The sequence below is a fragment of the Leptopilina boulardi genome, unplaced genomic scaffold (assembly GCF_019393585.1).
Source record: "Leptopilina boulardi isolate dan_hultmark-lab unplaced genomic scaffold, ZJU_Lbou_2.1 LbouV2_216, whole genome shotgun sequence".
NCBI lineage: Eukaryota > Metazoa > Arthropoda > Insecta > Hymenoptera > Figitidae > Leptopilina > Leptopilina boulardi.
In genome coordinates, this window is record NW_026137770.1 from 436,066 (window position 1) to 580,244 (window position 144,179).

The 144,179-nt window shown below is 27.8% G+C and overlaps 8 protein-coding genes, 1 long non-coding RNA gene and 4 other non-coding genes across 16 annotated transcripts in view; 5 read left to right on the plus strand and 8 right to left on the minus strand.

Moving 5' to 3' along the window:
• Positions 1–5,958: 5,958 nt before the first annotated feature.
• LOC127279559 (DNA-directed RNA polymerase II subunit RPB1-like) lies at positions 5,959–11,097 on the minus strand. The gene is made up of 2 exons (XM_051301991.1): positions 11,017–11,097; positions 5,959–8,358 (listed from the first exon to the last, which is right to left on the minus strand). Exons 1-2 carry the CDS (start codon positions 11,026–11,028, stop codon positions 6,670–6,672), a joined length of 1,701 nt encoding a protein of 566 aa, XP_051157948.1. The 5' UTR covers positions 11,029–11,097; the 3' UTR covers positions 5,959–6,669.
• Positions 11,098–21,971: 10,874 nt separating this feature from the next.
• On the minus strand, positions 21,972–24,315 carry LOC127279491 (uncharacterized). The gene is made up of 2 exons (XM_051301884.1): positions 24,148–24,315; positions 21,972–23,905 (listed from the first exon to the last, which is right to left on the minus strand). The coding sequence occupies exons 1-2, from the start codon at positions 24,160–24,162 to the stop codon at positions 22,118–22,120; spliced, it is 1,803 nt and encodes a 600-aa protein (XP_051157841.1). The 5' UTR covers positions 24,163–24,315; the 3' UTR covers positions 21,972–22,117.
• Positions 24,316–38,482: 14,167 nt separating this feature from the next.
• On the plus strand, positions 38,483–39,384 carry LOC127279500 (uncharacterized). The gene is made up of 2 exons (XR_007842645.1): positions 38,483–38,720; positions 38,964–39,384. It is a non-coding gene; the product is annotated as an uncharacterized LOC127279500 (long non-coding RNA).
• A 334-nt stretch (positions 39,385–39,718) lies between these two features.
• Positions 39,719–44,354, minus strand: LOC127279497 (tRNA N(3)-methylcytidine methyltransferase METTL6). The gene is made up of 9 exons (XM_051301892.1): positions 43,772–44,354; positions 42,724–42,869; positions 42,479–42,622; positions 42,042–42,207; positions 41,520–41,599; positions 40,847–40,932; positions 40,353–40,524; positions 40,059–40,099; positions 39,719–39,820 (listed from the first exon to the last, which is right to left on the minus strand). The coding sequence occupies exons 1-4, from the start codon at positions 44,129–44,131 to the stop codon at positions 42,051–42,053; spliced, it is 807 nt and encodes a 268-aa protein (XP_051157849.1). The 5' UTR covers positions 44,132–44,354; the 3' UTR covers positions 39,719–39,820; positions 40,059–40,099; positions 40,353–40,524; positions 40,847–40,932; positions 41,520–41,599; positions 42,042–42,050.
• On the minus strand, positions 40,596–40,683 carry LOC127279563 (small nucleolar RNA snR60/Z15/Z230/Z193/J17). The gene has a single exon (XR_007842654.1). It is a non-coding gene; the product is annotated as a small nucleolar RNA snR60/Z15/Z230/Z193/J17 (small nucleolar RNA).
• Positions 40,995–41,080, minus strand: LOC127279562 (small nucleolar RNA snR60/Z15/Z230/Z193/J17). Its single transcript, XR_007842653.1, has one exon. It is a non-coding gene; the product is annotated as a small nucleolar RNA snR60/Z15/Z230/Z193/J17 (small nucleolar RNA).
• On the minus strand, positions 41,664–41,750 carry LOC127279561 (small nucleolar RNA snR60/Z15/Z230/Z193/J17). The gene has a single exon (XR_007842652.1). It is a non-coding gene; the product is annotated as a small nucleolar RNA snR60/Z15/Z230/Z193/J17 (small nucleolar RNA).
• On the minus strand, positions 42,282–42,365 carry LOC127279564 (small nucleolar RNA snR60/Z15/Z230/Z193/J17). The gene has a single exon (XR_007842655.1). It is a non-coding gene; the product is annotated as a small nucleolar RNA snR60/Z15/Z230/Z193/J17 (small nucleolar RNA).
• Positions 44,355–50,044: 5,690 nt separating the features above from the next.
• Positions 50,045–80,675, plus strand: LOC127279495 (D-beta-hydroxybutyrate dehydrogenase, mitochondrial). 4 transcript variants are annotated; one of them, XM_051301889.1, is made up of 7 exons: positions 50,046–50,229; positions 50,687–50,852; positions 70,968–71,195; positions 75,989–76,220; positions 79,213–79,365; positions 79,647–79,842; positions 80,075–80,675. In XM_051301889.1, the coding sequence occupies exons 3-7, from the start codon at positions 70,989–70,991 to the stop codon at positions 80,229–80,231; spliced, it is 945 nt and encodes a 314-aa protein (XP_051157846.1). In that variant the 5' UTR covers positions 50,046–50,229; positions 50,687–50,852; positions 70,968–70,988; the 3' UTR covers positions 80,232–80,675. The 4 variants fall into 4 exon arrangements, with proteins under 4 accessions (XP_051157848.1, XP_051157846.1, XP_051157845.1 ...); XM_051301888.1 differs by having other exon boundaries at positions 50,796–50,852; XM_051301890.1 differs by lacking the exon at positions 50,046–50,229 and adding an exon at positions 50,266–50,345 and having other exon boundaries at positions 50,796–50,852.
• Positions 80,676–86,262: 5,587 nt separating this feature from the next.
• Positions 86,263–88,350, plus strand: LOC127279508 (cuticle protein 7-like). Its single transcript, XM_051301905.1, has 4 exons — positions 86,263–86,277; positions 87,132–87,189; positions 87,387–87,563; positions 88,217–88,350. The coding sequence occupies exons 1-4, from the start codon at positions 86,263–86,265 to the stop codon at positions 88,348–88,350; spliced, it is 384 nt and encodes a 127-aa protein (XP_051157862.1).
• A 9,560-nt stretch (positions 88,351–97,910) lies between these two features.
• On the plus strand, positions 97,911–100,062 carry LOC127279499 (histidine-rich glycoprotein-like). The gene is made up of 4 exons (XM_051301894.1): positions 97,911–98,028; positions 98,539–98,735; positions 99,274–99,511; positions 99,752–100,062. The coding sequence occupies exons 2-4, from the start codon at positions 98,697–98,699 to the stop codon at positions 99,928–99,930; spliced, it is 456 nt and encodes a 151-aa protein (XP_051157851.1). The 5' UTR covers positions 97,911–98,028; positions 98,539–98,696; the 3' UTR covers positions 99,931–100,062.
• Positions 100,063–108,543: 8,481 nt separating this feature from the next.
• LOC127279509 (uncharacterized) lies at positions 108,544–113,285 on the plus strand. Its single transcript, XM_051301906.1, has 3 exons — positions 108,544–108,607; positions 110,757–111,928; positions 113,247–113,285. The coding sequence occupies exons 1-3, from the start codon at positions 108,544–108,546 to the stop codon at positions 113,283–113,285; spliced, it is 1,275 nt and encodes a 424-aa protein (XP_051157863.1).
• Positions 113,286–141,602: 28,317 nt separating this feature from the next.
• LOC127279498 (histidine-rich glycoprotein-like) overlaps positions 141,603–144,179 on the minus strand; it is a 2,981-nt gene continuing 404 nt past the window's right edge. Inside the window, exons 2-3 of the mRNA XM_051301893.1 lie at positions 142,876–143,206; positions 141,603–142,107 (exon numbers count right to left, since the gene is read on the minus strand). Of these exons, the coding sequence (XP_051157850.1) occupies positions 141,863–142,107; positions 142,876–143,206 (576 nt within the window). The 3' untranslated portion in view covers positions 141,603–141,862. The remainder of the gene's footprint in view (positions 142,108–142,875; positions 143,207–144,179) is intronic.

The window sequence follows — 144,179 nt, forward strand, 5'->3', positions numbered from 1 at the left end:
AATAATTTCCGTACAAAAAGTTGCAGACTGTTTGTATCTAGAACTATATTCATTGTTATATTATACTCATCGAATTTGGGTTTGAGCAATAAATAGAGAATTGTATTTTTGAATCTGCCTCTTCGTGTACAAACGGTTGCAGACCGCTGTGACAGACAGTGCCCTTCGCCCTTTTTATGATCAGTTGCATTTATTTATTTATTTTATTATATTTCATTTTTTAACAAAAAGATTTAACGACATTCAATAAAATTTAGATTAATAATTTGACCGCGTGCTAAAGCTAACCTCAAAATTACACTTACTTCTTTGTCGTAATCTATTCTCCATTTTTTCTTTGAACCAACGCATTTTTCTCCTTATCCACTCGTCGTCACTATTTTCCGATGAACTTGAACTATTTCTTCTTTTATTTGTCATTTTTTAAAAAGGTTTTAAAACGAACTTTGTATTTTGTGTGTTGACGCTGTGACACACCAAAAAAGAATGAGCAAGATCGAGAGTGGAGGAGAGTCGATAATGTAGGTATCCAGTTAGTAGTTCAATTATTCTATTATCTTTAAAAAGTGTGGCGTTAGTGAGACACCGAAGGGGTACTACAATATATAATCTCTTCAGAAGAGGCGTGAAATACAATTAAAAATGTAATTTTATAATTGTGAGACGAGGCTTCATCGTCGTCTTCAAAATTGCGGTAAATCCCCAAATTAATATTATGAGTTGTTCCTTCTGAATCGATCTCATTATTTAAAAATTTAATAAATAAATCTGAATCTTAGTTATTCGGCCTTCTGCCACTTTCTTAATATTTCAAAATTTGAAGTGATTATTAATAAATAGTATTATTGTTAAATTCTGTTTAATTAATGGTGTTTCTCCTCATCCCCCCCTCTCCGCGGTTTGTTAGAATGTTTTTCCTAATAAAATTCTGAGCCGGCTGGCGTAACTTGAATCATTAATTATATGTAGAATGATTTAGTTATTTTCCCATAAAAATAACTTGGCGTCTTAGTAAATTATTAATTAAAAGAGTAGATAACGTAAATTGAATTAAAGTGACAATAATAAAATAAATAAAATTAAAATAAAAACGATAATAAAATAATAATTACGTTATAATATATATAATAGAAGAAATTTCTCCCTTAATTCTGGACTCTGTCCAGTGTTCTTGAAATTGGGAGCAAGTTTTACTTGACAAGATAATCTAGTTAGTTAGTGCTAAGTAACTAAACGGTATAACTAGACATATTTTCTGATAAGTATTTTCTGTCCAGTTACTGTTCAAAAAATCTCGTCAAAATTGGAATGAGAATTTTATTCCCTGAAGTGGTAGAAAAGATAAATTATTATTAAGTTATGTAGCGTCTGCAAATTGTGGTCTTGTACAAGAAACTATACATGTTCAGCAGCTGAACTTGTACCATTTCTGGTGAGAACATGTACAAGAAAATGTACAATTTTGGCATCAGAATTTAGAACAAGTTCTTGTATCAGAACTTGTGTAAAATCTTCCCAGTAAAAAAAAAAACTAATTCAGATGAATTGAAATGAATGAACATTTTTGGTAAAGTCCAATTCGTATTTGTCGCTAAACATGGTTCAGTGCATCCTTTTGTATATTCAATTCAATTCGTACCAATAAGTCTATTGAATATGTGCTGACGAGAATTGAAAAAAATTAAACCTCAAAAGTTTGTTCATTTTGAATTAGTACGAATAGAGAGTTTGAAAGTTGAATACAGCTTTGTCGAATTCAGGAGAATTCCAACATAGCACCAATTCGAATTTGTCACTAAGCGGGATTCACTGAAGCCCAGGATGTATTCATTTCAATTCAACTGAATTAGTTACTGAATTTTGTTACTTTTTCCTCCTCTGTCTCCCTATATCTAGAAAAACTGTATGCTGGCTAGTACAGAGTTAAAATTTCTAACTGAGAGTAAGAATGATTTCAAAATTCAATCGATCATCGCGTAGTTGTTAAAAACGTACAAAATTTGGATACAAAAAATTAGGGAAAAGTGAAAGGATTTCTTTTGATTTCCACTTTATGTAGGATTGATGTTCACATGAGAGAGTGAAACAAGTGTTGGAAAAAGTAGAGAAAAGTGCTTTCCATAAGAGGGCATCAAAAGGCGCGAATAGCGGCTAAAAAAATCATTGCATTAGGTCCCGGACTGGATTGTGCGCGTGACCAGTTATATACTCTCACGAAGTTGAATGCATTTATGCACATATACTCGTGCGTAAATAAGAGTACCCATGCGTGTAAATATGTTTTAAAACTGGGTCAGGTGCATAAGGGGAGTAGGCCTCACAGCACACGCGCATATACTTTACATATTATGATAAGCGCGTGGGTTGACACTGACAATTCCATGCGAAATGTCCACTAAAATAAATGGGTAAGAAAACTAAAACATTATTTGTGACATTCTTTTCTCAATAACTTTTTTTTTATATCTTTTTGCGATTGCATTGTCATTTTCACATACTTGTAAAAAAGTTATACGATTGCAAAAAAAAAAAAAAAATCCAAAATAAATGTAAATAGCTATGGAATATATATTCCCAAAGGATTTTCACAAAAACTGGTATTGTAGAATCTCAAATTTTATTTTATGTATAAAACTATATATGTAATAAACACACGTGATTTTAAAATAGTTTCTGTTTTATATTAAATATTTTTTTCTACCTTTTTTACACACGATTTTTTTTATTTATATATTTTTGTAATCTATTCTTTATTTATTCTTTAATTAAATTGATTTTATTAGGTGAAAATCGCATTTTAGGAAAAAGAAAGCAAAAAAGGGGAAATGATTTTCGTCAAAGTTTTCCAGTTTTCACCATTACTTTGAAATATTAGCAAAAGATTGCAAACATTGCTTATAAGCGTTTCAAAAACTTTATATTAATATTATATAACATTGTAAACCCTTGACAAAGTATTGCAAAAGTACAAGAGCAAAAAAAAACATTTCTTTCAATTTTTTAATTTGAAAAATTTCTTTATCAAAGTTATAATATAAGTGAACGAAAACAATTTTTTTTCCTCTCATACTTTAGCATTACTTTTGCAATTCTTTGAAAAGTAAATTTTTCAAATGAAAAAACTAAAAAAAAAATTTTTTTTGCTCTCATACTTCTGCAATACTTTTGCAAAAAGAAAAAAAAAATTTCTGCTGCCATACTTTTATCATACCTTTGTAATTCTTTAAAAAAGTGAAAAAAAAATTTTTTTTCGATCCCATACTTTTGCAATACTTTTGCAAAAGGCGAAAAAATTTTTTTTGTGTTCCCATACTTTTGCAATACCTTTACAATCTTTTGAAAAAAAAATTTTTCAAATTAAAAAAGTGAATTTTTTTTTTTTTGCTCCTATACTTTTGCAATCTTTTGAAAGAGAGATTATTCAATGTGAAAAAAAAATTTTTGCTTCCATACCTTGACGAAAATATTTCCCTATCTTTGCTAGCTTTTTCCCAAAGTGCAATTTTTACGTATAGAAGAAATTTGATGTAGAAGCCAACTATTTGCTGGCATATAAAATTACGTTTGCGAATATAAGCACAGTAAAACAAATTTGCTGTGGGGTTATAAAAGTCTGCTGTAAGAGTTAATTTTAAAAAATTTTGATTGATATTATTTATCACAGCAAATTTTTTCGTTGTCATAAGCAAAAAATTTGTTTGTGATTACTAATTTTAATAAATTCGACAGGAAATATCACTTAGCAGCTGTAAGCAATTCCATTATTTCAGTGTTCCAAAACTGTTTTTTACAATACAATTAGTATAATAAAATTTGTTAAATTTTCAGTTTATTGTAAAAATCAACAGGATTATAGAATTGTTTTCCACTTAGAGGGTTTCTCTAATTGCTTCAAAAGGAAGCAATTGACAAATTTTTCTATAAATTTGAAATGAATCACTCTGTATTATCTAACTATTAGTGATTGTACAATTTCCGATAATTTATACATTACTAATATAACAATTTTATATGAAATATTGTTTGTACATTAACCGAGTGAGGTCAGCACTTCACTAATATTACACATGAAAGCATATTCGATAATCTCCCTTTTACTTTCAGTAAAAATTAATAAAGAGAAAAATAATAATATCATTAATTACATGACAATTTTAATTTCATCACTATTTTTTATTCAAAATTTAAAAAAAATAGTTTTGCCGACAAGGATAGAAAAAATTAAATAAAAAAGGGAACATTATATGAAATTATTGAATTTTCCGAACAATTGAAGATTAATGTCTAATTATTTTCTATAAATTTGTGAATATTTCAATGTTACAAAAATCGGATAATTAAAAGGGATATTAATCAAAAAATGTTCTTTTAAACTATACATGAATTATAATTATCACGAGAAAGCGTAACTCTAATTCACAGCAGTCATGGAAATAAACTTTTGCTGTAGTTTTAACTGTGTTATAAATTAACTCCTCATTTCATCCATCATCCGTTTTGCTCAACAATCTTTATATACATATTTTGTATGCATTTTAATTTCTCTAACATAAATGCACAAAATAGCAGTATAAATCACTCTCGTTGATTAGAGACTCATCGATAGTAACCCAGGAAATGGTCATCTATTTTAAATCAACTACATAAAGAAGTATTGCTCAAGTTCTGCTTGAGTAATTTTGCATTTTTTTTTTGTTTTTAAACATAATATCTATTTACACTTTCAAATACATAATTTGAATTTTAAAAAGCTTGAATACTATATTACATAATTTACATTTTACTATTGTTAAGTAAAGTGTCAGGATACTTAAAGTTCGATTTTTTTTTTTAATTATCTACTGTTATATATCGAGAAAAAAATATGTTCCAAATATTAGGGGATTTCATCCATTTTTATGATTAAAAAAATAAATAATAGTACATTCCTCTCCAATTGAAAGGATATTTCATATTAAAAGGATATTGAGAGGAAATCATTTTGAAAAAAAAAAATGAAATACGACTAATTTAAAAATATTCTTTCTTTGGTTTACATATATGCTGCAAAATCCATGATAAAAAAGGTTTTAATCATTTCAATCAAAGAATGTTTTCACACAAGAGTTTGCGATAAATCTCATGATTTCGCGATGAAGACGAAAGCTTACTTACAATTTGATATATATGTCTATCATAGCAAAAATGGGAAATACTGATGTGAAAAAGCAGAGTGTTCAGTCATCTTATACAGGAATCAATTTACGAATGACTTTCCCAAATAAAATAATCTTTTTAGAAAGGGGTTTTGCTATCTGGTTTGTCGGGTTGCCTGACCTTGAAGTAAAAGTGATCTCTTTCTTTTGCATCTATTTTTGCTGCCGCTAATGACTATTTTTCATTAAAACCGGTATTTGAATCAAGACTTTCACATATATACATCTTTGAGAAACTTTTCGCAACTTAAGTTCTTTGTGCGGTAGGTATAATATTTGCGTACTAATAGATTTTTTTTATGAAACCTATGACAAAATGTTTATTTGGAAATAACTTTCAAAAGTCAAATATTTTTCATGTCTAAATGCTGAGATTATCACAATTTTGCATGAAAATTTTGTAATTAGATATGCAAGACTTAATTTAATGCAGTCGCTAGTTTAATGTTGACTTTAATCAGATAATGAGCTCTTTTGCCGTTGCGCGTGGCATAAGATTTCTTATCTGTATTTACAATAAATGCTACAAAACTTTTACAAACTTATCACAGTGAAAAAATTAATGTTAATTTTTATATCTTGATCCACATGAATTTATTAAAATTTCTTTATCAAGTATTTATTAAAATAATGATATAATAATTAAAAAGAAATTTTATTTTTCAAATTCTAGAAATTTCTGAGAAAGTATTTCTAGAAATTTTTTTTTTTAGAAATAAAAAGCATTTATTTGTAAAAGGAAACAAGGTGAAAAAAAGAGAAATATAAGAAACAAGTTTTTATTAAAAAAAAAAAAAGATTTTAACACTAAAAAAACACACATCACAGTTTAGTGCTGTAAAACTTATAACAAATTCAACAATAGTCAAAAAGTCATAAATAAATACAAACTATTCTTATACAATAATTATTTTTAATTAAAAAAAAAATTTCGGAGCCTCGATTGTCTACGTTCCAGTTGAATACGAGAAATATTCTTAATCAATGAGAATAGTTGAAACTTTTCTTTGAAATAAGAAAATTATAAAAAATTGATATCCTAGAACACGTCAATTAAGAAATATAGTTTAGATAAAAGAAAATTGGTGTATTTGAAGTACAAACATTTGAGTCTAAAATATTGCATAAATACAAATATTTTAATGTTTAAATATTTTTAGTAAAGAAAAACCTATTTGAAAATTCTGATCATAATCGTTTTAAAGATTTTTCCAATTTTCCATTCTAAACATTTTTAAGAAATTATTCAAACTTTGAAGCTTGATAATTATAATTTCTATAATTTTTTATCGACAGTATTCAAAAGAATGTAAATTAAAAATTTTTATCCTTAATTTTGTCAATCAGAATCAATTGAAAGTGAAAAATTTTTAATTATAATAACGTTTTTGATATTGCATCAACTGGAGTTGCGTCAGTGTTCCAGTTTCCAAAATAACTGGAATTTTTTTTTTTTGATAATATATTTATAAAACTATGACAATCCAGTGGGACCTGAATATGAAATTGTATCGTATTCCGACAAGTCGGATTGTTTCTTTTCAGCAACTTTAGTCGTTGGATATCTAAGATATTTGGTGGTTAAGCCAGCATAAGCTCCGGATAAATCTCCTTGCGAGCTGTGAGATGATGTAGGATTAGAATAACTTGTAGTATAACCACTTGATCCAGAATGACCAGAATCAGCACTAACATATGAAACAGATGGATTCGAGTAGCTAGCACTTTGTGTCAAGTGATTCAAATTACCACCAGAGTAGCTGACACTTGGTGAACCATAATTGGTTCCCGCAAAATTATGTCCACTTACTGATTGACTGGAACTGGGATGAGAATAGCTAGAACTAGGGCTAGAATAGCTGACACTTGGACTAGCATAACTAGCACCAGAATTAGCATAGCTGATACCAGTTCCTCCTTTGGTACTTCCGGAATAATTGGGAGAATGATAATTGCCAGTTGCATAACTTGGACTTGCTTGATTTTGACTACTTGAAGAACTGTAACTTGCCACTGGAGAAACATAATTGGAACTTGGAGAACTGTAACTGGAACTTATTGGACTGTAAGCATTAGGGGAACTATAACTTGAACTAGAAGAAGCATAATTAGGGCTAGAAGAACTATAACTAGAGCTAGGGGAACTATAACTGGAGCTAGGAGAACTGTAAGCAGAATTTGGAATTCTGTAATTACTGTTTGAAATACTATTGGAAGATTCGCTAGCTGCGTACGCACTTCCCTCAGAGGAAGCTGGTACATATTTTGTAAGAGAACTGGTTCCGGTATTAGAACCACCGTATGATGGAATTGGTTGAACATAATTTGTACTACTTGAACCACCATCTATTTCGTTGGATGATCCATAAGCCGAAGAAATAGGAGCATAAATAATAGCACCCTGAGATGATGTTGACGATGGAAGGCTGTATTTGGAAGAAGACATAGGCGATGTGGCAATAAGAATACCGCCAGTAACTGGTTGTTGTGAACCAGAAACTGAATGACTGTAACTCTGTGATCCACCAGAGCCCAGATTAGCTAGAGACAATCCATGTGCTCCAGACATTGCTGATGATGCCGGAAAGGCGTAGTTTGAAGCAGGTGATGCTGCCAGTATTAGTGGTATGTTATAACTTCCGGATTGACCACCAATTGTCGCCATTCCTTGTATTCCACCGTAAAGTGCTGATGAAGGATAACTATTTGAGGCTCCAGCTGTGCCTGCTAATTGACCATTAAAAGTAACTGGTCCCGTTTTTGTTTGCGTTGGCATAATTAAATTCCCCTGATCACCTAATGATAGTGTTCCCAGATTGTAACCGTGACCAAGATTCAGGCCGTAGCCAAGATTTGCACCATGACTCGCTGCAGCTGGTGAGGAATCAGTAAATTGAAGTCCATGACCTAAGGAGCTACCAAAACCACCTAAACCAGCAAAACTTTGAATTCCTGGACTCAGAGCATAATTGGCTTGCGACGACGATGAGGAAGTTGATTGTGATTGAGTTGGTGTAGCTTGAGCGTAACTACTCGTGGAATAATCGGATGCTGCACCTCGTTTGTCCTTATTCAATCGATATCTCCTGTAGAGTCTCACGTCAGCTTTCGTTTCCTTGATTGAAAGGTCAGAGAGGATTACTGCGGTTAACACCACGAGGATCTGGAAATAATAAAACTAAATAAAATAAATATATTTTGGCATCGCTGAATCAGAATGGAAATTGAAAATTTTTTAATTCTATCAAAATGTTTATGAAGTAAATTAAATAGCTTTAATTTTAGAAAAGCTAAATAAAATGAAACTAGAAATAAATGTAGATTTTAAAAATTTGTACATCAAACGTGATTGGTTATTTCTATACACATGGGTGTAACTTTACATTGCAATTAATATGTAATCTATAGATTGATATAGAAATTATTGCAATTCTCAAATGGAAAAATTATTATTGATACATGTATGTTCAATAATTTGATATTATAAAAATTATTCTCTTGTCTTCTATATTATATGTGTAATTCTAGATGATTATAAATATAAATGAATGAGCAAGTGGAATTTGGAATTAAAATTTATTCGCGCACTATTAAACAAAACATACTGTGAAAATTGATATATGAGTAATTGTGGAATTATAACTGACATACATAAATGATACACATTTTAATAGAGACATAAGAGTCATGCTCAGTCAATTTAAAGAAATGTAAAATCAATTCCAACGTGTAATAATAGTGAAGTGAATTTAATAATAATATTGCTTTGATTAAATCGTTGATTTGAACGTAAGCCTATCCATTGCAATTAATTTTTGCGTAACAGTAAAATAAAATAAATACAGATTTTCAAAATTATTCTTTTCACATTTCTAATTCTAAATTAAATTATCTAAAGTTATTAAAATTTAAATTGAAAATTAATTTTTAATTATCAAAGCAACAAACAATAACAATAATTTTTATTTTATATAAACAATTTAAATTAATAATACTTTAATCAATTTACATACCCTGAAAAAAATGTATTTGATTTAAATAATCGATTACTTGACTATCATCAAATAAATATTTACTTGAACCAAATAATTTTTATTTGAATTAAATAAATTGTATTTCAACCAATAGTTTCTGGATTTGAAACAAATATCATTTAATTGACTCAAATAATAATTATTTGATAATAGTCAAGTAATCGAGTATTTGAATCAAATCATTTTTTTCAGTGTAAAGTGGAAAATAAATAAATAAATTATTAAAAAGAATATGAACGGATTTCCAAAAACTAAATTACATTTCCATTTTGAAAATTAATGGAAATTTTATTTATCTAATTGAATATTACAATTATTATATAGAATAATGAATATCTGAATATATGCTTCAAAAAACAAATTTTTTCCCCCAATTGTCCTGTCGTGTGAAAATTACCTTCTGTATGCAAATTAATTCGAAACAAAAACATGAAATGTTTTTGGAGATTAAATTAAATTACCAGTGAGTATTGTTTCGACTAATTCCAAGTTTCTGTTAATTAAATACCAGCAATGATTAAATTAGTACAAAAAAAAGAAAATAGATATAACTAAAAACGACATTAGACAAAAAAATAATAATTTTCTAAGTGTCGATATTTAGTTATCTTCTCGATTGACAAAATTTCCAAGACGTTTCACTCATTTCTTTAGAAAAAAATGTAATCGATTGATTAAAATGTATATTATAAAATAATTGATGACAATAAATAGAGTCAATTAAATTTCAAGAAAAGCTATGCTAAAATAATTAAATATTAGGCAAACTTAAAATAACTGCACTGAAAAAAAAATTTATTTTACTTTAATAATCTGTTACTTGACTATTATCAAATAATTATTTATACTTGAAACAAATAATTTTTATGTGAACTAAATAAACTATATTTGAACCAATAATTTTTGTATTTGAAGCAAATACATATTAATTGACTAATATATAATAATATTTGATACAAATAAATATTTATTTGATAATAGTCATGTAACAGATTATTTATAATCTATAATATATAATTATAGATATAATATATTAATTATATTAACAAAAATTGTACGATCATTTATGTACTAATATTTTTAAAAAAGATTAATTTAAGTATTTAATTAAATTAATATTAAAAAAAATCCAAATATTTAATTATTTAATAAAAATATTAAATCTGAATGTAATTAAAATCTACAGAGAATTTTTTTTTATTTGAATTAAAAATAATTTATTTGTAACTACTAAAAAAATATTTATTTTATAACTATTTATATGTTAGAAATAAAAAAAAATTTTTGATACAAATACAATTTAATTTCATCCAATTAAAATTTTTGGTTAAATTAAATAAAATTTAGTGTTACATCTGTTTTTCGATATAATTATGTGATTTAATTAATTAATACATCCTGTACGGAAGAGCATTTTATTTTGTAAATCCGTTTATTACTGTAAATAAAATTTAATTGTAATAAATATAACCCTCACAACAAAAGGATATTCAGGATATCCTTGGGACGTCCTGGGGATATCGATTTTTTTCGGCGGTTTGGATATCCCTGGGATATCTTAGAGATGTCCATGGATATCCAGAGGATATCTTAGGGATATCCGAATCGCCAAAAGCAAATGGATAACCCCAGGACGTCCCAGGGATATCCTGAATATCCTTGTGTTGTGAGGGAAATGAATAATAAAAATTATTGTCCTTTGAATTTACCATAAGAAAAAAATACGATTTTCATGAATATTTTATTGTTTTTATAAATAAATCCAATTGAAAATAAACAACACTTACGAATGACCGCATGTTGAAATTCACGGGGGAAAAAAAAGGGTTGTTCTCGAAACTAGATTGCTGAGTAAGTAAAATATAGTATCTGATGGCATTGCAAACATCATGAGACCTTTTATATCGAGAGTCCCCTCTCTCTCTCTCGATGAGAATAAGAAAGGTCTAGGTGAAGGTAAAGTTTATACACTTGTCGAACACCTTTGCACATGCATTTACAAATACATATATGTTTGTGTATTTTGGTGCGATAAAAATATATATATCGGATCCACAATAATATAAGAGGGCTTATGTATACAAACATAAGACAAAATGATCTCACAGAAAAGTGAGAGTATATTTCAAAACACCTGAGGTGTATGTCAATTAGCGGATTTCTAATGTGGAATCGTGCAAAAACATTTAACTATCTTTTTTCAACGCATCTACCCTTTTTTAAAAATTAATATCGACATTCACAAAACTCCATATGTCTCAAGATCATTCGCATGGAAATCATCAAAATCACATACACTCTTTGAAGATATTTTTCCTTAAGAATATAAACAGAAGTGATATTTGTTTTTGCATTTACTTTTAAATTTTATTTATAAATCAGAACCAGCAAAAAAAAAAATTCACTGATTTAAGCTAAATTCCAATTATTTGAATCAGTGAATTTTTCCTGTTTTTTTTGTATATTTAGATTCTTCTAAATAATTTTTAATTACAGTATTGTCAAAAATATTAAAACGTTTGATAAAATATTCATAGGAAATTTATAATTTCCGTGATTGCATATATTTAGTATTTTTTTTTTTCAAATAAACCAGGGAAAATTGTTTGCTTTTGAATGTTATGATTCCTTTACTGCTTGACTAAAAAGTAACTTCCTTTATTGACCTCATCAAAGGAAATCATTCACTCAACTTCGAAGAGGTAATAGATCTGTAATTTAACTCCTATAAAATTCACTTTCGTTTCAACTTCCTCTATTAGTTTCTTTATTGTAATATGTCTACATTTTGTAAACATACACTTTTATTAGAAGTGAACATTGATGCACACAAAGTGATGTAGAGAAACTGTTTTAGTTTATGATCATTATACTAAAACAGATTCAATCAATTGGCTGTGTAGGCCAATTTACTGCGCAACGATTTTATAAGAAAAGGCCACAACTCAACTATGCGGATGTACACCAACTTTTAATTATATGATAATCCACATCGATGATTAAGAGGAGAGAAATAAAAGAGGACATAAATATTCTATTTTAATTTTCAAATTATGAATTTTATTAATAACAATAAATTTTATTTTAACATACACAATGTAACAAAAATTACTAATATATTATGTTATTATAGAATAATATTTAGTTCAAATATTTCAAAAAAGAATTTATCAAATATATTTAATTTAAAATAATTTTTGATTGATTTCTAAGATTTGTATTGTTATGAAAATTAATTAAATGTTTTAGAAATTGAATCATTTTTTCTAATTATTATTATTTTTATCCGGAGATTAGGATATCCGTAGAATATCATTTGGACATCCACGAACGTCTCTGGGACGTCCTATGGATATCCTAATTTTCCCGGATCAAATAATATACCAAGAACATTCGTTAAATATCCTGAATATCTCGATACTGTGAGGGAAAATCGTAGAATAGTTATCTTAATAGTTGGCTAACAACATTGTGACTTCCAAAAGATGCGACGAAGTAATTTGTCAGATAAATTATTAGAGAAATATAGTCATGAGTGGACCTCGTTTTGTTCTTCATATGTATAACTTTTCTTTGAAGTAAATAATTAGTTTTTTTTTCAAATTGGGCCTAGAACCTAATATAAGACTTCTCGGCCCAATATTTTTAGTCAAGTACTTCTCACGTCTAAACGCAGAATTTCATGCGGCCTAATATTGGGCCGAGAAATCTTACACTGACCTACAAGACGCAATTTTTTGGGTTCAAAAATGTAGATCTTTTTGTTGGAGACAATTTTTGTTTTGAACATTTTTTACAAACCAATAACCTGTTTTGTGCATTTTCCTAGTTGACAATTGAGGAAAAATCGATCAGCTTGCACTTCCTCATGGCGGAAAAGTGCATATTTTTGTACGATTTCATAAAAACTTTCTCCAAAAACAAATTTACGTGATATATTTGTCTTAGTTTTCTGAATCGTAATCTCATAAGAAGAATTTTTATCGATCTTGCATTGTTAAATTACATAATCCTTCTCTTCGGCAGGCCCCTTGAACTCCAATGATAACTACTGCCTGTGAAGAAATTGTAAACAAATTGCATCCTGTACTGAAAAAATTAAAGGAACACTGCTGTCTTTGTAGAGAGAGTTGTTGTCTTTTACGCGAGAGGGCAGTAGTGCAATTACGAATTGCGCTAGTCGCTATATGTAGCGCTTTTCACTATTTAGGGTTAAAAACTTAAATGATGTCCAAAATAAAACAGCGTTGACAGTTTTTTCAAAACTTAAACTGCAAGATTGTAATTCCGAAGAGAATATAAACATAACCCTACTGGATAAGACCTTTGACATAGAATTCATATCAATTTCCTAAAAGGTTTTATCTACGTAGCAAACAAATACTACACGAAGGTGGAAACTATTCTCTAACTTCATGATTGCCAACTGTTACTTTACAATGAAATAATTTACAAAAAAATTATTTGAATTTTAATTATTCGAGTAAATTTAACCTGAATCCATAATTTTTAACTTCATACTTTCCTCTTCAAAAAGTACTCATAATATAATTTCTATCTTTGAATTTTACCAGCGAAACAATTGTGCTAACCTTAATCTGTGAAACTAATACAATTTTTTTGAGTCACCCAGTAACAAGAATTTTTTTTTAAGTGAATGTAGCTTCAAATCGCTACGTAGCGAAATCTTCGTAGCGCTGTTGCTATTCGTAATCCCACTCCAGTTCGCTCTTATTCGAGTAACAGTAATTAGTTTATTATTAGTTTTATTTAATTGTAAATAATTGTATTTTTTACCTTTATTGTTAAGTATTGTTGATCTGGAGCTTCTTTTAAAATTCGACAAGACTTTGAAAAGGTCAATTAAATTTGTATAATTGCTTATATCAATATCATGATACTGTCGAACAGTTTTTTTCAGGATTGAATATATCAACCACAAAATCGAAGGTGATTTATTATTTGATTGATCTTCGAAATAAGCCCAGAATGTTTATTCTTTCATCGATGTTATTTTTTTCGTTTCTATTCAGGTTAGAAAATGCTTATAAGAATTTTTTTTTTTCTTGAAGTTTCCAGAATTAATTTGTCTTTAGCAGAATTTACTAAATCATTAATGAAAGAAATGTCCTCCTCATTGTTATTACACTCATTATTATCACTAATCATTTCATTGTACATGTTTAAGATTTCGCGTTTTTTGTATAATGTCGAGAAATATTGAGATTAGCTTGTTTCTGCGACGCGTCAACACACGGAGAATGAGGCATATGAGCAGACGTATTTTTTTTTTTATTAATTTGCTAGTGTCATAGTAACAAACATTTATGTTTGGTTGGTAATCGTGATTCAGGAGCATGGAATGTGGGTTTTTGACGCAAGGTGTTATAGAAATAAATAAAACAAATTACTTTCAATTTAGTTAAAATTAGTTAAACGTTTAAATTATATTTAAAAATTTTGGCGATTGCTACAGCAAGGATCTAATGCGGTGTTTATTTTGACAATATATCTTCTATGCTTTCAGAGGTTATATATGTAATGGCGGTACGTCGAGTTACCTAGTAACGAGTCGACTCGGTTAGCGTCGTATCACCTTCGTTTGTTTCCGTACAAACTGTACGACAAAGTAGTGCGACGAAGTAACTCTGTATTCTAATTGGAGGAAAACAGTGCGTTAATGTAACTCTGTATTTGCATTGGTGGATTATAGAAACTTTCATCAATTGATTGGAAATGTAACACTTTCTGATTAGTGTATATCAATTCATACTGTTTATAAAATATGAAACTCATTTCGGTTTCTTGTATTTCGATTTGTTTTAATAATATACTATAAGATACTCATAAAAAAAATTCTTTTTCAATTTTGATATTTATATCTCTAAGGTTTAAAGTAACCAAATAATGTAGAATTTTTTTTTTAAATAGTGCTTCAATTACACAGCAAATGTTTGTCAATTATAACACTAAATCGATTCTTGAATTTGTTTAAAGAAAAATTCTATATTCTGCTTCTCCCCTTTTCTTAAAAGTGAATTGTTACATTAAAATAGTAAAAGTTTTATTGAGATAATATTTAGGTATACTGAAATCAATGCGTGTATACATATATTATGATGAGAAAAAAGTGTATCAAAAAGTTTCTAAATTAAATTTGTTTCTCTCTCGATGAGAATATATTATATTTATACAACGAGAAAAGTATATGATTGAAAGGAGAGTATTTCATAAAAGGTTCACAGGTCTATTGAGTGAATTTGAAAAGGCTATTTTCTTCTTTTTACTTTCTCTTATATACTATATACATGTGAGATAACGGAAGTCGCCATTATTTTCGAATCACTTCCGAATTAACTGGTGGGTGAGTGGTTTTTTGTTAATGTCTATATATAATAGGGGGGTCATTCACATGATCTTATTTCACGCTAATGTCCAAAAAAAAAGAAAGAAAGAATAGTAAAAAAAAAAAAGAAATTGAGTAAAATTGACTAATTTATTGATATAAGAATTTCTATGTACACTCATCGAATATACAATTAGAAATAGATTCTTATACGAGACAACTTTCTTTTCTCTTTAACAAATAATAACACTTTTATTGCATTCAATAACAATGGGGAATGTAGATCACAATGTAACAGATTTGTGAAACAATAGCTGAAATTGAATTGTAACTGAATGATTAATAACAATAGTAGGAACTGTCAATGAACAAAAAAATTCTATATATATATATATATATATATATATATAATATGAAAGTCATTCACAAAAAAATACAATTCAAATGCTTCAATTAAAAGTCGCTATTTATTTTTTAACATTATTTTTAAGAAGTGAATGAAATTTTTTAGAATGACTATGAATATAATATTGAAATTGTTTAATTGTGTTCAATAGAAACAGAATAATTTGAAAAAATTCTTCAGGAAATATTTAAATAATATTTTAGTAGAATGTTCATAAATAGTTGTACAATCAAAACTAATTGACTAAAAAAAAAAATAAATTACTTTTATTAAAAAAGTTGCCTAATTTAAAACCACTTTCTTTAAAATAGAAAAGTTCAAAAATATAATATGGAGCGAGTAATTAATCTCCTTCTCATATAAACACCTTTCCTTGTTACATGAAAAATATTGCATAATTTTAACCCACTTGCAGAAACTAAACGAACTTCGATAATATCGTGTATGCTGTGAATAAATCTGGTAACACTGCTTTATGCGACCGCGGTTTAAATGATCAACGCAACTTTCGAGGTCAGGATCAAGACAGACCAGCATACTTGATATATATATATATATAAATTGATACCTAGCGCGACTTCCTTTAAAGTGAGAGTATATACTTCTCAAGTTGTCGGAAGCCCTAGTTATTTATATATTTTCTTAAACATCTACTTTCCATGCATATGTATTTAAACAATAAACGCAAGAAAAAATTATGCAATACTGAACTTATGTCACTTTTTTTCTCTTTAAATTCCTTGTGTATAACACAGGCCAACAAAATTTGATTCAATTTACTTTCCAAGAATCAGACAACACTTTTCCGAAGGTTTTCGACGTGCTGAATCCAAATCCGACCTCAAAATTGACAATGCACGTCAGGTTTTTTGAGTTATTCTAACCTTAAAGTGCAAAAAACTCGTTTTTAACTATATTTAAGGACATGCAACATCAAGAGACAATTTTTTTTCCAAAAGATCAATATTGCATCTAAAAGTGCTATTCTTTGCCTATAAAACCTATTTTGAAAATTTAAAAAATCTTCATTTGTCTCTGAGTAATCGTTCATTCAATTTTCTGAGTGTATGGCGAATTCTTCGATATTTAAAAAAATCGTCCGCCATATTAAATCCATTATGTACTTTGAAAATTTGTCATCGAATTCGTGTTCAGCGACCCCAAAAACCCTCGAATAACAAATTACAAGCAAATACAATCGATTTTTAAAAAATCGTCATATTGGATCCGCCATTTTGAATTTTGAAAATCTGACATCGAATTCGTGTTCAGTTATACCGAAAATCTGCAGAACTATTTAAAATTTAGATGTTTGTAGTTATATTCTTCTGAATTATCGAAGTTTTATCTGTTCCTATTCAATTTTGGAATATCGAAGAATTCGCAAAAACTCAGAAAATTGAATGAACGATTACTCAGAGACAAATGAAAATTTTTTAAATTTTCAAAATGTGTTTTAAAGGGGAAAAATAGCACTTTCAGATGCAATATTGATCTTTCGGGAAAAAAATTATCCCTTGATGTTGCATGATCTTAAATGCAGTTAAAAAACGGGTTTTTTGAACATTAAGGTTAGAATATCTTAAAAACCTGACGTGCAGGGTGAATTCTGAGGCCGGATTCGGATTCTGCACGTTGAATACCTTCGGAAAAGTATTGTCTGATTCTTGGAAAGTAAATCTTGTCGGCCTGTGTAATCTATACGCAAAAAAGCGGTAAATTACTAAATTTTAACGTATATTATATCCATAAACGAATTAATAATATTTTATAAACAAAGTGGCGTTAATTATAGTGCTAATCAAATTACTATATTATAATATTCTACAAAGTAATAGAATTTTATCGGTTTAAAGAGAAAAGTCAGAAAAGATGATAAGGAACAATTAGTATAAATCTTCAAATGTAGATAAATATACTGTTTTAATAATAAAATTAGTAATAAAATTGGCAGTGATTTAAATTTTTTTTAATGAATTATGATAAATTGATTTGCTATAGTCAATAATGTACCTATTAATAATACATTATTAATATAGGGGAGACTGGGGCAAACCGGCCATGTTAACAGTTGTAAGGCTCTACCCAAGAAGCACGTAATATATCCTCAATATCAAGGTAATATTACACGTGAGATTCGTAATATAACGCTGTAATATTACAGTAATCTTACAGTGATCTTAAAATGTCCGCCTCAAGGTATTATTACCGGGAATATTACTGTAATATTAACGGTAATATTACAGTAATATTACAGTAATATTACAGACTGATTTGAGTTATTCATAAAGCATAAAAAACGTAAATATATTATAAGTCAATTTGGCTTGTTGGTAAAACTCTGGACTCGTGTGCTTTGAGTTCGAGTTTCGATTCCCTGGATGGGTAGATTTTTTTCGTAAAGAAATGTTCCCATAATATTACTGTAATATTCTCTTGTAATATTACCTTAATATTACGGTATAATATTACTGCAATATTACTGTAATATTACCTTAATATTAGCGCCTAATATTACAGTAACATTACCGGTAATAATACCTTGAGGCGGACATTTTAAGATCACTGTAAGATTACTGTAATATTACAACGTTATATTACGAATCTTACATGTAATATTACCTTGATATTGAGGTTATATTACGTGCTTCTTGGGTAGTAACTAAAGAAACTAATGAAAAACCTTTTATAATAGCTTGTTGGAAAGGTCATCTAATTGCGCAACTTTTTCCTACAGACACATGTACCTTAAAATGTATTGTTTAGCTGCTGCATCAATTTTAAAAAAATTTGCAAACTGGCCGGTTTGCCCCACCCCTGAGGTAAACCGGCCAGTTTATTATTTTTTTTTTTTGTTTGTTTAGAGAATTATTTGTAAGGAAAACGTCACTAAATATAAAAAATCAATAAACAATCTTCCTAATAAGGAAAATAATAAGCTGGATTAAATTTCAATTAAAGAAATATCTTATTTATTTTAAAACAAATATTTTCAACTAATTGTTGTCGTTCACGAAGAAACGTCTGTCAGTGAACTTTGTAAAACTTCGTAAATCTCCGTAAAGTGGACAAAGATTCACGAAAGCGTGCACGAAGTTTTCTAGCCGATAGGTAATCTTCGTGAATTTATGTTGCAAGGGAAACAGACATAGGCCGGTTTGCCCCACAGGCCCATTTTGACAATTAACTGTATTAAAAAAATGCTTAGTAAAATTATTAAATAATATACCGATAAATTTAACTGAGGCATGCACCTTTTAAACCTAAAAAACAATTTTAATAAATATTACACGATTTTCTCACAAATTGCTTATTATCAGATCCGTAAAAATTTCTAGCGGAAGCGAACAAACAAACTTTTGTTTATAAAATTGCATAAACACAATTAAAAAATGTCAAACTGAAGAAATGAGTTATTCTTAATATAGTCTTTTCAAATTTATATTTGACATATTTTAAAGTTTGACCAATTCTGAGAAATTAACACCTGGCTGGTTTACCCACATGGCCGGTTTGCCCCAGTCTCCCCTATTAATAATATTAAAGTAAGTTTTATAATATTGATAAATTTTTTAACAAAATTTTCAAAATAACTTTTAACCTTTTCACGAAGTCTGTACTTACCCACCGTGAAAACTCGCAAATCGAAAATTTCGGGACAATTTATTAAAGTTTACAATTTTTCTTTGTCCGACATATTGGATCCGACATTTTGACTTTCACAAATTTTTTTAAATCTGGCAATCAAATTCGTAATCATTAACTCCAAGAACCCTAGAGTAACAAATTTCAAGTAAATATTGTGATTCTGTAAAATAAAATTTATTTTACAAGTCACAAATATATTTTACAACAATGTTATTTATTTTGAAATTTTAAAAGTTATAATCTATTTATTATCCAGATAATTTATTTTTTTGAAATAACCAAAACAAGGTAAAAATATATATAAAATAATACCATTAGGGTCATCAGTTGGGGTAAATTGGGACAGGGGGTAAATGGGGACAAGAGGTTTTGGAGCTTAATTTACAGTTTTAAAATTAAGTTCAACATCAATATTTTAACCTCAGATCACCTGCAAGAGGTTTTGAGTATTGCCAAGCTTTTATCTTGACAATTGGCAGCAAGATAAAAAAAGTTATCGCTCAATGCGATACCAATCATACCAAATTTTTTTCTTATTCCTTATGACTCCTATAACAGAAATTCACTTGAGTTTTTGATTTTTGTCATTATTAACCAAATTAACAAAAATCAAAAACTCAAGTGAATTTCTGTTATGGGAGTCATAAAGAATAAGAAAAAAATTTGGTATGATTTTTAAGTCTGTTTTTTTTCAAATGCGAGACAAAATACTGAAATAAAAAAAAAATAAAAAAAATTTAATTGGTTCAACTATTATATATCTACTACAAATTTTTTTTCAAGTTTTTTCATCCCTTAATACAGTAATATACTTCAGGAAACTTTTTTCTTAAAACTTTCTTGGAAACTATGCTGTCCCCATTTACCCCGAATTTTATGAAATTTTCTAAATTTTGGGGTCAATGGGGACAGTCAGTTTCATGCGTTTAAAGCTTATCTAAATTTTTTTCTGCTGCATAAAATTAATCCTGGGAACGTAAATAACAACTTAAAAAAAATAAACTCTCAAATATTAGCTTTTAAAGGAAGAAAAATAACGAAAAATAGCGATTTTGTCCCCATTTACCCCAACTGACCCTATATAATTTAAATTATTACAAATAATAGTTGATTCTTAATTTCTTTACAGACTACATCGATCTTAAATATTCATATATCCTTAAATAACTCTACGAAACACAAAATTTTAAACACTTTTTATATCATTTTAATCTGGTATGTTAATATTTTTAACTTTTAATTATTATTAATGTTAATATTAACAAATTTATTCTCTTCTATAAAAATCGATCTCGTTTAATCCATTTTTACAGACTTATATCTGATGAGGACACGAAAATGTGTCGAAACGCGTAATTTTTATACAGACTTAAAATTATTAAAAAGCCCGTAGGCCAAACAGAAATAAACATCTTTTATTTATAAATTATGGCTTCTCAAAACAATTTACTTAGTAAATTTATCTTGATGTTATTTTATGTCCATCTTTATTTTGTATTTTGATTTCCTTTACTAAATTTTTCTATATTATCTAATTCTTTTGAAAATTGTAAATTTTAACATGTTTTAATTATTATTTGTGAATTTTTTCCAATTGTGTTTTTTGACCCTTACTAAATTTGATATTAATAATTGTTTCGATCTTGGAATTCCGTACGACAAATTAATGTGTTAGTTATTGTTTTGTGACAAATAAATGTATTAATTATTGTTTTGTTTTATAACAAATTTTCATTTGTCATTTATAATTTATGTAACTATTTAATGTTTGTGATTAAAATTGTCATTGTTTTTATTTAAATCTTATGATTTAATTCCATTTTTTTTGATTCGATTACTAGTTTTTCGGTCTTTATTAACCTCTTCTCTCTACCGTTTAGTTATTGAGTAGCCGAGTAAAGATAAAAGTCATTTCATAATTTTCTTTTATTTTGATGTAATTAAAAATTTAATTTTTTGTAATTTGACTTAGTCTGGGCGCCCAACAATAAATTATAATTGAATTTTGATTTTTTTATCGCAATGCTAGTGTAACTTTAAATTTGTTTTATTTTAATAAAAATTTCAAAATAGGGTTACAATATATATGATTTTAAATTTTTTTCATCCGCCATATTGTATCCGCCATTTTGAATTTCGAAATTTTGCAAATCTGACTTTAGATTCGTGTTTAGCTAACCCAAAAACTCCAGAGTATCAATTTACAATTAAATATTTATTATCAAATATTAAATTGAATATGCTATATCAAAAGGTGGTTAATATACTGACCATAATGGTAAATAATTATTGAAATATTTCATCTTATTTTAGATAAAAGAATCCACAAGAAAAATCACAAATAGAAAAAAGTAGTGTTTTTTTATTAAAAAATAATAAATATTACATGTATTTACAATCCCTTCTGCATAGAGGACAAAGTGCAAACGTCATATCAACCACACTTGGTAATATATCTCGTTTAAAATTAATATAATTTATATTGTAATTATCGTTTCCAATTAGGTTTCGCTTGTTGAAGCGTCGTAGCATAATTCCAAGGATTTGTCGTTAGTGAAGGTTTTGGAATTTGAAGGTTCACGTTTGGATAATAGTATAATGGAATCACAGGTTTCACAGGCTTTATTAATAAAGAATTTAGAATACTTGATTGAACTCCATAAGTTGGAGGTACTGCTGGTGTTACTTCTGGATAAGCTGTAACTGGTCGAATTGTTTGTATTGGTTTTGCAGCTGGTTGAATTGGATTGACAACTGAATGAACTGGATTTGAAATCGGATAAATTGGTTGCGCTGGAATTGCAACTGTATTAATTGGATAAACAGAATGACTTGGAGAGGAAAATTGTACTCCTGGCTTATTTGACGGTATTGATAGAGTAGGTGTTCCAGAAACTGGTTTTTGATCTGGAATTGTTGGAATCGGAATTCCAAAGTGAGTTGGAGAAGAGCTACTTGGATTATTTGGAACAGGAATAAAATTGTTGCCCAATAAACCAGATGGTATATTAGCGATGAAATTTGTTCCAGGAATCAGACTTGGAATATAGGTTCCATAGTGAGGAAAATTGGGAATGAATGCTGATCCAGGTTTAAGTGATCCAGGTGCAAGTGTGGGAGTAACTGCTCCTGATCCAGCCGATTCTGATGGACTGCTAGACCCTGATAGTGGTACCTGCGGTCGAATTGGAGTTGCTACTGATGAGATTGGTACTTGGCTGGATGATGGTAGACCGTAAGTGATTCTCAACCCTGGAGAGCTGATGGCAGATCCAGATAAGAAAGATGAGTGACCAAAAGCAGTACGTTCACCACCGAATACACTAGGACTCACCAATTGTTGATCTTCTAGATTTGCATCTCCATTTCCAGTTTGATGATGAACATTTTCAACAGCAGGAGAATGTCTTCCTAAAGGTAGTGAATTTTGAATCTGAGCTTGATTTTCCAGAGCCAAACGTAACTGAGCGATCAATCTGTCTTTTTCCAAGGACTGAATATTTGCAAGTGTCTCCTGTGGATTTAGTATTCCAGACGCGTATGACGGTAGTGGTCCTGGAAATTTTGAATTTTCTACAACATTTTGCGAGTGTAAATTATTTTGCTGTTGATTTGACAATTGATTAAGATATTCATTATTTGGAGCATAATCCTGATTGAGAGCAGGTGCTCCATAAAGTTGTGACAACGATTGTGCATTTTGTTGGAGAAAAAGTGCTGCATCAGATATTCGATTATCTTGCATATTTTCATTAAAATTTTGTTGTTCGGAAAATGCACTCATTGCGGAATGTGATGGTAGCTTTTGATTTTTAGGTGGTAAATAATTGGCAGTACCAGTGAGAAATGGATAATCATTTTGTTCTGGTATTGGATCAGGTTCAGAAAATTCGTGATTTTTCATTGATTGAGAAATGCCTTGATGTAAATTTTCTGAGGGTTGATTTGGCTCACGATGTTGATTATTGGGTCGTTGTTGATTTTGATTTGGTTCATGAATTTTAGGTGGACCATAAAGATTAAATGGACGATTCAATTGATTACGATGTTTATTTAATCGTCCTCTATTTCTCGATCGAAAATTAAGTCTATTGTAGCGAATCGGTTTCTCGTAATTATATCCGGAATCTCTTTTTCTTGGAAATTCTTGTAATTCACTGTCAGATTCCATTTCACCGAAATCGACATTTTTCAGTGTTTCAATTTCAGTTTCGTTTGCATTCTCCACATCAATTGACAAGGTCACTGAAGAGCCAATTAAAATGTAAAGAGTTACCTGTAAAATTTTAAAAACGTTATTTTATTGACAATATTGTAGAAAACTGATGACAAGAGTTTAAAATTAATTATAGTTTAGAAAATCAAGAAAAATTTAATCAAAAGAATAATTGAGAAAAAGAAAAAAAATTTGGTCACAAAAATGAAAATCAATTAATTTATTTGTTGTTAATTTATAATGAGAAGTTTATTTAAATTAATTAATTTTTTTTTTTTTAATTTGAATTTGGTGATTCTTACCAAAAGAAGTTTCATGTTTGAAATAATCCTTATGGGTCACTTTTACACAGCACTTAAAAAAAAATCCACCTATTTCTTGCTATTTCCATTAAAATTTGACATTTAGTTTTATATTGTTAGAAAATTAGTTTTCAAGCTTTGACATGTCGTGATCGACTAAAAAGACATCCATACCTGCACATATATAAATACAGTTGGGTCGCGACCATCCTCGAATTACAATAGACTTTCTTGTCGGCTTTCATCGATTGAATTTAAGCAACACTGTTACGGATACTCTTGTTACACATATATCATGACACTATATTTATATATAATGATTATTTTATATATTGTCATGCGTGTGTCCGATTTTTTTTTTTTTTAATGATGAAAGTTCCAATTACAATATTTTTCCAATTAAATTTCAAAACATCAATATCAAATCTTCCATTAATTAATTTATTCTCACATTAATTACTAAATTAGTTATTTTCAAACGAAAATTAGATATTTAATTTTTTTTTTGTTCCAGTTTGACTGAAAAATTAATTAGGTTAGTTTAGACAAGAATTAATTAAATAAAATTGGACTTGGTTTAATTTGACAAATTTGAAAATAAAATAATATGTGGATAAAGTTATGGAAGTAGGGTAATTAGATGGAAATTGGAATTAAATTAATTTGATAATACGAATTCATTTCGTACGAGTTATAATGACTTTCAGAAACAATTGTGATTTCAGAACACATAACTTTTGAGAAAAGTTTTGAAAGAAAAAAATTGTTTTCTTCTTTTATTTTGACTTCAAAAATTGTAATTTAAACTTTCTAATCAATGATATTAAATTAAATTATACTTTATTAAATTATTATTTTAATTAATAGTGAACAATTTTTTAAAATTATTTTTTAAAAATACTATCTACTGTTAAATTTATTCCTCTATTCAATTCGACTAATTTTACAGCTATCATTTGCAGATTATTTGATAAGTTTTATTTATTACTAAATATATATATGTATATATAGTTGAACCGAATAAATTAAAAGTTATAAAAAAAAGTGTTGTAAGATTGATAATAAATATTGTAAAGCCTATATAGAGTTTAGATGCCAGTGCACTGGTTAATGACTTTATATCATTCATGGCACGTGCAACTTGTGTGGATCTCCAGTGAAAGTCTTCGAAGTCTCCCGGACTTAAGGAATACAGAATAAGATATATCTCATCTATAAAGAAATATTCCTATTGTGTAACTTCTGCGTATATTATTCTTTGATAATGCGAATGAATGAAGTGTTCTGAATGTCTATATAAATTCACATGCATTATTCTTTAAAACAATTCAAGATATCCTGTCAATCATTAGAATTTGTAATATTTTATTCATACATCCAGAGAATTAATATATTTATCTCATGAACTAAATAAATATTTATTTGGTTCAAATGAAAATTTTATATTTACCAAATAAAATTTTCATTTTAAACATCAGATAAATAAATTTTTAATTAATTTGAATAAATTATACATGATTCAAACTGAAAATCAAATTATTTTAATTATTATAATTTAATTTCTTCTTTTATACTAAAAATTAATTTATATTTTATTATTTCCTATATTCAATGTTATAGATTCTAATAAATTATTATTATAAATAAATCATTAATAAATTGGATCAATTTGTTGCGAAAATAAATTTCAATCGTATATTACTTACATAAACCTTCTTTTTTAGAACGTTTTACATGTATACTGAAACTTCAGGAGGTAAATAAGATTATATTCTAGATTCTTAAAAATTTCAGAAATATCTACGATTGTAATATGTCTTCTGTAATTAGGAAAGTTCAACATTTCTTTTTTGCAACTTTTTCTTAAAAGATTTATATTTTAAATTTTACTCGAGATTTTAAAATAAAAATAAAATATAGTTCAGGAAGTGTCATTCAAACTTTCACAGAAAACGTAAATTTCAAGATATATTTTATATGTTTATCGATAAAAAAGCCTTTCGCTTTCAGGAGCATCGTTATACTCAGTCCTGTAGAACTAATGATATACATTTAAAGTACTATTCTTTAAATACATATAAATTATTTAATTTCCTGATTAAGAATTTAAATTTTTGATTTAGAAAATTAATTTTTAAAGTTTAATTTCTAATACTCTTTTATGAACTTTGTTAGCATAATTAATTCACAATTAAATTATAGGTATAATAATTATTTGTATATTTTTATATAGTAAGAGCACTAAAAAATGTTTAAATATTCTTATTAGGTAAAATTTCTATTGTTAATGTGAGAAATAATTAGTTATATCGGATTTGAATTCTAAATTTGAAACTGGTAATTTTAATATTTAATAATAGAGATAAATTATTTTACAACTTTGACCTACGTATACGACATAAAACGTTCAGTGTCTTTTTAGAATAAATATAAGTATGCAATAATTTATTTATATTATATAATACACAATGCTTACTTCTAAAGTATACAAAATATTAACATATACATTAAGTGTTATTTTTATAAAAATCGTGTCACATAGGTCGATAGATATTGCGAATGAAAAATAATAATAATAATAATAATAATAATAATAATAATATACATTTTTTTTGTCCCTACTCTACTCTCTACAATGAATCAATTATTTTAAATAAAGATAATAAAATTTTAATTATCTTTAGTTTTATATATCAAACATCGGGATATCGATTTTCTTTTTCATACAAATTTGAGTCTTTTGAAAGGAATGAACCAAAATATGTACAGGTGGACTTTCAAACCCTTGAGTGGTACAAATCCTCATTGAAAACGTCAACTTAGCATTTTGGCAAGGTCATCAGAAATGACTGACAAGAATAGATTGAGCATAATTTTTTCACATTAGTAAATGTAACTTAACTAGCACTTGTTTCTTAAAACCTACATTTAAAATTTGTAAAAACCATTTTGTTTAAATATGGCGCAAAAAAACTGTCGAATATGAATAAAAATTAAATTTTAAAAATTTTATGACACCACTTAAATTATTTATTTTTGTCAAGAATTGTTGTCGAAAATTTAAGCTTTAATTTGAGCTCAAAAGTAGAAGGTTCCATTAACTCATCCGTTTTTCTTAAAAACCTTTGCTGATAAAAACGTTTCAGTTACGGATTGATAATAATCATCATGAAAAACAAACCAAAAACAGCTTTCAGATATATTTTTAAATTCAGTTGACAAAAAAAACTACCGAAAGAAGGATAGAAGTATAGAAAAGATAAATTGAGTTTGTAATTAATTTTATTTCTTAAAGTTATTAATTATTAAACTTATTAATATTATATACTAATTAAAAGTAGTGATGCATATTATACATAAACAAACAAATTGTAATAAACCGTGTCAAATAACAAATAAGATTTGCAAATCAGTGGAGAGAGTCAATTCTTGGATTCCCAAAAAACAATTAATCAATAAAGTATAAAAATGACAATGATAAATGCCTAAATTATAAAAATTAATTTTACACTACACTGTACAAATAAAAAGGGAAATTATTATAAGCACTATAAATCACATTATTATCATTCAATTATACTTATAGAAGCTTGGTTGTCCAACGAATATCATATATTTGAGCACAAAATGGGTTGTCCGAAGTTTAGTTTGAAGATTTAGATCAAAAGCAACTAGAGTTCAATGTTTAGGATTTGAAAACAGATAGATATAAAAGTTTTATAAATAACGATGGCTAATACACATAAATAAAAAAACTAGTACATTGTGGTGATATGGTATTACCTGAAAAAGGGTTCACTTCTGCATCTACATAGCAATTCTAAAACTCGTGCAAAAAGCATACATTCTTCTTTTAAAGTATGTTATACATAATTCAAGTAGAAAAATACTAACAGAAAGAGAGTATCCAATAGCTGATACATAAAGCATTATAAGCAAAACTATTTCCTTTTGAATTGATGAAACTGATGGTGAAGTACTTTGAGGTTTGTTAGATACATAATAGTCTTTCAGTAATCCAAATTCTGAGGCTCTTAGAATTATTTCATTAAAACGATCGTTGAAAGGTGAATTTTCTCTAGAAAACCAAGCAGTAATTGCCAATTCAACAGTTTGTGGAAGTATTTTAACATTTAATTCTTTTTTTTCTTCTCTATATTTATTGACAAAATATTCTGCATCATGCATAAGACAAAATACGGTTAGATTATTAGCCATGTATTCTAAGCATTGTTGTTCGAATCTGATAGGAACCATCTTTTTTATAAGTTTAGCAATATGAAGTGAATAAGAGGTTTTGTTTCTATTAAATTCACCCTTTAAAGTCATGAATACAAAAAAACTTGCTAGCGGTTGCAAGGATGAATTAGCCAGCTCTTCAAGAGTTGAAAGGGTATAGGGGGTTAAGGATACAAAAATTGCCGTTGCAGGTATTCTGTTCATATATTGCTACCCCTATGAATATAAAATTCTGCAAGTATGAACCCATAATTCGAATTTTTGGGGGAGTTATGGTGGGGGAAAGGAAAATAAAGAAATCCATTTTTCTCGAAAACTACTGAACCGATTTTAATGAGCATTGAATATGTTATACATGTCGCTAAGACAATTCTAAAAAAAAATCTCAAAATTTTTTTTTGAAAAAAAGTCAAAAAAAATTAATTTTGAAATTTTCAAAAATTTTTTTTGGGGTGATTTTTTGAAGTGACCACTTTAATTTTTTTTAAAAAGTTACCTTATAATATCCCCTTTAACATATATTTTTTTCAGATTTTTAAAAAATGTAGTTTTTGAATAATTTAACGAAAACCATCGTCGCGCTACATGACGCAGCGCGCACAGTGTGCTGATGCAGTATACAGGGTATTCCAAAAGTATGGAAACTTTCAAATATCTCGAAAAGTACGAATTTTTGTAAAAAATGTTCAAGACAAAAGTTGTTCCAAATAAAAAGATGTACATCTTTGAAACCAAAAAATTGGGCCCGGAGCCCAAAGTTGGGCCCTACAATGAAAAAAGTGGTTTTCTTAAATGAGACCACTAATTTTCAGTATCAAATTCGTAATCCCCATGAAATTCTGCGTTCAAACATGTGGTATAAGTGCCCAAAATATTGAGCCCAATCCAAGATATTGGGTCCAAAATTTATCAACAGATAAATAAATTTTAGAAAATCGCATCTTGGAGGGATTTTGAGATCACAGGATTAGAAATTGAGCATAGAGCCCGATGTAAGATTCTGCAGTCCAATGTGAGGGCCCAATATTTTTGGAATTTGTACCACAAGTCTAAGCCCAGAATTTCATAACGATTACGAAATAGAAGAAAACTAATTTTTTTACTGCCTCACATTGGGCTGCGAAATCTTACATTGGGCTCTGTGCCCAATTTGAAAAGTAGCTTTGAATTTTTAATCCTGTGACCCCAAAAACTACAAAAGATGCGATTTTATAAATTTATTTATTTAACGAAAAATGTTGGGCCTAATCCCAGACATTGGGCCCAATATTTTTTGGCTTTTGTACTACAAGTTTAAACCCAGAATTTCATAACGATTCTGAAATGGATACTGAAAATTAGTGGGTTTTATTTAACCAACTAATTTTTTTAATGTGGGCCTCACATTGGGCCGCGGTATCTTACATTGGGCTTTGTGTACAATTTGAAAATTAGCTTCGAATTTCTAATCCTGTGATCTCAAAATCCCTCCAAGATGCGATTTTTTAAATTTATTTATTTAACGAAAAATGTTGGGCCTAATCCCAGACATTGGGCCCAATATTTTTGTCATTTTTACTACAAGTCTAACCCAAGAAATTCATGGGGATTACGAATTGGATACTAAAAATTAATGGGTTTTATTCAAGACAACTAATTTTTTTTACCGTGGGCCTCACATTGGGCGGCAGAATCTTACATTGGGCTCTATGCCCAATTTGAAAATTAGCTTCCAATTTCTAATCCTGTGATCTCAAAATCCCTCCAAGATGCGATTTTCTAAAATTTATTTATCTGTTGATAAATTTTGGACCCAATATCTTGGATTGGGCCCAATATTTTGGGCACTTATACCACATGTTTGAACGCAGAATTTCATGGGGATTACGAATTTGATACTGAAAATTAGTGGTCTCATTTAAGAAAACCACTTTTTTCATTGTAGGGCCCAACATTGGGCTCCGGGCCCAATTTTTTGGTTTCAAAGATGTACATCTTTTTATTTGGAACAACTTTTGTCTTGAACATTTTTTACAAAAATTCGTACTTTTCGAGATATTTGAAAGTTTCCATACTTTTGGAATACCCTGTATACTGCATCAGCACACTGTGCGCGCTGCGTCATGTAGCGCGACGATGGTTTTCGTTAAATTATTCAAAAACTACATTTTTTAAAAATCTGAAAAAAATATATGTTAAAGGGGATATTATAAGGTAACTTTTTAAAAAAAATTAAAGTGGTCACTTCAAAAAATCACCCCAAAAAAAATTTTTGAAAATTTCAAAATTAATTTTTTTTGACTTTTTTTCAAAAAAAAATTTTGAGATTTTTTTTTAGAATTGTCTTAGCGACATGTATAACATATTCAAAGCTCATTAAAATCGGTTCAGTAGTTTTCGAGAAAAATGGATTTCTTTATTTTCCTTTCCCCCACCATAACTCCCCCAAAAATTCGAATTATGGGTTCATACTTGCAGAATTTTATATTCACAGGGGTAGCAATATGTGGTGTCAATTTGAACAGAATACCTGCAACGGCAATTTTTGTATCCTTAACCCCCTATACCCTTTCAATGACTTCAGATCGCAGACTAATGTCCAAGATTACTGTAAAAATATATCCTGTATAAACAATACACGACACCAGGAGAAAACCAAAAATCATTCTCTCAGACAAATTATCCGGTTCTTGATCAGTAGACATTCCCATTATAATTTGACTGATGTGTAACGTTTGCCATCGACACTTATTGAATCTCAGTAAAAAAGTTGTAAATCGAATGATGATAATCATTGTAATTGTTGCCAGAAGCATATGTCCAAATTCTGACGAAACGTTTATTTCTTTATTGTGCTTTACCATTTTCGGAACAACAGCTGTAACATTACTGAATTTAAAAATTCGTAGTGAATGCTTAAGATGAAATGGAGAATTGTATTTGTTATTAAATACTTGTTCCTTTAGAATTAATTTTTCTTTTTTTTCGTTTATTTTATATTTATATTTGAAATTCAACGCTTTTAGAAAAATCTCTGTCAATTTATCTCGTTCCAAATCGTTACCACGTGCAGTGACGCTAAAATTAATTTCGTATCCATTAAGATTTTGCAATTTATTTGGAAACCATTGACTTTTAAATGATGTCACCTCAGTAGAAAATTTATCACTTTTAGTAAAGGGATTCATGTGATTCAAAACAGGTACTTTATTTGAACTTTTAATAAGTTTCACTCGATGTTGTTGTGGTTCGTATGTTGCTATTGTAACATCCAAGTAATTCTTTTGCCATTTTTCTTGCAAAAATTTATTGATTTTAATTTGATTTATTAGAAAAGAATTTACAAGTAAACATCTTGGTACTGATGACCGATCCGATAACACTTTTAGTTTTTTAAAAACAATTTTAACTTGTTTCTCAAAATTTTTATTTGACCATTGGAGAACAAACAGTGTAGTTCTCCTGGGGTTTTCAAGTGACTTTAGATAATTTTTGTCAAGTTTGGAAGTAATGTTACTGTAGCTGATGCTTAAAGAAGGAAACTGTTCATTAACTACTTTCATTAAGAAATTCATTATTGGGTCCATATTGTTGAGTTCATCATTAAGAATAGATAGTACCTGATGCAGTTTAGAATCTTCTTTTAGATACTTTATCAGTCCATCATAATGATTATTTATCAAAAAACACGCCTAAACTTTGTTTCCAGAAAAAGAAGGCAACAAACCATACACTCACAAACTTCATTGTACACTACCGCCTAAATTCACTGACAAAAGTTTTCTAATAATATTTTATATTTTTTTGAATTTACCGAGAAAAAATATTGTACTATAAACACTTATGGTTCGTGAATAAATTATATCTATTTTAATGAAATTTTATCTATTCTTAACGATTGGTCTTTATTATTTTATTCTAGATTAATTTTCCTTTTATGAATATTTACAAAATAAGCTTTTTCTAGATCAAGTCGTTTACGGTTTTTAGAAATAAAAACAACCCTTAAGGGAAAGTCCCCATTGCGTAGGCCAAAATCAACACAAACTTTGACAATGTTTTGAGTGGAACGGTTATGACTTAGTGATATAGGTTTTTTTTAAAAATAAAGGTACAACCTTAAACTTTTAAAACATATATTTCACTTTCAAAAAATTTCAAAATGGCGACCAATATGGCGTACCTAGTAAACAATGTTTTTTTAAATAGGGAAAACGGTAGGTATTCTACACTGCGCAATTTTGAGTCTAAAACAAAAACTAAAATTTTTTCAGAAAAGTGACATCCTAAAGAATAGGTTATACCCATAAAACAGTTAAAAAGTTAAACAAATGACAAAATGTCGGACACTTTCTTAAAACCTTCTTAAAAAATTATTATTGTTAACAATTGTATCATATTAAAGGTATAACCCCGGCAGAATTTAGTTACCTTTAATTATCAGCAAATCCGAAGTTGATTGGTCAAATAGTTTAAACACTACGATGCCCACCAGTTTGAAAAATCTTGTTTCGAGAAAAACGCGTTTAAAGTTTTGGGAACATTTTTACGTGTAATATTTGTCTACTCTAAAAAATATAAAAATATTATATTAAATTAATAATAAATAAACAAACAGCTCTTTACTTTGACAATTTTGAGAGGAAATAATATGATTGGAAAAGTGATATAGGTTGATAAAAATTTATGTACAACATATGCAATGGTATAAAATAAAAAATAAAAGTAAAAAACTGATTTTTAACAATGCATTTATTTATTGAAAAATATATATGGCAGATAGATAATAGATAATAATATTATTATTGAGCAAATTCCATCGAAGAAGAATGAATTATCCAAAGACATAGGCTGCAGCATAAGGGCTTCCTAAATATGAGGGATAAGTTCGAAGAGTGTACGGATTGTATGCATTTATATATGGACTATATGTTTGTACATATGGACTGTATGCAGTGTAGGCAATTGGAGCAGTTGCTGCATAAGTTGACAAAATTGCACTTCTCTTATCACGGGGAGCATCTTTTTCCAAATCCTTTTTTACTGATTCCACCGGTTCCAATTTTGACGTTGGATTAGCGTTTGCACAAAGTATGGACAAAGCCACCAATGCAAAAATCTGAAATCAGAAATTAAGTTATTATAGTGAGCTTTTTGAATAATTTTTAGTTTTTGTTTTTCATAGTGTATATTATGAAATTGTCTCGTAGAATATTAATTTTGAAGAATAGTAATTTAAAAGAATCTTAATTTTGTAGATTTTTCATTTTATTTATTTCCTTTAAAAATATAATTAAATAAAAAAGAGCAAGGTTCAAGGGGTTTTCAGCAAAGATAAAAAGATGGACAATAATTAAAAATTAAAGTACATCATTATGATTTTAAAATATAAATAAATATATATATATATATAATTAGTTAATAAGATATTAATTTTTATTACAATATATATTTGAAAAAAATTAATGAAAACACTTTTTTAAGATCAAGTTTACAAAAAATATTTTAAATAACAAAAATATAAAATATTATTCAGCAATAAAATTTAGAATTAGGTAATAAAAAAAATTAATTAAACTAATTTACCCTAAAACTTTTGAATAAATTTGGAATTTATTATTAAATTAAAGAGTGTTAAATATAACTCAAAAAAAAGTATAACAAATTTATAATAAAAACAAATTCTTTATTTATTCTTTATTTAATATTCTTCAATTTGAAAAAATCGAACAAAAATTCTTCCAACGAAAATTTTTAATACAAGAAATTAAAAAATTGTTTATTTTAAAGAAACTATTGTAATTTAAAATTTTTGTTATACTCGTCAAATATCTCACTAAGGATTTTGATTAATTATTATTTAAATTATTCAACTAATTTATGTAATTTTAATATGTATATTTTTCAATTCTTTTACGTAAGCTTGAAAAATAAATAAAAAAAAAAAAATTATTTAATTAAATTAATTGAAAAATTATTCACTAATTTATTATCAATTATAAATTTCATAAAATCGTAGCATAATAATACTCACAATAAAGCACTTCATTTTGATTGTAGTTTTATATTGTTTACAAGAAAAAAAAAGAGTATTTCAAGTCAAGCACTATTGATGCACAAAGACTGAATGATGCTCCTGGATTTTCAGTGTGTCCTTTATATAGCTGGCGATCTAACAATCTTAAATATTCACGCGTCATATATAGCACCTTAGGATTGATCAATCAGTGTCTCGAGTAACAAGCTCCTCGTGGGGTTGAACTTGTCAAACGTTACCTATTGTTTACTCACAGGTCGTAATACGCAATATGTAATGCCTAACGAGTATATATCATTCCACTATATATGTAACAGTGTTAAACACCACATGGGTTTGGATTATAAAACAAATTAAAAGACCTTGGCAATCGTCCAAATCTGGACGAAAGTATTGTTTAATAATGTATCGCCTTCGGACCTCGTACTCGAGGTCTTAATTAAATTTTATTTGATATTCTGCGCGAACTTATTGGTAGATGGTCAATGTAATTGTTAGTTTGATAATAGATGCAATAAAATAATAAATATTCATTCAATTTCTACTGTAGTGCATTGCTTTCTATAGGTAACTATTTGTATACACTGGGATATTCATCAAAGTAAATCTAATATAGGTCCATTTAGGTACAATGTAGTGTTACGTCACAAAAATGTGAAAATAACTTAGAAAATAATATTTTATTTATGTCCGCTTCGGTGATTCAGTGATTATTCCTGTTTCATTTACAGAGTAGATGGTTCTGAGCTAAGGGTACAGTTAAGAAAGAGAAATATAGAAATTTAAATCACAAGGTTACAAGTTTATTAAGATACAAATATTTTTGAAGTTATAAAAATTGTTCTTTTTGATAGAGAGAATTTTGAAGCAACCAATCTTGGAAAAGGAATGTCCACACTCCACTGAAACAAGGAATGCAAAAGGTTACTATACTGAGCTTACAACAGGTTATAAAGGATTTAGGAAATAAAGTAATAATGACTTAACTTTAAAATTTAGTAGTAAAAATGAAGAAAAGACAACTGATGTATCTTTAAATATTGGACAGGAACGAACTGGTACCAGATGTCGATTTATAAGCGCTCAGGAATAGGTTGACAGGCCCAAGTGATGATCACAGGTCAGGAGTTCAATAAATCGTGATGAAAGCCCACACAGAAAAAAAGGTGGGTAAAAAGTTGTAAAGATAGAGGATAAAAGTCGTTAGGATACAGAGTAAAGGATAAATTTGTGATGGATAAAAATGTTACTAAAATATTACTATAGAAAAATGGATGTCATATTTGAGTAAACTGTCTAATTTTAATAAAAATATTAGTAATTTTACACTTAACCTTTTAAATCCACAAATTTTATATAAATAAGTAATTGCACGTGGAAATATTTTTCCTATAATTATTGTCTATTAATAAAAATATCTTTGACTAATACAACTGACAGCTGACGACAGTACGTAAGTAATCAGAACTGGGAAATTACAACTCAACGTCTGTATTGTTGCACGAAAGCAGAGTTGGGTAGTAACTGAATTTTTTGTGCGTATTAGGCTGTGTCAGTTCATCGAGATATTTCGAGTTCAAGATATGACGTCAGAGGTCTGGAGGGACAACAAACAGACGACACAATGTTTTTCTTACGGGGAAGAAAATTTGTTTTCACTTTCATCAATTTTATTCATACTTTAAACACGGAAAACGCTTGTTGACATATAATAAAATTAAAATGTGTGTTGATAATTAATTTTGTTATATATTTGATTCATTTGCATTGATAGATTCTCTGAATTCGTGATAAAATATAAATATTGAGGTTAGGGGTGTTTGTTTACTACATAACTTGAAATCTTTTACTGCTGCATTGAATCTATCAATGCAAATGAATCAAATATATAACAAAATTAATTATCAACACACATTTTAATTTTATTATATGGCAACAAGCGTTTTCCGTGTTTAAAGTATGAATAAAATTGATGAAAGTGAAAACAAATTTTCTTCCCCGCAAGAAAAACATTGTGTCGTCTGTTTGTTGTCCCTCCAGACCCCTGACGTCATATCTTGAACTCGAAATATCTCGATGAACTGACACAGCCTAATACGCACAAAAAATTCAGTTACTACCCAACTCTGCTTTCGTGCAACAATACAGACGTTGAGTTGTAATTTCCCAGTTCTGATTACTTACGTACTGTCGTCAGCTGTCAGTTGTATTAGTCAAAGATATTTTTATTAATAGACAATAATTATAGGAAAAATATTTCCACGTGCAATTACTTATTTATATAAAATTTGTGGATTTAAAAGGTTATGTGTAAAATTACTAATATTTTTATTAAAATTAGACAGTTTACTCAAATATGACATCGATTTTTCTAGTAATATTTTAGTATAACATTTTTATCCATCACAAATTTATCCTTTACCCTGTATCCTAACGACTTTTATCCTCTATCTTTACAACTTTTTATCCGCACCTTTTTTTCTGTGCAAATAATGAGATTCTTCCGCAAAAGAAAAGAAAAGATGATTTTACAAATATTGTGACAGGATAATCATTGAATACTTGGAAGAGTTCTTGTAAATGTAGAAACTTTTAACACTTGACTTGAAAATTCTTCTAAGTCGAATTTGAAATCGAGCAGAGTAACCATACTTGTATAAGATTTTGAATGAGAAGATGACGTGCTGGTAGCAAAATCAGAACTTATTTCTCTTGGCAAATGTAGACCTTTTATACAGGATTTTCACAAAGAGGGTTGACGAATTCCCGGCAGTAGGTTGCATTTTCCACCCTTTTCATTAAAAGGGTTTTGACCATCTAATCGTTGCGGATTAGGGTGACTTCCCCTTTGGCTTTCCAATAAATTATGATAATAAAAGAAATCATTGACATACTCTCTCAATAGAACAATGTATGAACAGGCAATCTTTCGATGTTTATTTTTTCGAGTTCGGAGGAAAACTCTTGTTAGATATAAATAGAACAATGCAATCTTATTACAGAAAGGATTTTTATTACTCACAATCAGATTCGATACAATTTTAGGGTTAGCGAAAGAGCATTATTTATTACAATTGTGTAAAATCAAATAAGGGTTAATTTATGAGATCATAAATAATATTCTTCCGGTACTACCGAACAAATTAATAAGTCAGACTATTAATTTCATACAGGACAAAATGAAGAAAGAAAAAGACTTTGTTACAGAAAATGCAGCTGCAAGGTTTAACAACGTTACAGTGACATGACAGTAGGTTAAAAAAATAGTAGGTAGGTCAAATAAGATTTAAAGTATGACAAAAATAATTTTAATATTATTAATCCAATATAGGTTCAAAAAATGTCAAATGTATGGTTTAATGTAGCTTCAATAAAAATTCAATAAAAGTCCAACTGTTGGTTCAATTCAGGTTAAGGTCCAATGTTGGTTTAAGTTAGATTCAATTAATGTTTCAATGTAGATCTAATATAGGTAAAGTAATAAAAAGGTAAACCTAATAAAGGTCCAATGTAGGTCTAATTTAGGTCAGAGTAAGTTTAAATTATAGGTTCAAAGTTGGTTAAATAAAGATTTAATGTACGTCCGCAATAAAGATTGAATTTAACTCCAAATAAGTTTTAATATATATGTAAGTCAAAGTAGGTTCAATATTGGTTTAAAATATGTCCAATGTAGAGGTTGAATATAAATTAAATGCTGATTCAATTTCTTAAAACGCATTACTTTTCACAGAAAGATCGTGGAAGATTACATAAATAATAAATAAGATCCAGTGATTTCTTTGTGCGACATATAAAATTTGGTTTGGTTAGAATTTAAATAAAAATTTAAAAAATAAATCTTAAAAAAAAAGTTTTTTAATTTTTATAAGTCAATATCGTTCCAATATTAGGTAAATTAGGTTATAAAATGTTTTGTTTAAAATTTACGAAATTTGAAATATTAATAAATTTCTTATTTTAATATTTTTCTTATACTTTTTTTTTTTTTTAAAGAAAAAGATCGTATATTCATAACAAAAATAATGTAGCGAACATTCGCGCTTTTTAAGAAAAGCATGCGCAGTAAGATAATTGTGAGTCACATTAGTGAACCAACCTCTCAGCGAGAATAATGTTTTGATGACTTCTATGTGTGTATGTTTATATTTCACGTTATCAATCATATAAATAATCAATGAAAATTATTTATTTTAAAAGGAAAATAATTTCAAAAATTTGCAATGTCTAAAAATTTTTTTTCTCGCATTTATAAACATCAGTATCCTTTAATTTTTGGTTCTTTTCTTGTGATTGGAACTATGATTTCTTTCAAAAGGTATATATAAATATAATTATTATAATATATAGGTTTATAATAATTTACACAATTCAAATTTATTTCAATTATGTTAAATAAATATAATTATTAGTTTAATGTTAAGTTTTTTTTTTTTGAATAGATAAATTTATTTTGCAATGTATAAGAGATAATTTATTCCCTATTGTGTAATCTTTTATTTTTTTTATAATTATTACAAAAAATAGAAGTAAATAAACAATTTTTCTTTATTGTTTTTAGAAGAGAAATTTTATCAACAATTGAAGTAAATACCAAAAAATTTGAGACTGATCCAGAAAATGTGAGCATTTGGGAAAATTTTCAAGAAAAAATGAAAAACAAACCAACATCCAGTACTTAAACTTTTGAATCTAATATACATAATTTTGTACATTCTGTAGGATATGAAAATTTGTTTTTGTTATTAAATTTTTTCATACTTAATGAAATGTTTTTTTTTTTTTACTACAATTGTAAATTAAATACAAAAAATAATATGACATTGAGAAAAGGATGTGGAACCTAATTAACAACGTTACGTCGTTTTCTTGTCGTATTGTCCCATTAATTTTATTTTGAAACCGGATATTTATTTAATTCCATGAAAAATCTAAACTTTTACGTTGAATTTGGATAAAGTAAATATATTTCTCTTAGTTTATTGTTGTTGACGTTATTAAAACTGATGATCCGGTTCAAAATCTATGTTCCTATAGTGAAATATCTCTTTTAAAAAAAAGGTTTCACTAGAGTATGAATAACCAGGTTATTTATAACTATTTTTTAATGAAAAGAATACTTTAATATTATTGAAATATATATATATAATTATATTGAATAAAGAAAGAGCGGTAACAAAATATATTTAAAATAGATTTAGAAAAAAAAAATCTTAAAAATGACTTTGTTTTTTTTACCTATTGAATACGAATACCATCTTAAAAATTAAATACTTTCTTTGAAAATAGTGGAAACTTATAGAAATAAAGCAAAGATTTAAAGACTTAACAATTTATTTTAATAACTTATTTATTACAAAATTTTATTGTGATACTTTCATTTTCTTGATGAAAAAAAATTGTAGCCCCTTAACAAACCTGTAAAGAAAATATACATATTTAATGTAGTAATATTCATTTTTGTTTTTCAACAATTAAAGAGAAAATTGGAACTTTTTCAGATAGAGCTAATAATGTAACATTCATGAAAGATTCAGTGTCTCAAAAAGACAAAAAAAAATCATCATTATAAGTTCACAAAATATTTCAATTTAATGTTAAATCTTTAAAGTGTATCATATTAAATTATTTCAGTTTCAAAAAAATATATACATACCAGTTAATTAAATTTGCGTCTTACATCAGTCCTCTGCATTTCTGTAATATTTTTAAAAAAACTATATAAGTCTTTTCTGTTTTTTTATTAAATTAAAAATCTCTTATTTTTAATTTTAAAGAAAAATCAGTGGTAGTGACGAATAAAGTGTGACATCATAAAAAATGATTTCAAACACAAGCCTCATCATATTTCAATTTTTATAATTAATTTCCAAAATATTTAATTTACAAATATTTTAAGTTAATAATATGGGTATTAAACAGATAATAAAAAAAAAATTAAATATCTTACAGCTTTAAGTTTCACGCTGTGACTTTTCTTTATAGAGAACTCCATAAAAATGAAAGTGGATTCTTTTATTGGATCAAAGTGAATTCCATGGTTAGAATGTTGAAATCAATTTTAGTCTTGGTTGATTAAAATTCTCAGTTAACTTTCCAAGTTTCAAGACAAGATTGAGTTTCTGCAAGAGAAAATTGTTTCATTAAATAATATAGGATTTTTCAAAAAAAGCAAACATTTGCAATTTTATTTTAAATACAATCAGATAGGAGCGAAAGACATTTTTAAGTACATTCCTCAATATAATTCGGTTGAACTATGAAATCATCATGCGAATGAAAAAAAAAGATAAATCTTTTACTAACTTTTTCATTTACACTGAAACCTCCGAACTTTAGACTGTGTTGATTTTAAACTTTAGATAACAATGTACGAGCAATCTAAAGTTAGGAGATTCCAGTATATTTAATAATAATAATAATAATACAAAATTAATATAATACCTTATTTTAAGTCTTCCCGACAATCTCAGAAGACTCCAATTTCAATTTTCCAAAGAATCTTTTCAAAGTGTAACACTCAATGTACACTAAAAAAAAAGAAAAATCATTGTATTTTTGCACAAGCATAAAAAAAATAGTTTTATTTAAATAAAAATATCAGATAGGAGCGAAAGACATTTATAGTACATTCCACAATATAATTCGGTTGAACTATGAAATCATCATGTAAATTTAGGATTTAATTATATCCCACACAGCACATTATATTTCCTAAACATTTCATGAATATTTCATTGAAAGATTTGAAATATTTCAATGCAAGGTTCATGAAATGTTGAGGAAAACAGGAAAATGTCCGCCTATAAGAAATATTGCCGTGCAATTTTGCTGAAATATTACACATGAAGACTCTGCAATATTCAGGAAACATTTCAAAGAAAGTTAGAAACTTTTTTAAAATATGAAATCAATCGTTATTTTCTAACATGTTCAACACCTTAAGATCCTGGAAAATTAAAAACTACTGCGCAGCTGTACAGACCATAGAAACTGAGATCGACCAGTGCGCATCATTTAAGTTGGAAATTTTCTATAATATTTTAATGAAATATTTCAGAAATATTTAGGAAATATCATGTGCTGTGTGGGATATTTTTAATCATTTAGTAAATACCTGCTCAACTTGCTTGATTGTGGGAAATTTTGAAGACAGTCATTTTTTGAAATGAATTTTCACATCATTCATATAGAATACTGAAACAAAATAATAATATTTATTTCGGTACTAATAAGAGAAACTCTAAATTTATAAATTACAATGAAATGTCAGATAGGAGCGAAAGACATAAATCTAATTGTCTTCAAATCTAATTCAGTTGAACTATGAAATCATCATTTGTTAAAAAATTATCATTTCTTTTTGGGAAGACTTTTTAATATGCATAAAAATCGTTTCAACAATTGATGGTCTCGAATTAATCTTTGTGCTAAATTGAATCATTCCATCAATATAAGCTTTGATAACTATATTTTTTCTTTCATTTATTTTCCCAATTTAATAATAGATAAAAATAAATTGTTAGAAATGACAAACTTTCATATTAAATATTTAAGAATTTTATGATATTTTCTAATCAATTTTTTTTAATTCAAGACCTCAATTTTAAAATCTAAATAAATTTGTTTTTAAATTTACCTCATTTTTTCAAGGTTTTTTAAATTTTGCTTGAACAAAAATTCTCGGCACATCGATGTTTTCTTTTAAATTAATTGTTCGTCTGTGAATATACGAACAGGACACAGTTTCAAAGCCACTTGATTCGAAAAGATTTTTAATCTCTTCAATTGAAAAATAGTAGCTTCTGAAAAAAAAAAAAAAAATTTCACATTAATTATAAATAATAATTTTTGAAATAGAAAAATTCTACTACTAAAAAAACAAAGTCAGATAGGAGCGAAAGACATTAAATAGTATGTCTTCAATAGAATTCAGGTGAACTATGAAATCATCATATTAAAAAAATTAATACAATTTAGTATAATATGCAAAATAAAATCTATAAGAATTTTTACATATTTACATAATGGATCAAAAAGTTTAGCATTCAAAATTTCATGTATATACTCACACACCTTGTGCCATCTTGTCGCATATAAAAATTTTCTGCAATTTTATGTCCCGCCTTAAATCTCAGTTGAGCCATGTCATATAATCCGTAATCTCGAAATAATATCATGCCACCGTTGTTCAATTTATCGAATAGATTTTCTGCTACTCTGCAATGAAAAAAAAAAATTCCAGTAATTATTCCAATTCTACATGTTCATTCAGCGGGAGTTTTTTTTTTTTTCAAGTGCCCATTGAATCATTAATTTACCGTTTAAATTTATCTGGATGTACTGCTGACAAGACGAATATGAGAGTTGCAATATCTATTGGAATATCGATATTTGAAAAACACTTTTCCAATGTAACGTCAGCTTGAAAAGCTTCTATCTTTTGTGGGTCATAGAGATTGTGCATCTAAAAGTAAAATGATATACTCAATATTGCATTATTAACATCACATTCGATATGAAATATTGTTTTTTATGATCAATTTCATATTCATTTTATAATATAACGTTCAACAAATTCAATATTCAGATCATTCAATTGAAATTTAATAAAGAAAAAAAGATGTTTCAATATTACAAACTTAAAAGTGCATTATATAATATTAATGGAGAATAAAAATTAAAACTCTCAACTATTACAATTTTCATATTGTATAATCTTAAATTTAGATTTTTTTTTTTTTTTTTGTAAATATAAATATCATAAAAAAATGCTTTAATTTCAACTGTAATAATTTGAATTATGTAGTCATAATTTTCGAAAATTTTATTAATAATCAAAACAGCCTGGACGTATTTTACGTTCATTTTAAAACTCAGATTTCTATGTGAATTTTACTACTACTTTAAAATTTAATGTCATACTTCCATTTTTCATTATATAATAAAATTAACTAAAATTATGACTACGTAATTTAATTTTACAACATAAATTGAAATATATTAAAGTGATATTTTTTGTGACTCTATTATTCATTTGAAATTTTTCTCCATACAGTATATCTAAATTTTTTAACAAATATTATTTCTCAATAATATTCTAATATTACTGCAATTTAAGGTACTGTATGGGTCTTTTGTATATTAAAAAATTATTTTCAAAAAATTACGAATGTGCTACTTTAAAAGTATAAAGTTTAAATCAGTTATTGTATATTTACTGCTTTGAAATAAGTTCAGTTACAGATTTTGGAAAAATTACAAGTTCAATCCGTAAAATAAGACAAAATTTTTTTTTACAGTGTGTGAAAAAAATTTTGTTACTTTTCTAAAAAATCACAAAAAAAAAAAAAAATTTCTAAAACTTACCTTAACAAATTCAATTGCCCTTGGCGATAAATCACAGGCAAATATTTTTTTAACATTAATTCCATCTTCAATTAATGGATAAATAAAATTTCCAACTCCACAACCAACTTCCATAAGAATTTGTTCTTTAGAGTCGTCAATATCTAATAATTCTTGAAATTCTCTTGTCGTCCAATGACGATCTTTAAAGAATCTTGTTTCATTTCTTTTATAAAATAAATCCCAATATTTTTTAGCATCTTTTTCTAATTGTTTTGCACGAAATTGAGAAATTATTCGTGAATTTTGAGCGTCAAGTTTCTCAATTTCTTGTGATGTTAAACGCTTCACCACGTGGTCGGATTGAGGGAAATCCGCCATTTTTTACTCGCGCAATACATATATCACGATATAACTTTAAACTAATTTTAACATAAATAAATTTTATTATGATACTAAATTTTAAATTAATTATTTATAAAAATTATTAAATTGACGACAATAAATTACGTATTCTTTGGTGAACAAAAAAAAAAAAAAATTTAATCACATACAAAAATTATACACTGCTGCTGACGAAGTTCAAGAGAAAGTGAACGAGAAAAATGTCGTCGTCGTGCTCTGGATCGTTACGAAAAAGACCACAAAATTAAGGACTGGCGCTGTTGTCACGCTGTTGCCACATTTATATTATTTTGAGCGGGATAATTTAAAAAATGTTTTGTATATATACTTTTGTATTTTATTTGTTATATTAAAATTTTTTATTGATTAATGTTTTGATTTATTATTGTATTATTTTTGCAGCCTCATGGAGGAAGCATTGTAATACTGAAATTTTTCGAACTTGATTTTTTGATGTATCTTTATGTTTTTCGACCTCAGGAATCCAAAAATCACATTTTTATAAAATGTCGTTCCGTGTATATTTATATATATATATATATATATATACATTTTCTTAAATATCTCGAATGCTATAAGAGCTAAAGGGATAATTTTTTTTTAAATTTGTAGTTCTCACTGATGGACAAATAATGAGTACTTTGAGCAATATTAATACCCCCACAGCACCGAAACTTTCCTAAAAATATATTTGAAATATTCGGAATATTTAATTGCAATGTTTAGTGAAAATTGTGTAAAGATTTAAATGTCCCAATTAAATAAATGTTTAGTGTGAAACTTTGTGAAACCTTCCTGAACATTTATTCAAGTGGGACATTTAAATCTTTACATAATTTTCACTAAACATTGCAATTAAATATTCCGAATATTTCAAATAAATTTTTAGGAAATCTTTAGGAAAGTTTCGGTGCAGTAGGTGTAAAGATTAACTCTTATTTTTTTTTTCATTTAAAAATTTTTCAAAAATCGTTTTTTTCCCATAACTTTAAAAAAATGTTAAAACACCTATGAATATTTTTTTCTTTAATTTTGTAGAGTTTTTTGAGACGCATCTTTTAAGATGTTATATAGCGAACATTCTACTGATATTCTAACCAAAGTTATTGAATTTTTAAAAATTAAAGAAAAACGTTTTTTGCCCATAATTTAAAAAAATGTATTGACACCAATATATATTTATCTTTATTATTGTAGAGTTTTTCAAGACGCATCTTTTGACCTATTAGCGAATATATCCTATACTGTTATTTTATCCAGAGTTATTAACATTTTGAAATTGAAAAATTTTGAAAAACCTGCCTTATTTATTTAAAAAATATTTATGTATCTTTAAAAGTTATATAAACAACTTGGAGAATATTTAAAAACGAATCAATTGATCTATTATTGAACCTTTTATTGTGAAATATTACGAAGTAATTGATGTTAAAAATCTATCTCTGCAAATACCCAAGAAATACAACTTAATAACATCTTCTTAAAATTATTATAATGCCAAATAAGTTACCATAAATTGATTAGAAAAAATCTCCATGGGGAAGCAATAAGCGTTCATTTTATGAACAAAAAAAGTTCATACTTCAATTTTTATTTTATTTTTTTTATTTCTTGCCTTACACTTTATATGTTAATTAATATGTTGTTACATTTAATGTGTTATATGTTGTTTCGGCAATTATTATTAATGTTTTGTTTTATTCTCAATATATGTGTTATACAACTTATTATGTTTTTTTGAGTAGTACTAGGTACATTTTAATTTATTTTATTTTTTTATTTTTATTTAAATTATTTTAATTTATATTTATTTATTAATTTCATGACTATCAGATTATCCAAGGGAGGGTAAGATTTTGAAAACAAAACCATTTGCTTAAAACTATTATTGTAAACTTTTTTGGAGGAGGGTTGATTTTGAAATAAGATTTTTAAAATTAAAAATGTCGAATTCAATATGGTGGGCTAATATTTAATAAATTCGCTTAAAACTTGTTACTGGGGAGTTTTTGAGGACAATAATTGTAAATCTGAAGTCAGATTTTTTTGTAATAACTTCATCAACAATTAAGTTTACAATAATCCTGTCCTATTAGGCATATCTTTTTTGAAAATTAACTAAAGGTATTAAAGTGTCCTTAACCTGGAACAAAAGAGTCAAAGAATATATTCCATATCTACCTATATTTGTTAAACATAAACAATTGATTGATAAATACATTAACTGACTCATGCATTTTGATAAGCAAGAAAAATTATTTTTCATGTTAAACACGTTCAATAAAATGATATTTCAATACAATGTGCACATATATTATAAATATGTGTGTGTTCAATGAAGACGACGCACAATGACATAGAGTCCTAAAAGAGGTTGGACGTGATCAAAATTTTACGAACCAACCACATATATAGTACAATATATATATCTACAATATCAGATATACGACGACTTTGTGACACACTATAACACATAATGTATATACACAAACCCTACATTTTCATTTATGTGACTGAAATTTGATTCAAAATTTTCTTCCAAATGGGTTTCAATTCCATTATTGTGTATTTATATATACAAACAAATAGCATACATAATAGGTCTTTCATTGTTGAAAATTTTGAATAATAATAAAGTAATATATGTATGTAAATTTATATATATATGTAAATAATATATATTGAATATCCATACCTTTTTTGTATATTAGTTTAAAAAAACGGCACTGTTCTTTAAACTAAATAAAACACACTTAAACAATCTATATAATATACAATGTTTAGAAAATTAATATATAAAAATTAAGAAGAAACGACCATTTATTATATTTAATTTGCATTTTTATATGGTTATATCATAATATTTTAATAGAGCTGCATATAATAATGCTTGTGTTCTACTTATCTGAAATTTCATGCTTATTGAATTGACAAAATTGCGTGCTTTAATATTATTTTAATAGCACTGGTTTTAATGACTTTTCTTCTCTTATTATAAAAGGTACAATGCATAATTTACAATAACCGTACAATTTTGTAACTATAAATTGTAATTTATATACTACACTTATGTAAATTATTTCTAATTTATCTGTATATATATATATTTCTATAATATACGTATACATATACAACGGTTAAAGTTTTTCTTTCTTATTTTTCTTTTTTTTTTTTTTTGAGAAATGATAAAGATCTGAAATTTGTACATGAATTATTTATTACAATCGCATTTCATATTTTACAGTTTTCATTTTGCTTTAATCACAAACTTTCATGCTTTTAGAAAATTTCTTTTCGACGTCAAATAATCAACATTTACATTTGAAATGAGTAATTTACAAAATTAAGACTCAATTTAGTTACTCGTGTTAATTTATTTCCAAGTATATAAACTTTTGCATTATTGAAAAAAATATCTTTTTAATTGTTTATGATTATATTTAAATATTAATAGTTATATTTTGTTGTATAGATTGTTTTGTATACCTATATATATTTTATTTCTTTACCGGTATTAGTCTCGTTAAAAAATGTTCCTATTATTTGCTAAAAACATTATGTTGTAAGGAAAAAAATTAACTTTGAAGTATGCGTATACATAATAATTTTAGTTTATGAATGTTTTTGCTTCGACACATATACAATATATATTTTAAATAACTGCTGTAAATAACAAAACAGAATGTGCGGTGAATAATTTCACAGTAATACGCGGTGCGAACAATATATGAATAAGCATTTACTTCAAGCGCAATATATATATATATATATATATTTATTTATTTATATCAGTTTCCGCAGTTTCTTCTTCATTGTAAAAGCAGCAATAATAATAATAATGAAAATGAGAATTTCTAGAAGAGAGAAGAGAGAAAAACAGTTTTTGATTACACAGTGCTCGAATCGAGAACTTATTTTTTTAAACAAACTTTTGGCACTTATCATAGATAAACCTAATTCAAGTTACCCTAAATGGCGTTAGTTTTGTATTTCAAAATATTCGCTACTTTACATTTTTTTTGGCAATTACAACACACTTTGTTTTTAATCAAAGAGCATCAGATTCACTCCGTCAGTTTGGAGAAATTCATTAATTACACGTTTAATGTTTTTTAAATACTGACTTTAAAATCGTAATCGGTGACCCCAAAAACCCCCGAATAATATGTATTTCAAGTGAATCCAATGAATTTTTAAAAATTCCTCCACCATATTGGATCACCCATTTTCAATTTCTCTAAGCTGATATATTAAATTTGTAATCAGCGGCTCCAAAAACCCATAAATATCAGGTTTCAAGTGAATTCAATCTGCTTTTTTATTAGGAACAAAATTTTTATTTTGTAATTGACCAAAAAAAAAATGTAAAAGAGAAAATTAGTAGTTTAAGACAAAAAAATTAATTTTCATTTTTTTTTGGCGTTTTTGATAGAAAGAAGTACGCTAATTGAGAATTCGATGTCAATTTTTTCAAATTCAACATGGCGGATCGGCCATATTTCTACCGACATTTTGATTTTTGAAAAACTGTTACCAAATTTGTAATCAGAGTTTCTAAAAACCCTTAAGTAAAAAGATTCAATTAAATTTGATCAATTTTACAAAATTCTCCCACGTATTATATTGGATCCATCTTTTTAAATTTTGAAAATCTGATATAAATTTCGTTATCAGCGACCTCAAAAACCGTTAAATAACGAGGTTTAATAACTAAATCCAGTAAATTTCTTAAAATTCTTCACCATATTTTATGTGTCTTTATTGAAACTTTTTAAATCTGATGCTAATTTTAAAAATTTTAAATGGCAGAATCAATGTGGCGAAAGATTTTTTAAAAATTGCGGTTAGATTCACTTGTAACTGTCACTGATTACGAATCCATATCAGTTTTTCAAAATTCAAAATGGGGAATCCAATAAGGCGAAAGATTTATTTTAAATTGATCGGATTTCCTTACAACTTTATACTATCAAGGGATTCTAAAAATTATAAGTTTTTGAAATTTTTTAAAAAGTGATTAAATTTCCTTGAAACTTGTCACTCTCAAGTGTTTTTGGGGTCGTTAAATCTAAATCTGAGCTCATTTTAAAAATCCAAAATGGCGGATTCAATATGGCAGGCAATTTTTTTCAAAAATTGATCAAATTTCCTTGAAACGTGTCACTTGAGGGTTTTTTTGGAATCGCTGAATCTTTGATTTGATTTTTTTAAATCTGAGCTTATTTCTAATATTTGAAGAAACATCTTCAATACATTATATTTAATTTTTATTTAAAAATCCGCAAGTGTCTTGAAATTTTATCAATTTATAGCGCATACCAAATTTGCCTCTTTTTATATTGTAAAAACTCTACAGCACTTAATTTGTCAAGTCTTTCATGACTTTATTTCCAACTAATGAAACCTCAATGATTATATACATTTCAGATTCTAACGAACTTGAAAAACATTTAGAAAAAGCATAAAAAAAAAACTAAAACCACAATATCTAGGTACTAATAGAAAAAAGTAAAACAAAAAAAGAAATAAAAATAAATGATTTCCAGTGATTCGTATTTTCTCTATATAAGATTAGTCTTCACCGCTCAAGCCTTGTGGTTAAGTAATAATGAAAATTTTTTTTTTCTTTTCTTTTTACCTGACAATTGAATCATAGAGATAGAAAATGAGAATATAAAAATGCATATAATAAGTTTTTCTCCATCGCACTTTTAAATTGGAGTGTGGCTATGGAATTCTATGATCGTCTCATGGCAGGTTCAGCTTCTCTCGAATGGCATTTGCTTATGGATTGGATATGCACAAACACGTTTGTGAGAGCCGCACGTCTCTGACAAACCAAACGTGAATGTGGTTGATACTCTTGAAGGCGAAGATGCCTTCGCCATTCGTATATATCGAGAGGTAGGCACGGCGGCTGAAAACCGTTCCTCGTGGGCATTCCAAGCGGGAATTCTCTAAAGCCAGTTTTGTATGGACATAGCCAGTGGACGCGCGCACTTTCAAGTTATAAAAGCATCTCTTTCGCGTGCGCGCTCTTTCTCATATAAATACTATATGGTGTATTCATATGTGTTAGTAAAATTTGCATTTTGTAAATATTTCCCCTTCAATTTGGCAAAAATTTCATCACAAAATTCCTTACATGCAAAATTGCATTCAATACTTTGGAAATTGTAGAAGCAGCAATGTAAATATATATATATAAACACATTGCTTTTTTTACATTCTCGCGTTCTTAAATAATATCTGTATGAAAACCTAAATTTAATAAAATGTATATAAATAATAATCATTACTATCAATAAAAAAAACTTTATTAATAATATTATTAATTTATATTATATTTTTTATATCAATATTATTTTTTTTAAATAATTCATTATTTGTCTACTTATTAATTAGTTAACAATTTACTATTGTTATAATAATAATAAAAAAAAAATTTGTACTATTAAAATTTTTGTCATTAATAATTACAACAATGTTGAGATAGAAATTTTTTAAAAAATTTAATTACTTTTTTAATAGAATGTACAGTAGGAGTGTTTATTAATGTTACCAAGGTGCGGTAGTGAAAAAATTATTAAGTGTTGAAATTTTCAATCAATTTAATATAGTGATATTTTTTTTCCTAAAGCTCACGGATTATAATCCAATTTCAAAATAGGAATATTTGCTCCTCTTTAATAATTTTGTAAGTAAAATGATTTCGATTAATAACTACCAATCTATAAAAATTACTTTATATCTATACTAGTGTACAGTACAGTAAATTAATATTTACATTTATTAATTAATTTAATAATTAATTATATTAATAGTAAATACATTTATTAAAAAGTTCTTTTCTATTCTTTACATTTAAAATTATGCTCTTCATTTTTTTTTTTTTTTGGTTTAGAATATTATAATTTTTATAACTATAATTTAATGAAATAAAAATAACGTAAAATAATTTTTAATTAATTAATGAAACTAAATGCAATAATTTACATTGAAATAATTAAAAGCATAATACAATTAATTAAAGCATTAATAAGAATTCAAATTTGATAATTATTTGATAATAATGTGACTTTCTTTAAATAAACTTTCTGCCAATCTTGCAATAAGAATGGAAAAAAGTACGTGGTCATCATTCATATATGAAAAACTTTGTATACACTATCATTTTATTATGATTTCGTGAATCTTCAATATATTATGCAATCATATTGGAATGTACATTTTTTTCACGGGAAATTAAACATTATAATTATTATTTATTGCAATTGTTTGAAAAGTTTTTTTTTCAATATATTATTGCCACAAAAATTCCGCATGATATATATATATATATATATATATATATATATTGCCCTGACACATAATTATTTCAAAATCGCAAAATTAGATATTTTTTATATATATTCTTGAAAAATAAACACATAAATATATTCGCATTTTAAATAGGAAAAAGTAACGATTTCATTTCTGTAAACAAATAAAATTTATAAATAAAACATGAAACATAATATTTTGTCGAGAAAAAGAAGTATATAGATATACAATATTGGCATTTCAGCAGTGGAATAAACATTCGAAATGTTTCCATTTTTATTGTGAAAGTATTTCAAGTAGTGGAAAAAGTTCGTAATGGTCAGACCTGGGCGAAAAAGAGGAATAAATTCCCTACTATATCACTAATTTCATTTAAAATGAAAGTTTGTCTTCGCTAAATGCTTGTCTGATGCTTTCCAATATTTATTTATTTATATATATATATATTTATATAATTTTCATTCACCGGTATTATCCTATTCATTTGTACGTCTATTATACATATTTATCATAACAAATCTCTCCTCACAATTAAATACAGACTAAAGGGAATGCCATATAGATATATAAACCTATAGAGTACAATTTCAGAACAATAATGTTCATAACATTATTCGACAATAAACATTTGTTTCGCGTGGTTATTTAATATATAGACAATTAATATTAATAATATAAAGAGGATAATCAATATTTATAGTATAACCAATAATTCGTAATACAATACAAATAATCACTTCGAATATAACAATAGATAATTATGTATAACACACAAATTCGAGATAATAATAATTATAAATTTATTATTATGAATAATTATTTACTTAATATTTTTTGCATAAGTAACATTATTTTATACTAAAATATTCATATGTAAATTAATATAGAATTTAAATTAAATTAATTATAAATTATATAATTTTTAATAATTATTATTGAAATAATATTATTATAATAATATAATAATTATACATATAATGTACAAAAATATAAATAAATACTGTTAAAAACAATAAAAGTAAGTAATAAATTAGACTTTAACATTGTAAAAGTTAATTGTAGACATTTAGAAACAATGTTATTAAGATACGTTCGTGGTTAAGTGGCCTAGGTTGCTGACATGCGAGCGGTTAGGGTCGTGCCTTCGATTCCTGCTACTTGAAATTTTTTTTCTATGCTAAGTTTGGCCAAAACAATATTTATATTATATACTATTTTATATAAAGCATATAAAATAAAAGAAGAATAATTAAATAAAAATATTAATAATCTTTACAAAATGAAAAAATCAAGTTTTATTAAAAAAAATATTTAAACAAAAAAATCTTTTTTCTATTTTATAGAAAATAAATTTTCTATAAAAAAAATTGTACATATATATACGAAGGAATAAATAACAAAATTGCATTTTCCAATTAAGATTTACAATATTAAAGTGAAATAATATCCCTTGTTTCTTTTCGTGACAATAGAATTTCTACATGAGGAATTTCAGTATAAGGAAATGAATAATTCCCCGTAACAAAATAAATGCATATTTCCATGACACACCCGTGGACCGAATTCCTTTCTCAAGACCCATTTATATATATATATACAAATTATATGTGCGCGTAAGATTTTTTTTCCCTCACAAAACAATTATTATTATTATTCTTATTTTTATAGAAAATTTTAATATCTTTTATTAAAATCACTTTAAGATTCCATTATATATATATTATTATGGTGTGTGCCCAGTTAAAGTTTATCAGCTATTCTTCCCTTGTGGTGAATCTCTGGCTGGGAATATTGTGAGAGTCTGTCCAAAGCACCTGCTCAAGTGACAGGTGATGCTGCGGGTTATTATTGGATGGATCTCAAACCTGTAATTATAGACCTCGCATATTCTCAGTGTAAATTGCACTTATGCTCATCTCCGTTAATCAAAAGCAGGTTAATAAGATTTTCTATGTATATATAAAGGGAAAAATCATCATTTATTAATTAAATCATTTTTATTATTTTGTATTTGAAAATTACATTTTAGATTTAAAATATTTGTTTTCTTTTTTCAAAAGAAGAATTTGTATTTTCTATTATAGATTAGTAAATATATATATATATATATATATATATATATATATATATATATATTAAAAGAATATTAATTAATAGAAAACATTTTTTTAAAAAAAGAATATAAATTTCTATAAAATAAGACACGAATTTTTTTGATTTGAGAGTATACTTATTTTTCCAAAGGATCTCTATCAGTGTTCTTCAAAAGTATAGTCGAATTTCTTCACAAAGATTCAAGTCCTTTGGAAAAGAACTCGAAAAGAATTAAAACTTTAGAAAAAGAGGAATTTCTAAAAAAGTTTTGTTTTCTTCAAAAATGTGTTCTAAAAAATTTTCAAAAATATGAATATAACAATTATTATTATTATTATTATTATTATTATTATTATTATTATTATTATTATATTGTAAATATTATGCTATTATTTTTATTATTATTTTAATTAACGAGAAATAAAAATCTCAAACACGAGAAAGAAAAAGTCGAATGTAATTTCCGGCGAAACTTGATCCAAATCAATCGGGAGTGTCCATATTAATTAGCATTGCGTTCGAGGAATATTAAAGAGAAACGCCTCTAGTTTGAAAATTCAAAGTTGCTGTATACTATATATATATATATTGCGTGTTATTTAATAGTTTCAACGAAGGTAAGCGATTTCAAAGCAAATGCGCTACGGACTATTTTACATTGCGGAAAATATATTCGCTTGAACGGATTCTAACACTTTCTAATCCTCCTTTTCAGGAAGATCACCTCCGTTTCAATTTTCAACATTCATGTAATTTGTTTCATAGTCAATACGATGAAGGCGTCGAGTTGTATATACAAACTTTCCATTCAAGTGAATTCGTGAGCTTGGAAACATTGCATTCGTATCCTTGTGTTTTATTGCGCATATTTGTTTTTATTTCCTTTAAATTATATATATAGATAAATATCGTTACACATGTGTAATTCACGATATACTAATTACTTTTTAATTATATATATATATATATATATATATATATATATATATATATATATATATATATATATATATATATATATATATATATATATATATATATATATACTTATTGCCGCATCTGTCAAAAAAAAGTTTCATATACATATGTAATTAGAAATTTTAGGTTAAACATACGCTAAATTGACGAGAGTCCAAGTACCAACCTTTTAATACAAAACATATAGATAATGGCGCGAAATTTAAAAATTATTTCAGTTTTTATTCGATTTAATGTGCTTTTTTTATTCTTATATACTACATATATATAGTTTATAGTATATATATATAAATGTTACATTAGATAATCCTTTTGAAAAAAAGTATTTCAACAGAAAAAGAAACTCATGGCTAATATGCGTAATCGATAGTAAATCCCGGAAACTGGCAATCGATCCTTGTTTTCCATTGTTATACGGTTCGCTACTGACAATAATCAAAAGGTTCTATTGCGATGCATTTACAATGCAATAATGCAAAGAATTCTCATTCGCGCGAAATTCCTAAGTCGTAATACTTCAAACGATATATATACCTATTCTCTTATTTTCATATTATATATTGAAAGAAGATATTTAAGGCATTGAAAAGCTCATATTGTGAATATATCTTTTGAATGATTTATCACACGATGCAAGTTTCTTTTATATTTTATTTAATATCTTATGTGTTTTTTTATATTTAATTTAATCAATAATTTCCTTGAAAAATTTCAATTAATAATATAAAAAATTAACTATTAATTCACATTATAGTATAAGAATTTTCACTAATTTTTAGTTTGTTTTTCACTAATACTTTGAGTATATAATATACACTGTTAGAAAAAAACTGAAAATTAAACAACTTTTCAATAACTCACGTAATTGAGTTTTAATACAATTCAAGATAAATTGAAAATTCAAGAACTTGATATAAAATTTCATGAACCTGTAATTAAAAATACAGATATAGTTATTGAAAATTCGAAAAATTCAAATCTGTTATTGAAAATTCAAATCTGTTATTGAAATTTCAAATTTTTTTATTGAAAATTCAAATATGTTATTGAAAATTCAAATCTGTTATTGAAAATCCAAGTTCAGTTACTTGAAATTGTCAAGTAATGGCTAAAGGATACCCTTACAAATTAGTTATCCTAGTAATAGATGATACCTGGATCCATCAACTACCTAAACTCATTTGTGTTTGGTGAGTCTCATTAGTTTAGTGTGAGTTCTTTTTGCGTAAGCATCTTCTCAGGATAAAACTGTTCGGGAGTGAAGTTTATTTTTAAACCTAATATTTGAAGCCCTTAAATAAGTAAAAATTCTTATACTAGTGAATTATAGTGTTCCAGTTTTCACTAATTCTGCGATTGTACTTTAATTTATTTTTTTATCATTATTGTCAAATAAGGCATCAAAATTTTGGCCTATTTCGAAACCAAGAACCAAAATTTCCGAAGTATTTTGACGTGCTTTCAGATGCTGTAACAATCTTTTTGAAAAAAATTATCCCTCGATGTTACATGCCCTAAAATGTGTACAAAAAACTTCTTTTTGCACTTCTAGGTTAGAATACCTTAAATACCTAACGTACTATGTCAATTCTGAGGTCAGATTCGGATTCAACACACCAAAATGCTTTCGAAAAGTATAGTCTGTTTCTTACAATTAGTTCCAAAGTAGGCCAAAATTTTGTCGGCCTCTTTTGTTATTATTATTAAAATCCATATTCTGCATTGAGATTTGCTGGAAAATTTTCCTTTTATTTTATTCATTTGTTGAACTTTTATATAATACATTGAAAATTAAACTTCTGTCAGAAAATTAGTCCGCGTAAAATATGTTTAATAGAAAGAAAATATATAGTCATTTAAAAGAAAAATATCAATATTTTCTAGAGCAGGAGAATCGCACAGTTAAGTGAATTGGTGCGTAACAAATTGACGATTTCTATATATTTATATAGTATAGAGGAGATGATAAGATTTTATAGTGCCAAAGTCATAAAATTTTTTGCAATAATGAAAATCATCTTTGTTAAGGAATGTTAGGTGTATGCATGTATGTCATTGGTATACGCCTTTAAATAGGTTGTGGTATTGTAAGAACAATGCAAGAAATTATTATGCGAAAATAACCATGAGAATATCCCTCAGCAACCTTGGAAAGTCCTTGAAATGTATACAAGAGTGGATAATTCGCGTGACAATTGACTTATTAGTCGTCAAAGACAAGTCTAGTATAGTTTCTCTCCTCATATAATGTTCTGGGGAAAAAGGTCTCACTTTTTCTCTAAGTTTATTACTTCCTGTATATATGTAGTGCATTGCATAATATTCAAATGAATTTTGTTTTCAGTCATTGTTTTTAATTTTAATTGCAACTTCATTTTATATAAATACCTATATATGTGTATATATATATATCGTTTCATGGAATTCAATTGTATGTACATATAAATGTTTTATAACATTCTTTAAAATTTTTAGGTATTAACTCTGTAAAATTTGAGGACAATGACACATCACAAGGTTACAATAAATCCCAATGCTCGAATCATTAAACATTAATTCTTGTAATTTTTCTTTTGTTTTGATTTTTCTTATTGTAATTAATTCAATTGTACCAGATAATTTTTTATAACATGTGTCGTGGTCTAGTTAAAATAAAGAATACAATAGATTGTAAATAATATACAAATAATTAGTAGAAATAACAGAGTAAATAATAAATTCGTTTTTTATAATCAATACTGACATTTAAATTTGTGAAAAGTTTCTCATAATTTTTTATTATTTAAATATTTTTTTGAGTCGATGATTTCAAATCTAACGTTAAATTTCAAGAATTCAAAATGGCGGATCCAATATGGCGGGCGATTTTTTAAAAAAATTCTTACATTCTTTAACCGGTGGTTCTCCAAATTGCTAATTACAAATTTAACATTAAATTCGTAAACAGTGACCCCAATAAACCTTAATTTAAAAAGATTCAAGCGAAAGTGATCAATTTTTGAAAATTTTCCACAATATTGGATCCGCTTTTTCGAATTTAAAAAAAAAAAACATTGTATTAGTAATCAGCGACCAGAAATCCCATGATTAACAGATTTTAAGCGAAGCCAATCAATTTTTAAAAAATGTTCTGCCATATTAGATCCGCCATTATGAATATTGTATAAAATTGATCTTAGATTCGTAATCAGCAACCGTAAAAATCCCAGGTAACAAAGTTTTAGGGAATCTAGTCAAAATATTGACGGATTTCCTTTAATTTTGATAATTAGAGGTTTTTGGGGTCTCTGATAAAGAATTTGAAGTCAGTTATTCAAAATCCAAAATGGCGGATCCAAAATGGCGGTCAATTTTTTTAAAAAATTATCAAATCTTTATAAAATTTGGTATCTAGGGGTTTTTGTAATTACTGATTACAAATTTCAAGTCAGATTTTTAAAATCAAAAATGGCGAATCCAATATGACGGTCGAATTTAAGAAAAAAATTATTGTATTTCTATAAAACTTCGTTTCAACGAGTTGTTGAGGTCGCTAATTACGAATTTCAAGTCAGATTTTCAAAATCCAAAATGGCGGATCTAATATGATGGAAAATTGTTTAAATAATTGTTGGATTTTAATTTGAGAAATTTGGTTTTATAATCGTTATCGCAGAAATCTTAAAAACCTCTATAAATACTAAATTTTAAAAGAATTTAACAATTTTTTAAAAATTCGACCGCCATATTCAATCTGCCATTTTGGATTTTGAAAATCTGACTTCAAATTCGTAATCAGCGACCTCAAAAACCTGTAGTTGCCAAGATTAAAGTAAATCCGTTAATATTTATAACATTTGGTTTGTTACATAAATTTTTTTTTGAGGTTATGAAAAAATTTTGACGTGATGAAGCAAAACAGACTTATTTAAAACTTGTTACTCTGGGGTTTTTGGGGTTGCTGATTACGGATTTGATGTTAGTTTTTCAAAATTCAAAATGTCGGTTCCAACATAGTGGATTTTTTTCAACTTCATCAGATTCCCTTAAAAATTTTAACTTAGAGGTTTTAGGTTTAGGTTCGCTATTTATGTAAATATATAAATATCAATGAAGTGGTAATGCTGCCAAAAATTGTGGAAAAATGAGAAATTTTTGTTTCTTTAAATAAAATTTGTTTATAATGTTTTAATAAAATTATCAAAATATTATTTAAATTATTAGTATTTATTTATGTTATTGGGAATTTATTTTAAATTATTTATAAATAGATAAAAAATTTAAAGTTAATTTTAATGTTTGTGAAACAATTTTATTGATTTAGGTATTGCATTTTATTAGTAATTAATTTTCTATTCTGTATAGTAAAAATAGCGTGTTCTCAGGTGCTCAAGACCCATGTAAAACTCTTTAACTGGAAAAGTTTTTTCCTTATTGAAACTTTTCGATTTTTTTACGGTTGTATTAAGAAATATTATATGGCATCAAACTGACAGTAGAACAATTACTCAAATCTTGTGGATAATTCAATTCAAATGAACTTCTTTTTCAAAGTTATTATTTTTTATCAAATTATTTTTCTTACATAAGATTCTTTATTATAAAATAAAATAAGCTCTCGCTTTTAAAAACTATATTTTATACAGGTTACTAAATCCTTGATTTTATTAGTTCTTTCTTTTCTATATATACTTTTTTCTCGTTCTCATTCCTTTTGTTCTTTATTTATTTTGCTGTTTTTTTTCTTCAGTTAATTGTAATTGTTTCTTTAGATGCTTTTTGTTATTTCAGTTATTTTTATATTTTCTTCAGCTCTTATTTCTTGAAAGTAATAATAAGTTGAAAAATTTCGTGGAAAAAGCTGTAGTAATTCGATATTATTTAAATTTATATTGTTTTGCATGAAAATAATTTTTGTTCATTTTGCATAGACAATTATTCATAAATTTTATGCAGTAGTTCATATGTCAGATGTAGTAGTATAGTATTAGTACGTTTCGAAAGAAAACTTGAAATTCCTCTAGTTTCTCCTTTAACTTATAAGCTCTATCCAATCTCTGTCTCTTGAAAGTCTTGAAAACTTCACGGGAAACTTTTTGCACGACCCGCAAGCTCCAAACAAACTTTTGCGCGCGAGTGAAGCATCGAAAAGGTATATTAGAAAATTTCAGTTTCCATTTTCTTACATTTTCTCCTCATGACAATATATATATATATATATATACATCTCTCTTCACCATTCTCTTCAAATTCTTAACAAACTCCTCACGTTTTCATTTATATTGTGTCTTTTCAAAAATTCTTTTTGATTATCTTAAAACTGTTAACAGAATTATACTATTATTACGAAAGTAAAAGTCTCAGTAGAATACAAAATATATCGATTCTGTTTTTTCTTCAATGAATTATATAGACGATAATATAAATTCAAAGGAAAAAGTAAAAAAAAAGGATTTTTACAGGGAAAAATTTATTCAACAACAAATTGCATTCCACTTACTGCAAATATTCATATAATATTTTGTGGTCGTTTATGTCTTGGTTGAAGTATCGACTGAAACATCCAATTTCAACAAAAAAAAAAAGCGCTCGTTCGAGAAAAATACATTTGCGGTTTATAGTCGAACATTTATTCACTTCCTTCGAAGAAAAAACATTCTAAGCATAGGTATGAATTGCGCAGTCAGAAAGTTAAATATTTAAATACGAAAAGAAGAACTATTTTTATAAATATAAAACAGACAGACAAAAATAGATAGATAAAAAAAAACTCACATAAAATGTCAATGGTACATGCACATTTTTAAGAGAAATCGGTAAAAATAATATGAAAATTTCGTTTCGAAATGAATATCTCTTATACTTATAATTAACTTTGAAAACCGGTTATGTGCATCTAGTTTTACTTTATGTATATAAGTGGGCTTCATTGAGTTGGATGAAAAAAAACGTTCATATAGAACCTGTGCGCATTTCTGCATCAGTTCATGTAATCGTTATGTAAATGCCGCTTGACGCACCTGGATTAGTACTATTTACCTTTTGCACACGCGGTCATTCGCGGTCAACTTAGAGAGAGAAAAAGAGAGAGAGAGAGAGAAAAAGAACCGTTGCATTCTTCCTACGAGTTGGTTCTTTAAAAGAATTTCATGTAGTACACTGGCCTCTTTGTATGTAGGTACTCGTTACTACATGTACATACAAATATATATATATATATATATATATATATATACGAACACAATATATATATAATCAAGAAAACGAGACATCCAAATTTCCATTTAGCTGTTGCGGTTAAGCAGACATGTTACGCTTATCAAGTAAATACGCTTCGCTGATCAACAAAATCCGTTAAATATACGAGTTTGTCGCATTCTTGCCAGCGTTTGGTTCTTCTACTCGCATTGCACTTCCGAGTTGGATATGCACTGACCATTTGAGATTTATATTCGTGTTTACACAAAAGTATCGAGTCGGAAATGCTTTTAATTTATAAGAAATATTTTTTTTTGCCATCAATTTATTTTTTTTTAAAAAGTATTTTCAATGAAAGTACGTTAATTTTTATTGTATATTAAGGGGTTAAGTACTACTCTAGAATTTTGATAGCCCTTAAAGAGCCCCAAATTTTCCTTGCAGTTAGTAGTAGAAAACTACTAATACGGACATTAAAGTTTTCTAATAATGGAAAATTAGTAAAATCACAGAAAATTAAAAGACATTAAAACAAGCTGCAACGCTTATTATTTTAATCCAATTTTGCTTATTTTAATTCATTTTGGTATTAAAATAAGCAAAATTAGATTAAAATAATAAGCGTTGCAGCTTATTTTAATACCTTATAATTTTCTGTGATTGGGTCCGCTATGTTATAATTTTAAAAGTACAAAATGTTTGTGCGTAAATTTGTCTGACAATATAATGTTTTGTTCTCAACTTTTTACAGGGTCAAAATGTCACATTTGAAAGTATATAAATCTTGTTTACGGATTTTCAACAATGTGAACCTTTTTTTAAGAAAACAAAAATGTTTTAATTAGGTTATGGAATATTTTGATAGCCCATAATGAGTTCTAAATTCCCGCGTCAGTTAGTATAATAGAAATATTGATATTGAATTTATAAATGTTTCCAGCCAGCTGCCCGTTGAAGCTAGCTTAAACTCGTTCAAAAAAAGAAATAATAAACTCTTACAATTTGGTTATGGATTATTTTGATAGCCCTTAATGAGCCCCAAATTTACCTTGTAGTTAGAGTTTAGTAAGAGTAGTCTTAAAGAAGTCATGTGTGATTTAAGTACAATAATTAAATTATAATTAAATTAAAAGAACTTTCACAATAACGAACAAAACGGAGAAATAAAAGATAAATTTTGAAAAAAGATAAAATTGTTTTTGTAAAAAAAAAAAAATAGAACAAAGTTTATATATATTTAAATGCAATGTCCAAGTATAGAAATGACTATATATGCGTGTCATTGAGTATGAAAAATCTTTATAGGTAAAGGTGGATATATGGAATCATCTTCTGTTTGTTTGTCATGATTGGTAACTGTACAACACGCCTACATTCCTTAAGTTCTACGTAAGAGGTACTTGCTAAGATTTCTCGTACATCGCGTCTGTTAAACAACTCCTTTAGAACTGCATGTAATAATGACAACCCAATTCTGCTAATTTACAGTTTCTTTTTATTGCGCAAATAAATATTGTCAATATTTCTTTTAAATAATACTAATTGTTTTTGTTTTGTCTTTTTTTTGTATTGTTTATTCCTCTGCACAGACAGTAATTATCATCTGTTAAATTAGGCATTAAGTTTTTATTTGAATATAATAGTATGATAATTATATTATTATTATTGTCGAATATCTTTACAACTTTTTATTTTCAACTCCATCAAATCATAAAGACAATAAAATATTTACATCAGTAACAGTATTTATAATTAATTAATATATTTCTGATGTGTATTCAATTATAGTTAATATCATAGAGTCAATAATTTAAATAAACTTGGGTGAACAATTAAATTTTAAATAAATATAAAAACGAATTCTTCTTCATTTGAAGTAAGTTTCTAAAATAAAAAAAACTTTAAAATATTTTTCAGGTTGATTTTATTATCTTATATACTCATAGGACCAAGGCAATCATTATCAGCATATAATTTTTACTTCTATTAACAGAAACCAAAACTGCTATTAAAATACCATAAACTCTGAAATATTGAATTAGAAATAAAGATGTTTTTTCATTGTTTTGTATTTATATATAATAATTGTCATTATAACTATAAATTATTATTATTACCGTTATTTAGTGAAAGTCAAGTTATTAAATATATTATATAGCAAATAGTTGAATTTGACACCACCAAGAAACTTTCGATTTCTTATTTTATACTCATGAAATAGCGATGTTACTTTCTTCTATGTGATAATATTATAAATTTCCTGTTTGCAGTTTTGTAAATGTCTTTATTAAGATAGCAGAGTAAAAGTTTTCTTGTCATCAAAATACAACTTTTATTCATTAATAAATTCTTATATATTGTAACGCGGCATTTTTCGCGTACAAATGACTTAAAAATAATAAATTATAATAAAATTTTGTAAATAAATGACACCAGGAGTGAGATTAGGAATAGCATCAGTGCTACGAAGATTTCGCTACGTAGCGATTTGAAGCTACATTCACTTAAAAAAATTTTTTGTTACTGGGTAACTTAAAAAAATTATAACAGTTTCACAGATTTACGTTAGCACAATTCATTCGCTGGTAAAATTTACAGATAGAAATTATATTATGAGTACTTTTTAAAGCGAAAAGTATGAAATTAAAAATTATGGAATCAGGTTAAAATTATTCGACTAATCAAAATGTTTAATCAAATGATTTTTTGTAAATTATTTTATTGTAAAGTAACAGTTGGCAAACATGAAGTTAGAGAATTGTTTCCAGCTTCGTGGGGGTTATGTTTATATTCTCTTTGGAATTACGATCTTGCAGTTTAAGTTTTGAAGAAACTGTTAACGTTGTTTCATTTTAGATATCATTTATAAAAAATTTCACTAAAAATAAGTAAGTTTTTAACCCTCAATAACGAAAAGCACTACATAGCGACTAGCGCTGTTCGTAATCCCACTACAGGGTAGGAATCCAGCCATAATGGCTGTAAAATGTTATGAATTATAAAAATTGTTTTCTTATGATACTCACTTCATTTTCTTTAAATAATCAAATTCACTTATTAACAAACCAACTTGCCGAAGTCGTCAGATTAATAGTCGACCTATAATAAATAAATTCGATTCTGATTTGTCCTTTCGTTCTGTTATGAAAACTCTCGCGAAGCGTTGAGAATTCTCGCCGAGTCATAAAGACTCTGAGGACATCATTATCTATCATTGAAATTAGAAGTTATCAAGGGATGAGCTTCCTGGTGTATATCTTTGGATGAGAGTCCCGAATATTCAAGAACACCAGAAAGAAGAATTTGCTGTTTTGTTGTCGATCTGTCAAACTATTATTGGCAGCGAATTTCCTGTGGACATTTAGCATCAATCAATTTAACATCGGATAGTGCAAGGATCTGCGTTACCAACGACTGCGTATCGATTATCGATTGCGGGTATTATATTATTGAATATTAATTGATCTCAATGGCACCGAGAAAAGAGGCCGCTGTTTAGCGACGCTTTCGACTTTGACTCGTCAGCCATTTTACTCTCATTCTGGTGTATACGTATAGTGTAAACTTGGTTTTTTTGCTTTTTTGTGAAATTAAATTTAAAATGTGATAAGTTTATAAATTTGGGGACTGGGCGTCATCGTCAAATGGACGGTGAGTCCCCAGTTATATATTTCGAGTCGTTTTCCTTCTAAATCGATCTCGTTAATATTTAAAAATAATTTTAATTAAATTTGAATCTTGTTACTCGGACTTCTGCCACTTTCTTAAATTTAATAAATTTGAAGTGATTATTAATAAATAGTGTAATTGTTATAAATTTTGTTTAATTAATGGTGTTTATCCTTATCCCCCTCACCGCGGTCTATTGTTGCTGCAAAGTAACAATGGAATTCCTGAGCTGGTTTTAGTTTTTCCTAATTAGAATTATAAAATTTACTGGTCGGGTTATTTAACTATTTTTTTTTGGTTTAGTTATTTTCCATAAAATAATTTAACATATTGGCAAAAATTAATAATTAAAAAGTGTAGATAACGTTTATTGCCTTGAGAATATAATATAATAAATAATTAAAATTTAAAATAAAAAACAATACTAAATTGAAGTCTACGTAATAATATATGTATGTGTGTACAAATGTATATGTCAATAGTATGCATATAAATGTTAATTTTAGATATAATTAAGTTATATATGTTTGAAATATTAAAATTTTCAAAGACTTACAAATATAAACGCTGTCAGACATTCATAAGCAATATATATATATTATATACCTTACATAATGATATAAATAAAAATATCGACATTTGAAATATTTTTCTCACGATACTTTAAATATCATATGTATAAAGGAGTATTTCAAAATAAAAACATTTAGTCCTTGAAATTATCATATAAATACGTAGTGATAAGTTTCGATAAATAGAGTTCATGGATTTTTCAAAATTAGAATTTTGAAGGTCGCGTCCAAAAAGTATGTACATATTTCAATACTATTTTTCTAGTAAAATATTAACTGATTTGTAATGAAATATCACAAATTTTTAATAAGAATCTATTACTTAAAGGACTTCACATAAATTCCAATTCTTTTCAAATATAAGAAAAAAATTCAAAAATAAATCTAATAAATTCATTTATATAAAGAATTCAAGCACTGGTAATTTAAGAACAAAAGTATGTAATAAATATAAATTATACTCTTCATTAACTTACAATACCATTGACTGTCACATATAAGTACTATTCCTCATTGACATGCACTACTAGTCTATCTGTCAATGATTTATTTTGCAATGTAAAATCGTTGAATTAGTCTGAATTCAATGACTGACATAATTTGTCACACACACACACACACACACACTCATATATATATATATATATATGCGTTTATAAGCCATTTATATTATTAATATTTTATGATATTGAATTTGTAAAATTAACTCTTTTTCTGAAACTTTTTGCTATATGATATTTTTTCCATATAAAATTTAATATATCCTGATATAAAACTGTTTAATTTTGAAACTAAATGTGTTATTAATTAAAAAAAAATTTGCTTTTATCACAACTTTTTAAATTACAAACTAGGTCAGTAAAGTGATTTAGCACCTACATTCTTTCAAGCATAAATTAATTTCAGTCACACTATTAAACACAGTTTCTATTAGATCTAATATATTTTTTTCTTCTTCACTTTCTATTGATGGTAAAACACTATATAAAATATAAATACAAAATATTAAACCAAAAATTAAATTATTCTTTTGAAATTAATTTATTTCGATAAATGAATTTGATTTCTTTTGATTCGAATTAATTTAATATTTCATATTTACTTACTGTAAATAATTTAATTAATTATATTTTTATATGTAAATTTGTATATTATGTTTTAAAATTTTTTACATAATTGTAATTAACATTTATTTCCCTTATTTGAATATTGCGAATTTCACTTAAATATGCGCACAATAATTTATATTAAAATAGAAATAAAAAAAAATTTGTAGGTATATGTATGTAATATCAATTTTGTAAATTAACAAAAGTAGCCCACGGCCATATTTTCAGAAGAATTAAATATTCACTTTGAGCATCATTGAAAACTATTTTATAAATTAAATTATTTTTCATCAAATATTTACTCTATGTTGATGAAATATTTGTTGAAATCAAATTAATTAAAGTTTGTCTCTTTGTGATATTGTGTCCATTATTTTTACTTTATTTTATCCAAATAACTCAAAATTTTAATAACTGCATATTTGAGTAATACAATTTTTTATGTTATAAAACAAATTTAATTTAATTCATTAAAATTTGTACCTGTAAAAAACTTTTTTTTATTAAATGTAATTAAGAGCATTTGAACCTTCGTGACGTCACAAATCATGGCGCTTGACACGCAAACTTCTCAGGTATGTGAAAAGCACAATTTTGAATATTTTTTAAAAAAACCTTTTGGAAAATGTTCAGAATAACATAGACTCTGTCTGTTATGTGCGGAAAATTCAAAATTTTGCGTTTAAAACGTTTTTTAAACAATGTTAAGGTCACAAATCATGGCGCATGACACGCAAACTTCTCAGGTATGTGAAAAACACAATTTTGAATATTTTTTAAAAAAACTTTTTGGAAAATGTTCAGAGAAACATAGACTATGTCTGTTATGTGCGAAAAATTCAAAATTTTGCGTATAAAACGTTTTTTAAACAATGTTTAAGTTGGTTGTCACAAGTAAGGAAAAATACACGAATTGCTTATATGTAGGCATTGTTTAAAAAACGTTTTAAACGCAAAATTTTGAATTTTTCGCACATAACAGACAGAGTCTGTGTTATTCTGAATATTTTCCAAAAGGTTTTTTTAAAAAATATTCAAAATTGTGTTTTTCACATACCTGAGAAGTTTGCGTGTCATGCGCCATGATTTGTGACCTTAACATTGTTTAAAAAACGTTTTAAACGCAAAATTTTGAATTTTCCGCACATAACAGACAGAGTCTATGTTATTCTGAACATTTTCCAAAAGGTTTTTTTAAAAAATATTCAAAATTGTGCTTTTCACATACCTGAGAAGTTTGCGTGTCATGCGCCATGATTTGTGACGTCACGAAGGTTCAAATGCTCTTAAATGAATTAATTTTTATAGTTATATGAATATTTAATATATAATAAATTTTTGTGCGGGATAAATAATCTATTTTTTTGTTTAGAAAAAAAATTTCTTTTTTGTCTATAGAAAATTCGAATTACACTGTGAAATTTGTGAGAGTTGAAAATTGAAATGTATATATCCAAGAAGTCTGGAAATTATTCTTGTGGAAAATGGAGCCCATTATCGAGATTTGTACCTCTTGCTGTCGTCGGCAGCGCGTTTCTCGTTCTCTTTCGAAAAAGATGAAATTCTTCGACACAGTGAACTCAAAGGTTTGCTGGGTACACTTGAGTATAGCCTCCTGCTGAGCCACTGGAAACTCGAGGATTTTTGGCCAATGTGATATTCTCCAAAGTTTTCTACAGACAACATACGTATATACATATATATATATATATATATATATATACCTATATATGTGTATATATACTAACCACTATTTCGTTCATCAGAAAAACGCCCCAAAAAAAAAGAGAGAAAGCAACAAACTTTTCTCGATTTCCTCGGTGAAAATAATATATGAAAGGCGTATATATATATATATATATATACCAGAACGATTATTTATTGACGTTTCCTGAACTTTAGCAAACTTTTATATTGCTCTATAAATTTAATTAATCTCCCGCGAAATGTTGTATATCGTCAACAGATTTGTAAAGCATGTGCAATCTGGTGAATTTTTTGTTAATTTTTCTCCTTTTCTCGCAATATTAACTTTCGACGGTTTTTTTTTCCAACTTCGAAATATTAGGTATGACTGAAAATTGTTTTTTTTTTTCTCTGAAATTTGATTTAAAATTAAAGTTTTGATTTTATTTTGATGTTTGTTAATAAAATTCCCCCGTCGATAATAAAAATTTACTTTCTTTTTGGTAATTATTTCGCCTTCCGAAATTTAGGTGACTATAATATACATTATTCTTATAAATATAATAATTGTTTAGAAATTTTTATCGAGATATTTGTTATTTATTATTTCCTTGAATTCTTAATTAATAATTATATAATGATTAATTATCATCATATTATCTTATTATAAATCAATATTATGTATTACGAAGACAGGAAATTAAAAGAGAATAATAGTTTTTTCTTGGGATCAATTATTATTTAACCCTGCGAAAGTTTAGTTTTCCCTCATATTGTGAACTCGCGCGGCTTTCTCTGATTTTGCTTTCAATCACTGTAGTTTTCTATATCTACTATATATAATGAGAAACAATTCGGTAAAATACTTATTATATTCTCTAATTGAATTTGATATTTATTTAAATTCAAATAAGAATTTGTGTGTCTTTGACATTATAATAATATAGTGAGAAAAAAAAATGTATCTAATTGAGGAAATCAGGGGCGACCATTAGTGAGCCAAGATTTTTTAGAAAGGCAAGTGATTTCTTTGGCATCGAAGAAAAAAATAAAAAATATAAATATATATACGGGGCCGTTCACTTTTGAACGCATTCTTCCCGCACCTTTCTATATACACACGCAGAGAGAGAGAGAGAGAGAGAGAGAGAGAGAGAGAGAGAGAGATGCAATAATCGCACTCGCGCGTCAATGAGGGTCCATATGCGATTTTCTGTTTAAAAAGTGTAACAAAGCCTCATTGTTCTGCGTTTCATGACAATTAAATATTTTCATCTCTCACGTCATATTCCGTATATAATGACGATATCTTTCAAATAAAATTATAGAAAAAAAAATATTATAAAGAATTTTTTTTAATAAAATTTAATCTCTGAATAATAAAAAATGGAGAAAAAATGTTTTACACAAAAAATACGTATAAATATTATGTAGAGATTTTTCTTTTAAAATATTCAGATGCAAACTAGACCCAGTTAGATAAGATCAGATTTATGCAAATGAACATTTTTTTTTTAAAGACAAGTCTATCATATACAGAGGGAATTTTTCGTAAAAATATGTAAAAAATTCCTTTTTCTAGAAATTCTAATTTTCATCTACCTATTTAAAAATTGTGTGAAAAAAAGAAAGTTCCTATTTTGAATTAATCGCTTAATTTTATTTCGTTTATCTATACTCTCTAAATTTTTAGTTATTTGCCACTACTAATTGGAATTAACAAACAAAATTTTTATTTAATTTAAAGAAATTTTTTTTTTAATATTTTTGTGTCTTTTTCTCTTATCCTTTTTTTGTATTTTCAATTTTAAAACCATCTTTATTTTTGAAATTAAAATATACACTAATATTTAAAAATATGTTAATTGAAAGAAAACAATTAAAAATTAAATATTTATTCATATGATAATATATGCTGAAATATTTTGCTCGCATCCTCGTTTTGTTGAATAATATTACGTATACACTTTTCTAAAACTTTTCCCTGTATATGAGCTTCTGTGATTACATGCCAGTAATAAAACGTACTTGTCAGTAATAAAGAAAACATTAAATGAAAAATTTTTTTTTGCAAGAAACAATAAATAATTTATGTGAAGGTAATTTATTTTTAATTCAATTTATTATAAATTTCAAAGGAAAATCAATAATTTTATCGAAGAAAAATGAAAAATTCTCATTTACTTTCTAAATAGTAATTTTATAATAATTTTTATATTTAAAAATTTGTATTTTTAATTCTAAATTAAAATTAAGAATTTAATTTTTAGTGACACAAAAATAACAATCGACTATCTACTTCAATAAATTGATATAGATTATTTTTCAACTGCCTTAAAGATTCTTTATCCGAATCGCAAACTTTCAAGCAATTCGGAAAGTAGTTTGGCAGGAGCTCACTGTAACTTTTTTCAACTAAATTTCTCTCGTTCTCACTATGATAGTCTTTTTTCAATTCTTTCTCAAATGAATGGTCTTAATTTTTTTTTAACATTTTATTTACAAAACTTTAGATAACGATCGATCAATAAGGAATATATTTTTTTTTAATATCAATAATGTTCTATATTGAGAATTTTATGAGAAATTTATAATAAAGTTATAGTTTATATGATATATAGGTAGTTAATAAAAACAAATTTTTTGTTTTATTTTTTTTTTATGAATATGAAAAAATTGATTCCATTATTTATGGAAAATTTTATTCTATGGTTTCATATGCATGTGAAAACGAAGAAGTTCAATTACCTGAGACTACATTTAGGGAAAATCGGCAAATTTGTATGTCTGACTAAAACCTACTTTTTCCACTGGAAAACTTTATAACCCATGTTATATAAAGTTATTTCTCTCCATTTTGGAATATCGGTTCATGTATAAATGGTAACTTTAAGTGAAAAATAAAATTTTATTCCAGCAAAAGTTGTAAATTCTATTTTTCTTACCAGAAAAAATACTAAAAATATAACAATTAAAAAAAATGTTTTTTTTATGTAGATAGAATATTTATAAAACAAGATATAAAATATAATTTTAACAATTGATTTATTTTGATTTTATTGCTATTAAATATAAATAATTATATTTTAATCGAAAATGTTATTTTATATTTATATATAAATTTGAATATATTTTAAATTTATACATTAAAAACTCTATTCAAGTGGAAATTTCAAAACATTCTTTTTTTCTATGCATTTTCAGATAAAATTTCAACTTGTCAAAATGGATGTCGAAACTGGAGCCGTTGTGGCTCTGCAAATTCTAGCAATTTGCTCGATCGTTGCGGCACTATTGGCCTATTTGATGCGACAATCGCGAAACACAGATGAAGAATTCGAGATGAGGTGCAAACGACATGTTCTAGTGACCAGTTGTGACACCTGTATCGGGTTGCAAATTGCTCTTTCACTGTCAGAAGCAGGTTACAAGGTATAATAAAAATCAAACTATGTTTTATCTTTCAATGCATATATATGTATTTTGTTTTATATTCATCAATTTTTAACACCAAACGAAATAGTTAGCTATAATATTTTATTTTCATAAAAAAATTAACACTAATGTTTACTATAAATAAATATAATAATATAACTGTTAAAATACAAGATAAGATTTATAAAAAATTTTGTTCAGGGGTGCGATTATGTAATTTCATTTTGATCTCTACTTACACATCGAGGTACATTTTCTATCACCTCCTCTTTTATTTTAATGTTATATATGTTATGTACCAAGCCCGAAATTGTATAGACCGCGATTGTTACAAGTTATTTTGTACAATGCTGAAATTCCTGGGCTTCAAAGCGTTTTGTACAATGTTGTCAAAAATGAAGATAAGATTAAAATAGAGAATACCCAATGGAAAACTGCCACGAGTAACCATTGGTAATTAAACGAATTAACGAATTATTAAGTATGACATTATGTTCTTAATAATTATTTATGACATTAATTATCTATTAAGTTAATTATTTGTCATATTTAAAATAAAATAAAATATCTAATAAAATCAAATTTTTCAAATGTTCCCGCGCTGGGCTGATGGCTCAGCTCTGGACTTTAGTTCGCTCAACGCCACAGGGAGGGCGAACATCATAACTGTTCCTCGCAGTTGAGGTGCCATTAGATTGCGGTATATCAGCAGTGATCGAAAATTTTTTTCTTGTCGAAATTTTTTTCTGTCCGATGTCTCTCCTATTTATTGGATTTGAGACAAACTCTTTTTTGGAAGAAATGGTTTCACTAATACTTTGATAACCATTTTTTTATTTTAATTTAATTATTAAAAATAAAATAATAATAATAACTTAAAAAAAATAATAAAAATAAAATTTTTTTTAAATTATTGATTTTTTAAATTATTATTAAAATTTTTAATATTGAATAATTATTGGTTGCCAATAATTTGCCAATGATGGTTGCCAATCATTGACATCGGCGTGGACAGCCCATGACTTTACCAATAATGGTCCATTATTGGGTGCCATTATTGAAATTATATTGGCATCCCTGGCTCCCATTATTGGTCCATTAATACGCCAATGGTATTTTTCCCATTGGGTAATAGTTCACTGTTTTTAATATGTGACCTGGACAGTTAAAAGGGACCTCTGGTCCGAAAAAATCGATTTTCACTTTTTGGTTGTTTCTTATAGTAAAAGAGGTGCTCTTTTCAATGCAACAAACCGCGCATCTCTAGCTTCATTAGTTTTTTTGCAAATGCGCTTCAAAGATGGACCCGATTGGTTAAAAAAATTGTTAAAAATTTCGGGAGAGAATAGGTATAGAAAAATTGATCAAATTAGCTTGAAACTCGTTACTCGGGGGTTTTGAGGGTCGCTGATTACGATTCCGGTGTTAGTTTTTCAAAATGGTGGATCCAATATGGCGGATGGAAAAATTTAAAAAATGATCAAATTAGCTTGAAACTCGTTACTCGGGGGTTTTGGGAGTCGCTTATTACGATTCCGGTGTTAGTTATTCAAAATTCAAAATGGCGGATCCAATATGGCGGATGGAAAATTTAAAAATTGATCAAATTAGCTTGAAACTCGTTACTCGGGGGTTTTGGGGGTCGCTGATTACGAATCAGACATCCAATTTGGAAAATTCCTAATGGCGGATCAATGTAGCGCATTAGAATTTCAATAAATGTACGCTTTTTATTAATTAGACAAACAAATTTTTCTAATTTTATTATTTGTTTTCTATACTAAAACATTTAAGTAATCAAATAAATAATTTAATACAACAATATTTAAAATGATATTGACACTTAAAAGAACAATCTGATGGCAGATTCGTAATCAGCGACCCCAAAAACCCCCGAGTAACAAGTTTCAGGCAAATCCAACTAATTTTTAATTTTTCTTCCGCCATATTGGATCCGCCATTTTGAATTTTGAAAATCTGATTGCAGATTCGTAATCAGCAACCCCAAAAATCCCCGAGTAACAAGTTTCAGGCAAATCCAAGTAATTTTTAATTTTTCGTCCGCCATATTGGATCCGCCATTTTGAATTTTGAAAATCTGATGGCAGATTCGGAATCAGCGACCCCAAAAACCCCCGAGTAACAAGTTTCAAGCCATTTCAATGGGCAGGAGCATCATTTTTGACTTGTTAACTTTGAAGTCGTTTTTCTCGAAAAGTTGATTTCGGACGAGAGGTCCCTTTTAACTGTCCAGGTCACAATTATTATAAATTTTATATTATACTATTTATTTGTACAACTCAATAAATTGTGGCATTTAAGTTAGAATTTCTGTTTATTATTGAATCTTGATTGACGATTATGACAAAGAGAATGAGGATATAATTTATTTTTGAATTAAAAATTAATTTAGTACTATTGAAGTCTAACTCGAAAGCGTACATTATTGTCGATTTATAAAATAATCATGATCTTTTCGAAAATGAAGTTAATAATAAAGAAAATTTGGAATCCAATACTGAAAGCGCACCAAATGTCGAGCTAAATAAATTACATGAAAATATAAACAAAAACCAACAATTGGCTGCTGAAGGACTTGAACAACAATCAAAACGTATCAAGATGGCAAGTGATGCTCAGTATTTACCTTTAAAGAGTATTTACCCGTAGATGCAGTTACTTTTCAACCTAAAGCACTTTAGAAAGTGGCCCGCATGACGGAAACCCCATATTTGCACTTAAAGAAGTATTTAATATTTTTTTTTTGTTCAAACTTTCCCGAAGATGCCGTTGTTTTCATACCTAGAGCACTATAGGGAGTCGTTCGGATAATCCTGGATTAGTATATTGCACTATTTATTCTTCCGGTTATGTTTTCTAACTCCTAAACGACCAGGGCGTATTATAATGGTGGCGAATAATGTCTGGATAAATAATTATTGAAATTGTAATCGTTGGGAAAAATTGAGACGAAAGGTTTCAAAACTTGGATGGGCCATGGAAAATTTCTACTTGAGTAAATTAAAAATAAAAAATAAATTTTTTGATTTATTATTTTTAATATAGATTTGAAAATTATGTTAAAACTGATATATATGCTATTTATAGGTGTTATTATTAATGTAATCCATGATAATCATTATCAAGTTTAAACGACGGATGGAGTTATTGCTTAACTATTTAGCAGAAATCAGTTAACACCAACTAATAATAATTTTTTTAAAAATTGAGGACGTATCAAATGTTATCATTTCTGTACGATCTACAAATAATAAGGCTTTGATAAGTGGAGGACAAGGTTTTATCAAGTGTTCCTATCTTACAGAATGTAACACAAAACAATGTGCATGTAAAAAGAAGAATGTTTATGCAATTCTAGATGCTACAATTCATTGAGTTGTACAAATAAATAGTATAATATAAAATTTGTAATTCAAATCAGTGAACTATTATCAATTAATAAATTTGTCACTTATATTTGGTAAATTATTGTTTGTCTCTTATTTTATTCTTATCTTTATTTTTGACAACATTGTACAAAACGCGTTATACCAAGCTCGCTCAGTACATAAATATCTATATCAAGCCCGGGAATTTCAGCTTTGTACAAAATGCCTTGTACCAACCGCGGTCTGTACAAAAATCGTTGTACCTCTGATGATTCAAGCGATTCTTAATTTGTAATATTAAATAATGAATCACTATAATCTGGATAGAACCAACTTGAACAAAATTTTAGAAAGCAGAAGCTTGCTTTTGCAACTCTGCATTTTTTTTTTCTCTCGTTTTTTCTGTAGTAAGACCCAGAATGCTTTTTATTTTCTGACAACTTATTACGAAACAGTTCTCTTAAGGGGTTACACCACAGTAGGAAGCTAAAATTTAACGTTTTTTTGCTATTTTTTTCGTAGTAGGAGAAATAGAAAGATAATAATTAAATTGGAGGATATTGTTAGGCATATTTTTGTATTTGTAAACATATTTTTTTTATTTAAAAAAGTTACAAAATGGCGGAGTTACGGCCGTTCTTTGAAGATGGTTTTTATTGGTGGGGCTCCACTGCACGCAGTACAAAGTTTGCAAAAGTTAATCTGGAACAAAATAAAATTTTTTTTCTTAATTTAAATTAGAATAGCTACAGAAATACGTAGCTGATTTTAAGAATATTCATTTTTGTTAAATTGGCGAGCTCTTGAAATTACAAGTCGATTTTTCGTCCAAAGAATCTGTACTTTTTAGTCCCTAAAAAATAGAAATTTTATCATTTCGAAAATCTGCCACGTATTTCTGTGAGGAATGTTGTTTTAAAGATATGATAAAAATTTGTTTTGAAATAAATGAAAATTGATTAAGTTATACTGCGTGCAGATTTGAGAGATCGTGTTTCGAAAAAAACGCGTTTAAAGTTTTGAAATGTGTTTAATGCATGAAAAAATAAATGTAAGTACTAATAATTTTTTACCATTAGTCTGTTATTCCAGGACCATATAGTTGACCTTCTAATGATATCTTTTAGTGAATTAGAAAAGTTCGAATTTGAATTCCAAAGGTATTATGTGAACCCGACGAGCAGGTAACTACTTAGCACACTGGCGAAATAGAAACATTTCTTTATTTTCAATCGTTAAAAGCACAATGATAAATCTTGTTTTATTATTGGCAGTGTTAGACAATTTTTCTAAAACTCGACCACTAAATTGCATATTATTTTGAAAAAATGAAAAATCTTATAATGCAGTGTTGAAAAAGATTTTTTTTTTAAATAAGGTTTTTTTTAATTTTTTTGACAGGTCTTTGCTGGTTTACTGCAACCGGAAGGAAATTCTCACGCAATAAAAATCTTGAGAGCTGTGCAGTCGCAGAGAGAAAAAGATCAAGACCCTTCACGCTTGGAGGGTGCCGTGGGATTAGATGTACGTGCTCCGGGACAAATCGTTCCACTGGAACTGGATCCGACACGAGAGGACAGTTTACGCGCCTGTTTGGACGCAGTTAGATCGAAACTGCCAGCTGGAGAAGACGGTAAAAATCTTGTGTTATATGTTACATAAAAATTTTGTTTCATAAGTAAAATATTTTTAAATTATTAAATTACTGAATTCATAAATTTTCAAAATATATTCTCCTAGAGATTATTATTATACATCCACACACGTTGATTGTTGATTCAAGGATCAACAATGATAAATGGATTATAACACTGATAAATGAATTTACCAAATCTGAAATAAAATTTTATCGTTGCAACAATAACAAAATAGATTATTTATTTTTCGTTAAGAGCATTTGAACCTTCGTGACGTCACAAATCATGGCGCATGACACGCAAACTTCTCAGGTATGTGAAAAGCACAATTTTGAATATTTTTTAAAAAAACCTTTTGGAAAATGTTCAGAATAACATAGACTCTGTCTGTTATGTGCGGAAAATTCAAAATTTTGCGTTTAAAACGTTTTTTAAACAATGTTAAGGTCACAAATCATGGCGCATGACACGCAAACTTCTCAGGTATGTGAAAAACACAATTTTGAATATTTTTTAAAAAAACTTTTTGGAAAATGTTCAGAGAAACATAGACTATGTCTGTTATGTGCGAAAAATTCAAAATTTTGCGTATAAAACGTTTTTTAAACAATGTTTAAGTTGGTTGTCACAAGTAAGGAAAAATACACGAATTGCTTATATGTAGGCATTGTTTAAAAAACGTTTTAAACGCAAAATTTTGAATTTTTCGCACATAACAGACAGAGTCTGTGTTATTCTGAACATTTTCCAAAAGGTTTTTTTAAAAAATATTCAAAATTGTGTTTTTCACATACCTGAGAAGTTTGCGTGTCATGCGCCATGATTTGTGACCTTAACATTGTTTAAAAAACGTTTTAAACGCACAATTTTGAATTTTCCGCACATAACAGACAGAGTCTATGTTATTCTGAACATTTTCCAAAAGGTTTTTTTAAAAAATATTCAAAATTGTGCTTTTCACATACCTGAGAAGTTTGCGTGTCATGCGCCATGATTGGTGACGTCACGAAGGTTCAAATGCTCTTAATTGTTTATTGAAAAAAATTGGGAATTTTACAATAACTTTGTTTTTTCATTTGAATTTCAAATCAGTCTTTATCAATGAAATGACATAAATACAAACAAAATGAAAAATAAATATATATAGAATAATTTTTATTTATCTAAAAAATATTTCTATTGTTATATATGTGTATGTATAATTGATACTCGACGACGATTATGTTTTCGAAAAGCGTAAATCACGCGAAAGGCAAAGCCCATAAATTATTAAGTAAGATTTCAGAAATTCACTGTGTATGCAGGATTACCAACTAAACTAATATTATTAGTTCAGATGACTTTATTCACAGATAGAAACTTCTTGAACTATGATAGCAATTCTAACTTTCAGGAAAGCTGGGTTAGGACCCTAAAACAGGAACCGGATTAATATGTCAAAGAAGCATGGCTAATTAATTTTAACATTCCCTTCGCATCTTATATTAGGATCCTTAAGGTTGTATGAGCCATTATAGTGTCACTGGAATATAAACATTATATGACTATTCTCAGATGTATCATATTTTTCGTTTTATTATACATTTCTATTACGGTCGTTTGTTCTCCTTGATTTTCAGGAATTAATTTTTTTTTTTCAAGAATTTAATTTTTTTTCTGTTTTTACTCATAGATTTTGATTAATTATTGAATTAGATAAAATATATTTCTTATCAGATTTTGTTAACTTCTGTTTGTTATGTTTTAGTTAAATAAATTATAAATATTGTTAAATTATAAATAATTATGATTTTTAATTATTAATAAAGATTTAATTAAAGCATTTAAATTGTAATATATATGAATTAATTTAGATACAATAAATCCCTATTTTGAAACTGCGCATGATCAAAACGAAAATCAAAACCCAGACAAACGCACGGACGGTGGAGAAAGGCGATTCCTTAAATACTGGGATGCGCGTCGCCTACTCAAAACGAATGTAGCTCTGCGCAGACTGCGAAAGTTTCCCCCTCCAGGTCGTTGTTCACGCGTAGAGGGTATAAATAACGGATGCTTAGAAGAAAAACTGCACTCTAGTGCTCACAAAGTCGCTAAAGGGTTTTTTTCCTTTTTAGATAACTTCGGAAGCGTTTTTTCTACCTTAATGAGAGCGTTACTCAATACCAATGTATATAACGTAAAATTCTTGTTCTAAACAGTCAAATGATTCTTTTGGTGTCTAAATGTCGAGTATTACTTTTATTTAGCGTAAAAGACCATATCGTCTTATAACGGTCCTTTTGGCGTCTAAACATCGAGTGTTACTCGTTTTCAGCGTAAGAAGACCATATCGTTTTTCCGATCGATTATCACCGTTTATGTTTCTAGTTCCATATTACAATTAATTAAATTGTAATTTGCATTCTTTTTTATCCGTTTATTTTGTATTTAGATTTTTATCGTTCTGTATTTCTTAAATACCAAATATTTTTCTGATCCTGTTTTCTTATGTTATATTAGTTTTAAGTTCTGTAAATAATAAATGTAAACAGTTTCGTGAGGCTGTCATTAAATTCGTTACAAAATTAAAATTAAGTTTAAAATGAATATAAAAATTTTCATATTCTTTTTGAACCACCATACTTTTTGCAGACAGCAGTTTTATTTGATAAAATTTTTATTAGACAGAACTTTTATTTGTTCGAATGAACGTTCTGATTTTGAAAATTCATGAAAGTGAATTTTCGTTTGTATAAAAATTTTGTAAAGTATAGAAAATCGGTTTAATGGAAATTCTATCAATAAATAATTCGACTAAAAGAAAATTCTATATATCATGAAATTCCAACAAATTAATTTTAGATATTATTCGTGTGTTTTAATATTTTTAATAACGTATTACTAAAGTTTGTCTATCATTTATCTAAATTATTAAATTTTCCATAAAAATATATAATATATTACATACATAATTTTTTTTGTGCATAATTTATTTTCACTTTTTAGGTCTCTGGGCTGTCGTACATACAGGAGGATTAGCACTGCCTGGCATTATAGAAAAACAGGAAAGTTGTGCTTGGGAGTCCATGTTAAGACACAATCTAGTGGCTCCCCTACGAACAGCCCGAGTATTCATACCATTGTTACGCGCAAAGAGAGGTACTGAAATTACTCCTTTTTATTACGTGAAAGAGAATTTTTTTTCTCTTTTGCAAAAACTGAGTTTAAAATTATTATAATATACAAGTTGAATTAAATTTCTCATGCGTTTAACTTTTTCTTTAACTGTATTTCAGAAAAATTTGTCACTAAATAAATATATATTATGTATATAGCTTTGTAAAAAAATTGTATTATAATGAGCGTATAAAAAATGTGTGAAGAAAAATGCATTCTTTTGTTTTTTTTATTTGAATAAACAATTTTTGTTTTTTTTTCAGGTCGCATTATCCTTCTGGGTGATTCGGGTTCAAGTCATGGAACTGGATTGGTAGCTTTCAGTGCCTCTAGAAAAGCTGTTGAAGGAGCTGCAGAAGCTTTAAGGACCGAACTTACTTCTTCTGGGATCGACGTTGTGCTTCTAAAGCCACCTCCTGTGAATCCCCTTGCTTTATATGCGACGCCCGTTCTTAAAACGTAAGATTGTATTTTTTGATTAGCATATAAACTACGAAAAAAGAAACGTTTTCTTTCTATATTAGTTTTTCGGCAAATCTTCTAGTATGGGCTGATAAACTTTTCGTAAAAAAGAAAATATATTAAATATTTTTCTAATAGGCAAAAAAGCACAAGTGAAATGTTTTGTTTGTATTTTTTTGCAGGTAATATAGAATAATATCAGTCAATTATTGTACATTTTGTTTTTTAGATCAGGAAACACATCAAGTACTTCACTAGCTGAGGCTGTATGGACCGCACCATTGACGGCTTATTCGGTGACAAATTCCTTGAGTTCAGCGCTTATATCACAAAATCCTAAAGTTTTCTACGATATGGATTTGAAGCCTCGCATTTTTTGCCGATGAAGATGAAATATTTTCAAAATTGAATCAAAATTTCAGTACACATTATCAAAAATAACACAAAAAAAAAAAATATTTATAATCAAAAAATTAAAATATTTTCCAACAAAAAAGGAGTAGAAACAAAAGATTGAATTACAAATGTACATATAAGTATTTTTCAGATTTTTATAATTTCGTTATTTATATTAACAATAAAAAAAAATAAAACCGGCCTCTATGTATATAAATATAAAAGAGGATAGTTTAAACATAAGGTGCTTTTTACATAGTCTATGTAAAACTAATTATTAGTGATTCATAAATATCGTTTATATGTACTAACATAAGGAAATAATTTAAGCTAAATTTATATTTCCTACCAATAAAATATATGTATGTAAATTTGTTTAAAAGTCGTGCCAAAGGAGGGGAATGTAAATTTAATAAATTTTGATATTTCCAATATTTATAATCGAAAACAATGTTTATTTAATTAAATCAATTCCAAGTTGATTTTCAAGAACTGGAACTATATATATATATATATATACAGATTATTGAGCTTATTCTTGATGCTGCATTTAGATCACGTAGAAGCTACTAACATAATTTTGCATACCCACTCTTAATGAGTGCAATGAAATTCCATGCATACAAAACGAACTGACGCTGCGTTTCTCCAAGAGTCTATTTCCAGTTTCTTCAATTTGTGGTAAAGGATATATATTTCTCTATTTTGATATTTAAGAAGCTTTTCAGACAAAATTTCCGCACAAGGTGAATATGGAAATGCTGATTCGCATGATATATTTGATACATTAATATATATATATGACTATTGCAGGAGTGAAAATTATTCAAATAGAATAGATTCAATTTCATATTTGTTTATGCGATCAAATGAACGCAAATTAAATGTCAGGGTAAATGATATCAATGCAAAATATTTGTAGCGGAATATTATACTCAGGGTTAGACACCGTTTTGGGCTTTGTTTATAATCTTTTTTAAAAAAATTAATTTAGTCAATTGAATTATATTTTTAGAAAGATGTACAAAAGAGGAACACTTTTTCTGGAGATCGTAAATTGATTGGTCTAAAATTAAAAAAGTTCTGATCATTAAAAAAAAAATCTCGTCAGGGTTAGACATTATACTTATGATTAGACACTTTGTGAAAATCAAAGAGAATTTTAGGTAAAAAAATAAAATAACATTTATAACGTTACTGAAAACGATTCTTATCTTCATTTTTACATTATTATTATTTATAATTGACAATTAATATTATTTATAACGTTTCGCGATATGTTTCGCACGAGAGCCATGATTTATAATATTTAATTTTCTTGCTACTAAATTAACATTACAAACAGCGCAATATGCTTTTTTCGCGTTACTTTTATTCGGTTGCAGCCAATCTGTAAATCGCGAATCCTTTAACCAAGAATTTTGCAAATTTACTGAATTTTTCAGTTCTTTCTTTTTCTTAGAAGCATTTAAATTTTGTATGCTTTGCAAAAAAATAATAAAATAAATTTATTTTATAATAATATGTAAAAAGTACATAGTAAAGTTATATTAATAATTAAATCCACAGGTGGCTTTAATAATTGGCGTTCTTGGAGCTTGCAGAAAAGATGAATTGCATAAATTATTATCAATAAATGATATTATTGATCGTGGATCATTGCATTCAGTTACACTACCAATAACCAAAACAAGTTGAAGCATTCATAAGTTCTCAGTCCGGGGATTATTAATATATTATATAATTTATTATTCTTATTTAATTAAATTTACGTGACACATCGATTCTGAGAAGCAAATGAGTTCAAACATGTGGCTGATAAACTATAAACACAAATGTTTAGGGAAGTATCACCCACATTCTATTATCTCTAATACTAAAGAAACAATAGTAGTGTTAAAATTTAAAGGGACATTATATCCTTAATTTCTAATATTCAATATAATGAAACACGTGCTAACTATATCATCAGATAAGATTGTAAACATGTAGTAAAATTTATGAATAAAAATACGTTAGTATTTATCTTTTTTTTTTGCTTTTCCAAATTCTATATTATACTTATATATATTTATATTCTTCTCTTTTATTTTTAAATTATTTGTCGCTTTTCAAACTAAATTAGAGGAATCTCTCCAATAATTATTTAGTTTTTTAGCTTTTGTTATTAACTTTTCAAAATTCTTTTACTTGTTTAAAAAATTGACTGTTTATCGTTTCAACGAATTTGATGCTAAAGAAAATAATGATAATAAATAAAAGAATTAGTTATTTTTATTTAAGTAATGAAAATAAACAATCAATCTGACAATATAGGTTTCTTTGTTTATAAAAACGATTGTCAGTCCTTCCTTATTATCTCTCAGTTCTGAATAGAATAAAATTTACTTTTAGTTTAATTTAGTAATTATGAATAAATAAAATAAATACAAACACACCTTCACTGTGTGATTATTTCGCTTGTCTATTAAATCGAAATATAGGTTTATGGTTTATGAAAATCAGTTTAAAACTGTTTAGATTAAAGAGACAGAAACGTGCATTTACTTGGCTTATATAGTTGCGTCCCTACCCTTAATTTTCTGGGGTAAGTAAAATTCAAAATGTGCGAGTGTGTGAGTAAGGAATTTTAAATTGATTAAGCGAAAATCCGCGAGTTTCCCTCACCACTTTACGCAGGGCGCTTCTCCCATGTATTTCTTACCACCAATTTCTCCCTCTATTTGGATTATTCGCGGCGTCTATTTTCGGATAGCCAATTACATTTAAATTATTTTCTAAGGACAGAGATATTTTTCTCTCTCTGAGTCCGTTTCTAACGCTCGCCAAGAACAATGCCATTGTCTACCTGTCAATCACTTTCCTCTAACTGATTTTTAAATTTTAAATCTTTAATTTCTCAAAAAATAATAATTTTTAAATTATTTAACTTTTACCATTAATTTTTAAATAATTTTTACTTTAATATAACATATAATTGTATTTAATTATTATTAATTTCAGCAATCTTTAAAATAATTTTTATTATTTTATTTTCTAAATATTTTAAAGAAAAAATGTAAAATAAATTTATTCTTTAAATAATAATCTATAAAAATTCTTTATTTATAAAAAAAAATCTTTAAATTTAAATTAAATTAATAATTCTCTTAATTGGTATTTATATCTACCTTCTCTTTCTATTATTTTTTCTGTTTATATTTTCATTGTGTTATCTATAGATATCTTCTCTCTCTTTCTATTATTTTCAGAAATTCAATTTATCTAGTTTTAATTTCATTTCTTTATGTAATTTTATTTTTAATATTTATTAATTTATAATTTTTAGATAATTTATGATTATTTTATAATAAAATTTTTGACTATTGAAATACCATTTCAAAGTGTTAAGCAGAATTTTGTTATTGAAGAACTTTCAATAACACAGTAAAAAAATATGTTTCTAGTCGACCAAAAGATATACAATGAAGCAATTTTTTTTCAATTGTCAAAAAAGAAAATGCAGGAAGCAGTTCATAGGTCTTAACAAATTTGCTGGTATGCCACAAACGATCGCTAAATTTTTAAAGTTGCCTCAGCCAAAATTGTATACTGGACACTGTTGTCGACGATCATCAATTGGTGAAATGATTTCAAAATCGATCTTGAAAACTTCAACTAACATTAACGCTGAAACCCTACCATCAAGCGAGAGAGTCAATATCGCTATAATCAATACATTCACTATTTTAAGAATAAAGTTCCTGAAAGAATTAAAATTGTGGACCTAATAAAGTACGGTGTGTTAAACGAAATGAGATTCATTTTTTGACACAGATTTTTTCAATTATCTGGATAGTAATGCCATTTTTTGTAAAGTTTATTCTAATTTTAATTGTATTTTATTTTTAGCTTGATGTATGTACATATTATGTTCTTTTTGTTACTGATGTAGTGAATTTTTTAGATGACATCAATATTTATGTTTCAAATATATTTATACACTGAACTCGATACTTGCCTCGACTATAAATCTTGTAGCGGAAAATCTAGCCATAAAGCATCCGTTCAGGCTTTTTTTTTGGGCAATTAATGTTTTGTTCTATATACAGGATTAAAGTTTGAGAACATCAAAATTTGAAATAGATTGAAAAAATTAAACTTTCATTTTCAAATCGATTCTTTTTTATAACAAAATTCCCCTCTTGTCTATAAACCAGTAAAAAAATCGTCTTTCCATTTTCTAACGGAATTTTGAAAAATGATCTTCTTTCAAAAAACCATTTGAATTTTAGTGGTTGTTGATGAAAGAACTTTAAAAAAAACTACATTATTATTCCATAAGTGTAAATCCATAAATTTTACAACAGAGAAAAATGCCGCGAGAAGAAAACTGATGAAGAAGAACGACAACAGGTTGAAATAAATTTTCGTGGTAATGGAAATGCCATTGAAACTATAAAACAAGAATTGAAGTTGAATTGAATTCGATATTTTTATATCTTATAGTTCTTGGCCATTCGTTTCTGTGCAAGCAATGATTGAGAGAGTTCCTTTTCAAGAAAAACACTTAAATTTAAGCTTTCTGACGTTAAGTCGTTTACAGTCATGTTCCATAAAAAAAAAAACTTTTTTTATAGTCAGTGCCTCACATAAACCTCTACACCTTTCTGTCTCTTTCTCTTGACTATTTGTCATTATTCTCACTTCAAAAATAGATTTGCATGTCACATAAAAAATTTTTTTTTTTGCAATATAATTTATAAATTTAACAGATTTTAAACATAAATTATAAATAATAACAGTCAATGAACTATAGTTTATAAAATATAAATTGTTAGTTTACGCGTAAAAGAATGAATTAGCTACAGATGCTAACGAATATTTGCTGAAAAAATTTGCTTCAGTTTAATAAAACATTGTATTTCAAAATATTTAATTTTTGCAATAAGTATGAAATTTAAATTTCAAAGAGAGAAAGTTACTTAAATGATCTATACATAGACAAAAGTTGACATTTTTTATTAGTATTCTCAAAATATTCTTGAAAAAGAAAATAATATAAGTATTTTATAAAAACAATTAATTGAGGTCCTATTATGCATGCTAAATTTCAACTTTCTCTTTAAATTGTAGACAAGAAAATGTTCGAAAAACGTTACAGATACGCAACCATGATTATGTCACTGTCTACATAGAATTCTGATTTATTTACTTTTCATCTTTTTTTTTTTTAATAAGAACACAAGAAATGCTAATTCTTTGATTAATAAATTTTTATTAGAACTTTTATTCAGAAAAAAAAATCCAAGAGAAAAAGATATAAAAAAATAGTTATTTGATATATATTTAGAAAAGATCATCAATTTCAGTCAAGTTCTTTTATAACGAACTCGTTAAAGAAGACCTATTTTCTTTTATTGAACTGCTACCTATACTGTTATAGTATCCTAATAACCAGTAGTTAGTAGAACTTTACTGTTTATCTCTATCCGTTTGTCATAATGAACTAAAAGATATTGCTCTGGATGACTTCTTTTGTCTGACTGGCTTTCTCCTAATATGCTTGTTATTGTTACAAATAATTTCGTGAAGATGACAAGTAATTTGTTTTTTCCTTTAGCAAAATTAATCTTTTTTTTCAAATAAATTTTCCAAGAGTTATTACTATATTTCACTTTTTATTCTTATTCTTTTTTTTTATTACTACAGAATAGAAAATATTACATAACTTATTTACCTTCTCAATTGTCATTCATTAAAAATTTTTTCCTTCAATTTTTAGTGAAGATTAATACTTTTTTTTCATATTTTCAGTGAGTTTTACAATGGAAATATGTACAAATAGCAATAAAATATTTTCAAATTTCCTGCTTAATAATTTAGTTGTTTCGAAGTCAAAGAAAATAATTTAAATAAACGAACAATTAAGCAATCAACGTAAAATGTATTTATAGTTTTCAATTTCAGAACAAAGTTTGATATAAATTCTAGTCTATGCAAAATAGAGGGCAGTCTTTTTGTGATTTTCTGCCTAGAAACATGGTAGTTTATCAGGTAAATTGGTTTTTTATTTAGATAATATTTAAAGTATTCAAATATTTTTCTCTAGATTTAAAATTGCACCGTAGGGCTTTTAATTTATATTTTATTATTATTTTTGTTAAAAAAAAAGTTTAATACATTTCTCTTGGATATAAAAAGGTAAATGGTCTCTTGTAAAAAGATATATAGAGAAAAGATAGCCAGTACAAGACAAAGTATAATGCGTTGAGGCTATAAAATATGAATGCGCTTCTTCTTATATATATATATATATACATGACACTTGCACCCCTTTCATGACTGCAATAAAAACTTATGTTTTTGCCATGTACCACTGCTTATATTTGCAAAAATAAAATATAAATTTTCATACGGTTTAAATCTACTTTTCAAAGCTTTTGAACAGAAAATACTGTAGGGATGCATGTCCATGAAGAACAAACTAGTTTAGTCATATAACACTCATATTCCCAGGCAGTTCTTTACGATAAACAACTTTCAAACAGTATTTATCTTTTATCCACGTGCTATTTAAACTTACAGAAAAAAAAAGATTAAACAAATAAAAGAGATTCTTAAAGTTTGGAAAATTATTCAAATACAACTATATTATTCCTTCGTGTTACTGGTGCACAATTTAAATATTTTATTTTTTTTTTAGAAGTGTCAGAATTTCTCAAACGAATCACATAAAATTAATAAATTTAATTTTCAATGTTATGACTAATTTTTTATTTCTACTGTATTTCTGAGTAGGAGTAAAAAAAAGTTTTCAACATTGAAATTTAATTACTTTTTGAAAATTTTAGATGATCCGTTTGAGAAATATTCTAATCCAGAAGGATAATATTTTTAAAATTGTTTAGGGTTTGCTGTGCGGTATTTTTCTCATGGTTACTAATGCTTACGGAAACCCAATGTATGGTAAATAAATAATTTTATAATCGATAACATAATTCAATATTTATCAAATGTTTTCATATGTAATATATTTAAATAAATAATAGTAATATGATATTTCGAAATAGTTGTTAATTAAAAAATTAACAGATTAATATGAAAGAACATTAAAATCGTTCCCTCTATATTATTAATGATAGAAAATTATTTCAATTTAAAAGAAGCTCATTCATTTCATCATCAAACTGGGCCAGTAGTTGGTCATCATCAAGTGGTTGAATGGAAGGACAAACATGGACATTATCACGATTATAAGGCCCATCCACATTACAAATATTCATATGGCATTCGTGACCATCATAATAAAGATTTTCATGGACAGAAAGAACATCGTGATGGTATTATATATAAAAATAAATTGAACATTGTGTATTTTTTGTGAATTATAATTCATCATTACCTCTTTTAAAAACATTTGCTAATTCAAATTAAAGCAATTGTTTTTACAACAATTATACAATATTCTTCTCTTAAATCGAAAAAAACACAATTTTAAGTTTATTTTATAAATATAATTTACAGCAAGTGTATTTGTAGCATATATATATAACTTTTTATTTATTAAAACATTTTCCAATTCAATTAAAAAATTTTCCGCTATTAAAATCAGTTTAGTGAAACATGATAATAGCTTTCAGACAGTATAGAAAAACACTTTTCAGCTTTCAATATACATATATTTTGAGTCAAATAAATAAACAAGTAAAATATATATCGATTATTGTAATGAAATAGTTCAATTAACTTTAGTCACTTGAAAGAGAATTTATAACGAATTGTTTTATAAATTTAAAAATTAACGTTTTTACTTTATTGTATGTATTTTAAATATTTAAAAACATGCACATGATATTATAAAGTGAATTTTATTTTTATTTTATTTTTTATTTTATCATGGAAATCAGAAAAAAAAGTAAATGCTTTTAGCACTACTGAATAAATATATATTTAAAAAAAAAATTTTATGATATGCACATGAATTTGGTTGCAGGCAAGAATGTGGAAGGAGAGTATCATATTCATGAGCCTGGAGGCAATATAAGAAGTGTCAAATATTATTCAGATCCACACGGTGGATTCTTCGCAGAAGTTCATAATCATGGTGGCAATGATCATTATCATTAAATTAAGTTTTCTAAACTTATATTATAATATGATAAAATTATTATTTGAACTTATATTTGTAAAAATATTATACTATATGTGCTGTACAAGTTTTTATCTATATATGTATTATAATACGTGAGGAGAATTCATAGATAAAAATTTTTTTCTCTGTGAATTTTATGAAGAAGAGTTTATTTAATTACCCCAATAAAAATAAATCGATAGAACCCAATAAAAACATAGAAAATCATATATTAAAAATTATTAAAACTATTTTAGGAACATAATTAAATTCAATTAATTTAATACTATACAATTATGATTCTGAAATAGTTTAATTGATTTTAATTGGCTCCTATTGATTTTTTTTAGATGCAGGGTAATTAATTATTAATAATAATTTAAATATATTACTATACTTTTATAGCTGGAAATTTTTTTTTTAAATAACTTACGTATTTTTTCAAAATGTATCATTCATTAAGTTTTTGTTTCACATACAATACATAATATACATACATGCAATACACACATACAGAACATGAATGTTCTGGATGCATACATAAAAACATTAAATACATAGAATATATACAATAAATAAATATAATACATACGTACAATACAAACATGCAAATCAAGCAATACATTTTATACATATATATGATATAATACATACATGCAAAACATGCAATAATTACATACAATAAATACATACAATACATGCTACAATCTACAATAAATACATAGAATAAATACCCACAATACATACATACAATAAATACTCTCAATACACACAATTCATACATACAATACTTACCTACAATCAATAAATACAATAAATCCATACAAATAGATACAGTACATATATTCAATACTTGCCTACAATAAATGCATATAATACATATTATACAATACGTAAAATACATATAACACATACATACCATAAATACAGGCAAAACATGCAATACTTACCTACAATAAATACCCACAATACAAACATACAATAAATACTTTCAATACACACAATTCATACATGCAATAAATTCACACGTACATATACTCAATACTTGCCTACAATAAATACATACAATAAATACATGAAAATCCTACATAGATCCCTACAAGGAATCCTAAAAGGATTTCATATAAATTCTTATATAGGATTCTTTATAGGAACCTATGTGGGTTCCCACAAGGGAAAATCCTATATGAGCATTCCTATAGGATTCATTATATTTTCCTATAGTAGACCTATAAGAATTCAAATAATTTCCTACATAGGATCCTATAAAGAATGTCACAAAAAATAAAACTTAAAAAAATTTTATAATGAATTTATATAATGAATCCTATAGGAAATTCCCTATAGGATTTCCTCTTGTAAGAATTTATATGAAATCCTTGTAGGGACCTATGTATGATTTTCCAGTAGGGAATAAAATACAATACATACAATAATTTCCACACAGTTGCAAATATAAAACATTACATCACATAATATATTACTGTAATCTTTAATGTGATAGCAAATGTTATAAATAATTTCCAGAGATGTTTGTGTATAATTTTTATACTTTTTAATAAAATTTGCAGTATCATAAATTATATAATATATATCTTATTGTACAAAAAAATCTGTTACATGTTAGAAATTAATATATAAATTTTTCTGAAGCTTAAAATAAATAAATATGATTTATAGCCTTATGGTTCCTAGCTTACTTTTTCCTTTGACTGTCTTTTTTTTTTATTGGACGAGTCGGGCGAATCGAAGCGTGATACAAGAGATCCTTTTTTAAGACAGCGACGACTAGAGACTTAATCGACCTTAGCTAATTTTATTGAACGCCGAAGATTCAACCTGGCGGTTAATCTGCGGTTGGTGTATGCTTTACGATTGATAGTGCTTTACTTTTGTGACACTATAGGCTTTTATCTAACATTAAACAAAGACCTTTTTCATCTTTATACAATCGCCGATAAATCTTGTATGTAAAAAAAAGAAACAAAAACTGCACAAAGTAAAAAATTTATAAATATTATATGCTATATTAAACAATAATATATAGATAATTATATATTTTCCTATATTATACAAAGATCTCGACGCCGCTGCTGTTTAGGTATTTGTTAGTATATATTTTGACCCTGATTTTAACCACAGACCCAGCTACCTCTTGACCTAGAAATTGATCTAACTTTGAGGTTATGTTTTCAGGTTTGTTGGTATTTTGTTCCTGATCATTGACCTACTTTTAAGGTTATGTTTTAACTTCAAAGCCTAGAAATTGATCTGATTTTGAGGTTATATTATTAGATTTGAAATTCAAACCTAGCGTCTTCTTAATCTATTTCCTTAACATTTGAACTTAAATTATGAGGTTATGTTTGTTTCTTGGCATTTTCTAATCACCTAATTTTAAGGTTATGTTTTTAAGTTTGTTAGCATTTCGGTTTTGAAGTTAAAATATAACCTTAAAATTAGGTTAAAGTTCTATATATATTATAACGTACCCAGATAACAAAATGCTTGAATAGTGCAAACATAAGGAGTCGCATACGTGCTAATTAATTCGCACTCAGTGATCTCATAGTTGCATGCTGATGCGTCATCCATATACGATCCTATGCGTCTCTTACATGAGTTCGCATTCAAACGAGTTAAATGCGATCCTTGTGCTAGTACATTTGAGGTTAGAAACATCAATTGATCATTTAATACTTGTTATATAATACAATAAATATTATATTTCTGTTAACATTTTTTACTACTCTAGTTTTTTATTAAAGTGAAGAGACATATTTATATTTTTCTTCTTCTAAGCCAAACTCAAAAAATAACCTAAAATTATACATGCACATTACCACCACTGATATCGAGGCCACGGTTGGATCACTAATCTTATCAATAAATGTTGATTAATCGAACTTACCTCTATAGATCACAACGCAAAGATATAAACACATTAAATTATAAATACGCACGATTTATATAAAAATATGATATTATTCTTACCGTTTCTTATCTTATGAATTAGTTGACATAGACATTTTCCGGCTGTCAGCTGACTCAAGTGCATTACGCGCCACCTACATGCGGGAACGTGAATCAGACGCGGGAATTTTAATCTATTCGATGAATTAAAAATATCTAATTGGAAAGGAGATATCAATTACTTAATTGATGAAATCGACATAGGCCGAAATTGATTTCTGATACCACTCAAAACGATTGCTACTGGAATTTTATATATTCAAAGAATACAAAATTTTTCACGGACTTTCGTCACAGGAATTTTAATAAAAATATATAAATTCATAAGTTTGTTATAAAATTCTCATATTTTTAAAAGTCCATTTCCATATAAATCTGATCAATAAACTTTATTATTAACTTTAATTTATTCTCTAAATCTAAATTAGTAGTTTTTTACTAATGAAAAGACTAACTGATTTAGTAACAATTTAACTAACATTTAGTGAAATTTTACTAATTGTTAGTAGAATTTGACTAAAGAATTAGTCATTCCGCCTTATTAACTGTCAATAAAACAGTTTGACTAATTCATTTAGTCAGTTAGATGACTAGTAATTAGTGAAATAATACTAAAAAATTAGTGAACATTTACTAAAAATTAGTTATATTTATCTAATAAAAAGGGGAAAAGTCTTCCACTAATATTAGTCAAATTTTACTATTTGTTAGTAGTATTTCACTAATTCAGATTTAGAGAGTAATAATTACTTTCTTATTAACTTTTATTAATTATGTTTTCAAGAGAGAATTTTTATCTTAACATAATATTACGCATGTTTTAAGCTATTTAAATTAAATAATTTTTATTCTAATTTGCATACTGTGTGAATTCATTGAAGGCGCATTTCAAATGCATTGTAGGAGATCGCATACGTGAAGGCATAAAGAGAACTTCTTGCTAGCAAGAATGCGACTGTAAGCGCATGCGTCGCATCAGCATACTGGTTTTGCATGCACCATAGGAGAATCACTAAGTGCGATCTTAAATGCGCGCATTATTGTTATCTGGGTAATTATTATTTTATTATTGATTTTATTATTGTCACTTCAATTGAATTTACGTTATCTACTCATTTAATTAATAATTTACTAAGGCACCAAGTTATTTTTATGGGAAAATAACTAAACCATTATATACATAATTAATAATTAAAGTTAGGCCTGCTGGCTCAGAATTTTGTTAGGAAAAACATTCTATCAAACCGCGGAGAGGGGGATGAGGAGAAACACTATAAATTAGACAGAATTAAACAATAACACTATTTATTAATTTTCACTTCAATTGAGAAATTTTTGAAAGTGGCAGAAGGCTGATTAACAAGACTCATTTTAATTTTTATTATATTTTAAATAATAATAAGATCGATTCCGAATGAAAAGACTCATACAATTAATTTGGGGACTCACTGTCTTGTTTTTACTACGACGAAGCCTCGTCTCATAATGATAAAATTTTTACATTTTAATTAATTCGCAAAAAAAGAAAAGATGCAAACGCGAACTAAACTACACTGACACCAGGATGAGAATGAGAGTAAAATGGCTGACGAGTCAAATGTCGCTAAACAACGCCCTCTCTTCTCGGTGTCATTCAGATTCATCAATATTCAATAAACTATTTCACCCACGATCGATAACCGATATGCGACCGTCGGTAACGTAGATTCCGGAACTATCATATGTAGAGTTGATTGACGCGAGAAGTCCTTGGAAATTGACTGCCACTATTGATTTGACAGATCGTCAACAAGACAGCAATTTCGTCTTCCAGGTGTTCTTGAATATTCGGGACTCTCATCCAAATATATACACCAGGAAGCTCTTTCCTTGGTGACTTCTAATTCCAATGATAATAATTAGTGATATCCTCAACGTATTTATGACCCAACGAGAATCCTCAATGCCTAGCGAGAGTTTTTATAACAGAACGAAAGGACAAATCAGAATCGAATTTAATTATTATTAGTCGACTATTAATCTGACGACTTTAGCAAGTTGGTTTATTAATAAGAGAATTTACTATTTAAACAAAATGAAGTGAGTATCAAAAGAAAACAACTTTTACAATTTATAATATTTTACAGACATTATGGCTGGATTCCCACCCTGGTTTCGTTTATTTACAAAAAAATTTATTTCACTTTATTATTTTTAGGTCACTTGTACGCGACAAAATTCAGCGTTACAATATATATATATACCTATATTTGTATATTATTTATATTTTTGTTTCAAAAGTAACGTAATTACTAGAAATTATTCAATGTTCGTGAGTGATGGTCAAATGCGTGAAAGTTTCTCTTATAATCATAAAAAAGCTCCCTTGTTAAATCTGATTAAGAGAATTAATTATATCCTTTTAGTGAATAATGTATGGGTGTAACAATGGGAGATTAACGTTGGTTAAAGTTCTCTGAATAAAGTTTATGCCTTGTTAAAACCAGTATAGCACTTGCTAAGAATATACTTTTCAGGTTAGAAGTTATACTGCCCGACACTATTATAAGTATACATATATGCGTCCTTCGTATACATATATATATAGTATAAAATGTGACTTTGACTTGATGAAAAAGGCTTTTTTTAAAACTTTCTCGCAAAGTGAAATCTTGCCATCGAACTATATATATATACACCTGAACACTACACTGCGCGAGAAACTTCGCAACCCTGCAATGTCGTTCTTTCAAGTAGGTACTTAAATGTTGCAACTTTGTATATAGTTGACGCGCGACCTAGCTGATACTAATCAACCGCGAAATGAAAGCTTGCGAAAGCATTCATTAGCATTGTTTTAAATTTCTTATTTAAAAACTTTTTACAAAAAATACTTTCTATATCTTGTTATTGTAATTGTTTATGGCAAACTTTAATGAAAACAATTGTTAATTGTTATTTAATTAAAGAATTAAATACAAATATTTTTATTTTATTATTAGTAATAGTAGAAAATTTAGAAGTGATATATTCAATGAATAATTAGTGTTCTTAGATAAAATATTTATTTTTTTAGAAATTGTAAACGGGCTGTGCCCTTTGACTATATAAGTACCTGAATAATAATGTTACAAAAGTAATCAAATTACAAGAAAGAAAAATATAATTAGATCACGATGCCAACATTATCTTGAAGTATATGGTTACGTAGTACTCTAATAAATTTTAAAATGGAAGACTCGAAGAAATTAATAGTTTTACATATACCAATCGCTTCCCTACTTAGTCTTCTCAAAACAGAGTGCTCTCCATTAGCCGTTCTATTAAGAGCCACATAAAAAAGTGGTGCTGGCATACGTGTTCTACGAGAAACAAAAAAATTAATTTTTGACAAAATTTCTGGACAGTCAATGACACTGTTGATTATTTTATAAAAGAAGCAAGTCCGCAAGAAGAAATCATTGTTCAATTGTAGGTATACAAAAACCGTTCTAGGATTACTATAATCATGAGAAAAAAAGACAAAGGGAACACCTGCTTGGTAAGCAATAAAACGTGGAAATTCGTTTTGCACACGATCAACATGGGTGTTATGATGTTGCTGGTATGGTGACCATATTATTGATAATGACTCAATGAGTGACCTAACAAATGTGAAGAAAGTACTCCTAATGTTTTTATATTATCAAATTAAGAGGAATAATAAGACTTTATGGCTTTATTAGTAATATTCGTTATGTGATCATCAAAAGATAAATCATTACAAAGAATAATACCAAGTTCACGGATCTTACTTTTTCCTTTCCAGTTGATATATCCCAATGGCATAGTTGTAGGCAACAATATCTCGACTTTTAGAAAAAGAAATTATAAAACATTTATTAACGTTTACTGGCATATTGTTAACTTAACACCAATGCACAATATTATCAAGATTAACCTGCAAAGAAAGACAATCTGAACTGGTAGATATTCTACGGTACATCTTTAAGTCATCAGCGAACAATAAAAACAGACAAATTTTTATAATTTGTTTTATATCATTAATCGATAAAATGAACAAAAGAGGCCCTAAATTAAATCCCTGTGGTACTCCCGATAGAGCAATAAACTCCTCAAACCAGATATGTCTCACACGCACATTTAATGGTCTATTAATTAAGTAACTATGGACCCAATCCACCAAATCAGATGACAATTTCATTAATTTAAGTTTATTTACGAGTATAATATGATCAACTTTGTCAAATGATTTGGCAAAGTCAGCATAAATAGCATCCACCTGACAGCCCGATTCAAGACTCGAAGTTATCATTTCTGTGAAAATTGTTAAATTTGTAATAACAGACCTACCTCTGACAAATCCATGTTGCTTATCAATACACAGAAAATTTTAAGGTATTAAAATAAGCTGCAACGCTTATTATTTTAATCCAATTTTGCTTATTTTAATACCAAAATGGATTAAAATAAGCAAAATTGGATTAAAATAATAAGCGTTGCAGCTTATTTTAATGCCTTTTAATTTTCTGTGTAATTAAATCCAAAAAAGCTTGGTAAAAATGATCAAAAATGAGACTTTCAAAAATTTTTGCAAATGAATTAAGTATTGTTATCGGTTATTAAAATTAAATTAAATTAAAATTATTGTTTAAATAAATTTTATTGAAAAATTAACTTTTGTTAATTTTAAAAATTATATTATCAAATTTCAATGTTTTCCCTACAATTTTTAATTAGAAAGTTTTTTCTCCGATCAATAGTTTGGGAGATAAAAATTCCTGAAAAAAGTGACAAAATTGTTTAATTGCAAATATCTTGCAAAATATAAAAAACTTTGCCAAACATTTTAGCATACTTATTTAACACCCCAAACAAAACAAAATCTCGAAGTATAAACAAAATCAATTTTTCGACAGTCCCTCATGAAATGGAACGCTCCTAATTGAAAAAATTAATGAAGGATGATAATTGTCAATCGGTAATAATAATGGATTAGAAGATTAAAATAATTTATAATTTAAATGATTAACAAAAATTAGATCAAGTAAAAATCTATACAAATTCAAATAAGAATTTATCTGATATATATTTAAGAAATTTAAAGTATCAATTATTAAATTATATGTTAATATGTTCGTTTTAGCGTAGCTGCGCGGTATCCGTTACCCACTTGCTGCCTTTCATATATAGAGTTCGATTCTCCGTGCGTATATAAAATTTTTTAAATTTTACTCCTAAGTGTTTTATCTAGTATAGTTGGTACTGATTATCAGTATAACACCATTGTGATCGTTTTCTATTTGATTATTTAAATCTATACTTTTTGTAGAGTTTTATGACAGATTCTTTATAAATATATACTCATCTATTTATAAAAGTTTTTGTTTAAAAAAAATAGAAGGAGAAGAAATGTTCATCTTCATTATCTTTTATTCGAGAATAATTTCCTCTCAATGTTTTATTTCCAAGCTGATTAAATAAAATTCTTAAGAAATCCGTGCGGACACTGAGGAGGGAAAACTTTTCTTAAGAGTAAATGAAGGAGATTTTCTCAGAGTATAATAATAATAAAAAAAAAAAGAAAGGACCAGAAAACTTTTTAATTGGAGAACAATTCAGGTTCTGACTGCGATGGATTCTATTTGAGAGAAAATCCTAAATTGTTCGGGATAATTCTGGTGACATGGAAATTATTGTAGGTATAGTACAGGCACTCCCCTTGAACATCTCTCTTTCTCTCTCACGCATCGATGACCCAGACAAAGCTTGTTAACGAAATTGTTCTTCCTGATGGTTTGAAATATCTACTCTACGATGACAAATTTTCTCATCTTGTTTGCCAGTTTGAATAAGAACTTTGACAGAAGTGCATTACTTTTTTTTCTATTTATTTTATTTTTATACAAGTTCAATTATTCTATTGTTTATTATACTCATTTTTAAAATTTTTGTTCTTTACTTATTTTTCTTCTAATAATTGTTACTATTATTTTTATAATTATTATTCTGCTACATTTTATTATTTTATCTGCACTTATTTTATTTTTTTTTTTCATTAAACTGTATCACTATTACATTTTTATTAAAAGACGATATTGTCTTCTTTTATTATTTTTATTGATCATCTGTTTTTTCGAAAAGTTTTGAAAATTTATATTTCATTTCAGTTTATTTGTCTTTGGTTTATTGTATATTTGACATGCTTGTTTATATAATTTTCGAGTACACATTGTTTTTAAAAAAACGAAACATTTTTTTGTTTGATTTTGATATTAATATTCTCGCTTTTTCTGTTTTTATTTGTATATTTTTTTAACAAATGTATACATAAACGTATAAATATAAAAAAAAAAGTTTTTAATTACTTTTCTGTTAATTTCTGTATTTTTATATTATTTAATATTTTTTCGCTTTAAAAATATTATTTTATAATTTGATTTTTCCATTTACATTTTTATTTTCTTTATTTTATCATTTTTTTCATGATTTATATGAAATTAAATGATTTAAATGAATTGAATTCTAAATAGAGAGTTTTCAAATTAAATGAAGTACATGTATATATCTATTTGTATATAGGTTTTGTTGTTTTGTATTACAGCATTGGTTTGAAGTGGTTGACTTAAGACGTACATATACGTAAATTTTGCCCCTGTGAGTAGTGTGGTCCATATTTGTGTTCAAAGATTTGTTGAAAGTTTTAGCCTGAAGGCTAGAGGGTAAGTTTAATGCTTCTCTGATACACATCACCATGAAACTATTTACAGGCTAAGGCTTTGAGGAAGTCAGTTATATTAGTTTTGGTTTAATTAAAACTCGAGGAGTTAGACGTTTCTTGAGTTCATTAAAAATTTGTTAGCCTCTTCTCTATGCTTCTTTATATTAAATTAGGTGTCTAATTTCTTCCATTAGCAAAGTATCGAATATTTTAAATATCGACAGAAATACATCAAAAATTTTTTTTTCCAATTTCTATTTCTTTGCAAAAAATTATACTGCTTTTAAATCAGGTTAAAAATTTATTTTCTTATTAATTTAATTCTTTATATTTTATATAAATATTATTAAAAATAAATAATAATTATTATTCTTATATTTATATTAAAAATAGGAGTAATAAAAAAAAAACAAAATTGTCTACAAGTTTGGTGATAAATTAATAATATATTAGTTTGAATGCCGTTTTCGTGCGTGAATATAAAGTAATGGTGTGCGACACTTATGCATAGGAAAGTGATTGGTCCATATCTTTTTGTCATGTCGTGCAAAATATAATGGATTAAATAACAATGTAATGGCGAAATTCTTCGATCGATTGGCAAAAAATCTGACTGTGGTTCCAGCTATATAAACTCGCTCGACTTTTGATGCTGTACCATTCAAGTTTATGATCCAAGTGAATACAACACACACCATGGCCTTCAAGGTTTGTCTATAACAACTTTAAATTTAATTAATAGCTCAATTGATTATATCCTTATAATTTCAAATTAGATTCAAAGTTAGTTTGAGTTTACGCTAAGTATCAGAAGCATATATATATATATATATATACTATATCATGATTCAAAATTTACATCAAGTTTGTCAATTATATTAATATTATTGATAATAATCGATTTTGATGAAATTATTACCTCTATTCTCGTTTCAAATCAAAATATATATTACCTACATATATTAACTGCTAATCTAAAGCTAATTAACAACTCACATCATGTATAATTAATCATAAATAAACTATCAAATTGAGTTATAAACAGAGTTGATAGAAGATGGATAAATTCATCAAATGTGTAAAATTTCAATGAAATGATGATCATTTTATTTTTTTTGGTAACACTTGAGACAAAAATAAGTTGATTTTAATGATTATTAAAAAATGAGAATTTATTTGAATCAACTGAAACTAATTTGTATTTCCAATAATGTACTCTCATAATTTTTCCCCTTCCAAAATGTAGCTTGTCGCCATTTCGGTTGTTCTTGCTCTCGTGGGAGTCCAACATGGATTAGCAGGTCATGCTCATAGTTTTGCTCATTTCCATGGACCAGTTGAGGGACCACATCACGAAATCTCACTTCATGACAAACATGGGCATCATCACATTGATTATGTAGCCCATCCTAAATATGAATTTTCATATGGTGTTGAGGATCATCACACTGGAGATTATCATGGACAGAAAGAGCATCGTGATGGTAATGCTGTTTTTTTTTTAATTTTTATTAATAAAATAACTCTGAAAATAAGTTTTTGGAAAAAATTAAAACATTATTTTGAAAAAGAAAACAGAAATTAACATCTTTATATTGGTGAATATATCTAAATATCCTGTTAGTTTTTGATAACTCTAAAATTAAAATATTATTACGATGAATAATAAATGAAAACTATAAAATAAATACATTAAAAATTGGAACCAATTTTTTAATCTACAGGAAAGAATGTTCATGGTGAATACACAATTAAGGAACCAGGTGGCAATGTAAGAACTGTTAAATATCATGCTGATCCTCATGGAGGATTTTTCGCACATGTTCATAATTCAGGAGGCAATGATCATTCTGGAGGTACCTATGGAGGTCATGGCCATCATGAAAGTCATCATGGTTATTAAATAATTTTCCAAAAAGATGTTTAAAAAGAAAAAATTGATTACTCACTTCTGATTCTATTAATAGTAAAGTTTGTTTTCGTATGTTTGTATATTTGGTTTGTTATGTTATTAAATATGAACTGTTGATTATTATTTACCGCATTTATTTAATTTTTTAATTAAGTTTTTTTTAAAAACCGAATTTGTGAAATATTAATTTCACAGTACACTCTGAGGTATTAAAAAGCATTGCAGATTAAATTAATACCACAAACAAAATAATTCATTTTTCGGATTAATTTTTTTAAAACTGATACTGATTTTATAATGATACACACAAAAAGTAGGTACATGTTTTATCTATATTTATCCTAAAAAATATATAAATATAGATCCATTTATTGAAGGATTGGTTTTAAAATTCTTTTAATTTATAAGCTTTATTCGATTTTTTTCGATAATAGCCTGTAAGCTTCCCCAGGCAGAACAACGAGAGAAACAGATTCGTTTTTCTAGGAAGTATATTTTTGCCTCTTCTTCTTCCCCCTCAATATGTTTGACCTGATTTTTATATCTCTTGATTCAGATAATCCGGTTTTATTTTATAAATATTTTCCTTCTCGAAAGGTGTAACTGAAAAGTTATTTTATTTCATTATATCTTTTTTCAGTTGTATAGCAATTTTAAAGCATTAAGTAATAAAAAAAATCCAATTTAATTTATCAGTGCAATAATAATAATAATATTGAATTATAGTAAATGGTTTGTATTCGTAGGCTTATATATATAATAATAGAATAAAATTGCATTTTCGTTACTTGGAAAAATCGAAGAAAAATCAAGGGTTACCGCCTCTATTTGCCATCACGTGGAAGCGGGTAATTCAATCGAATTGGGGAGGAACTATAGGTAGGAAGAATGAAACGCAATGGTTCCCGATCAATTGCCCAGAAATACGCGGCTTTTTTCTTTTTCTATACTACATACATATAAAGGAAACAGTCCTGTGTTAGATTTCCTGTTTGCTTTCTCGAAAATAAGGTCACCCAAATTCTTACATTCTGTTTATTTTTGAATGAACTTCTACTACAAGAAACTGGTAAATAGTTATTTTTATTATTTTCCTCTTGTTTTCTAGACATTTCTAAATATACAATACAGGTACTTATGTTGAAAATTTTCAAAAATTGTTTTCAAGGAAAATTGTAGTACACAGAAAAGATACAAAATTAAAAAAACAATATTATGTTTTATATTGTTTTTTTAATTTTTAAAAAAGGAAAATTCTGAGGGAAGATGTTTTAATTTTTGAAGATTGTACCTTAAACTTATAATGAAATTTTAAACCTTGGGAAATTGGATCACTTTATTAAGTAGCGTACATAAATTTGTAGGGAAGCATTTAAATCCATGGGATTTACGACAATGTTCTTAAATTTAATAAATCACTTTTGAAGCAAGTGATTTAATATTTCAAAATAATTCTATTGTGTCGTTTTTAATTCAAAGTCTTCGGTCGATTTTATTTTTAAATCCAACTATAGCTGTGTCTGAATAATTAAAATCTCCAGTATTTAAAATGCGCAAGTATTAATGGAATTTGTAATTGTGACTTTTCGTACAGACTTTTTAAATCAGAAACTGTAAGGACGGAACTATTCTTGTATACGAAAAGAATAAAGAAATCATATCAATGCAATTTTCTTTAAAAATTTTACTTGTTCACTGTCTGCCTTATTAACTAAAATTACTAAATAAAAATAATGCAAAATTGGTGACATATTACAAATTATCAATAAAAATTTAAGAAATTAGAAATTAATAATTACTAATTGTAAGTTTTTTAAAATTAGTTCATTTACTAACGTCCAATTGCTATTTTTAAATTATCAATAAAAAAAAAATTTGTTTCATCTATATACTTTTTCAATTAGAGAATTTAATTTTAAAAGAAATTAAGTCACTGAATTCGCATAAAAGAAATTCCATTCAAAGTATCCGTGTCGAGCGTCCATCCAATAGGTAGAATCTTTTCAACATCTTCAAACTTTGGACAGTAATTGCTTCACTGCTGCTACTTCTGCTGCTGGAAAATGTGCTCAATGCGAAAAGTTTTCAGTTACCTTTCTTCTTTCATGTCCTTATGAATTCAAAATATGTCTCAAGAGGAAAAATGCTTATATAATCCCCCACGAAAACAGTAGCCTCGTCAATTTTTCATAAAAACGAGCAGGAAACGCGCGGTTTAAGTTCTTCAAAATGTATTTTGAACGTCAGAAAAACTGTTATTAAGCGCAAACCATATATAAGCGGCTTAAAAGTTTCATTAAGATCTCCCCCCCCACTACTTGCTACTGTGAGAAACGACAAATTGTAACTTTCTCTTTCGCTATAAATTCTTTAAAAACAAGTTACAAATTTCTTAAATTTTTCTAAAATTCAATTATTATATTATTATATATAAAAATATTAATAATAATTATACAATAAAAAATTTTTAATCAATTTTGGAAAATACCTTAAAATTTGTAATAATAGGATTGTTATAATATGTATACGATCCTAAAGATATTATCAGTGTTAGAGAATTACAAGTTGTTAAGCGCTATATAGTTGCACTGAAATCTGCAAAAGCAGCAGCGTGTTATGTGCTCCTCAACAAACTGTAAATTTTCTAGTACCGATAATTTCACCATCACAGACCGATTTCTCAACTCCTGTTGCCGGATAACATTAGAGCTTTGGTATCTTGCCAAGATACATCTGCAAGCACTTTCAAACACACCTTCAGTGAAGCTTACACTCTACACACTATGGTACCATTTACAATCCATCAATCGATAGCTTGATAATAGCTTTCAGTGCAGGACACGATAACATTTAATCCATTATCTCAAACATCGCTTCTCCTTATCACGTATATATAAGATTCAAAATTAAAAAAAAAAATTATTTTCAGAGAAAAGTAAAAGAGCTTCTTTATTATAAAAATTAAATTCATAATTAATTTTATATTTAAATTGTTTACTCATCTTGCATATAAATCAGGGTTCGAGATTTCTAATATCTCATATTATTCTATCAGCCAACAACCCATTACCCATTCTTCTTCTAAATTATCTCTTTATTTTCACCTATGTCACAACCTACTAGATCACCTTTTAAAACCTCACACATTTCTAATCACCATCCACCTATGCAACCTTTACTATCTTCCTCATCATTCATTCTTGCTCTAACAACCTCTTCTGTATCCTCTCTCACCCGACATTTTAATCCATTCACCATAACACATCCTTACCACACTTCCATTTCTTAAATCAACCAACACTTTTTTTCAATGACCATTTTATTGTTCTCTCTATCCTACTGTCAACAATTCTTTCCAGACGCTCTTTCAATTTTCCCTTCAACCTCATTACTTCCTTCTTCTCTTCCTTATTTCCCAATTCCACTTCGGTGATTCCTTATCTTCACCTTTACCTCTTTTATCTTCCTGATGTTAACTCTTGCCGTAATCCCTAGCAACAATTTTACCTTTTTCTCTTTACACTCCTTCTTTCATATCTTTCCTTCCTTCTTCTCCTAATCAGAATGTTTCGTTTTCTTTTCTACTTCTTCATGAATTGTACTATCAACTCTTCTCCTCCCTTTTCTGGAACACCAAGAGTTAGTGCCTGGCCTACACTGATAACGGAGAATTTCTTCCAGTCACCAAAAATTAACAATGCGACCGACCTAAGTCACGATTGACACTCTTGGTAAGAGGCGGGACTTTTCCAATTCCTGGAAACTCTGCAGTTTCCACCCGAATTGAGTTAATGCAACTTACACACCAAATGCAAAAGACGTGTGCAAAAACGTTCTAACGCACACTAACCTCAAGCGATGTAGGCTGTAACCATTGTCACCACGAATCCCTGACCAATGCCTGGCGGAGACCCGAAGGCCTCCTGGGCGCCAGGCGCGTCCCGTGGTACCATTTGACTCAGGTACGAGTACCACTTTCCAGTATCCGGGGAACCAGAAGCCATACTAGCGGTCGGTTACTGTTTAAATACGACGACATGCACCACATACATGTATTGACCAACCGGAAGGTGGTGACTTCCCGAAAAACTTCAGGTCAAGACAAGCAGCACATGTGCCGAAACCACCGTCCTTTACCATAGCTAGTCGGGACGTCACAATTGAATCCATTAGAAATTTTTTGGATCCAAATTGACGCATGCTACACAGAGTTGTTATTGTTGACAGGCGGCGAGATTGATGCTGAAAAACTGTTAAGCAAACCTCCTCAGACAATAACAGTCCTTTACCATTACCATCTGGAACATCATAGTTGAACCTTCCGGCTTAAGGGACGCATTCTCAATTATCTGACTCTCACAGAACTCATGAGGGCGGACAAACAAATATTTGACATGCATGAACGTTTCTGCACTGACAACGTCCTAGCTGGTACTCCGCTTTCGTTCCAGCAGAAGGTTACTTTCAGTCGTCTCTTACTACACGCGGTAACTAACATGGGCCCTATTCTAATGCCGAGGCCGCCACGGCGAAAATGATCCAGTCAGCAAAAATTTTTATCCGCAACAAAAATGTGTCAAGTATGTGGCGCCACATTCTATGTCGTTTACCATTGACTCATTTTGAACCGCAGGGAAAATGAGCTCAGGTTTTTACTGTGTTTACATGTTAGATGTTACCTTTCTACGTCTTCTATTTTCCACTCCTCCATTAATAATTTTTTCTAACTGTTCATTCATTTTTCACAGTGTCCTATCTTACCTACGCTAAATTTAACCTCACTCCTCTCACTATCTCATAATACGCTCTCACTCTCATTATATCTATTAATTATAAATTATTTTTTTTATATAAGTATAGAGTGGCGGTTTTTATACATCTGCGGTTTGAAATATTTAATGTAAGGATTCCTGTGAGGCACAAGAATCATAATGGTATCTGTCAACAAAAATATAAATTAAACGAAGAAAATTGGATCTGGATATGCACATCTTTATCTGGAGTTCATATATAGTTCATCTCGTTTATAACATCTCAATATCGCCAAAATTCATTATCCTCATCATTTAATCATAATTATTGAGGCAGCGACCACGTGGAAAATTTTATTACATCATTTGGTCCGTAACTTTTATTTTATTTATTTATTAAATATATTGTATATTAATATGCGCATATTTGTAAAATGAACAAAAACAGATAATTAATCATTATTATGTTATATCTTAAGAACATCAACAAGGGACAGCATTCTGTGAAACATAAAAAGGTTCATTTTCACACAAAGGTTTTCTTTTGACATGTAAAAGAAAGGAAAATTCTGTAAGGTTAAATCTTTCTTTAATCAAAAATTGCACAACACCCGTTTATAGCACCACTTTTTCTAGCCAATCAAATGCTAACACGCAAGGTTTGGCACAGGTGAGCGCAATGCTCCGAAATCACGCCACCCAAGAAAACTGCAAGCTTGCAGAAAGCCTACATGCCAACGACCGAGCAACGGTGGAGTCCAACGTGAAGCAAAACAATAAAACTAATTTGCAATACGGAATCAGTAGTGGTATTACGAATAGCGCTTTTCGCTATTTAAGGTAAAAACTTACATATTTTTAGTGAAATTTGTTCTAAATGATGTCCAAAATAAAATAGCGTTGACAGTTTTTTCAAAACTTAAACTGCAAGATCGTAATTCCGAAGAGAATATAAACATAACCCTACTGGATAAGACCTTTGACATAGAATTCATGTCAATTTCCTAAAAGGTTTTATCTAAGTAGCAAACAAATACTACACGAAGGTGGAAACTATTCTCTAACTTCATGTTTGCCAACTGTTACTTTACAATGAAATAATTTACAAAAAAATTATTTGAATTTTAATTATTCGAGTAAATTTAACCTGAATCCATAATTTTTAATTTTATACTTTTCGCTTTTAAAAAAGTACTCATAATATAATTTCTATCTTTGAATTTTACCAGCGAAACAATTGTGATAACCTAAATCTGTGAAACTGATACAATTTTTTTGAGTCACCCAGTAACTAAAATTTTTTTTTAAGTGAATGTAGCTTCAAATCGCTACGTAGCGAAATCTTCGTAGCGCTGTTGCTATTCGTAATCCCACTCCAGGGCTTTTTCGGGTGTGCATCTCAAGTGAAACAGAGGTGACAATCTGAAAGATTGTCACAACTTATTTGAAAGACAAAATTGGTTAATTTTTAATTTTGATAGGTCAAATTTAATAATTGTGATGTTCAATTTCGATTGTTCGTTTATTTTATAAAATAAAATAAACTTTTTTTAATTAATAAACCAACTTGCCAAAGTCGTCAGATTAATAGTTGACTAATAATAATTAAATTCGATTCTTATTTATTTTTTCGTTCTGTTATGAAAACTCTGACGAGACATTGAGGATAATCGCTGGGTTATAAATACTTTGAGGACATCACTAATTAACATTGAAATTAGAAGTCACCAAGGGAAGAGCTTCCTGGTGTATATATTTGGATGAGAGTCCCGAATATTCAAGAACACCAGGAAGACGAAATTGCTGTCTTTTTGACGATCTGTCTAATCAATACTAGCAGTCAATTTCCATGGACTCCTCGCGTCAATCAACTTCACATAGGATAGTACCGGAATCTATGTTACTGATGGTCGCATAGCGGTTATCGATCGTGGATTAAATAAATATTGAATATTAATTTGAATGATACCGAGAAAAGAGGGCGCTTTTTAGCGACGCTTTCAAGTTTGACTCGTCAGCCATTTTACTCTCATATTCATCCTGGTATTAGTACAGTGCGTTTCGTGTTTATCCTCTATTGTAAAACCTAAATTAAAATCTAATTTTGTCGTGGTTTCGTCGTGGTAAAAACAAGTCGGTGAGTCCCCTAATTAATATTATGAGTCGTTCCTACTGAATCGATCACATTATTTAAAAATTTAATAAATAAATCTGAATCTTTGTTATTCAGCCTTCTGCCATTCTCACAAAATTAACCTTTCAAAATTTGATGTAATTATTAATAAATAATATTATTGTTAAATTCTGTCTAATTAATGTTGTATCTCCTTATCCCCCCTGTCTGCGGTTTGTTAGAATGTTTTTCCCAATAAAATTTTGAGCCAGCAGGCGTAACTTTAATTATTAATTATGTGTAGAATGTTTTAGTTATTTTCCTATAAAAATAACTTGGCGTCTTATTATATTATTAATTAAAAGTGTAGATAACGTAAATTGAATTGAAGTGACAATAATAAAATAAATAAAAATAAAATCAATAATAAAATAACAATTACGTTATAAAAGGTACTAGATTTTTTAAAGGTAAAATAAATAAATAATTCATAAAATTACCTAATTCAAATTCCAACTTTTCTAAAAGATAAAAATGCTCATTTTTCCTTCACTACTATTCTAGTTCTATTATATAAATTTAGCAATAAAGCTTTAGAATTAAAAAATGAAATGTGCGATACAATCTCTAAGCTTTGTAAATGAAAAAGCTCTTTCAGAAATTTAATGATGTTTTCAGCATCGTCGACATCGGGTGGCGTACATATAAGATAATCTCGCGTGAAAATAATAGCGATCCTGATAATGAAATTTCAGCTTGCAAATCTGTGAGTGAGACCACAAGAGCGCTGGCACTTCGGAGGGTGTGTTCATTGCGGGATGTTTATCAGTGATGGAGGAAAGAGGCGGGGATGGTGCGGAGAAGAGGGAAAGAGAGAAGAGACCAAGAGGAAGAGAATGTGTCTACATGTGAGCTTTCTAAATATACCCTCGAAAGAGGGTGAGAGGACCTTATCTTTTATCGGGGACTTGCCGAGTGTGCGGACCATCAGAGGGGTTTGGCCGTTGTCCAAAATGGTAATGTAAACCTTGCGCGCAACGACAACAGAGCTATATGCTCGCAACTCGAATCACATTTACTGATCTATTCACTTTTCGATTTTCTAACCCAATGTCCTTTCGCCTTCCTGCCATAATTTTACTGCTTGAAATTCTCAAGATGGCACAAAAAATGGTTTAAAAAAAAGAATTACAATACTTTTGTCTTTCTAAAATTGTATTTTTCCAATTCCAAAAATCTTCCTAAAGTTCGATATCATCTTATTTTTAAGAAGGAGAAGAAATTTAAAAACAAATTCATTGGAAATTTTTATTCTTTTAAAGTGAAATATGATATATTCTTTTAGAAATACACAAAAAAGAAGGATTACTTTCCTAGTGTATTATTTTGAAAACCAATTTTGAAAAGTGGAACCAAACGTAAAGATCTAATGATGCTGCATTTCACCAAGCCGATGTATATATTGCATACGAATCATGTGTTGAATTTAAATGACACTCGAACGCAGCATTCAAGTCTATTGAAAACTGTTGGATCTCTTTCAGTATTACTGATTCAGCGTGGGCATGAATTTGAATTGTTACAAGAGTGAAAAACAGAGTTTTGTGAATCATTATAATATTTAAAAAAAGTGAAATTATTTCTCAAATTTTGTTACGTATGATAGTATTAATTTAAAAATTAATTTTCATAACACACGCATGGAAAACGTAAATTTTAATTTATGAAAATGATTCACTAATGAGAATAGAGAGTTACATTGTCGCACTACTTTCTCGCACTGTCATGACGGAAATAACCGAAGGTAAATCGTTCCGAAACGTTGATTGATCGACATTAGCCGATGATACAAGAAAGTGTTTTTCCGACATGAGCCGATGATACGCAAAGTGTTAGACCGACGTGAGCCGATTATTATAAAAATTGTTTTTAAATATAACAGTATTTATTTTTTTTAAATTCGTTTATACATACATAATGTTTAATTAATTTAACCAATAGTAAAATGTAAAACAATTTTTTTTAAAGTTAAAAAATGTTTAAATTTACAGATTTAAAAAATGTCAACTTCAGCTTTCAACTTAATAAGCTTTGTGATATTAATTGTGTCCAAGAGAGTTTCCGAGTTTTAGCTGAGAGATCGTGATTTTAACGTGAAAGGATGAAGCTCTATACCTCGAACAACCCCAGGTTGCTCCTATGGCTTTGTTATCATTGAAAGATTAACGAGGTCCCTTGAAAATTCCTTCTTCCTGCATCAGTTGAAGCCTGAATGAAACGATGAAAGTTCTATCTTCGTTAGAGAAACTTCTCACTATAAGAGAAGTTTGTTTATTATCCCCAGGTCAGTATTCATAGATTTTCATGATTATTTTGTAACTGAAATTTAAATAAGATGAATTTTCAATGCGGTGTGACATTAATTGTTTTCTTGAAACTTTATATACACAATATTTTATATCGCCTCTTTTATCTTATATTTTATTAAGATTTTCTCATTTGACTATTTTAGTAGGAAATAAATATTTACATGAATAGAATAAATTTTAATTAAATCAAATAAATTTGATAATTTCTATATTTGAAATGACAATTTTTTTTTAGTTTTTATTATACAAAGAAGATGAAAAGACATGATAAAAAAAGTATGACCATTTCATGTAAATTTTATAGGAATAAACGAAAACACCATGAACGTTGCCAGTATAATAATAGTCGCTGTACGTGAATAAAAGTCAATGGACTTGAATAAATTTCAATATCATGTTATGAAACAATTTGATTTTGATTCGAGAATTGACAATAAATGGGCAATATAACGATACAATTTTTATAAAATCCATGTTGTACATTTAATTTAATATATAAAAGTTCTTAGGAAATGATTTATTGGATTTATCGTATAAGCTTATAAAATATTCTAGTTTAAATGGTGGAATAATTTTGTCAATAAAATCTGCACCAGAAATGATTATTACATTTTAAAATACGCTTTTATCATCAATCATCTCTTTTTCTTTTCTCTCACTTGCCACTTTAATTCCACTTAAATATTTCTTTTCTATATTACGACGTGATTCCCATTTGAAATTGGATGTGAAATTTATTAAAAATAAATTCATTTAACTTCTTCATATTTCATTTCTGTTTTATATAATTTTTTTCGATATTTCTTTAGTTTTTATTTTCATCTCTTCTTTTTTTCTTCTTTCTGTCACGTCTCCGTAACGTTTGCTAAATTTTGCAGCTGCATTTTTGTAACAAAGCTCTCTTTTTCTTAATGTTGTTTTTATTTAAAATCAATAATACAGTCACGAGGCTGAAAAACATTTATGATCTAATTTAGATAAGATCAGATTTTTATATGATTGGGAAGTTCCTCCTACGCCAAACATGCGTTTTCTCCGAATTCAGAAAATAATATCCGCTTTTTGTACATTGTTCTACTAAAAGAGTCTACCTAAGATTTTTTTTTATCACCACGATTCTTGTCACTTCAAAAGGGAAGTTACCCTAATTTACAATGATTAGATGGTCCTAATTTCTTTGTGAAGATCCTGTATGAAAGGTCCACATATGCCAGGAGAGATCAGTTCAGATTTTGGTACCAGCACGTCATCTTCTCATACGAAATTTTGTAGAACTACTGTTACTCTGCCCGATTTCATACTCAAGTTCGACTTAGAAGAATTTCCAAGTCAAGTGTTAAAAGTTTCTACGTTAAAAAGAACTTATCCTATTATTCAAAGACCTGATTTTCCCATAATATATGGAAATCATCTCTTCTTCCTTTTCTGGAAGCATTTAATTATTTGGGTTTTTTATCACGGTCAACTGAACTCCGGACCTGTGGTCATCACCAAGGCCAGTCAACCTTCCTGTGAGTTCATAAGCGATATCTGGTACCCACACTGGAAAAAGCGTAGCACAATTATTCCACGGTTTTTTGAAAGAGTATGGTCTGGAAGATAAAGTTCAAGGAATTACGTTGGATAATACAGCTTTAAACACAACATTTATCAATGAATTAGGTCAACTTTTGAAAAAATCGAAATCTTCCATAGCAGACATGCATTTTAAGTGTGTTGCGCACATCTTAAATCTAAGTGCCCAAGATTTATTAAAGGAACTAAATTTACAAAATGACGAAGACATTCCAGACGACGATGACTTCGATGATGACGAAAATGCTAACGAATTAACTAATTACATAGAAATATCAACGTCAGATAAATGGAATTGCTCACCTGTGAAGAAATTAAGAACTTTATTTCTTAAATTAAAATATTCAGAAAAGCTTAGGATAAAATTAGAATGTTGCTGTGGGACTGTAGGTATAAAAATGTTGTTACCAAGCGTGGACGTGAAAACCAGATGGAATTCCACCTACGACATGATCGAAAAAGCTAAAAAAATGGATAAGGCTTTAACTTTAATTTGTGAAACGGATAAAGATCTCCAAGCCTTACAGTTGGAAAAAGCAGACTGGGATGTTTTAAAAGCTGTCGTCAAATATTTACGATATTTCAAATCCTTATCCACAATTCTTTCTGGTGATAAGTACGTCACGTTACCTATAGTAATTGTCGGCTTAAATATGCTTATTGATAAATTAGAAAAGTCAATTGAAACGTTAGACTCAAAATTAGACCAAGAATTGATGGATAATAAAATTAAAAATGCCCTCCAATGTGCTCTGGGTAAGCTAATGAAGCATTACACAAAAACTAATTGGGTGTACTGTGCTGTGTTGGTTCTTGATCCGAGATTTAAATTGGAAACATTTTATATGACCGATTGGGGCCGAGAAATGGTCAAATGGTCTATATTTAAGTTCGAGGATATTTACAAGAAAGATTATTATGTACAGGAAACCGAAACTGAACTTCCACTGCCTTCTAAAAACAGTGAAGAAAGTGACGATGACGATATTGACCCCGCTGCTCTTTTTTCATCGAAAAACGATAAATCAAAGAATGCAACATGCCGAAATAAGAATAAAGCAACAGAAGATTGGCGCAAAGAAATAGATTATTATTTCGATTTGGGAAGAACAGACAAAGACACAGATATTCTTCAGTGGTGGAAACATAACGAGAATAAGTTCCCTAATTTAGCTCGCATGGCAAGAGACTTATTAAGTATACAAGCGATTTCTGTTCCGGTCGAAAGATTATTTTCTCGTGCATCGTTAACAATTAGAAAACACCGAAACAGTCTCGCAAAAAGTACTTGTCGTAAGCTTTTGTGCTTAAATAGTTGGACAAGTCATGAAAAATTTTCAGTTTTCAAAAATCTAAAGTAATAAAAAACTTGAACTGAGAAAAAATTATTTGTTACATAAAAATGTAGTTTTATGTGGATTTTGATTATTGACGTTGGATAAACATTCATGTGCAACTAATTTTTCTTTTCAAAGGATTTTCTGAAATTTTATAAGACTTAGAAATACTGTTTAATAGCAGTTTTATTTAAACAGTTTTAACGATTTATTAAAAAAAATTATTTTTCGTATTAACAACTTTTGGTATTTTTCACTAAAGGAGTCAATTTGATTTAAAAATAATGTTCTTTAACTGGACTAAATGAAATTATATTTTTTTATTTCTAAAATTGTATAACGAATACAATAAAAAAAATGTTCAGATCAATAATTTGTAATTTATACAAGTCTAGAAATACAACAATTTCTTATGATAATGCAAATATAAAAAATTCCCTATTTCCATTCAAATCTGGTGGAAAATTGATAACTTAATTCTTTATAATTTATACATATTTTTATACAAGTATTTTAATTTAAATTTGATTTTTAATCGAGAATCTCGTTAATCTTGATCGTATTTCGAGAATCTCGATCGAATAAACCGAACCGATATTATAGTCTTGAATAAAAAAATAGAGAATACAATAATTTTCGATCGATCCTCGTATCGTCTCGATCGAATGCAGCACTACATCTTACATCTAAATTTTTAAGGTAAGTCGTAATAATTTTTATCTAAATCCTTTCTAACTCCTTTTAAAAATTTATAGTAACCTTTACATTCCTTGTTGCAGTGAAATGACTTCCTTTATTTCTGAGAATGGTTGCTTCAGGATACTGTCTCTCAAAGATCAATTTTATAACTCTAAATGTTTGTCTAAATAAACTTTTCACTTTGTCATTAAAAATCAATATTATCTTTCTTCCTTGTACCCTTAGCACACAGCCTTCTGTTCTGTAAATGAAACAGGAAAAATTCACTAAATCACTGAGAGGACATAAATAAATATAAATTATTATATTGTTTGTTATTTCTCTATTTGAGACGTAACATTTCTACTAGTCTTTTTATTAATTTTTTTCCACATTTTATTATTTTTTACTGTAATTTAAAAATATGTTCGTTATATATTAAATTAGAGTAAATATATTATTTACATCAATGATAATATTTCAGTTGGAAATTGGTTATCCGTACATGGGTCATTTTCAGTGAACATGAAACGTCGGCATTAAAAATAATTGAATTTTTTGAATTTTCTTTTTTGATACATGTTATTTAGAGTTTAATTAGGTAACATATTAACTGGCCGAGCGTGACTACTTAATAGTAATGAGAAATTGCAATTAAAATTTTTTTAATTCAACTGAGAAATTTACTTATACTATAGTATTAAAATTTTTATAAATATTTTATATTTGTCATAAATTTTAGATAGTTACGTGCTTAAAAGTGTGAAAAAAGTTGACCGTATTTGGAAATAAATTAATTTATATTTGAACTAATAATAAAAAAATTTCATCATTCTGTCTTTCGTCAGCTGTGTTTGGTTTGGTTAAATTATTTGTTTTTCTTAACCTTACATATTTTTCAATATTTTAAAAATAATACTAAATTAATGCTAATTTTAATTTTTTAACTACTTGGTTAAATATTTCCATTAAAAATTCTTACCTCCATTCACATATCTGATTTATTTTCAATAAATAAAAGATTTGACATTTGTCAAATTTAAAGGTTTAGTTGAAAGTTTATGTGCACCACGTTGTGCGCAGTCTTTTTTTTTAAATTTTGCGAACAGGGGACGTTACATCATATAATTTTTGATAATTCAACGTATACAATATAAAAATATTTACTATTATGGGATATTAGAAACAATTTATAACCAGGCGAGTTACATCAGAAAAGGTACAATAGGTTTTTCCATTAATTGTATTTTATTTCAAAATATGATTGTTTATAAGAAAATTAATTATTACTAACTTAAAGCTGGATAAAAATACTTCATACGTAACATAAAAAATTTTTTTTTTGTTAATAATTTCTTTTACGAAATTATTATTATTGGAGTCCCTTGGGACATCAAAAGTGTGAGTCATCGTTAATAGAAAGATAAATAATTTATTCATGAATATTTTACTTTTTTCAATGTATTTTTATTTTCGTTTGAATGTATAGAAAAAGTTGTTGTAATTGAAAATTATCGATAAAACATGTATTACTACTAATAACACGTCAAAAGTTCCATAAAGCACTTGAAGACAGCCAGGGGACGTTACATTTCAAACTTTAATCAACTCTCACATCTTTTGAACTAAATATTTGCAATTTCTGAAAATGGAAATGAGTAGACATACCATTCTTTAATTTGTAACATCATTATTGGAAACATAAACACTTTTTTTTCATTAAATATAATTATAGTACACTCGAATTTACTCGTTCAATGAAAATGACCCACATACAAGTCATATATTGAAACTGGGTCGTGTTTTAGCTAATTCATTTAATATAACTTGCAGAATGCTAGAGAATGTGATACGTTATATAATTTCAACAATAAGATTCGTGAAACCGAAATCCCTGACGGCGATATTCCAGAATATAGGCGAGAGCGAGAGAGAATATAGAAACTGTGATAGAATTACTATGGTAATCTGCAAGCCTCAATGGGAAGTCTCAGGTGATTCGCGTTTCACTGGAAATATCACGTATGTGTGGAGTAATACTAATAATGTCAAATATTCCGAGTAATAATCCCTCGACAGAAACGCCTTTTAATATATATTGTCTGCACGTTAAATGTTTCAATTTCTAAAGCTCTTAAATTATTATATTCTTGAAAAATTAATGAATTAAAAAATAATGAATTTTTTAGAATTTAAATTTTAAATTTTTCCTTTCCTTTTTTCAATTGTCTTCTTTTCTTTCTTCTTTATTAAATAATTTTTCATTAAATAAAAAGGGGAAAAAATTAAGTAATAAAAATGAAATTTGCTAATAAGAGGTTTTGTCACAGTTTGAATAATTTATGTGAGATCCATAAAAAGTGATTTTTTTCCAAAAAAAAAAAAGAAAAATTTTGTCCTCGTTTTCTTTTTGGATTGAGAGTTAGTGAAATTCTAAATGGAAAATCCCCGTGTGCCATCTATCGAGAAATGGATTAACAAAATGGTTAATACTGCCCAGAGAGCAGGAAGGTTCAGTGCACTATTAGAGATTCACTCTGTAAATTCATCTATACTCGAACGTCAAACGGAAAATTACATTCCCGAAGGTATAAACGACCTCGCGACTTTCGTTGGAGCTGTATACGCAAACCCTGGAGAATTGCCAGAAAGGATGTGTTGGTGTGTTGTGTGAGAAATTTAATCGTAACGGACTTTAGATTACTACGTTCAAAGTATAATCTGATTACTATCTCAATTATTGGTCGAGCCGTAGTAATTGAGGCGACATCTACCGACTCTAGTAATTTCCATCAAGAAACTCACAGTATCGCTGGCCTTCGAGATTTTGAAGGTGCGAAGTCAATTTTTTTACGTCAAAAAATTGCTAACTAAATTATGTTTTAATTCTTAATTTTTAAATGTTAAAAAAATTTTACATTTATAATTTCTTTAAACACATATAATTTTTCAATGTCAATTTATTTTAATAATTTTTAAATTTAGCGCTATTATCTGTAGTTTGTTCTACACGATTGATATACTTATATTTTTGTCAATTCATAAAATTTTTATAAATCATTTTTACACTTTTATCCTTAACATTAAATAAGATGGTTTTAAGCCGAGGTTTTTATTATTATAAATGTTTGTATAATAAGAAGGAAATGAAACTGAAATATTTCAATCAACATTGCACATTGTGCAGAAAATGTTACATGAAAGTTTGTTCCTTAACTTTAGTCAGCAAGTATTGGTAGTAGCATTTAATAGTTGGGCGCTCGGCATTATTTAGCTTTCTTGTGTACATATATATGAGCTCTTTTGTTTCTCAGACGATTTAGGTGTCTGTCTTCAAGTCACGGTTTAGCAACCCGGAAACAGAATTTGGAGACAAAGTATGAGGAAACAGAAAATAAAGGAACACTAAATTTCAGAGACGCTTGTAAAATTACATTACCTAAATATGCTTACACGTGTAGTCTATAATTCTAATTTATTGTACTAATTGTTAGGTTTTCAGAAAAACTTACACAATATAGATATCAGATATTGATGATTTGTCAGTTGAAAGTTGTCAAATTATTAAAAAACTGTACAGTATTAAAAAATAATAATTTTAATTTGCAAACTAATTAATAAACTCGTTTTTTCAATAATTGAAGTATTTTGACTAGATTATTATTTACTGTTAAATACATCAAACATAAAATTCTTAAGTAAAGTTTAAATCTTTAAACTCTTTTTGTGTTTGCAGGTCTTTGAAAGGAAACCAAATCTTTAAATCCTCTTACAAGCTCCTTAGGTAACTAGCTGATACAGTTGTGCAATTTAAAGCATCTTTCGATTCAAAAGCTTTATACTCAAGAAATAAAAGAGAACTGTAAACTGTAAAAATTGACGTAATGAAAAAAAAGACATAAATCTAAAAAAAAGGAGATTATACAATATTGTTATGTTTGCCGTGATGTAAAAATTGACTATAAATACATTGATCTACGATTAATAAATATTAAAAACGATTTGTTTTATTTATAATTAATTATACTATTTATACTATTTATAAATAACTGACTAATTTTCGTTAATGTTTTTCTCTTGCTTTCACAGAAATCTTAAACCTCGTAATAAATAGAGGAAGAGAGTTTCCGAGTTAAATTATAACCCACAAAGTTGGAACTAATCAGTTCATCAAATGGGATAACCTCCATTCGTGTTGGAATCCAATCGAGTCAATACAAAATTACTATACCATTATAGTTGAAACATTATTGAAACTATAATTATAATTAGAATAGTAACGTTAATTATCATGATAATTTCAATTTTCATACTGATTTTCAATTTTAATTTAAATTAATTTTAATTCTAAATCTAAGTTTGCATTTTCACTATGGGTTTGTGGAAAAAAATGCGACGTCAATTTGACGTTCAAAAAGAGTCAATTGACATTTTAATCATTTAAATTTTGTATGAATTAAATTTAGGGGGATTAAAACTTTAATCATTGTATTGTTTTAAGAAATCAAAACTTGAAATTTTGTATTTAAATGTTGATAAAATGATGCTTAAATTTAAAAATTAAATAAAATTTCATGAAGAAATTTAATAATTTACTATCCATAATTTTTAAACTTATTTTAATAAAATTTTATCTCATATTCTTTTTTCAATTAAAAATTTATATCTTCTTATTATTGAAATTCAATTTTTCTTATTCTCGTAGAAAAAAATTTCTACTTAATTCTGTTCGTTTAGTGATATTTCTTTTTTCGGTGTAGGAGGCTATTGACTGTATGAGTTGTTGCATTTCCATTAGTATCTCTTAAAAGTGCTTTCCATTAGCGTGTGTTCAGTTTGAAGAGAACAAAGAAATTGATATACAGAGAAGAGAGGTAGAACGCAATAATGCTAAAGATCCGGCTAATAATAATGACTGCTTCTAATTCACTAGGAGCTTCCATACACGCATAGATATGAACTAGCTATTTTCAATCCTTTCTTTAACAAAAAAAAAAAATAATAATATTATGAGTGATGCCTCTCATCAATCACACGGGCCAGCATTGAATGGCGAGCCTTGTATTTTAATTTTCACTGAATGCACTTTCATCATTTTGAAATATGGCGAAATATTTGCTATGCATTTTGTTTCCACTTTTAAACTCAAAAATCTAAAAGCTTTTCGTTAATTGGTAAAGCTATCAACTTTGAAATGAGTTCTTTATTAAAAACAACATATTTTTTCTATATATATATACTATATATTTATAAAACTGACAACACTTTAATTGGCTATTCATTTTTCTGTCGGTTTTTTAATTAAATGTTCTTATTTATAATAGACATCACTTGTTTGTTTAGTTAAAATTTTTTTGCGTCAATTTGATCTACATCTACTTATCCAATTGATTTACTACTCTTATACTTTCTTTTGCTTTTACGACTGTTATAACGTTTATTAATAGTTTTAGTTATTATTATTAGTAATTTTTTTCAATTATTTGAAAATATTGGAAAATATCTCATTTTTGAAAAATAATGTAATCATAATTATTTTAATTGAATGTTTTATTTGGAAATTTTTTCGAACAGAATATTATAGAATAAATATAAATTAGTCAATGAACACTTTTTGACTTGATAAAATTAACATTAATTAGAACAATAGATTGTAAAAGAAATGAACTTCTAATATTGCACTCAAAACACAAAAGCTACTTCATTATATGAACGAGTTGAAATCTTGCTCATTATTTCCAACTCCATTGAATAACGAGCATTTGAATTGAAGCCAAATGTATGTTAACATTGACTCAATGAGGTCTTAGGAATTTTCGAGAACAAGTTTGGAATCAAAGATTTCTTTCATTTCATTTGAAGACGATAAGTAGCTGTACAATTTTTGAAAATCAAGAAAATTGTTTTTTATTTGATCATTTGAAATTGTTAATTTTATTTTTTCTTAACATATTTATTTTTTTAAATAAGTTGTTATTACTTTTAAACAGAAACGGTTGTTATGGAAGCAGTTGCTATGACAACATAACTACTGTGAAAACGGTTGCTATAGCAACCTGTTACTATGGTAACAGTTGTTATGGTAACTGTTACCATGGCAACTAATGGACGTCAAAGCGAAACAATAAGGGTTTCGGCACTGAGCCACGAAACCCTAAAAATGTAAATATATAGAGGAATTTTGTTTTGAGTATTATTATAATCGAAAATACGAATTCAGGTCAAGAGAAAATAGAAAAATGTGAAAAGTGAATATTCACGTGTCTCTCGTAAAATTATCAAGGCACTGACAACGTGAGGTTATTAAAAATGAATTTACTATTCATAAAATGAAGAGTAGGAGAAATTCTATAAAGAAGCTGAGTAATTGCAAGATATTCACGTTGTCTGAAGACATCTGGTGAACGTGCTATTCTGGCGAGTGTTTTCTAATTTATTGAGATTTAAATCACGTCCCGTATGTCCCTCGAATTGTACTGATAATGTTGGTATTGCCAGTGAAAGAACGTGCTGGGATTCACCTAGGAAGCTCTTAAAGCTCACACCTCGTAAATTTTACCCATAGTGTACTTTCGGTTGCATCAACACCAAGACGTAGGCGACACGTAAGATTGGCCGGCGGAGAAACGGAAGATGCATCCAACGGATGAAAATGGCCGTTTTCCCTCGTAAATGTCTTCTGTTAACGGTGAGAGACAGGTGACACTCTTTTGGTATATGTATATAAGAATATACAATAACCATTGACAGACAGTTTCACACCACAAAGATTTTCTACTGTTCGTCTTATGATTTTTTTTTATTTGACGCTTCCTCTTTTCCTTCTTCTTCTTCTTCTTCTTATACACTTTTTTCTTATTTTCATCGTCCGACTCGTTCAACGATATAAAAATTCAATTGCCTCTTCTTCCGAAAAGGTAGAACCTACCCACCTACCTAGTCACGCTAGACTTGGCAAATTTCCAAGAATCCTATACCTCATACACCGTTTCGCCTTTGCTATATAACTTGAAATTTTCGAAAATCTGCACAACGATGTCGTGATTCGTTCTATTTGACGCCGGAAACTCGAATATCAAACTTTTTTTTTTCATCCTTTTTCTCGTCTGCAATTTTCGCCTACTCTCCTTCTCCCTTTCATTTGATTTATGAGGCGCATCTTTACAAAAGCTAAAAAATATTTTCTATAAATTCAATATCACAATATGAACCATATGTATTATGAAATCAATATAATATATTCATATTATAAGATGATTTCTATTACATACATATTTTATATATTACTCCCATCGTGTATGTTAATTAGAACATAGTAGATGAAAAGACAAAGTACATTTCTCCAATATTAAATTAGGGACATCTATTTCAAATTTTTGTTAAATCTGACAAAAAAAAAAAAAAGGGTTGGCTAAAATTATGAGGGTACTAGGTAAAAGTTCTAGGATTTAAAATTATTGTCATAATGTAGACTAAAAAGAAAATTTACTAAAAGGAAGCAATAAACCACTATATAGTGGTATTAAATTACAAGAGGGAGGATAAATTACAAAAATGACATTAAAATTATCAGTGTGACAAGAATTAAATTAAATTTCGCCATGTACGGTAAAATACTCATAAAAAATAATGTTTTTTTTTAATGCTTTGCTTATAGCGTTTAAGAGTAGCTTTTATAATATATTTTTCACGAAAGAAAAAATGAATATAATAATCACGTTATGAAAGAAGCAATTAAATCAATGTGTGTGTATAGTTGAGATAAGAAGGTGAAAGTTATGTGTAAAATGCAGGCAAGTCTTTTGTTCTATGATGCATCTCGTAATTATAATCAGTCTAAAATATGATGCGGTGGCAAATGAAAAGAAATAAAAACACATGAAAAAGGATTAAACTTTCACTGCAATTTGCCTCTGACGATTTGACGGTGTACATATATATATATATATATATATATATATATATATATATATATGAAGATGCACACAGCTCGTTTAAATCAAAGCAAAGCACGTACATTGAACGAAACTAGATTCGTAAGCGGAAGCTCAAGATACTTATTTATTCCTCTTGCGACCTCGAATAAACTGAAACCTGAAGAACTCCAGTTCACTTTTCCTATTACACTAATTTCCCCGTTCAACTGACATAAAAGTGAATCTGCTACTTGCGTATGACGCATATATTTGTCCCACATAATATCAGGAAACTTTCGCCCATTAACAGGCAAGAAAAAAGAAAGATTCTTTTGCATAAAATAATATATTGTTTTCAATACTTGTGCAAGTATGCTTTGGTTGTAAATTTATTTTTTTAAAAATTTAAGTGTCATTAAATCTTGCTAAAAGAGTTATATATTTTTAGAGAGAAAGAGAGAGAGGGGGGGAGAGGGAGAAGCAAATATTTTCAGAAAGGAAACCAGAGAGTGTTGTTAGGATAGATGGAGTTTTTTAAAATTATTAAAACAAAATATAAACTCACTGTGATGGAATATAATTGTTACATAAAATTGTCACTTTTTTAAATGAGATTTGAAAATGTTAAAAATAGAATTTTCACCGCGGAATAAATACTTAACAGTACTTCAATTATGAATTACATACATATCCTAATGAGATCGTGTGCAATCTACTTAAATTCAACGAATGCATTTTTACTTTATTTTCTATGTATAAAATAAATAAACAATTATAACGGTTTTTGAATTTAATTATTTACTTTTTAATTTATTACATTTAATATAAACTTGCTTATAACTTCTGGAGTGGGATTACGAATAGCAACAGCGCTACGAAGATTTCGCTACGTAGCGATTTGAAGCTACATTCACTTAAAAGAAAATTCTTGTTACTGGGTGACTTAAAAAAATTGTATTAATTTCACAGATTCACAGATCACAGATTCACAGATCACAGTTTCACAAAGTTATCACAATTGTTTCGCTGGTAAAATTCAAAGATAGAAATTATATTATGAGTACTTTTTGAAGCGAAAAGTATGAAGTTAAAAATTATGGATTCAGGTTAAATTTACTCGAATAATTAAAATTCAAATAATTTTTTTGTAAATTATTTCATTGTAAAGTAACAGTTGGCAAACATGAAGTTAGAGAATTGTTTCCACCTTCGTGTAGTATTTGTTTGCTACGTAGATAAAACCTTTTAGGAAATTGACATGAATTCTATGTCAAAGGTCTTATCCAGTAGGGTTATGTTTATATTCTCTTCGAAATTACGAACTTGCAGTTTAAGTTTTGAAAAAACTGTTAACGTTATTTTATTTTGGACATCATTTAGAATAAATTTCACTAAAAATATGTAAGGTTTTAACCCTAAATAGCGAAAAGCGCTACATAGCGACTAGCGCTATTCGTAATCCCACTACTGGTCTACTTAACTTTATATATTTGAAAATGATTTATTTCATGAAAATCGAATTACTAATTTTAATATACTATCGGGCCAAAAGTAATAGGCTCCTCTCTTTGAAAGCTTATAACTCAGGTAGAAAAAATCGCCTTACATTGCGACAACATGAAATCAATAGGTACACAATGCCTACGTTACTATACGAAATTGCGAAAATCTGAAAAATTTTTTGCGTAAGTTATCGATTTTAGAAGACAAAAATACATGTTTTTTTGCATCATTTTTACAACTGTCTACTTTAAAAGCCCATAGTATAGAAAATAAAAATCCTATCTACATGCGAAATTTTTTCTATAATATTTGAACCCTTCTGAAATAGAATATTAAAAAAATTTCGATTATTTCTTTAACTTTTCGAGATTATTTAAAACAAAGTTAAAAAGTCATCTTGTTAACAAATAAACGCACATATTTGAAACAAATCGCAAATTATGCAAAAATTGATTTTATTAACAGAACAATAAACAAAAATTGTTTAAAAAATTTTGTTAAAGATTTATTTACGAAAATGTTTTCGGTTTTTTGCTTTATTACCTCATTAAAGCAAGGTGCTGACCGTGATGAACCCTTTTGTCAACGGCAAGGAATTGAATAACAGTGGTTTACTACCGTCCCTTTTTTTCACAAGTTTTCTATTCATACTATTTATTTACAGCTTTGAAGACTTCTTTCGAGAAATTTACCAAAGGTATCGGAAAAAAGGGGCTCAGAACGAAAAAGATTTTTGAATCACTCAAAATATTTGTAGAGAATATGTACATGAGCAGTGGAATACTACGGTTTAAACAGTATAATTTTAAAGGCTAAAAACTCAGGTAAAAAATTGCATGATATAAAGACAATTAAAATTATTAGCTACTACATTTCCACAATAATTTTCATTATTTAAAAAATGAAAAATTTTAATTATTAATTAATAATAAACATTAGTAAATTAAATAATAATAATAATTTTTATTATTTATAAATTTATTCAATTAATTACTATTTACTAAATTTTTGTTTACAATTGAGGAGCTGGATCGAAGAACGGACGCTTCCCTCGGATCGGACGCGCTAATACCAGTCGGGTAGCAGTGTGTGGCCCAGAGGCGCTCACTGCTACCCGACTGGTATGAGAACGTCCAGTCCGAGAGAAACGTCGATTCTTCGATCGAGCTTCTTAATTGGATAAATAATGCAATGATATAATAATTATAATAAATATAATAAATAAAAACTAATAACTCACAATAATGATAATAATAATTTTTATTATTTATAAACTTATTAGTTTATAAAAAATAATTTTCTTTTTTTAGATGAATGGTTTTTATTTATATTTTTTTTGCGGTTGTTAAAATTTTTAATTATAATTATATACATAAATAATAATAAGAGTGATAATTATGATAATAATTTTTACAACTGCAATTGAAGCAAAAACTTTAAATGTGATAGCTATACGGCTAGCTTGCCGCGCAAGTTTCAGGCAAGCTTAATCGGTAATGTTTAGATAATATTGTCTTAATCGTCACTTTCACTTTCACTTCTCACACAAGAATCATTGTCACTTAATTCACTTTCATCACTATCGTCTGCAGTATTTATAATTAATGATTCGATGTTAGTAGCGATTACCCTATCTGTTTTTCTTGATTTTTCTTCCTCATCTTCTGCATGTCTTACACACTTTGCCCACAACGTTGGAGTAACCTCATTCATTGCTTTAATACAAAGATTATGAACATCTTTGACTCGAAAAGTTTTATTATGTTTTGCTACATAGTTTTTTGTATATGCCCAAACAAGTTCTATAGGATTATATTCACAATGGGCTACGGGCAACCATAATAATTTAACTTCACCACCACGAATTTCTCTGGCAATCTTTTCAAGTAAATACTGCTTAGGAAAATGATAAGACTTTGCGAGCTGCAAAAGTGACTGTTTTGTCAAGTCATTAAAATTTTCTGCAATTTCTGGAACTGACACATTGCGTTTAATAAGCCATTCAATTATTTTAGATTTTAACCATTGACTAGTTGGATTCCGAAACTCTGGATCAAGCATCGTGTGATAAGGTGCTTGATCCAATACAATAACTGATTTGTTTGGGAGCACTGTTAATACATGACGAAACCATTCTTCGTAATGTTTCGAATTCATTTCTTCATGATAATCAGCAGAGCCTTTATTACCGATGAAACAGTTTAAGCAACCATCAACAAAACCATTTTTTCCACCAATATGTAAAATTATAACACGCTTTCCAGATCCGGATGGTGTAATAAAGCCACCTCGTTGTCCAAAAACTGTTTGAACATGTTCACGATAATAATCAAAGTTATTATTTTCACTTACAACAAAATTTTCCACCCATCCAAATTTTCTACTATGATTCGCTCCACACCACGTTTCATCAGTATAAAATATATTAAACCCACTATCCCGATATAATTTAATGGAAATTAAATATTGATCTCGTTGTGCTGCAATTCTTGTACTCTCCATCCAAACAGGTTTTTTAGACAATTTTTTATATGAAAAATTTAACTTTTTCAACCATTTTTTAAGAGTTGTTAACTTAAATTCAGGGAGGTCTAATACATCTCTTTGTAACTCTTCATAAAGAGCCTTTGTTGTTGGATATTCACGGTTGATATAATATTGATGCATTTTTCTTCTAATAACTCCTTGAAGAAATTCATCACATGGAATTGATGGCCTCCCACTTTTAGGCTTAACTTTGAAATTCTTTTCATTAATCCATTCATGTGTAATTCGTACCACACTTCTTTTTGATATTTGTAAACAATCTGCTGTTCGTTGAACGACTTTAGATTTATCAATTTGTTCCAGTACTTTTTCATGCTCAAAATATTGTCTTGCACATATAATAAACTTTTTTTCTTGCTCTAAAAAGTAGTGTCTATCATTTACAGCACTGTTTTTGAAGTATTTCCCATTATTTAAAATACACATTTCATTTTCAAAACATGATTCATCTTCCGACGATTGTATCGTGCAATTTGCAGATGAAGTTCGTTGTCGATTACTTTCTATTAAATTTACATTGTCTCCATTGTTTTCGAAATGTATGTTTTCAAACATATTTAAAGGAGTAATGTTTTGTAATACATCATATTGATTTACTTCACACTCAATAATATCACTCTCGTCAATCACACATTCACTTATTTCATAATCATTCACCACATTGAAATTTTCACACTGATTTTGGGCTTCAAAATTGTTTTCATTATCACAAGGAATCAAAATATCAAAATGTCCGTCTTTATGAGTATAATGATGTTGTCCCGTAAATAGTAAGTACAGTGATCCTGTTGCACCGAGTTTTTTAAAGAATAGAGTGTAATATTCACTATTTTGAGTTTCTCTTATAACAGTTACATTGATGTCATATACATATACAGCAGCTCGACATTCCAACATAGAACCATAAACTCCTTGATTTCCCATATAATGTTTATATTTTAAAGGATTATTAATGTCCAGACTATGAAATGCTTCTTCCTTATATTCTTCCCAATTATCAATAACGTAGGAAACTATTTTTTGTCGAACCGTATAACTACTTCTTACATTACAATACAATGCAATGCATTTAAAAAGACAATCTCCTTCACCACCAGCATTCTTCACTTTAAAAATACAGTTTTCAACATTAATTTCTCGCATGGTGATAAAGAAATGTTACAACACAAAACGTGAAAAAGATACGTTTAAAATTAAAACTTTTTAATATTATCAAACACGTTATATTCAAACGTACAACCACCACAAAAGTTCAAAACTGACTGACTCGGAATATATAAATATAAGGTTTCAAGTATTTTTCGTCAATTTTACTCAAAAAGATATGAATCTTCAAGAAAGTCTTAAAATCACAGGCAGTTCAATAGAAATGCCCAATAAATTTTGTATGCATTAATGAGTTTCAAACGTACCCTATTTAATGTTATTCAATAATGCGTTATTATGTTTCAGTTTAGAAAAAATCTCAATTTTTATCTACTCTTTATAAATTACGCTATTATTACACTTATTACCAAATATTACGGGGCATTACAGAGATATTACAAGGTATTACAGATATATCCCTCGTGTAAGAATCATTTTAATTAACGAAAAAAAAGAAAATGTCACTTTTTACAATAAAAATTATTTAAAAATTTTTGATTTGTTGGTTTTTAATAATATTATTATCTTCAATAGGCCACAATGCGTGTATATACCATATTCCAATTAAATTCATTAATAATTGTCGAAGATACAATGATTTTATTTTTAAAAGGAATGAAATTTTTACTTTAATATTCTCAATTTTTAGTCTTTATTATCTAAAAAATTGGTTTTATAATAAAAAGTTAGAGAAAAAAGATGCGTCTGATCATTTTCTGTAAAATAGTTATTTTAAAAAATAAAAATTTTTAATTTCAATTTTTCTCATTTGTCTATTGGCAAATTCGCTGAACTCTCAAATATATACCTGCTCCGAGTAGAAAAAATGGGTTGTTCAAGTTTTTAAAATTCGACGCCTTTGAGGAGAAAATTTACGATGGCCTGCACCTTGCTTTAATGAGGTAATAAAGCAAAAAACCGAAAACATTTTCGTAAATAAATCTTTAACAAAATTTTTTAAACAATTTTTGTTTATTGTTTTGTTAATAAAATCAATTTTTGCATAATTTGTGATTTGTTTCAAATATGTGCGTTTATTTGTTAACAAGATGACTTTTTAACTTTGTTTTAAATAATCTCGAAAAGTTAAAGAAATAATCGAAATTTTTTTTAATATTCTATTTCAGAAGGGTTCAAATATTATAGAAAAAATTTCGCATGTAGATAGGATTTTTATTTTCTATACTATGGGCTTTTAAAGTAGACAGTTGTAAAAATGATGCAAAAAAACATGTATTTTTTGTCTTCTAAAATCGATAACTTACGCAAAAAATTTTTCAGATTTTCGCAATTTCGTATAGTAACGTAGGCATTGTGTACCTATTGATTTCATGTTGTCGCAATGTAAGGCGATTTTTTCTACCTGAGTTATAAGCTTTCAAAGAGAGGAGCCTATTACTTTTGGCCCGATAGTAGTCTTAATCATCAAAAAACTACAGTCAGTTACTTCTGAATTGTATAATTACTAATAAATAGTATTTTTTTAAGGAAAAAATAGTCAAAGAAGAAAAGGCAGCAGATTCAGCTTTCTAGAGGCGGTATAATTTACTACTCTCTAAATCTGAATCAGCCAGATACCGCTGTACAGCCCAGCTGTAAGTATACCATTTATCGCTGATTCAAATTTAGAGAGTAGCAATGTGCCATTGAAAATAGATGCGAAGGCCATTGACGAAAAATACATAAAGAAGTCTTCCGATGTTCAGAAGAACCTTAACTGAACGATTATGAATGGATTGAAATCTCTTTAAGCCATAAGCGAAGAGACAGGAAGAATGAAGCCGACAACGGTGACGATCGCTTATATTGCATTCCAAGTTTCGCGGCAGATTACTGAAAAATTAAAGTTGCGAGAAAGGATCGCATTCAGTCTAAAGCATTAAGATGCGCAGTTCTGCAAACCACACTCTTATTTAAGAGAACAACTGCTCTTTTTGATAGAACTGCTGAACTCTGGTTACGAAGTCACGAACTCTGAGGTGCCGAACACCTGTTTACTATAATATAAGTTGGGAGTGCAGTTTCTCTAGGTGTTAAAAGAACAACTCTCTCAATGTTGACTGAGCTATGAGACTAACATCGAGTGGTGCTGCGCTATTGTCAATGACAGATCCGTTCGCTCAAAAGTTTTTCAATGTAGTCTTGAGTCAAAAGAAGGCAAAGGAACACCTGCAGAAAAGAAGTAAGTAAAGGCTACGAAGACCCAGAAGCCAAAAAAAAGCAACAAGATGATCAACGATGGTCATCCGAGTCGCTCAAGGATATTCATATGTTGCTGTTTTGGGTAAGCTTCGCAAAGCCACACGAAAGTGGTAGCAGTACAACCTACAAAAAAAGGGAGACCTCCTGATCAAAAATCGGAGAAGAGTCTAACAGAGAGGTCTTCACCGCGGAGGATACTAAATTACTAAAGCTGTCAGAGACGTATGTAAGTTGGATCAAAGATTGCACTTGAGATCTGCGATTTGGATTGCCTTACCCATGTTAAAGAGGTCCACTGAGTGTTGTCACATGTTCTCAAAAAGCCAGAAAGGAGGAATGTGATGGTACTAGGACCCAACTAGCGAGGCACGAAACTCGTGATTGTAGTCACGGACTTAAAAGAAGCGGATAGGCTGAAGGATTTGCGAAACATAATGATTGGTTTTATGTTCTGCTCGATTAGGAAAAAAGTAATGACCGTAAGGTGTCATCTTTACCTCGATTACTGCCATGCCATATATGACGAGACTTTAAGGTGAAGGACACATATGCTGAATATTTCAGGAGAAGCGGATCATAAGTTCGAGGATTGTAAGCAGAACACAAGCTGCTTCTTAGGCAAGGTACAGTTAGACGGGAATGTAAGAACCGGACTGCTCTCGAGAAAACGTAGAAGACTCTCACAAGAATCGAAAAGAAATATTCCTGTAAGATTAACAATAGCATGGTCGCGAAATCGAGCTCCCAGAAAACTTCAACTTCGAAGTTTAAAAATAGATTTTAGTTCCATAGGATGAGGATTTGTGCAGCCAAAAGATGTGGTTTTTAGTGGGTCAACAATCGTTAGACAGATTATTCATTTGCATAAAAAAAAATATTCCATCTTGTTTTGATTCAATTTTTAGATTAACTTGTCTAAGGACAGTAAGGAAATAGAAAGCATTATAACTGACAGGTGTTTTAGCCACTTCAAAGACCAGGGCTGTCCAGTTTATTATAGAATTCTACAGGGTTTAAACTCCATAGTTTAGGGTTTTTCAAATTAACCTTTGGAAAAGAATAGTTGGACAAAACTTTCTGCTGTAGACTAAACGAATTTAAAAAGATCGTAAAGTCGATATTTTAGCATGCGGAACACGACTTCAGGAATGACTATACTCACTTAGTAGTACAAAAAAAAGAGCTCCTCATGCTTGAAGAACTGAAAAAGGTGGCACGTTAAAAAATAGCAAATCGTCGAACAAGATCCAAACACTCAACGACATTCTAAAGTAAGTGACCGCTTCTTATTCAGAGTTCTTTCTCGATATCTTTAATACATTTCTGAAAACTGAAGAGTTCTTCAGCGACTGAAAAACACAGAAGTTGCTGATTCTTAGAAAAGAGAATAAACCTCTAGATGGAATTCGTTTAGACCGATTTGATTATTGGATACGATGGGTAAACTTTTAGAGAGAATTGTTCTGAAGAGACTTCAGGGATTCTTGGTTAGCAAAAATAGCCTATCTGAAAACGAATTTGGCTTTCGGAAAAATCGGTTAACAAAAGTCACAGATTTTATACTTTCTTTTTTTAAAAAAAAAATATATTGTTGAATAGTTGTTTAACCTTTTCTCATGAGAATTTTTGTTGGACATCCAAGATATAGAACCAAGCTTCCAATCCATTGTCAGTCTTGGTTTTCATCTCGCCTGGAAAGTCACGATATTGCTAAAGCTGACAATAATATTGCAATATTGAAAATAAATTCGATACCATTTAGGAAATGAAGACGTTATAAAATAATGTGATAAAATTGGTTATAGGAGAGAGAGAGAGTCGAATAAAAAAAAGTTTCTATAAGTGAAACGAAAATGGAAAAGTTGATGAATAAAGTGGACAAAATGATGAAAGAGTAGAATACAAAAAGAAAATAATAATAATATGAAAGGAAAGAAGTCTTGGACTATATAAGCAAAAGGAGAGGTTAAATGAAATGAAATGGGAGGCTGTGTTTAAGAGCGAAGAGAATCAATAGCCCTGACTGCCCTGTGACCTGTGTGGATTTAGGTCATACTCCTATCAGTTCTTTCTCTCTCTCTCTCCGTTTTTCTCTTTGAATCTCTATTTCTCCCTGTCTCTATATTTCCTTTCTCACTTTTTCTAACGCTTCTCCATCCTCGTCCCTCAACTCGTTCTATCTCATTCGTTTTCTGCTTGCGGTATGCTATATCATCGTATCACCACTTCGCTCTTGAGGGTTGAGAACGTTTTATACATTTTTCATAAATAAATTCCAGGGAAGTTTGAAGCTCCTTGCACTTACACCTTACATATCTATATCGCATATATATGTATACAAATATTTCTAACAAATTATGCATGGATAATGTACAAATCAATTTTACGTAGTCCATTCGGATATCTTCACTATACACCTATCTGTGTCATTATCATTACCATTATCATTAGAGAATTGCAAATTGTTATCGAAATTTCATAAATGTCATATACACTTCATAAAAATCATCAATTCAGTGACAAAAGGCGGTTACAATATTCATTATCAAAATTATTACTAAGGGTATAATAATTTATTTTTTACGCCCTCACAACAAAAGGATATTCAGGATATCCTTGGGACGTCCTGGGGATATCGATTTGTTTTCGGCGGTTTGGATATCCCTGGGATATCTTAGAGATGTTCATGGATATCCAGAGGATATCTTAGGGATATCCGAATCGCCAAAAGCAAATGGATATCCCCAGGACGTCCCAGGGATATCCTGAATATCCTTGTGTTGTGAGGGCGACCTAATAAACTTGTTACACAATTTTTATTTTTAGTGATTATATATCAATCATTTTTAATTTCAAAGTATATAAATAGTTTTAATTTAAAAACATATCAAATGCTGTTGAGAAACAAATGCGGTTGACAATATTGCTATTCATATATAAGTAAATTAATAACGTATTTCCGATAAATATTTCCTATATATATATATATATATGAGAACGGGTTTATGGAGTCTCTAAAGACAAAAGAATTTTCAGTTTATGATATCCTGAGAATATACGAAGGATACTCTTCGAATACCAATAAATTGTAACATCTCGCTCGAGAGATTTGGAGAGTTCCTGTTCAGTATCCCATTTCCGCGGAAATTGAGAAGACTCTAAGATATTACAGAATCTCTCTATAAGTCGTTGAATTTTCCTATCCTAGAGAGTAGAGTCTCTACCTTCAAATGACCCTGTTATTTCACCTCTAAAAATCGTTTTAAATTCAAATAAATAATTTATCTTTAACCACACTGTTTTGAATTAAAACAAAAAAAAAAAAAAAAAAAAAAAAGAATGTGATAACTGTGTAAAATAATCGTAAAAATAAATACAATTATATTATTGTTACCAAAAATTGTAATTTATTAAAACAATTAATTAATTGTCTATATTGTTATAACAGAGTTTTTGTTGCAGTGAAAAAAAAAGTTCGTGTTTTAATTACCTGTATGTATTCTTTTTCAATTTCATTAATACATACACCAATGCTATTGCATTACCTTTTATCAATAATATCCTTTCACAGAACGAAATGAACATAAAAGTATTATTTACCCCCGTCTGGTAATTTTGAATAGCTTCCCGATATTAGATGTCGTGAATTTTTAATAATAAAATATTACAGAGAAAAATAATAATTGACAGTTGGAACAAATTACACTACTCTTTTTTTATATGATTTTGTAATAAAATATATTAAATTAGACAAAGATCAACTAGAAAAATTAGTAAAATTTAAAATAAATATAAAAATTAATGAATTATATTAACATTAATAATATTTAAATATTAATTTATAATCATAATATAATTGTAAATAATAATTATTTTTAAAAAATGGGGGAAATTTCCAAAGAATATATATTTTTATAAGATAATATTGAATGTTGGCTAACAGAGGCGATTAATTAGCATTTTAGGTTTGTTTCCAAGTTTGGAAGAGTTGAAAATAGCCGATGAAATCAACAAAACCATTTTCTCTCGAAATAAAAACAAGTAGTTACGTGACCGCAATCTATGTGCTTGCACTCAGTAAGTTAATGTGACCCAACTCTCTTTAGCTTGTAAAACTTACAATTTAGGGTTTCCTTTCCCTTTACCACACCACCACTTTCGTCGTTAATTAATTTTTCTTTTGATCTCAAAAGAACATAAACATTCTTTGACTGTTACGTTCGTTTTTTTTGTTTGAAAATTTTTTTTTTAACAATTTTAGACAATAAAATATCAAACAGTTACAAACATCTTAAATTTATTTATTTATTATTATTATTATTATTGAATAAAAGTGATAATAAATAATATGATAATTATATTTATCTTAAACAAATTATTTGCTTAAAGTGAAAAAAAATATTGTTTTTGATTTCTTTTAACAAGTGTAAATTTTAGTCTAGGTTTATATTTTTCTGTTCGTAAGTATAACCACAGATGTGCATGTAAAATGTTATTGTTCCTTGAATTGTCGTGAAATGAGCGCGCGCGCTTTAACAATTTGATTAACGGTCTGGTTTACTGGCAAATAAGTGACTACTTTATTACTTACTTTTTAATGTTCTTTTTTTCTAAAAGTGGGTTAAGGTGAAAAAATGTTTATCCATAAGGTAACAAAAATATTTTTTTTCCTTTTATGGATTAGAATATATAAATTTGATATTCTTCCGTTGGGAAAATTAGAAAATAAAAAAAAATATTAACCATTTATTAAATATGTATAATAAAATATTATGTATTTTTAATCAATGTTAAATCAGAAATAAAATAATATGAATTACTATTATAGAAATGCAAGTATAAATGAAAAACTATTTTATAGCTTCTCTTATTTTTATGAAAAATAAGGGATTTTCTTTATGAAAAAGTGAAAAATAAATGTTTTTACTCTACCTTACGCTAGAGTATTTGCATATGTTAATAAGCTGGCAGAAAAAAATGTTTGTTCTACATTGCCTTCTAATTTTTTCGCTTTCGTATTTCTTTACAGAAATTCTCTTTGATATCGTCTTTATTGAAATTAATTTTTTTTTTTAATAAACTTTCTAATAAAAAATTAATAAATATAGAAAAACAAATTTTTTTATTGCAAAAAAAAATTGAAAATTAGAAATAATACAAAATATTTAAATTAAATGTTAGAAATTTTGTTTAACAATGTGAAAAACAGTAAAGTAGAAGTTTCTGGTGTAATAATATAGTTATATATATAGTTACATATTTACCATATGTGTACTCAACTTTTGAACGTGATTCATCCTTAGAGAACCATAGGTTTAACGTGTCTTCTTCTAACGACCTCGCATATATCATATTGCGGCGTTTATTACTCCATATGATAAGAAACTCAAAGCCACATGTTAAAATGAATACAATATTAACTATGAGTTTTCATCTAGGTATACAATAGAAATAATTTTACACGCAATGTGTGCAAATTTTCTTATATGTATACATATCATATATATATATATATATACTTTCTAAATCTGAATTAGTAAAAGTTAATTATATTGGATTTTTTTATTGGTCAACCTAACCTTAATTTTTTATATCTATAATTATTGGATATATTTAATATTATGAAATTTGGATTCTTGAATATTTACTTTTAATGTGCCCATTAATTGAATAATAATTAAGAGATGCCAAGTATTTTTATGTTTTATGCAAATAAATAACAACGTCTTTTTTATTCATTCTTTAACGTGATTTCATATAGTAAAGACGCTTTTTCTTCACTTATCATTTTTTTAATTTTATTGTGAATCTCAAAAAGTTTAATTAAAAGTATCAAATAATAAAGACATATAAAGGATAAACATTTAAAACGGAAAAATATATCAAATAATAATTGGACATGAAAGCAATATTACACCGTTCGACACGATTTTTGACCCACAAAAAAATTCAACATTTTCGGAAACTAGGACCCAAAAAAATACTCGTGTCTGGCCGTTTTGCTAGATCAAGTCTTTTGTGGTTTTTAGGGGTGAAAACAACTCCTAAATGATAAGTGACAAGATATATTTTAAAAATTATTAATATTTTATAAAACTTAGTATCTGGGGGTATTCGGGGTCGCTGATTATTAATCTGATGTCAGATTTTCAAAATTCAAAATGGCGGATCCAATATGACGGTCAAAATTTTAAGAAGTTATTAATTTTTTATAAAATTTGGTATCTAGGGCTTTTGGGGACGCTGATGTGGAATCAGATGATGTGTTTTCAAAATTCAAGATGGCGGATATAAAATAAAAAATTAATAACTTCTTAAAATTTTGACCGCCATATTGGATCCGCCATTTTGAATTTTGAAAATATGACATCAGATTAATAATCAGCGACCCCAAAAACCCCCAGATACCAAGTTTTATAAAAAATTAATAATTTTTAAAAGATATCTTGTTACTTTTCATTTAGGAGTTGTTTCCACCCCAAAAAAAGTTGAATTTTGTCGGACAGTGTTATCAAAGAAATTGTTAGGAAATTAATTTTTGGAAAGAACGTTACCAACCATTTTATATTTTTTGGATTTTCTGGTAAAATTTAATTTTTGCATATATGAAAGATATTTCAAGATTATTTATTACTTGATTTTTCTAATAATGAATCTAATTTAATTTTTTTGAATTTAATTAATTATTATATTCATTTTGAAACTATTCAAGGATGAATTTGATTCTCTAAATTTTATTTATAATTTTTAAAATTATTTGAAATAGAGTCAACCGGGGTAAATCCGAACGCTTTTTGTAAGTTTCAACAATAACATAAGTTTTTTCTTAAAAAAAAAAATACTTCCGGTATTCTGGTGCATAAAGTTGTTACTTTACTTCCATAGAACAATTTTATGGGGTAGCAAAAATTTTTGATAAATTACAATCGCAGGAAACTTAGCGTTCGTATTTACCTCGATACTTTGCAACTTTCCTAAAATACCGGGGTAAATACGAACGCCACTGTATTTTAGAAAGATCTTAGGGAAAATAAATTTAAAGTATTGCAATTGTTAAACTTATATAAAAACTCAAAAAAAATACGACAATAAACCTATTATGTAATAATGCATCATATATAAATACAAAAATCAAACAGGTTAAAAATTAAAATGCATTACACAATTAAAACCTTCAATAACTTTATCAAATCATAACGGATTTTTGCAAAACTTGGTACAGAAAGTATTTTGGAGTGATTGAATGTAAATACAAAAATAAAAGTCAAATTTTTTAAATTCAAAATGGAGGACTTTCCTAAAACTTATTTTTAAAAATGATGAAATTTGCTAACTCCAAATTCGTAATCAGCGACCCTGAAACCCCCCCGAGTAACAATTTTCGAGCGAATCCAATGAATTTTTTAATTCTCGTCCGCCATTTTGAATTTTGAAAAACTGACTTCAAATTGGTAATTAGCGACCCCAAAAACCGTAGAATACCAAATTTTATTAAGATCCTGAAAAACTTTTCTCAAGAAACCATTTGGCAAACAAATTGAAACACTCATTCGAGAGAACAGAGATTAAGTTTCTGCTTATTAATTACTAACGAGGATACGTATAGAAAGAAAAAACTTTTTTCTACACTACCGTCCGAAATTGTGCGAACGCTTACACCGCGAGTCATTGAAAAACATACTCGCGTGAAAATAAAGATAACTCTGAGAGAAATTAACGTAGAGACTTTTCCCTTATAGCGTTGGAAAGCTTATTAAATTTCGAAAAAAATGGTACCTATTTGAATGAGATTGCTTAAATAGGTTTAAATATATCATGTTACAAAGTTGAAAAAATAATTGTAATTTTTTGCTTATTTCCTACCTTGACTTTAACCTCTTGCATGGTCCAGGAAAATCGACGAAAAAAATTGTCCTTTAACATAATTATTCCTTGAAATCTAAGCTTTCCATTGATTCCAAGAACAATAAAAAATGTTGACGGGTTTGCCAGTAATTGAAAAAAAAGGACGAGCGTGCACGAAAAAAAATTCGACCGTCAATCGCTCGATTTTCCCGTCTCGCTGCCTCTTTCGTTCGTGCGCCAGGGCCGAAACAGAGGATTTTGATTAGGCGCTTTCCGGGCACCATTAATTTCATTATTTTTGCCTTTTTGTGAACATAAATTATTTGTATAACGCGAAAGATATCATAATTGTGTTATAAGTTAATTATACAGTTATTAAAATTAAATAAATGTAATAAAAATTATATATTTCATTATTAAAATATTTCACATACATAGAGATATTAATTTTTTAATCAATCATAAATAAAATAATTATACAATTAAAGTTTTGTAAAAATTAAAATATATTTATAATCCTTAAACAATTTATTATTAAGAATCAAAAACCTCGTTGGTCAAATTGAATTTTTTAATAATAAAATATATAATTTTTATTACATTTATTTAATTTTAATAACTGTATAATTAACTTATAAGACAATTATGATATCTTTCGCGTTATACAAATAATTTATGTTCACAAAAAGGCAAAAATAATGAAATTAATGGTGCCCGGAAAGCGCCTAATCAAAATCCTCTGTTTCGGCCCTGGCGCACGAACGAAAGAGGCAGCGAGACGGGAAAATCGAGCGATTGACGGTCGAATTTTTTTTCGTGCACGCTCGTCCTTTTTTTCAATTACTGGCAAACCCGTCAACATTTTTTATTGTTCTTGGAATCAATGGAAAGCTTAGATTTCAAGAAATAATTATGTTAAAGGACAATTTTTTTCGTCGATTTTCCTGGACCATGCAAGAGGTTAAAGTCAAGGTAGGAAATAAGCAAAAAATTACAATTATTTTTTCAACTTTGTAACATGATATATTTAAACCTATTTAAGCAATCTCATTCAAATAGGTACCATTTTTTTCGAAATTTAATAAGCTTTCCAACGCTATAAGGGAAAAGTCTCTACGTTAATTTCTCTCAGAGTTATCTTTATTTTCACGCGAGTATGTTTTTCAATGACTCGCGGTGTAAGCGTTCGCACAATTTCGGACGGTAGTGTATGTACTTTTATAATGTTAAAATAATAGTGTAATGAAATAAAAACAATTTTGTGTGGCTCTGATGTAAAAAAAAATTATTGAAAATACCGTTCGGATTTACCCCGGTTTTCCAATTTTCCTGGGTAAATACGAACGGTCTGATATTATTAATAAAATTTTACAGAAGGCAAAAATGAAAAATAGTTTCTGTTCTAGTATTCATAACAAACAATTATAAATAATAAAATAAATTTTTAGCTTCTTTTTCTTCAAATACGAGACAAAATACTGAAAGAGTGTCATCTTTGATTTTCAATCTTTTTTGCAATACTCGTTATCTTTGTTTATGCTGTTGCTAATTAACAAACGAAAAATGGGATAATACTTAGAATCTCTTGAAGAGGATCTGAGGTAAAAATTCTCATATCGAACTTATTTTTAAAAATTTTAATTATGCTGAAATAATTAGCGTTCGGATTTACCCCCCGTTCGGATTTACCCCGGCTGACCCTATCATTCATTTAATTTTTATTATAATTATTTTATTGCATATTTTTGCCAAAATTTCGTTACTTAAAGCAATATAGAAAATTTAAATATTAATTTTTCAAAAAATCCGTACGTATTTCGCGAGATTATAATATCACAAATAAAATTAAAAAAACTAAGAGGATCGATTGAAATTTGTGGCAGCTAGAGTGCCCACCGATTTTTAAAATGTAGTTTTGAGAAAATAGCGTTTAAAGTTTTTATAACAGTTTGGTTCCGATTAACAATGATTAAATAAAAAATTACCTCTAATCAGCTACGCTGGGTCCATATAGTATATCACCTTTATGCCTAGAAGGCATAAAAAATTTTGTTTAATTTTTTTAAAATTTCAAAATGGTGTAACCCCTTAATTGAGATTTGATTTTGTCTACCTGTCAAGATTGACCATTGCTACGTTATTAGCATGGTGGCCTTCTTCACGTAGGACTAATTTGACAGATTAAAATTATTTTATTGATTAATTTTAATATTTAGTTTCTTTTGTCCCCTTAATTATTTATATTTTTTTTTTAATTTTGTCCCAAGAAAGGACTGGCGCCTAATTACAATTTATTCGAGTCTTCCTAAGTAATCTTGATTAATTTAATTTAATGATTTGTTTAAAGATTTAACATTAATAAAAATTAAAGTTACAAGGAATATGTTAATAAAAGGAACATTTGAAAGCATTTGGTAGAAACGTGACTGGAAGGCTAATGAATGGGAATACTTTGAGTATCGTTAATTTTTACATTCTCATAATAATGAGAAAGTATTACATTTGCCCGATTTTGACTAACCTCTAATACATATAAATCTCCACGTTTCAAGCCTTTTTTTCTACAGTTTAAGGTGTTTGTGCAAGAAATTGCAATGAAATAGTCTGCCTAAGAAAAATTGAATTTTTTTGGGGAGTTTTTTATGACGAAAACTGTTTTATAGGTGGTAATAAAGGTTTTCCTCTACTCGGTTCGGGCTGTCAATTTTTATGTACACATTTTTTATACACTATTATTCAAATTTTGAGTTTTTAAAAGTTTCAAAAATTCGCATTTTTTAAAAAAAATTTTTTTGCCATTTTTTTAGAAAAATACGAGTAAAAATAAACACTTTTTTTCTGACAATTTTTAATAGCGATTAAAACAAAAAAGTTATACCTCTTTTTTTTAAAAAAGGACAAAAAAAGACAAAAACGGATGAAAAATGGGTAAAATGCAGGGCAAAATTACTTTAGTTTGAGAAAATATGAGTAACTATGTATTATCTCTGTTTAAACCACCTTAAATTAACACAAATAACAGTGACTTACTCATAAAATTCCAAATATTTTTTTTTTAATTTTTATTTAAAAATTTATTTTTAAATTCTCATCATAAGTGAGAAAGTATTCATTTTGGTGCATCTAGGGAGGAAAATGGTTGATTTCCGCGAGTGTAGTTTGCAGTTCGAGACGTAGTGAGTGCCCGAGCCGAAGGAGAGAATTGCAACTACACGAGACGGAAATCATTTTCCTCCCTAGTTGTACATACTATTGTTTCTAACACACATACCGAAAGTACATAGATTAAAAATAAAGAATGTTAATTTTTCTAAAAACGGTATTTTATTATTAAATTTTAGCGAAAAATATAACTTTTATAGTAAGTCGACTACATTGAGATTAAATTATGTTATTACTGATCAACAGAATTGACAAAATGACAACAAACGTACAGAGACGCCAAGCGGAGAAAGTGTACACTATTGTTTACGTGATTATCGATTTTAAATTTGATTCGATATATCGAAATATCAAAATTAAACTTAAACTCGGTATTTCGAATCGATAGTTTGGTAGTAAATTTAATAATATATTGTTCTTGTTCTTCTTAATGTTCTATAAACAACAGAAATAAAAATTGACGTTACGGGGAGGGAAAGTTACATTCCCTCCCTGCTAGTGACGTCAGAGGGAGGGAAAGTACTTTTCCTCCCTGCCAGTGACGTGAGCGGGAGGGAAAGTTACTTTCCCTCCCGCTCGCCGGGAAAGACATACTCTTCTCCCTCTTTGCAGGTAAAAAATGGCGTACTTTCGGTGCGTGTGTTAGAAAAAATCTTTTTTTTAATGCTTGTAAATTGTTTATTTAAAAATTTTTTGTTCTTTTAGTACACTATTTGATAGAGCCTCAAAGTACCTGTAAAAATTTTGTTAATGAGTTAATGCATTCCTACTTTTCCTATTGTATGTTTCTAATTTTCGAGCGTGAAACGCGAGTGTCGTGATGAGAATGTTATCCTTAAAGTCAAAGTACTTTAAGAAAATGAAATTTAATTTATAAGAACCAAAAATTTCACTTATATAAAATGTACAAAAAAAATTTTATGAATAAAAACATGAGGGAAAAACCTCATATAATAAATTTGTTGATTTAAAAATGCATTACCTATTTGTATAATATAATTTAACGCATTTTAATAAAGACTATGAGTTGTTTCTGATAAATTTTTCAAAACAAGTCGATTATATGAAGCTCCCCTTTTAAAATAACTACTTTTGTACATATTTTAATTCTGTGTGTAATTAATTTTACTCTTTTAAATAAAATTAATAAAAATAAATTCTTTCTTCTTGACATTTTACTTCAAAATTAATTAAATCAACTACAAAGTCTGAAACAACTACAAAATCTCATTCTACCAAATGGATTCTTGGGTCATTTAACTTCTTTCTGGTAGTATAATTGATACAATTTTTGAATGTAATTGAAAAAATTTTGAATTACACAGTGTAGTTAAAAAGTTATTAATGCTACTAGGTTTTGAATTGTAATAAAATTAATATATATATACATATATATATATAACAAATTGAAAACAATATTATTTAAATTAAAATTATTTTATTACTGGCAATATCAGAAGTAATCCTGTCGCCAATCAATAAGGCCTAGATCGCCTGCACTTTGAGTATGCGGACCTTGTACCGTTTTATTTAAAGTTATTGAAAATGATTTTGTACTTACATTGCTGACACTAGTGAGAACCGTCTTCTCTTGGACCTCTTATTTCTACTTCCTTCAGGAGCTCCTCTGATCGACCTTCTTACCTAACTGTCTAATTTAATACTACCCCTCTTTCCCATATTATTTCTAACGTAATTAGTCCTATCCCTTCTCTACCGCTATATGAGCTATCCTTCTTCTGACCTGGCCTTAAGAAAGGCGAAGATTAAATAGTAATACATGAACAGGTATATAATAATAAATGTTAAATTGATCTGAGGGATCTTCTGGCGTCAAAACAGACTGTACTTTTTTATCCACGAAAACTTTAATTTAACGAAAATTACAATAAACAAAAACTCAAAAAAATATAAAGCAAATATAAACTTTAAACCTTAAATAGGAATAAATTTAATATGACGGTAACAGTATAACAATCATACAAGATAACATTTTGGATTTTAACAGTTGTACAAACTAACATTATCACCGGTTGTGCAATATAACAGTTGTTATAAAAAATTTTCTGTTATAATATTACCCATGGAAGCTTATACAGCAGAGAAAGGAGCTACAACAAAATGTAATATAGAAAACTTATATATACGTATAACTAAAAGTTCAAGCTTCCCAAAAGTACCAACCAACCGCTCTTTAATATATCTTCAAATAAATTTTTCAGCATCCAAAATCCTCAAGGGATCAATATTGACCCCACTGCATCACTATATTTAATATATTGAATAATTAAAATAAAAGATAAAACAAGTGATACTAATAAACAATACGAAAGGACTTTTCTCGTTTATTCTAAAATAAATAAAAAATACTATCTATCCAATGAAATTTAATATATATATAGGTATACATTTATACAATAAATAAGATTTTAATATCGTAATTAGTAATAACAAGGTAACTAAATATATCATTCAATATTATATTAATTATTATTATTATTTATAAATATATATTAAATACGTTAAAAGAAAATATTTATATCAAGAAACGTACTTATTAATTAATAATTAAAAGATCGTTTTAACACAATGGTACACATATTTACAAAACAAAATCATCTATACTCATATAATACTTAAGAGGTTTCTGTCGCATTCATGACTTTGGTACTTAAAAAATATTAACAAATTCGAAAAACTATCCAACAAAAGGTATACAGAGGAAGTATGTATATATATATATATCAAAAAAATTTACAAAATGTATTATATATTTTTTTTATGAATATCCTTCTTGAGTTGTGTATGTGGCATAATTTTGTAAACCATGTTCTTGATGATCTTCTCTATCGTAACCTTGATAATGATGATCTTGACCGTGTCCGCTATAAGTACCACCAGAGTGATCGTTTTTACCGGAAGTGTGCACTACTGCGTGAAATCCGTCTTTATCTGCGTGGTAACTCACCACACGAATTGTGCCGCCTGGCTCTTTTACGCTGTATTCGCCATGAACACTGTTTCCTGAAAGTGAGGAGAAAAAAGAGAGAGAAATTTATCCAAGTGCTACAAAACAAATGTCAGAAAATGTATATAACGGATATTTTCGACGTAAAATTTTTTTTTTTACAATTTTTATACAAAAAAAAGAACGCTACTTATGAATCCGAAGTCATATTTTCAAAATTAAAAATGACGGATCTAATATGTCGAAACAATTATTAAAAATTGACCGAATTCGATTGAGTAACTCGGAGATTTTTGAAATTGCTAATGAATTTGATGTCAGTTTTTTAAAATTCAAAATGGTAGATTTAATATAACGGAAGAAATTTCGTTGAAATTGATCGCAATTTGCTTGAATCCGAATTCAATTTAAGCGAATGTAATAAATTTTGAAAAACTCTTCTACTATATATTGGATCCGCTATTTTGAATTTTTAAAATCTAACTTCATATTCGTAATCATCGGCCTTAAAAACCTATGAGTGAGGACATATTATAATTAATTATAAAATAATTATTTTTAATTGTTAAAAGTAATTAACTTTATATCCGATTGATATATGCAAATTGCATAAACACTGAATAGTCATGTATTAAAATCTAAATAACTCAATCTTTCAAATCTATGGTTACTAATTAACTGAGATAATTACAATCCTGACAAATTTAATGATATAATTTAAACATAAATTATTCGTATTATAAAATATAAAGTGAAATTTTAAACAGATCATCATTAATTTGCACAATATTAAAATAAATATAATATTCATAAATTAAACTCACCGTCTCTGTGTTCCTTTTGACCATGAAAATCACCAGTATGATGATCCTGAACACCATAAGAAAATTGATATTTCGGATGTGCAACATAGTCCAGGGAATAATGATCTTGATGATCGTGATGATCATGATGATCACCGTGTAGATAATTGTGCTCACTATGAGGAGCAAAATATGGTACTTTCACTTCATAATCTGGACCCACCACTGGCCCATGAAAATGCATAAAAGAATGAGCTACCGACAAATGATGATGAGGATCATGTCCCAGCGAAACGTAACCAGCGTTTGACCAATTAATGACTGTCACAATTATTGCCAGTAAATTAACGATCTAAAAATAATTAATTATATTTACTTGAAATTTCTTTTTTGTTTATTACAAATTTTTTATTTATCACTCAGGTATAATATATTTTTTACTTGAACCCTTATTGTATAGTTAAATTAAATAAAAATTATTTGTCGTCCAGAAAAAATTTTGACTTTTTTTATACGATTCTGATAGAGAAAAGTACGCTAATTACGAATCCGATATCAGCTTTTCAAAATGCCGGATCCAATATGGCGAATTTTTTTTTTAAATTGATGGAATTCATTTGAAACTAGCTCATAATAATAATAAAATAATGATAATGAATTTCATTAAAAAATATTTAACAAATAGATTGAATAGAATTTTTTTTAATATAACGTTATCAATACTGTTTTATCATTGGTGTAGACATAAAAATTCGCCAGTTGATTTTGTGGATGACAAAAAAATTTCGAATATCAGCATTCTGAACGTGATTAAAAGAGGAAGTCTGATGGCATTGCCGCGTAATTCGAATTCGTCGCTCGGATTTTAATTACGTGAATGCAACCGAGCTCTTGGAGTTATATCTATATAAATATATCGATTTTAGTTTTGAATTGCGAACAGCACGCCTTCCTCGTGAAATGAGAATTTTTAAATTTTATATTCAATATCCGTTTCGTTATATCCATAAACACCCGAACGCACTGTGATCATAACAACTACTAATCATTTCACTATTACTGTTCTTCATCTTGAGCGATAAATTTTCAATTTTTATAAATCCGCACAAGCACTCTTTCAAATCACAAACAGTCACAGGAAGTTAATAACACTTTTCTTTTATATCCAACACGTTGAATGGATTTATTTCTTATGAATAAAAAAAGAAATTATGTTTTATACTTTGAAAATACAGATTTCTTTTTTAAATTAATATTATTGGAATTTGCTAATTAATTGAGAGAATATATAATATAAATTTAAATTTCATTAAAATTTCTAAATT

Coding starts and splice junctions, on each gene's coding strand:
- LOC127279497 (XM_051301892.1), bottom strand. CDS start 44,131: ATGGCGGATTTCCCTCAATCCGACCACGTGGTGAAGCGTTTAACATCA. Junction 42,870..43,771: donor GGGCAATTGAATTTGTTAAG/GTAAGTTTTAGA, acceptor TTTTACTTTTAG/ATGCACAATCTCTATGACCC. Junction 42,623..42,723: donor CATCCAGATAAATTTAAACG/GTAAATTAATGA, acceptor TTTTCATTGCAG/AGTAGCAGAAAATCTATTCG.
- LOC127279495 (XM_051301891.1), top strand. CDS start 70,989: ATGGATGTCGAAACTGGAGCCGTTGTGGCTCTGCAAATTCTAGCAATT. Junction 76,221..79,212: donor ACTGCCAGCTGGAGAAGACG/GTAAAAATCTTG, acceptor TTCACTTTTTAG/GTCTCTGGGCTGTCGTACAT. Junction 79,366..79,646: donor ATTGTTACGCGCAAAGAGAG/GTACTGAAATTA, acceptor TTTTTTTTTCAG/GTCGCATTATCCTTCTGGGT.
- LOC127279508 (XM_051301905.1), top strand. Junction 87,190..87,386: donor TTACGGAAACCCAATGTATG/GTAAATAAATAA, acceptor TCAATTTAAAAG/AAGCTCATTCATTTCATCAT. Junction 87,564..88,216: donor ACAGAAAGAACATCGTGATG/GTATTATATATA, acceptor ATTTGGTTGCAG/GCAAGAATGTGGAAGGAGAG.
- LOC127279499 (XM_051301894.1), top strand. CDS start 98,697: ATGATCCAAGTGAATACAACACACACCATGGCCTTCAAG. Junction 98,736..99,273: donor CACACACCATGGCCTTCAAG/GTTTGTCTATAA, acceptor TCCAAAATGTAG/CTTGTCGCCATTTCGGTTGT. Junction 99,512..99,751: donor ACAGAAAGAGCATCGTGATG/GTAATGCTGTTT, acceptor TTTAATCTACAG/GAAAGAATGTTCATGGTGAA.
- LOC127279509 (XM_051301906.1), top strand. CDS start 108,544: ATGAGAATAGAGAGTTACATTGTCGCACTACTTTCTCGCACTGTCATG. Junction 108,608..110,756: donor CATGACGGAAATAACCGAAG/GTAAATCGTTCC, acceptor GTTTTTTGAAAG/AGTATGGTCTGGAAGATAAA. Junction 111,929..113,246: donor TCCCTAATTTAGCTCGCATG/GCAAGAGACTTA, acceptor ATAATATTTCAG/TTGGAAATTGGTTATCCGTA.